The 144,179-nt window shown below is 37.3% G+C and overlaps 8 protein-coding genes and 1 long non-coding RNA gene across 12 annotated transcripts; 4 read left to right on the top strand and 5 right to left on the bottom strand.

Moving 5' to 3' along the window:
• The first annotated feature begins 57,789 nt into the window (after positions 1-57,789).
• slc16a1a (solute carrier family 16 member 1a) lies at positions 57,790-62,876 on the top strand. The gene is made up of 4 exons (XM_040006943.1): positions 57,790-58,037; positions 60,458-60,601; positions 60,722-61,495; positions 62,186-62,876. The coding sequence occupies exons 1-4, from the start codon at positions 57,821-57,823 to the stop codon at positions 62,419-62,421; spliced, it is 1,371 nt and encodes a 456-aa protein (XP_039862877.1). The 5' UTR covers positions 57,790-57,820; the 3' UTR covers positions 62,422-62,876.
• On the bottom strand, positions 57,928-62,330 carry LOC120718416. Its single transcript, XR_005692473.1, has 4 exons — positions 62,227-62,330; positions 61,975-62,041; positions 58,335-58,472; positions 57,928-58,042 (listed from the first exon to the last, which is right to left on the bottom strand). It is a non-coding gene; the product is annotated as an uncharacterized LOC120718416 (long non-coding RNA).
• An 829-nt stretch (positions 62,877-63,705) lies between the features above and the next one.
• Positions 63,706-72,686, top strand: sycp1 (synaptonemal complex protein 1). Of its 2 annotated transcripts, none has more exons than XM_040006918.1 (35): positions 63,706-63,836; positions 64,218-64,347; positions 64,550-64,634; positions 64,736-64,779; positions 64,865-65,029; positions 65,151-65,218; positions 65,326-65,399; positions 65,494-65,552; positions 65,666-65,732; positions 65,886-65,959; positions 66,075-66,183; positions 66,470-66,564; positions 66,658-66,842; positions 66,932-66,999; positions 67,078-67,139; positions 67,245-67,361; positions 67,469-67,573; positions 67,712-67,815; positions 67,915-68,032; positions 68,134-68,204; positions 68,295-68,376; positions 68,475-68,537; positions 68,618-68,680; positions 68,756-68,818; positions 68,931-69,047; positions 69,143-69,253; positions 69,341-69,433; positions 69,525-69,599; positions 69,707-69,793; positions 69,884-70,030; positions 70,941-70,991; positions 71,136-71,207; positions 71,286-71,390; positions 71,561-71,626; positions 71,724-72,686. In XM_040006918.1, exons 2-35 carry the CDS (start codon positions 64,219-64,221, stop codon positions 71,862-71,864), a joined length of 3,135 nt encoding a protein of 1,044 aa, XP_039862852.1. In that variant the 5' UTR covers positions 63,706-63,836; position 64,218; the 3' UTR covers positions 71,865-72,686. The 2 variants fall into 2 exon arrangements, with proteins under 2 accessions (XP_039862852.1, XP_039862844.1); XM_040006910.1 differs by lacking the exon at positions 63,706-63,836 and adding an exon at positions 63,857-63,988.
• Positions 71,066-73,868, bottom strand: si:ch211-105j21.9 (sialomucin core protein 24-like). Its single transcript, XM_040006956.1, has 4 exons — positions 73,629-73,868; positions 72,991-73,464; positions 72,731-72,883; positions 71,066-72,644 (listed from the first exon to the last, which is right to left on the bottom strand). Exons 2-4 carry the CDS (start codon positions 73,445-73,447, stop codon positions 72,517-72,519), a joined length of 738 nt encoding a protein of 245 aa, XP_039862890.1. The 5' UTR covers positions 73,448-73,464; positions 73,629-73,868; the 3' UTR covers positions 71,066-72,516.
• A 174-nt stretch (positions 73,869-74,042) lies between these two features.
• Positions 74,043-81,940, bottom strand: slc5a8l (solute carrier family 5 member 8, like). Its single transcript, XM_040006932.1, has 15 exons — positions 80,402-81,940; positions 80,035-80,100; positions 79,721-79,772; positions 79,395-79,462; positions 78,769-78,923; positions 78,365-78,505; positions 78,147-78,276; positions 77,956-78,044; positions 77,558-77,670; positions 76,544-76,611; positions 76,322-76,408; positions 75,990-76,183; positions 75,079-75,188; positions 74,866-74,951; positions 74,043-74,757 (listed from the first exon to the last, which is right to left on the bottom strand). The coding sequence occupies exons 1-15, from the start codon at positions 80,753-80,755 to the stop codon at positions 74,662-74,664; spliced, it is 1,809 nt and encodes a 602-aa protein (XP_039862866.1). The 5' UTR covers positions 80,756-81,940; the 3' UTR covers positions 74,043-74,661.
• A 3-nt stretch (positions 81,941-81,943) lies between these two features.
• tshba (thyroid stimulating hormone subunit beta a) lies at positions 81,944-84,600 on the top strand. Its single transcript, XM_040006968.1, has 3 exons — positions 81,944-82,823; positions 82,909-83,106; positions 83,692-84,600. Exons 2-3 carry the CDS (start codon positions 82,945-82,947, stop codon positions 83,968-83,970), a joined length of 441 nt encoding a protein of 146 aa, XP_039862902.1. The 5' UTR covers positions 81,944-82,823; positions 82,909-82,944; the 3' UTR covers positions 83,971-84,600.
• Positions 84,601-88,293: 3,693 nt separating this feature from the next.
• slc25a55a (solute carrier family 25 member 55a) lies at positions 88,294-93,630 on the top strand. 2 transcript variants are annotated; one of them, XM_040006863.1, is made up of 10 exons: positions 88,294-88,425; positions 89,107-89,239; positions 89,563-89,688; positions 90,007-90,062; positions 91,293-91,383; positions 91,481-91,599; positions 91,737-91,932; positions 92,039-92,193; positions 92,345-92,420; positions 92,520-93,630. In XM_040006863.1, exons 2-10 carry the CDS (start codon positions 89,220-89,222, stop codon positions 92,677-92,679), a joined length of 999 nt encoding a protein of 332 aa, XP_039862797.1. In that variant the 5' UTR covers positions 88,294-88,425; positions 89,107-89,219; the 3' UTR covers positions 92,680-93,630. The 2 variants fall into 2 exon arrangements, with proteins under 2 accessions (XP_039862797.1, XP_039862805.1); XM_040006871.1 differs by lacking the exons at positions 88,294-88,425; positions 89,107-89,239 and having other exon boundaries at positions 89,629-89,688; positions 90,448-91,383.
• Positions 93,631-94,065: 435 nt separating this feature from the next.
• tspan2a (tetraspanin 2a) lies at positions 94,066-104,136 on the bottom strand. Its single transcript, XM_040006879.1, has 8 exons — positions 103,896-104,136; positions 101,285-101,387; positions 97,316-97,413; positions 96,335-96,409; positions 96,141-96,230; positions 95,968-96,039; positions 95,732-95,815; positions 94,066-95,654 (listed from the first exon to the last, which is right to left on the bottom strand). The coding sequence occupies exons 1-8, from the start codon at positions 103,962-103,964 to the stop codon at positions 95,589-95,591; spliced, it is 657 nt and encodes a 218-aa protein (XP_039862813.1). The 5' UTR covers positions 103,965-104,136; the 3' UTR covers positions 94,066-95,588.
• Positions 104,137-109,300: 5,164 nt separating this feature from the next.
• On the bottom strand, positions 109,301-136,044 carry ngfb (nerve growth factor b (beta polypeptide)). Of its 2 annotated transcripts, XM_040006891.1 has the most exons (4): positions 135,803-136,044; positions 135,412-135,482; positions 116,286-116,422; positions 109,301-112,120 (listed from the first exon to the last, which is right to left on the bottom strand). In XM_040006891.1, the coding sequence occupies exon 4, from the start codon at positions 112,107-112,109 to the stop codon at positions 111,501-111,503; it is 609 nt and encodes a 202-aa protein (XP_039862825.1). In that variant the 5' UTR covers positions 112,110-112,120; positions 116,286-116,422; positions 135,412-135,482; positions 135,803-136,044; the 3' UTR covers positions 109,301-111,500. The 2 variants fall into 2 exon arrangements, with proteins under 2 accessions (XP_039862825.1, XP_039862833.1); XM_040006899.1 differs by lacking the exon at positions 135,412-135,482.
• Positions 136,045-144,179: the final 8,135 nt, after the last annotated feature.

Below are 144,179 nucleotides of genomic sequence, written 5' to 3'. Positions count from 1 at the left end.
GGCACGGAAACTCGAGGGAATTAAATCCTGGCCATAAAGCCTAACCCAAGGAAATAATCCAGTCTATTTCATAAAGGATTAAAACCTTTAAAGAAGATTGATTGCCTCTTTTTTCCTTTTCTACCCGATGTAATCCTAGATTATAGAGACCACTCGGGGTTAGATTTTAAAGAAATTTGCACAGGATTAATGGTGAGGGGGGCATTCATTTTTAAGATTGTCTTGTTGAGTTGTCACAGAAAAAAAGATATTCTTTTAGCTTGGGAATGGAAAAAAAGAAAGAAATGTGTTCTTTTTGAATTTTGCTCTACATTTTTTTCCAATTCCTCTGTGTCCTCACGTTGTGTTTGTGAAGACTCAAGAAAACACAGAGTTCTTTCCTCAAGATTTCCTCAAGATCTATCTCTCAGGAAAGACTATAGAACAAGACACATGCCCACAATCCAACAATCAAATGAATTATAAGTCAGGCAATTGTAGAAGTAACCCGGACATCAGTTTGTAGTTTACGCCACATAAAGGTGTAATATTCTAGACACCAAGAGAGTGCACAAGATTTCATAACTCTTTCCTTGAAACTTTGTGTCTTGCATGTTTTTTTACACCAGCTATCATACGAATGTAAGTCCTGCTCCTGCAATACTGTGTATGAATGATTTCCAGAAATTGTTGCGAGGTGGGCTTGTGGATGAGATACTGGGATATGAGTGTGCCATGTTTGGTGAGCAAGCAAAAGCCCTTTGGCTGCAGTCACATGTTTTGGTCCTCACTGGGGTATTTTTAAACATGGGTTTTTGATACTATTTCAAATGTATAACATGTGGCACAGCTATTGATCCTAATCATCTGACAGCCATATTTGTAATGCTCCCAGAGCTCTTGAGAAATAACCACTAACCAAGCTGCTGCGTTGGCCTTTTCTTTGCACTGATTGCTCAATGAGTGAGTAAGGAGTTGTCAAATGGAAAAAGACTGTGTCTACATGGATGTAGTGGTACACTTAAACTATAACAGTAAACTACACTCAGCTCAACAAAGTTTGATTAAAACTATCAACTTTTGCATTAACATTTGTTTAACTACATATTGAAAATCTATACAAGTACTTATTTTTTGACGAGCGAAATGTTCAACATATTTCTTTTTCAAAATTTATGAAAAAACAAGACTACCATAACCCCAACCTCCAAAAAAACAATTAAAACTATTTAAGGCTTGTAGAAACCTAAAAGAAACCATAAAGCAGGCTGTGGAAGGGCAACAATTAAAAGACTGGTTAGAGGGTAATGAGAAATAGAAGAAGAGCACAGAAAGTTGTAAAGAAATTTGTAAAGAAAATAGATTTGCGGGTTGGTGGGTTGAGCAGCAGCGTCGAGTATCTGGGTTTGCACCCATGAAAAACTTGTCAACTCTTCTCTGCCAATGGCAATTTTTTCATCGTTGTATTTTTTCCCCTTTGAATTGGATTATTGAAGTCTGATAAAAACAAGGCATATTTACAGTTTAACTATTTATTAATTTACCACATATTTCTGTGAAGGTCAGCCATGACAGGTCTCCTGCCAGTCCAATGAGACCAGAGATTAGCTGTGTGCAGTCTTTTCCAGATTGTCTGGGTAGAGAACCGTCGACCACATTGTCCTGCAAATCTGTAAAAGACTGCCCACAGTTCCTATGTGCTGACAGAGTAAAGAAACGGTCTTCCTGTGTTGTCATCTTCTCGGGGCGCCTACTTTGTGGCCTGTCTCTGACATACCTCGTTATATGGAACTTGGCCTCATTTTTGAGAGGGTACTATGGCTCACTTCAAACAATGCTACAGCTTGGTTTCACAGAACACCAGAATGAAACAGCTCCACGGCACAGGTTCTATCCAGATCTGTCAAATGTGGAGAAACTAACTGACCACTGTAGCAGGGTCCATGCTCACAGCAGCTGCTAAGCAGGTGCCAAGCAGGTACCAGAAGCTTAAAACAAGAACTAATAGCAAAATAAGATGTTGGCATTGGCAGACAAGATTTGGCAAGGTTTTCATGAGCGCAGCCTACATACTCAACTCTGCTACTCAACCCACCAAAGCATTTTTTTTTTACACATATGGCACCATTTAACTGGATATAAACTGGCTTTTCAACAATATAAGATTTCTTGCCAAGAAACATTGTTATAACAAAAAAATAGTCAACCAAACACAAATTTCCTTACTCTTTGTGCTAAGTTTATAAATGTTATTTGTAGAGACAAATTTTTAATAAGATTAACATGTGAGTTAGTAATTATCAGTCACACCAGATTATTTCACTGCATGACAATTGTCTTTTTGATACTCAAGATAACAGTGTGGCAACTATCTTGTTCACAGTGGGACAGGAGGAGGACTGTGTCAGACAGACTAGAATATCAGGTGGAAAGAGCCATTAATGATATGTAATTACAGAGTCGGGTTGGCAGCGGCAGCCGAAGCAGAGGAACTTGAGGTGGAGATGGAAATAGAGGTTTCTGGGGTATGTGTGTGCCTGTGTCTGTGAGTGTGTGCATGTTTGTGCTGAGTGGACCTCAAGCGAAATGCTCCACCACCCATGGAACTAATTTAAAGTCCTCGTTTAGAAGCTGTCACACGAAGGGCTCTGATGACCACTGATCTCTGCACATTTAACGGCACAGGCAGCTGTCAGGGGTTTGACAGACAGGCCCCACCACTGACTGATTACATACAGGGCCAGGGTGAACTGTGATCTGGTGAACTTTATTTTCCCTGGCAGGTCCAACGTGTGGTGCATGCCTCAGCTTGGCCATTCGCAAGCCTGCTCTGTCTTGGATAGACTCTCCCATCTACTCCATTAACACCATATATCCATAACCTGAGTTATATTTAGGTTATGATTTATTAAACTGATGATGGAGAATACGCAACACCTTTTAAAATGAAAAAATAAACACTTTGGTACACTTTCAGTGACAGCAGAGGAAGAAGCCTTCCAGGCTGAGTGCCTAGTATGCAGGTATTAGCACTAAGCATCCTCCACATCACTTATCCTAAATGATGCATATTTTATACCTTGGTACAAATGTCTGAGTATTAAATAGGATTCAGTTTTATCAGAAACGTTGTGTCAGGAAATTTCAAATTACAAAGAACGGTGCCAAAGTCTTCACCTGCTTTGGTGCTGCCATTCTGAGTGAGGGAGACTGTAAGATGTAAGGATATTCAGAGATTTATCTGCATCCGACTGAGGATGGAATCATATAAACTAATTTTGAGATTAATCAGTAATTACTTCAAAACTGCATATTTCCCAGTTGAATGCACTTTAGCAGATTCACTAAAGTTGTTGAACTGAATCCAAAGAGGCAACCTTCTGAGCACGACATAAAAACGCTGGATAAAAAATTCAGGAATAAATACAGCAATGTCATTTTAAATGTGTTTTATGTTCATAATTGCTTTTTAGACTTTAGAATATACAGTTATTTTAAAAGTTAAATGCAAAGGTGTTTTGCTTAAAATTCCTGCATATTTCAGGTCTAGTCTGACACTAACATATGTTGCAATGTTTTATCACAGTACAAAACACAGACACACGTCCACCAGCACATTTCATCCCATTGTTGTTTCTTTATTAATCATATTATAGCTCTCTCTTCGTTGAGCTTTTGCAGATTGATTGCAGAGGCTCACTGGCGTGTAGCTTTTTAGTTGCTTTTTTCACTATTAGTTTAATATGAAAAACAGAAAGAAAGAAAATAATTACTGGTGTTCCTCAAACCACTGTTGCTAATAAAGGGGAATAATAGCAAAATCAATTAGAAATAATAACTAAAATTGTTAGGATGCCTGGGTCGTTGACCCAGGGTTTTGAGTTTATTATATTATTTATCATTTCTAGTCTTTGGTTTCTTTGTTAGAGTTCTGTTTTATGGTTTATGTCGCTGTGTAATCCTTAGTTACTGTCTCCCCTGTGCAGTCAGTGTCTGTGTCTGTGTCTGTGTCGGCCCTGGTCCCACGTCTCTGTTTCCTCTGTAGTGTCTGCCTGTGAGTCTGTGTCTGTAAGTTCAGTCTGTGTTATGTTTCCTGTTTTACTTTGAAAGTCCGTGTCTCATGTAAATGCGTCTGGTTTTGCTTCCTTTGTCCACCCTTTACAACAAAACAAGGTGTGATCACATTGATGCCACAATGGACGACTGGTCAATGCTCCACTACCAAAAGGAAGCCAAGCCCTGCCACCCTTTACAACAAAACAACGAGCCACGTGTCAGGTCAAACACAAATGCAAGAGAAATCAGGCCACTTTGCAATGTGTTCACTGCTACAGATATACATGTGGTAAATGCAGACTACAGATATGGCAGTGCCAGGATTGTGAGTGATTGCTGAAAATGTTGAATTGTTTGTACTCACTCACTTTTTATTATTATTTGTAAATATGTGTACAAATGGTTGGTTTTTTGTACTTTTTATCAATAAATCTCAGCAACAAAGGACCTACACCCATGTGTGTTGATTTCTCCCTAAGATGGCAAACGGAAACACTCCAAGTTGGTGACTTTTGGAGATTTATTTCCCTGGATGATTGAGAATGCATCAAGAAGTTCACAGCTTTTAGCAGCTCCCCCACCCCCTCAATCACACACCCCCACTCCCCTCCCTCCAGAATTCCTACTTAACAGCCTAATATACATATGAATGACTAGCCAGTTTAGCTTCCACTTCCACCATTTGACTGTCTCTCTGGGTTTTATAGGTAGAAACGCAAAATAATGTTGCGTGGGGGTTTAGGTAGGTAGGTAGAAGCCTGGGGATGCCAGTAGGCCTGATTTGCCCCAGCTGTGTTTCCCTCCTGTTGCCCATTCCCTGATTGCTCCCTCTATGTTTCAGCCCTGTGTTTCAGTTTGTTGGTGTTGTGATCTACCCTCGTCTTGCTGTGTGTTCTGTCTGCGTAAGCTTATTTTGTATTCCTAGTTTTGTTACCCTTTTGAGTTCAGCATTAAAGCTGTTTTGAATTCACATTTTGTTTCCGTGAGTCTGAATTTTGGGTCCATCATCTCTGCCTGCACACAGCCGTCACATGGCAATAATAACTATATGGAAACACATAATGGGCATAATTCAACCCTAAGAGTGTCAGGTATTGTAATTTTAAGGCCAAGCTGGCCATAATGAGGACTAAACACTCTGGTCCTAATTTAGAGTCGCTGTTTTTGTGATTTTCTAGAGTTTCCCTACTGTGTTCTTTCATCGTCACCGGTTCTGTTTATTTTATATTGTTGTGATTTCAGTGTGCTTGTTCTATTTCAATGTCTATTTTAGTGAGGATTTTAATTTCCTGTCTACATTATCTTTGTTTAGAAAACTGCTTTTATCAGTCAGTGAGAGGGCTTTGTATTTTCTTGGTGCCCTTAAAAGTGTGATAACCGCTGTACTCACCATTATAACTTCCTAACTGTGGTGTGTGAACATTTAAGTGCTGTGTTACTGATGTATGTATTTTTGTGTCTTTAGCCCAGGAAAAAAATGTCTTTTATTGGCTGTCCAAACCTAACCCCAGTCTTGGATGTTTTTTAGATCTTATATTTGGTTATAACCTTTCCATTTCTCTTATTATCACTGTTATTTGAGCCGGGCATTGCTGAAAGCCATGCTTCATGAGTTTAATTTATTAGCAATAGTTGGAGGAGAGGCCTTAATCAGATGGTCAACTGCCTGGTTTGTTCAAGGCCTTGTCCTGTTTTCATTTGTTTTTGCAGGGGCACATCTCCCATAAGTCGTGTTGGGTTTTGTAATTAATAATTTTTAGATTAATAAAAACTCTTTGAAGTGCAGCAACCTTGTGGCATCATATATGCTGGGTTGCTTTCTGCCTCCTGGGATAGACTCATACTGCCATCTCCAGATCCTAATTTAGACTCTGTGGGTTTTTCTTTTTTTTTTTTTTTTTTTTTATCAGTTCATCAGTTTATTTAGTCCTGTACATATTGCTAGTTCACTGAAGTGATACATATCTTTTAATGAAGGAGGATGTACTTATCAATACATTTAGGAAAAAATGATTCTTCCCTGCTGAACAAAAGTATTAGAACATGTTTAAAGACAGCAACAAAAGTCCAAATCGAGAGCATGGAGAGGTGGTGAAGGTGTAATTCAGAGGCTTCTTAATCTTAGTTCACCTTCTTAACTTTCATTGTGATTCAGTTTTTTACCCTTCAGCCGTGAAAGGCTGAAGGGTATTGTTATCACCCTGTTGGGCGGGCAGCCTAGTGGATGACATGGAAATCCAAGTTTGTGAATACAGTCACTTGAGAATGAAGTGACATAAGACTTTCAAATTTATACCACAGGTATATCTACTAAAAAATGTCAGTGACCATGACCTCAAGGTTAGAGTTCAGAGGTCAAGTTTTCTGAAAATCCTGTAAATGCGATAACTTGAGAACAAGCAACAGCTTCAACCACTTTTAAAATCACTTTTTGTTAGGTTCAACTCTGATTCACAGGGTATGCATCTATACATAAAACCCAAGCTCATTGTATTATTCATTCAGTTCATTAACTGACTGATAAAGATTTTTAGCAGCAATTTCGATACAAGCAGATTTAGCTATATTTGACTTTATTAAAACTCCACAGCAGCTCTTTGACATCCTTGAACATATGTCTGATTTATATTTGTGCATTGCAGTACAGATTGCTTTTTCTCACTTCACAAATGAACTAATTTGCAGTTTTAATGATTTGCCAAAACCTTTTTCATATACCTGTGCATAATTTCTACTAACACTTAAGGTCAGAGGAAATACAAAAGCAATGTTCGTTGTCTGTCACTTTGTAAAGCGATGCTACTGACATCTCTCTTTTCTTGGACAAAGAAAGCCGTCAAATAAGAATTCTAGCCTGTCTACCTGCAAATCTCCCTCCATCTGTGGATTAGATATAAGTCCTCCAAAATCTTGGGCTGGTCCTACATCAGAGGATGTGCGGTGCCAGGGAAGTTACGTAACTCATTAAGACCTCACTGCTCTCTCCTGGGTTGGTTTCTTATCCCTCTAAACTTTCAGCCTTTGAGCAAATAAAGCCATATAAGAAGGCTGAACTATAAGACCCCCACAAACTCTGTAAAACTTTCTGATCTAACAGCTTGAATTCAACTTGAGGGCAGCCCATTTGAACTGCGTCATTAAGCATCATTACACTCAATGTTCTGCTTTCTAATCAGCAATGTTATTCTCATCCAAGGTAGTGGGGATCTTTTGTCATAGAGGGAATAGCTGAATAATGGTAATGTTTTGTTTTTAATTGCAGATATCATTATTTGTCATTATCTTATAGACAGACTAACTACAGACTGACACAATTGATTAGCCTTTCTCTATCATTTCTTCTTTTCATTCATTCTAGATCTCCATATATATATATATAGATAAATCTGTAGAGATAGATATAGGTCTATAAAAAGGACAAAGTTATTAACAAAAAAAGGCTGACAGAAGTGGATTGTGATAAAGAAAATATGATACAATGTAAATTATGTTTTATAACTTTTTGTCCTTCAGGAAGATCTTTGTCTCAGGCTTCCATTACCTGTCTTTCATACAGCACATTAGAACAACATTGCTATGATTGGCATTCTGCATTAGCAATCCCCTTCGTAGCCCTTTTCCTATTGTCATTCCACAGCAGCACTGGGATGCAATGTTCTCCCTCACTCTCTCTGAACTGCCATGACAACGTGCTGGAAAAGCCTGACGAAGCCCGAAGGCCTCCTCAGTCAAGAGGGCTCTGCTCGCCTCTGCAGATGACTGCACTGTTTCATTTATTTTCATGAAGGAAAACAAAAGGCAAGATTGAACAGGGGATAAGGCAGCCCAGCTAAACACGCCTCAGAGACTGACCCCACATACTGTTGCTGGCAGCACACAATTTGCCACAAGAATCCTTCCTGTCTGCAGAGACCAAAAATGATAGAAATATTTCAGTGTGGGTTTAATTACAACCTCTGCTTTGGGTACTGGAATGGTGTAGGAGCTTGCAGCTCAGGGTTTATGAAACCTTTTGATGCATATTAAAACTGAATATCTTAAATCTTAAAGCAGCCATTGATATTGTATTGCTTACAAATAATGAAGTACAGTATTTTGCCAAACTCTTGAACCACCCTTCACTTCTTTATATTTTGCTTCCGAGGAGGCAGACTGTTTTGTACATTTTCTTTAAAGTTCTCTTGAGCAATAGCTCTCTGGTTTTTTGGTCTTTGAAAGTTTAAAACTTTGGACATTGGCTGGTTTTTTTTTTTGTTTTGTTTTTTTTTTTTTCACCCATTAGTCCTTCCATTTCAATTTTCAGAGGAATTATTTTTGTTCATCAAACCACCTAACACTGACCTCAATGTTAAAAATAAAAGAGGCACCTAATTAAGGGATAATTAGTGTTCTGTTTTTACTAGCAGCCTTTTGCAAAAACATAAAATTTTTACCTATTTCTGTAGTTTAATCTATTAAAACATGCACATTTTTACAGGCACGAAATAGTATTTTTTGCCTATCTAAAAGGTATATGGGTAAGTAAAAAATACTACCTACAAGGGAGGAAAAAATACTATTTTATGCCTGCAAGATTATTCCTAAATTGCTAATAGACAAAAACTCATATGGCATAAGGCATATGTTTTGCACTGTGTCTTTAAAAGGTGTGAGAAAATGGAACAAATAGAGGACAAATTTGTAGGCCTTCATTTAATTTTATTTAATGTCTACAGCTTCACGCATAAGATTTGAAGGATCACATCTATGTTTTATCATCTGGGAAAGGGTCTCCCTCCCAAACAGCGCAAAAGTACAAAGGAATGAGACAACACGGTCAGCATCTGGAAAAGAACTTTAATCTCTTGAACTGAAATCAGAGCTCTAGCACACAAATATGTGCATAAACATGACTATATATCTGATTAATCTTAATCTACAGACAATTAAAATTATTGTCAATAGATTACAGAGGTGACCTTCCCATCTCTAAACAGCTGACAACATGCCAAACAACAACAACAAGTGGTTATAGGCTAACATAGCACTTACCAACAGGATATCATCATCATCATCTAACCTTAGTATCACTGGACAAAAGTGAGCTTCACTGACTCCATTCACAAAGTTTTACAGCCTCCTACAAAGTAAATAGACATGGACACATACTGGCAGCTGATGTAAACAACAGACTGACAGCGACCACTCACAACAGTTCAACATTTGTGTGTTCCCGGGATCCCAGTGGCTATGTTGTCAGGGAGCTTGGGTTGGGTCTCCTGTGGCAAATTGGTCCTGGTTAAAATGATCAGACAAAGAGCAAACTAGGGAAAAGTCACCCTGCCTTGGATAGGGTTACCCTCCTATAGGTCCACTACCCAGAAGAGGCTCTGTACGGATCGGGTACGTGTGCTGGTGGCTGGCCAATCCCTGGCTACTGACTAGAGTTTGGGACATGGAATGTCAGATCTCCGGTGGGGAAAGAACCTGAGCTAGTGCGTGAGGTTGAGAGGTTCTGGCTAGATATAGTCAGGCTCATCTAAACGCACGGTTTGGGCTAAAAGGAACCAATCTCCTGGAGAGGGGCTGGACTGTGCCTCGGTCTGGAGTTGCCCTTAGTGAGAATTTCTGAGGCTGCTCCACTGAGCAAATAAAATCAAAGACTCAGCGGTCCTGTTGCTCTATTTTCACCTGTATAGCAGGAGTGGGGCAGGCAAAGGTTTGCCCTGGTGCATGTGTGCCCTTTAACACAGATTCTGTTCATTATTTTTATGGACAGAATTAACTAGGCGTAGCCAAGCAGTGGAAGGCTTCCATGGGCTATTTCAGAATCTTGTCTTGACTTTTTTGCAGATGATGTGGTTCTGTTCATCAGACCACCGTCTCCAACTCGCACTGGAGTGGTTCGCAGCTGAGTGTGAGCAGGAATGAGAATGAGGACCTCCTGAGGGCCATGGTCCTCAGCCAAAAAAGGGTGGAGTGACTCTGTGAGGAGTTATTGCCCCAAGTGGAGGAGTTTAGGTATCTAGGGTCTTGTTCAAGAGTGAGGGGAGACGGGAGAAGGAGATCGATAGACGGATCGGTGATGTGGCTGCAGTGATGTGGACGTTGTACCTGACCATCACGAAGAGAGCTGAGCATAAAGGCGAAGCTTTCAATTTCTACATTCCTATATATATATAAAATGTGAAAGTAATATTAATTTTTTCAAAAAAAAAAAAAAAAACCAAAAAAACCAACAGAAATACTGAGAGTTTACTGAGGGTCAAACATTTAATCAAATGTTTAAATTAAAAAAAGAATTGGAAGCTTTCAACAGCCCATGCCCACACATTTCTGCTTTGAAAATGATGCATCTGCCAGACCATCAGAGGAGGCACAGAGGAGGCCTCTCTTTTCTGAGATCCCTTGCTGCTTTGATGCCTCAATAGACCTGCGGCCAATAAGACACAAAGAGAGGTGGAGAGATTACTGATGCAATATATCTGAATTCATAGCTGGATGAGGCACTTCAAGACTGCAGAGATAAGTCAGACATTTGGACTGAGAAGAATTTTTACATATAAATTCAAGTATGTGGATGTATCATATAATTATTCTTCATGTTTGTGGAGGTGGTGAGATTTTGCTTTTCTTTTAATTTGTTTAATTTTATCTCTTCCAAACGGTATTACAAAAACTCTTGGTCATTATGAAGACAAAAAAAGTTTGCATGCATAAAACTGGTTCTGTGATGTCACTGAGAAAATTTCCACACAATTTGGAAGGAATTTGAAATGTGTGAAAATTTGTTAATTCTAATTTGTATTTTTATTTGTCTTGTATGAACAAGGTTATGAAGAGAATTACTGAGATGTATTCATGAAGAGAATTATAAGGTCCGTGCTACACTGTATTGATTGACAATCTATATTCCAATATTAGGCTCAGATATGTCAGGTTTCATTTGCTGAGAATTTATTCTGCTAAGTAACTGTCCATTTTACTTGAATATAAAACCAACCTGAGAATGAGATAAACGAGACGAGTGAAAAAGAGCTGAGAAGTGCAGAGGATGTCTGAGCGTTACTGTAGATAATCTTGGGGATATGACTGTGGCTGCGCTTTTAGCCAATGTACCCTCTGCTTCAACCTTGCCCGAAGCTAGTGTAGAGTTAGGGCAGCATGCCTGAGGCCTGGCCATGTCTGAGTGATTAGATAGAGCAGGAGAGGCCAAGCAGTAGGAGCCTCAGCCAAGCTTATGCTGCACTGACCACTCTGAGACCAACATCACATCGGTGAGCACAGCAGGAGGCTGTCATTGCTTTTATTCATTCACAACACCTCCAAAGAAAGTAAATACCACAAGTAACCACATTGAGTCGTGTAAACATTTTCCCTATCGATTAATTTTCCAAAACATTTATGCCCATTTTGCGGAACATGTCATGTGTCCACCCTGAGCGATGACAGCACAGCTGGCAGGGGGGACACTGTTATATATTTCATGCTGCGTAAATGTGCCTTTTTCTCTATCATGCTTTATGGTAATGAGATTCACTGAAGTGTCAAATGCTGCTCTGGGCATTTTCCATCTCAGAGTTCAGGTTAGAAGGCACCAAGGCTTTGACAGTTGCAGATGTAGCCGTGTCATGTCTGACATGACAGTCAGGTTTGAAAACATTGCAGCAAAACACTTTCTCCACGCAAATAGGATGTCCTTTAAAGACCCCAATGCAACATAAATGAAAACGGTTTCTCATTTTAAATGTGCCCCTGAATCCATTAAATCCATGTTATCTATCCATCCATTAAATCAACCCCTCAGGTGCTGAAATCCATTTGGGGGAAAAAGTGAAAATCTGGGAAACATCAACAGCGATGTGTGTTTTGGTTGCAAGTCCTGTTTACTTTTCGGAAAGCTGACTATCAAGCTGAGAGGAATGTTTTTTAATGGGATTCACACCACACCAAATCAGCAGTCACAAACCTCAGAGTTTGTCCACAGTGGACGCTCAGGGGAGTGATGATAGCAGGAATGAGGCCATACACGCCAGCATTCCCCTCTTCTTGATTTGGTAGTTGCAGTTCCAATCTTTGAAGGTAACCAAATGACAAATTTTGCTGGGTGGATCTAAAGCCACCATGTGCTAATTCAGATGTCTGCAAAGTCTGCATCTCATCTCCTGCACATAAAAATAGACACGATTTACCTTGAAAAAACATACCTCAACATACCTTTGATGTAATAGCATTTTTTTTTTGTCTTTGCATTTTAACTCAGATGATTCATAAATCCAGGTAACCTGCACAGATAGAAACATGTACAGAATCTGCCGTGTACATTACCATGACAATTTTGAAAAATAAATGGTTTTATTCCCTGCAATTTTTAATTGACAAGTTGTAATGACAATGTTTTTTCTTTGAATTCCAGCCAAAGTACCTCCACACTCTGATGCCTGCAGCAAAAGCACCATCTGTACCACATTTCATGTTTTGTCATTTTCATTTTAGAAGAATGCTTTCCTGATGAGCAGGTTTTTATTATCTGCCTTAATGAGTCAAAGGTTTTGTCCCATAGCTTTGTTGACATGTTTCTAACAAGCTGTTCGCTTTGTTTTGTAGTGAAACATAAATTATAATAACTCTGACGCCTTCTGTGAGTCTGATTGATGGCTTTGTGACTGCTTTACGTAGTCTATTTATGAAGTGGTGTTCTTTTCTTATCAGGTAAATTAGCAATATAGCTTCCCAGGCCTCTTCTATCCCAGGTCTTTTATTTTGCAAATGCTTCTTTTCAGATTATGTTTCGCTAAGCTACATTCTTTTTAATCCCCTTGCCCTGCTCCCTGGCAGATGTTTGCTTTGGTTGGCTTGAACAGTAGTAATTTATTTATTGTGGAAGCCATAATAGCACTGAGCTGGTAAACAACAACTGCCTCCTGAAATATAAACAGGGCTTGATATAGGTTCTAAAGGCTGATCAGTTGTCAGGCTCTGGCTGGAATATGCCATATTAACTGTAATGTATGTGTTGCCGTGTATGTTTGTCATTGCATGCGACTGTCCCCTCTCAACCCCCATGGGAACCATAGCATGGACAGTGCTCTTTTTACTTCACAGATGGAGTTTGCAATTGGCTACCTCTGGTGAATAATCTTCTCATTACTTATCATGATGAACCGTGGCATGCAAATATCAATAAGGGACTGGTGGAGCAATCCAATTAAGGCCTAAAACCACGAGTCTCATTAGTGCTGAGTCTCTGATAATGCAAATGACACCCTACAAGTAATCAACCTTGAATATAAATGGCCTTTGCAAATCCACCACTACAGGTGATTCTGCCTACCTGGGGGTGATTAAAGACTCAAACACTGCTCTGTTTGAAATTTTAGAATAGAAATGAGCATTTCACAGCACAGGCCAGAGAATAGTCCCATGTAAGGGAAGATTCCCCTGGTATATGCACATATAGCCTAGTGATATATTATCATTTTGAACCACAGCACAAGAAAACACTACAACTTAATATATGATGCAAAGTTATTATTAAAGTTGTTGTTATTTTAGGATGACTGATGATGTGTTTAATATCACACAGAATGCATGTAAGATATGTTATTATTTATACCAAACCTGGGAAGGTGGCTGGCATTGTTTTCTTGTCTTTCTTTTGGGACATGAATAGATGTTATTAACATGACAGTTAAACAAGATATCTTTGAAAAATTGTATATCAAAATTAAATCAAAATTAAGGCAGAAGAATAAGAAGAAGTAAAAAGATCAGTAAGTCATTGGAGTGGTGACTCATCCAATGATACATTCCTGTCCCGTTTTGTTTTTACTTTTTAAAAATACCATACATTTTTTATGGTATAACTGGAGTACATGGTTTAAATGACTGAGATCACACAACTTGAGGTGAAGCTTAACAAGGATAGGTTTTAAACATCTCTTCAGTCTTTACTGGTTTTAAAATGGTTAATGAAGGTTTTTTTATGGCGAGGTAATTCTATGGAGAGAAGATGGGTCAGCACAAGTAGCCTCTAACCAGAGAAGCATGGAGACATGATGCAACAAAAATGCAACCAGACAGAAAAATCCCTGGGAGATATTAAAGTCTGCCTTGTGCTCCCAATGGCCAATTCACACCAGCTGCGGCAGCCTATTGAGCTTCAGGCACATAGACAGACATGACCATTTGTTTCGGCATTGTTAACAGTTAATTGGTTCATACATTCACAATAAAGTATTGGTTGTAATGAAAAACATTTAAACTTTCTTCCAGTCATGCACTTTTAAAGTACTTGCATTCTGTTTGTTTAATTCACACTTGATTCTGTACACATTATATAGATGTGTTATAAGCTTTTATTTGACTCTTAGTAGATTTTGTTATCTTTTAGTCTAATGGTATCTACTGATGAATATATGAATGGGGATATTTTTCAAAATACTGAAAATGTATGTGCTAATGCCTCTTAGATGAAAATATCTGAATTTATCAAATCACATAACCCACTTCTTTATGGAGAATGTTTTGCACCATTTCCAAGCTCCCCTAGCAGGGAGAGGCTCATTCAGCTCTGCTATGACAAAGAATAGTAAAAGGAATAATCTCTGCCTGCTACAGTTACAGTTATTTTTAGGAGAATATTGCAAGACCTGAGAAACGTAGTGCAAAGTGAGTTTAACAAAGTCAGGCTTTCTTTCCACTAATTTGCTTAATAAAACCTAAAATTCAGGGATAATGACTCTTACAATTCTTGTTTTGAACTTTCTTAATTACCCAGGCTTTATGCTTCCGGGTACGCGTTCAGCACATGTTACCATGAAAATTAATTACTAATCAAGCCAGCAAAACTTCAGCTTTAGTCTCATTATCCCTCCGAAACCCATTTTGCTTTGTAGTTCATTCTTCAAGTCTTCACTCGTGTATTTTATTCAAAAGTTTGTATGTGTTTACCCCTTCTTACTATTAAGGTTCTTTCTGCTTTTTCCCCTCAAGCCAGCCTGACTGACCTTTTAGCATTTACAGACATAAATAACAGCCTGATAGGAGAAGCTAGAGCAAAGGTCCTAGGGTCATCGACACAGGGATGTAATGTGCATGACCTCAAGGAACCTGACCAAATAAGGAGAGGCCGTCTCTAAAAGTAATAGTACTTTGATTTATCATATCATCCTTTTTTTCCAGAATAATTTGTTCATAATCTTACTGATTATCCTATACATTCTGTCAATTATATACACACATTATAGACATTCAGTATGTAGTTATTATTACCATGTATTATAATATTATAATTTCAGAATGTTCACCGGCTTTTAAACAGTTTGAACCTGTGTCATTCTCGACTTTAAAGGAAATAATTAATAACCTGAGAAGCTCAAATTCTTTGCATGACATTATTCCCTCTCGTATCATTAAGGATGCTTTGAATACAATTTGGTCCTGTATCTTACTTTTACTGAACTTTTAATGAAAGTTATCTGGCTGTGTTCCGACTGTCTTGTCTTTAAACATGCAGTCATGCAACCTGTTATTAAGAAAAGCAGCCTTGATCATTCTCGCAAATTACAGGCCAATTTCTAAACTTATATCACTGATAAACGGCATCAGTGATAAATTCCAGTCTGGATTTAAACTCCGTCACAGTACCGAAACTGCCCTACTAAGAGTTTTCAATGACCTCCTTCTAATCGCTGACTCTGTGGTCTTACTTCTATTAGATCTGACTTCAGCCTTTGATACGGTTGACCATGAGTTTTTTCTGGCAATGTTAGAACATGTAGTTGGCCTTAAAGGAAATGTTCTTTCATGGTTTGCATCATATTTTTCGGAGAGGTCGTTCTCTGTCACGATGGGAAAACATTCCTCTTTTTCTGCCCCTTATCGCTGTGGTGTGCCTCAGGGCTCCGTGCTGGGTCCTGTGTTGTTCTCCCTGTACATGTTGCCCTTGGGCTCCATTTCTGAAAAACACGATGTCTCTTTTAATTTTATGCTGATGATATTCAAATCTACCTCCACTTGACTGGGGATGTTACATCTTCTCCACATCCTCTGTTTGATTGTTTGAGGGATGTCAAAGACTGGTTATCATGTAACTCTCTTACTCTAAATGAGAAGAATATGGAAATTATTGTTTTTGATAAAAAATATGCCTCCGGGACAACTAACTGGTATGCCTGGGCCTGTTGCTATTCACCTGATGCTGCTAGGAATTTTGGAGTTTTTATGGATAGTTCCTTCAAACTGGATAAACAGGTTTCTACTGTGGTAAAAACTAGCTTCCATCAACTACGCCAAATTTCTAAGGCTAAACCTTATACCAGATTCTATTCAATCGTTTAAATCAGGTCTAAAAACGTTCTTGTTTAACCTGGCATTCGAGGCTAATTAGTGTGATTTTCATCTGGCTCTGCATTTATACACAGCAAAATCTCCAGTGTTAAATTAACACTAGAGAGTGTCTATATGTGTCCACTCTTTTGAGTGTTAAATACAACACTGTTGAGTGTTAAATGAACACTTTTGACAGTGTTGTATTTTTAAAAGTAACCTAGTCAGTTTTGAAGATTAACAATGGCTAACACTGAGCAGTGCTGATTTTCTAACACTGGAATATTTCTAACATTTTGAGTTATTTTCCAGTGTTAGAAAATCAGCACTGCTCAGTGTTAGTCATTGTTAATCTTCAAAACTGACTAGGTTACTTTTAAAAATACAACACTGTCAAAAGTGTTCATTTAACACTCAACAGTGTTGTATTTAACACTCAAAAGAGTGGACACATATAGACACTCTCTAGTGTTAATTTAACACTGGAGATTTTGCTGTGTATTTATATTACGTAATTATTTTACATCTGTAATTTATATTTTTATTGCGATTTGATCTGTATCATGGTTTTACTGGAAAGCACTTTGGTGTGCTTTTAAATGAATCTTTACAAATAAGTTTGATATGATACGATATGTCACTGTCACTGCACAATGTATGTTGAGCAGATATCATAGTAAAACTATGGTTCTTCCTTTAGTTCATTTACATGTTTATTTTTTATTTGGTATTTTAGGGTATTTTCTTTTTTAGTCACCTAACTTATAACTTAATCTATTGGAGAGTAAACTAAACTGAATATCATGAAAGCTAGAGAAGATGCTGACATCCTCTATATAACTGCAGTTACCAAATTATATGCAGTTGTATCCACTATATTAACCACAGCTGGAAATAAAATACAATATATTGTGTAACTGCATAAATTCAACTGTTTGCTCGAAAATGAAAGTGTTTGTCTAGGAAACCATATAACTGGTGAGTACATGGTTAACCTGTTGTTCAAGAAGTAATTACATTTTTATGCTGTTTTCATGTGTTTTGTTTTATTTTTGACAAACATGGTAACAAGGTATAATGCATCCACAAGTTTGTCACAAAAAAAAGTCTTGAATCACTCTTGTATTTACTATTTTTGGCTGGATTGTCTTAAATGTCTCTTGAAGCACTTGGAATAGAGCCGAACTCCAACTTTTCAAACTATTTCCTCAGGTTTAGTCCTGTAATGCAGGCTTGCAAAAGATTAAGCTTTCCAGGATTTGGCAAGAGTGACATCAGAAATATGTACAGCCAACAACCAAGGGCAGTGCAGCTTTAGTGGGAGGAAAAGACAATGAACCGTAAGAAGTGATTTTTAAACACATTTTTCACTCAGAAATGCAACATCAATATTGATTGCCAAATTCAGCTGCTCCACTCTTAATTCAGAAAGAAAAAAAAAACAAAGTAAAACACAAGTTTACCAGTGGTAAAACTGTAGAAGTTTTATATGTATTTTGGCTGCTATCGCCTAAATTCATGCCTCTGCTGCTCTCCCAGAGCTTGATTTAGGGGCCTAGAGTATAATTGTAATAAAACACAAGTTTGAGAGACCACAACTGTGAGAGAAATAACACTGCTGTAATAGTGCTTCATGTGTTGCACCATTACAGCAATTTTCAAAGCCCTTCAAAATGGCACTACTTCATATTATAGCTACCTTCTTCCATAACTGCCAAGCTGCCATCTGCTTAGACACTGGCAAACATCTAGCAGAGATATGCTGCAGCTTCACACACTAACCTATTACATCAATGAAACCTTAAAAATAAGTAATGAGATTCACTTAAATGTTACATGCTGAGAAATTTCAACATTTAGCAATTAAAATTAAATTAAGCAAAAGCTATTCCATTAATTCCACCCTTATTTTTTGATCCCTTTAATAATCAAATTACACTTGATTTAACTTTACTTTTCACTTTGAAAAGTTACAAAAATAACCCATGTGCTTTATATGACTTCCAGTGCAGTTACACCTTTGTTACAGTAACAAACTCCAGTGCAATTTCTCAAAGTAGATGGTAAATGCTAAATGGACTTGTTCTTATACAACGCTTTTCTACTCTAACTGAGCACTCAGTGTTTTTATACAACTTGCCTCATTGAGGGGCTTTTATCTACCATTCCACAAATTCATACTCCAGTGGATGCAATGGAGGGAAACTTGGGATTGGTATCTTGCCCAACGATATTTGACATGCAGACTGGAGCAGAAAAAGATCAAACTACCAACCTTCTGATTTACTAGATGACCTGCTCTACGTCCTGAGCCACAGCCACAAGATCATTATAATTGGGTTTCAATTCATAAATATTTTACAGCAAACTTTAAAAAATAAAGAAAAAGAAAACTTGCATGGGAAAATGAGGCGCAGTGGTGAGATGTTTACACTGTAAAGGAAGACATTTATTCTAAAGTTAACTTTCTTTTCTGATTGATACATTGTCGTCTTATCTAGCAGCCTGGTTAAAACATCTGCCGGTGTCAGCATCAAGGTTAAAAAAAAATCTTTATAATAAAACTGTATTCTATAAAATCCTCCATCTGTGAACCTTCAACACATTAGAAGTCTGGTAGAGCTTATTAGCAAGCTGTGGTCTGAAGGAGGGATTTGACATGTCAGAAAGCTTTCTATACCATAGGTGTTAACTTCTCAGGGTATTCATGTCTTATATAACCTGCAATGCTCCTCTATCCTATTAAAGCTGTATTATCAGTGTTCTTATTTTTCTTGTAATCCGTTGCAGCTTTCTTAAGCAAATTTTGTTTTGCAAAACCTGTATGAGCACACTACAAAAACCATACACAGTCGATAATTGCCACATTTATAAAGTTTTTCTGTGCCCTGTCCATTAACAGCAGTGTGTTGTTGGTTTCTTGTTGGGGTAGACAAAAGTAAGCTTCACATTTCTATCTGTCTAAAAGGCTGAGCTACTTAATTATTATCCTGGCTTGTTATAAATTAAGAATTTTGTAAAAGCAATTTTGAATAAACTTGATTGCAACATAAATAATTTAATGCTAAAAGATGCAAAGATAGTGCTAGTGAACTTTTGCCAGGGACCGTGTCTCTATCAGAATACCATCCTTGTGAACGATTTTTTACGCATTGCTTTTGTATTATGTTGTGGAGTCTTCATTCTATCATGACCTTGTTTACCACTCTGTTATTTTTAAATAGGACACAACAAGTCTTTAAGGTGTAATCAGCTTTGCAAAGGTAGCACTGTTATGGATAACTTTAGTTGTGACAAATGCCCACACAACCAGTACAATCATGGGCATCCAGAAGGCAAAAAAAGACCACGTCAGCCTAGAAAAAAATGAAACAATGTTATGTAAGGATGCAAATTCAGGAGATGTGAAGCAGCCTTAAATCGTTATTTTCGTTGATATAAAAAACTCAAAACCTTGGGTCTACGCCCGCTGAACCATGGCAGTTCGATTCATTTCTTACCTTTGCTCTTGTGATTTTGATTTTTTAAAATCATACATAAAAGCCGCCCTCCAAAAGCTAAATATATTGCTCTTATGAGTACCGCTCATGCATAATGTGTCAGCATAAGGAGAAGTTCAATACTGCTATTATGTTTTTGATGTTAAAACTCCATCACTGTTAGGTATCTGTCAACTTAGTCTTTTACTGTACTCAAGAATAAGCATAGGTTGTGGGGGAAAATATAGGTTTTTTTTTTTTTATTCCTGCTCCTCCCTTCTTCTTTCTAATCTTTCATACACTACTCAGTGTACATATTGTGAATCCATTTAAATAGCTAAACGTCTTAGGAGGATTTTTTGTGATGGTACAGTCATTGCAGTTGGTTAAAGGTGGGCACCTGTAGCAGAAACAATTTTTCACCTAGCTCACTCGCAAGCTCAGTCAGCTTACAATCATTAATATGGTAGTGGGCTGAGACTCCGAAAATCTTTGAGCAGCCTTGAAGAAAATCCAATTATGATCTTTGATTCCTCTCCAGAAACAGATTACCTATCTCACTAATGACATTTTCCTTCCCATTCATGCCCTCTCTAAATGTGACGATTGAGAGACTGTGTGGGTGTTCCAAATGTGCAGGGATGATGATGATAATCTATTCCTTACAGGTCTATCAGATGGACAGCTCGCATTATGTATAAATGCTTTTCTTGAGATTCCCAGCTGCATGAGATGAACTTTATAAGGATTATTCAGACCTCTCCATAAATTAAGTGAGGGCAAGAGGGAAAGCGGATTTTTTTCTGTCTTTGCATGGAGTTTAATTCAAATGAAATGAGGGCAGACTGACATCCAAGCAGATTTTTATTTAAAACTATTGGGCCTGTCATCGGCTGTAACAGATGGGGCAAAGTCTGCCACTTTCACAGAGGCCTCTGTAGACAGAACTGTTTCCTTCTTTTCTTCTTTTTCATTTTTTTAAAAAAATTAAAACAAACATTATGAATATTATAGAATTTACTTTTATTCATTTTTTAAAATTGTTAATAATATTTACGAGTGCTACCATAACTTTCATATAATGTTAAAAACAAGTTTTTAACATTATTGCTAAAAAAATCACTTTTTAGCAATAAATAAATTCAAAAACCTGAGAGCATCATAATAAAAATTTGAATATTGGAAAGCTGTTTTCACAGAGGTCAGTCTGATGTTTAGGACAGCAGAGATATAACTTATCATTTTCTTGATTAAATACATTAGTCTGACACATTATTTAGTATTTCTTGCTAACCTTGTATTGTAACATATTTCATCAGGGAATAGATCCTATGGTGCTGGAATCATTCCCAGGAGATTCTGATCCGTATTGACAGCGTCGCAAAATTGCTGCTCTCTCATTCTGTTACATCTCAAAGGTGCTCTATTGGATTTGGGATCTGGTGATCAGCATTTTCTCCCACTGGATATTCTCTCCTTTTCAAAATATTTTCTTTACCCTAGAGATGGTTGTGTGGGAAATATTCAGGAAATCCATAGTTTTTAAAATAGTTACACCAGCTTATCAGGAAACACATTCAAAATCAGTAAAATCACCTTTCTTTCCTATTGTTTGAACTTCAGCAGGTCATTGTGACCATGTCTACATGACTACATTGATTGAGTTGCTGCCATGTGATTGGCTGATTAAATAATGAGAAGTTGGACGGGTGTACCTAATGAAGTGTTTCATCTGTACATCTGCTGTGTTCTTAGCTTCAGTATCAATGGCAGGCACACTATGTCCATAGGACTTATACATTAAACATTGAAAAGAAAAACAATTGCTGCAAATATTGAACTTTCGGAATTTTTAATTTCTTCTTGTGGGATTTCATGTCATATGTTGCTGGAGGATAGTATGTCACTCACAGTGTAGTATACCAAAGTGTAAGTACAGCACCTGCACAGATAATCCTGCCAGTGTGCGCCTGATACTACCTCCAAAGCTCTGGCAACATTATGGGCACATTGGCACTCAGGTAGAGTTTTTCCTGCCAACCATTAGAGCTCCACACCTGAGGCTAAGTGAGCAGCAGTCACACAAGCCCCAAAAGAACCAGTTCAGCTTTTCCTTGTGGTGACTTTTTGCTGTTTCTGCATTCAGACCACGTCTAATTAGAGTTTCTTTCTTATTCCCTGCCATTTACTTATGTGTGCCAAAATGTGTTAGTCTTACAGAACAAAAGGCTCAGTATATGTCTTTGGCGATTTCTTACAATAAATGTCAGCAGTGTTCATCTTAAAATTTTCAAAAGATAGCTCTGATTCAGCAGGCTTTCTAAGAATGAACACAAAGCCATGTAAGTTGTAGATTCAAGTGGAGAAGCAGACCAGTGGTCACATGAAAAGATGGACACATCAACGCGCAGAGGGCATGGTTAACTCCTTTTTTCTTGCTTGTCTTGAAGGATCAGGCTCTTCATTGGAATTCGGCAACGTACACGGCCGGGTAGTTAGCGTGTCTCCAAGGTTAACATTTTTAATGCAAGACTGAGGGATTCAGCGAAGTGCTCCTTTGAAGTTTCTTGTTGGAGTCAGAAGGGAGGCTGCGAGGCTGTTGAAGACTGTCTGCGATATTGACATTAAAACTCAACACATAGAATGATGCCAATTGAAATTTCATAGTGTTCCCTTCGGGAAGCTGGGGAGTTGGGCATTCCAGTGTGATATGAATAATGAAACTTCCCTCGCTTTGCTCATTTTTTATTTAATGTGGAACTCTCCTTTGTTGCTCCCTCAAGTTCCACGGGGGCTGGTGTGCGAGAAATACAGGTGTAGAGGAAAAAAAAAGAAAAGAGAATCAAGTTCCTATTTTATATATGCATGAAATTAGGCATGAAGGTTAAATGCTTATGACTAGTCTTTTTTGAGGATTTTTGCATTACTGCTCCTTTTAGTGTAGTTTGTAGTAAAGCAAGTTTTGGAAATAGTTTGGATATTGTTTTCTAAAGGATATACAAATGATACCTCAGGGTATGATTGAGTCATACAGTGGAATACACACAGAAAGAAAATGTAGCGTACACTTTCACAGCATACTTTTGCACATTCAGGCAAACAGGAAAACTTGCTTCCTGTTAACTTGCTGCTGATTTAGCTTACAATTCAGTAAGTGTAGGCACTTGAAGTTACGTGTGTTTAGTTTGTTTGCTGGGTAGAGGTGGGGAGTGATGAAATAAATATACTTTGTACTTTGTACGATTTTGAATTTTCAGATATCTGTTACTTGACCATTTATTTTTCTGACAACTTTTTACTTTTATTCCTTACATTTTCAAAAAAGGCTCATTTAGGTTTAAGACAATTGAGGGAAAGTATTGATTATTTCACATCAATTTACATCTTCACTAAGATCAATCAATCCAAATGGGAACAATAACACATAAAAGAAAATCTTGTTGGTGTAATAACCTCAGTCATAAAAAGGTATGCATTATTTATAGCACTATACTCAGGGGTTAAAACAGGCTGGAACGATCCAGAATGGTGTTTTTGGTGCAGATGTCATTATGTTGTGGTTCCAGTACTTCAACAGTTGTACCACAAAAGAGGAGCAATCATGAAGTTTTGTTTTAAGTAGCAGGTAATTTTAAGTCCAACCTTTCTAACGGCTCAACAAATATCAGCAAACTGTGTAGTTTGTCACACAATGTCTCTGTGAGCTAAAGGTGCATTTGCTGTATTTCCAGAGAGAAAAAAAAGACTGTGAGATAACTCACTCAGATGTAAAAAAAGATGTAAAAAAGACACTTACTTAATTTCCTCCTTCATTATAGAGTTTTTTGAAGAGATACTACAGCCAACAAGATGTGTTATGAAGTTATGTCTTATAAAACAAACTGAAGTATACAAACTTTGTGTTATTCAAATGTTGCATAAAATACTAGGCAGCTTATTGGTTAGTCTGCAGCACTGTGGTGAAGTCTGGCCTGGCAGTCAAGTCGTGGCCTGTGTTACATTACGTGGCAATCAATTTAAGAATTCACACATTTACATTGTTGGTAACAGCAGTAAGATCTCATTCTTTTTAAAAAAAAAAATAATAATACAGATGCGCAGGCTGTTAGCCCATACGGTTTTACCAGAATATTTTTGAAACACAAGTGAAGAATATCTGTTTGCTACCTCTGTTGCTGAGTACTTGTTCAGTCCATGGAAAATTGTTGTTTTGACAGCAAAATCTGGCATTCTTCTCTGCTCAGGGTCAGGCTTTGTTTTGTTGCCAAATGTATCTGAACACATACAAATAAAGGCTTTTAACCCTTTCATGCATGAATTATGAGAACCTCAGTCAAGAGTTTTTTTTTCTGAGTGATTTTATTCCTCTTTAGGCGTAAACAAAAATGCAGTTGAATTTTTTTTTTTGAACCAAAGAAAAGTCTATTTAACAAACCAATTACAGAAAATTCTAAACTGTACTTTGATAAACCTATGAAATAATTTAATGTTGCTAATCTGATGTATTCTCACACTTCAACATATTCCAATACTTTTCAAAATAATGCAAAAATGATGAACCTAACTCTTGACCAATGCACTGCTGACATTTTAGGATATTTTACAAAACAAAACAAAAAAAAACCCAAAGCAGCAACGTTTTTTCAGTATTACAGTCATTTACAATAGTTCCAGGGCACAAACCCAAAATAATATGTTTGCATGTTTTACAGGTGCTATAATGCCTATAAAACTACAGTATGTTGAGCTAAACAAATGAAAATCATCATCATCGTGTCCCTCTCATCTCCACTTCTCATCTATGTTGTATGAGAACTGGCAAAGTTGTTTTTCATGTGCATGTAGCATTGTGGCATCTGTTGGCACTTTTTGTAAGACTATGTGTAGTACCTGTCAATCTAGCTTTTTCAGAATGGGAAAGAAAAATAATTTCAGTGACTTTTAAATTATAGCATGATTGTCGGTTCTGTGCTGATGATGAAGGTCAGAGGACAATGGTTCGACTGATAGGGAGAAAGCACAACTCCAGTAGACCACACTGGGTACCACTCCTGTTAACAAAGAACAGGCAACTGTGGTGTACTGTCCTGTACTTGCATGGAGCCTCCAAAGGTTTCCCCTTACTGTCCAAAGACAAGTTCATTAGGTTTTCTTATAAAATTAAATTGGTGTGAACGACTCAATGGTTTTGCCTCTGTGTTTGAGCCCTACGACAGACATTTCAAGGGAGTACCCCACATCTTGCCTTCTGATGGCTAATGTTAGGTTCCAGTTACAGCACAAGCCCTGTATTTAATAAGTTGGGTGGATTATTATTAGACATGTTTTGATTTTGTTGTATCTGTTGGAGAGCACAGCTTATTATAATGGTATCTTACCCTTGTGAGAGTTGTGTGCCTATCGCAGAGGGATAAGCTGAGATGTAGACTTGGCAAAGGCGAGCTAAACCTCATGGTTAAATCAACAAGCTCTTTGCTGCGTTAGAAATCAGACTGAAACTCAGGTAGAAGAATGATTTCCAGTTGGTGATGTGTAATAATAATATCTATCCAGACAAAATAACACTTTTTTCTTTTTCTCTGTGAACAGTAGTTGTTGGCTTTATTCATTCAGGCAGTGATACTGAGACTTTTGAAACATCTGTTGTTTTCCATTTGTCAGAAACACCTGCCCTACCTGCTCTCCTCTCATCCACTCTTCCTTCTTTTTCTTGTTACATATCCTGTGTTCTCTTTTTCGAGTCATCTGGCAGCGTTGCGGTGCAGCCTCCAGGGACTCCATACCCAGTTTTGAATCATAGCTCACCTCCTGAAAGCCTAATAACCTAATGAAAGTCAAGGGCATCTGTTTGAGACACGCCATGGCTGAGTGCTGGGGAAGAAAAAAAAAAACAGGAGGGAAACTGCCAGGGCATTGTATTGGATTTTGATTTAAGTAAACAGAAGTGCTCACCTATTTCAACCCCCATGTGTAGTGACAGTGAGAGCAGTGGAGCTTTTGGCTTTTGGCTTTTTTATGAGATCACAAGGTCAAGGGGCAAGGCAGTTGTTTGTGTCTCCCATGATATTGTCCATGAAGTATTTGACTGTCATCGAGGTGATGTGTGCTACTACACATTATGAGAAATATGTCTGCAGGCTGTAATTTTGAAAGAAAAATTATTCCGTTAACCTTTTGTGATAAGGATGGATTCTTTGTGTCTGTCTGGTGTAGGAATACTTATAGGTATGCGCACAGTGCTACATCATGAGGTACTTTTCATTTCAGCTCCCAAAAGAGAGGAGGGCTGGCTGCTCACATTTAGGAAAATTTGGTATTAATCTAATGTCTTTGTTCATGAGGTTTCCTCACTTTTAAAACCCTCTGAGACTGAAAATGATCCACCTGCGAGACTGTAAAATCAGTGAGTCATGCTAATTAGCAATTACATCCACAATCACCCATGTTAATTCACTTAGGAGGAGGTCAGTGTAATTCATTCTCATTTTCAGAAACTAGGACCGACATTAAATTAATGCACCCAAAGTAAGTGGCATTTAAGAAGAAGAGAATTCCACGCACACACAGTTACCTCTGTGCCATTTTAGTATTTAATTCAAGAATTACTCACACATTTTTGGACTCTCCCAGGTTCTATTGTTTAAAAAAACTTCTACCTTTAGCTATATTTATATCAGCATGTGAACAGTATAATAAGAAGCACTTACTTGATATACCACTTCTTTCTTTTTCAGCCAATTACAACCTCTTGCATTTATATCAACGGCAATCTTCAATAAGGGGCAAATTAATATTGCGAGTTATCGTAAATAAGATTGCTAACACCTCATCCAAAGTGTTGCCCATATAGGATTAACAATATATGTGTTCTGATTATTAATTGATTTTTCATCAGAAGCAATTTGTTTGTTTTAGAGCAGAGGTGGCCAATTAATTTCCCCCATCTATAACGCTCCTAGTTTCTCATTTGGCCCCTTGGGAAAATTAATTGCCCACCTCTGTTTTAGAGGAATTAGTTATTTAATTACTTATTTGCTTTATTACCAAAAGCTAGATGATAAAATTGGCACCGCCCTCATTCTAAATATGAAGCCACCCTATAGTTAAATACTGCATGCTTGCTACTGTTCACTGAAATATGTGTCAATAGAGCCACCTTATATGGATGGGGGGAGCATGTCTTCCAATGCATGGACGACTTTTGAAGCCGAACAATACGGAATAAAATTAAAAAAACAAAAGTGTTTTTATACTTAAATACTTATTTTATGTCAATAATAACCATCACAGTTCTGCAATATATAATACAAGGCAGCATGGATGTGGTTAGCACTCTTGCCTCACTGCCACATAAACAAGCTTCAGCCTGTCTATGGTAAGTTTACATGCTCTCCCTGTGCCTGCATGGTTTCTATCCGGATGCTTACTCACATCATTTAAACAAGTTGTCTGAGTCCTGTCAAAATCATATTTTATACAATAGTCATGGATGGCTGATAAGTCATTTCTTCTCAGTGTCACCATCTATATCCAGCTTCTAAATTTCCATGCGTCTGTTGCTAAAATCCAAGTACAAAGGTTAACATAATTTAACTTTAAATTGACAACTGGGTCTTACAGTTGACAAATATCATTTACATTTTCCTGATCCTTTGCCAGAATAAAATTTTCTTTATTTATATTAATTATATTTTGTTTGTTAATCACATTTTAATCAACTTAAAATATGGAGTATTAAATGTGACCCATAAAATTAAACACATTTGCTGCAAAGGTAGCTGGGTTGCTTAGTTTTGGCATTTCATTTACAAGAACATCAAAAAGGAGTACAACAGTTTGGCATTTTATGTAAGTGCTGGTCAGATGCAATTGTCAGAGCAGGAGTTCTGCAGAGAAAAATCCAAAAAAAGACCAGATGTGGGATCATGAAGGTGAAGTACTTCATTTGAACATCTGCTACTTGCCTGGTAACTGCAGAATGACAATCAGAGTGTTTATGTGGTTACTAGAATAAAAAAGTCATCATGGTTCATTTGAGATGAATAAAGAGGGGCGCACACTGTCAAGAACTGGAAAACAACCTGAAACCAATCTAAACATTACTATACTATGTATTTTCTGTAGCAATGCCTAATTGAAAGGACCAATTAAGAATAAATTCTGAGAAAATAAAGAAGGCGCACAATCCATCAAACCGTACTATCAAGAGATCGCTTGATAAGTTGCCCTGCCTAATCTAGTCAACATGGTAATTTTTCAGATTTCATCAGTCTTTTCAATGGAGAACCAGCAACAGTGATTGCATTGAAATCCAAATTCTTCCCCTTCTGTGAGTGCCTTCTGTCTGAAAAACAGTTCATTAATAGACTTTCTCTAAAACTATATTTTTCTTACATTTTTTAAAACCAAATATTATGCTTAGTTTTCTTTTCCAATCAGACAGTATAATTATTTAAAGTTTCCATTTGTCATTTACACAGCACACATCCTAAAACATATTTCCATCTGTATTTGTAGATAAACAAAAATCCCATCAGTCTTTGCTTTTTAAGCCCAGAGTTATATTCTAGCTGACAGATTCACGGGAGATTTTCTTTGGAACCTGTGCTTTCACCATCAACCACAGAATGTGAACCAACAACCCTGGACAAGGAGTAAATTGCATCAGATGCTATCATCAATCACTATCTGTTGGCAACATGTCTTATAAACTTACTAGAGCCAAGGAGCTGTAGTTGGCTGGATTGTGTTGTATCTCAGTCACACAGGTCTCCTCAGAAAGTCTTGCCTGACGGGCCATGAAAGCTCTCATTGACAGACCTTCTGTGCTTCTAGGATTCTCAATTTAGAATTCAAAAGCACAACAAAGAAACAACTAAATGCTGTGAAATTGTGATAGTTGTTAGTTAGTTGGGGGGGGGGGGGGGGTCATGGTTTGGTGGGGTGGCACGTTGTATTCATTTTTTATTATACTCATATTTAGGAATTTGTTTCAATAAGTAATAGGCTGACTGTTACTTTTATTTCAGGCATTTTGGAACACAAATTTTGGGGTTGTAGTCAGTCTTTCACACTGGCAGTCTCAGTATTTTTAAACTGCGATGGCATGGGGTGTGCGATAACTGACCATTAGCTCAGAAAACAGTGGGCAGAGTTTTCCAGCACTTGTGCAGCATGGTGTGCCTTAATACAGATAATACTGCATTACATGAAAAGCAGAACGGCACAAGGGTCTAAAATCTGAAAGCGATTCTCCAAAGCCACAGCTTGTTTTATAAGACAATGGTGGGTGTCCGTACATTGGGTTACCTTATAATTTCCTGTTTGTTTTATTTTGGAATTCTTGGCCTGCTTACACTGTTGTCTGTTTTGCTTCCTTCTTGTTAGTTTTTCCTTCGTTATGATTCGATGCCCACCTGTGAGTCACCTGTGTGGTGCTACCTGTGTCCAATTTATCATGTCTTTGTTTTGGTGATGACTTCTTACTGCAGGCAATGCCATCTAAGCCCAACAAACCCAGGATATCCTTCTGCTATCCAACTTCACTTACTCACTACTTTCACTAGCAACATCAGTCAGGCTAAGCGGTCACACAAGCTGCACAAAACTGGTTATCAACTCAATACGTTAACCCAGGGTTCCACAATCTCACATGAAAGGGGTAATGTTGTCTGACCAATCAACAGTGTTGGTCAAGTTACTTGAAAAAAGTAATCAGTAACTAATTACTGATTAGTTCCCCAAAAAAGTAATCCAGTTACTTTACTGATTACTTATTTTCAAAAGTAATTAATTACTTAGTTATTTAGTTACTTTTTAAAAACACGATTTACAACCTGAATAGGTGATAAAGCGATAGATCTTTCAGCCCAATTCTACTTTTTCTGTATAATCCATCATACATAATGTAATCAAATGGAAAAGTCCCTTTTTAAAACTTGTTTTATTAGTTTTAATCTTTTAACTTTATGCATCAAGCAAAAATGTAATTATATGCAACATTCTCTAACTGGAAGAAATTTTCTTAAAATTAAACCTATTTTCTGCACATTCCAGCACATAAAATATTTTTTTTTTGTGTGTGTTTACACTCAGTCTTTCAAATAGATGGAAGTAAAACACAGCAGAAAATAAATAAAGTCAAAGAATAGCGGCCCCTTTTGCTCTATTTTCACCTGTAAAGCAGGAGTGAGGTAGGCGGAGGTTTACCCTGGTGCAGGTGTGCCGCAGCGGTCAGTGGAAGAATCCACGAGTTTCTCTGTGAGTTTCCCATTACGTGGTAGCGCACTCGGTGCTTGCTTGGAAGTTCAGGGGGTTTTTTCGCTGTAAAAAGAAGTTTTCTTCCCACGCACAACGGACACTAATGTTTTTGTCACTTTTTATGGAATCAAACTTAAAGTAAGGTCAGTACTTCCACACTTTAAATGCTGCACGCTCACATTCTCTCCCGCACTCGATATATTGTCCGGCTCTTGGTATTTCTGGACAAAGATCTGAGGAATCTATCTGGATTGATGACATGATCTTCCAACGAGCTGATTGGTCAGTAGGCAGTGATTTCTTATTTCCTGATCGCTTATCATAAACTTAACATAAATAACATAAATGATCATAATGCAATAAATTCCAGTATTCTTGTTATCATTTTCAGTTCACATTCCACTTAATATAGTATTCATTCTTACAGCATTCACCAGACTACCATGCTTTAACAGGCATTAAGTGAGTAGTCATATGGAGACATTGCAATCAATCACTCCTCAAAGAAGTCCATAGAATTCCATAATTTCGAAGATGATGGTTGTTTCCCCCCCAAAAAACAATCAGCAGTCAGATCATGAAATATGTAAACCAGTCGTGTTGTTGCACTGATTCATATGCAAATACATAAATGATAAATTGATGATATGGCATGAATGATAAAGGTCATGATGAACTACGTGGCCGAATCTTCTTGATATAATAGTACAGATGTTGTTAGCTGTACTGTACTGCAGAAATGAGCATGGCTTTTGTTTCAAGTGCTCTGGTTGGATAAGTTAATAATGCTGTTTAACCTGAAGTACTGTCGAAGCATAGATCACAAGCAAAAAGCTTTTCAAACCTTATTCTGGGCAAAAGTCAACAATCCTATTAGTCTTTTTTTATGTGGTGATATCCATTTGAATGTTAGAATATAGATGTCTTATCTCTATTTTTTTGTACTGTCCATCATTTCATTTCACTCAGGCTGACTGCTCCTTACGTTTGTGATAGCTTGGGTTCATAAATATCTTACACTGTTACTTCTTTCTTCCTACACTCATTCATAATAAATTACTTACAGTGCTTGTGAAAAGAAGTATATACTGTATAGGTGTGCATGTTTATTTAGGTTTTGTGGTATTCAACCAAAATATTTGTTATAAGAAATGTGTTTCTTATCATCCGTTCATATGCAGCAGCTATTTCATTCATTCATATCGATCACGTCACATCAACTTTTTACATAATATGTTTATTTCTTCTCTTTTCTCTGATTTATTTCCTATATAATCTAGCTTTTTCATGTCCTTTGTCTCACATTTGTCAAATTTAAATAAAAAAAGAAGTGGTGAATGCCCATTTAAATGTTATAAAAAAACACTGCCAATATACACAAAGCCCTGTCACTTTAATCTTTTGCATTTCTGCAACACATAAAAAGCATTCTGTTAGAGGTTAGGTGATAAGTTTGTATCTAAACATCTTTTTTCTGTCATATGCAAAGAGATGTTATTTTGAATAGCCTGCATTATCATTTAACCTCGTGTCTACGTCATAACAATTCAAATCCTTCATCTTGTATCATCACTTATGGAAAAATACTTTTTTCCATTAAGTTCTCTGCTTTAAAGAATAACAGCAGCATTCCTTTTAATCAATCTGACTTAAAAGCCCTTCACAGCACAAAAACAGCTACCCATAAGCTCACTAATGATCTACTGGCTGCCAGTGTTGAGGATTGTTCTATTTTAATCCCTCTTGATCTTAGCACATCCTTTGATACAGCTGATTGCTCCATTTTGCTTGACAAAAAATGAGCTGACACCATGGGCCCAGCGTTCATACATAAATCACTGAGAGGTCTTTCTTTCTCTGTGGTTTTGGTCAATACATTTTCATTTTTGCTTCTCACAAGTCAGGTGTTCACAAAGGTTTGATTCTAAATTGTTAATAAAATAAATACCTGATATAATGAATTCATCAATCATAGACAAATTTTAATTAAGAGCATTCATCATAATCATGTCATTTGACAAGGAAAAATCCCAACAATTCATTAATTCTAGTTTTTGAGCATTTTGTGTCACTTTTATTTTGGTCTTGAAATAAAAGGCAGTTTTTGTAACTTAACCTTAAGTCATAGGAGGCCGAGCAACAGCCGTGGCTGGAGACACTGCATTTTTTGCTATGTAAAATAATTATTTTAATACCCTCTCATCTCCTCTCAATGGTCAGTTTATATATCCGCAATTCCTCAATTCACGGACTGAAGAATGGACTGAATAGAACTTGATGGTCAAAGGAAAAAAAATCGCAGTTGCCTCAAAAAGTAGGGTTTTTTTATACACTAATTATAGCAATACTTTAAGATTTACTATACACTGTACAATGGATCAGTTTATTTGGAAAACTGCAGTATTATGAGATATAACTTTATAATTACTTTATTTTTTTCATTTACAAAACAGAAACATAAATATGCTTGCACTTGTCATATGGACATTACTTTTCTTAGATTACTAATTTCTCTATGAGTATTTTTCACAGAGTAGTACCTCTTTTTTGACAAACTGCACCTTTGGGTATTTCTGTTCTTTTCAATAGATCATTTAGTATTGATTTTTCAAGTATTAACGTGCAGACTTTCTTTAAGTTTCGCTCAATATGCATCTGTTCAACATCTGCCAGCTTGCTGCAAGTCTGAGCACTCAAACAACTGTGAGAATTTCACCAAGGTTGTCCACACGCTCGCTTTCGGTGAAATGAGGCTCAGTTCAGCAGTTACTACCTGCTCCACATTGTTACCCTGAAAGGATCAATATCCAATTCAGGCTACACTTGCTTTTGCAATAACCACCTTACAGACTGAATCACTTGTCCTAAAAAATCTGTCGCACCTCCACTGGCTTTGTCTGCGTCTGTCTGGCCTAATGAGATGTCTCTATGACAACGCCCACGCGTGCCAACATCGCCACTTTCACCATCCTTTCACCATCGTCACAGTGTCTGCATTAGTCAGATGCAGCAATAATGCTTCATCGTATGCATCCATGATGAAAATTGTGCTTTTCTTTCAAGTATTAATATATAAAACGGTCAGAAATTAGATGTAAACATGCTGTGACTAAGGGCAGGTAAAATATATCTGCATTTGTGTAGCTCATCTTATGATTTTTTTTTTTTTTTTGCTTTAGGCAGGGATGATACAGATGAATTCATAAAGGGAAAACAAACAACTCAGTATTCTGTATATTCATCCATAGGAACTAATTTTGGTCAAAATTAAATGACTTGTCAAACTGTAGCAAATTGCACTGCAGATGAGAGCCAATTTAGGGCTATGATGAAGAATTATTTGAGCACTTTTTAACACAATTTTTAAATTATAGAACAAAGTGAAAATGTCACACTGTATGTGGTTAAATGATAATGGCGCTATGAAATTATGCTAATTGACTATCTGAGCTATAGAAATATAAATGGTAAAAGCTCTATTTTAATGTGAGCGGCTTTGCAGAATGTCTTTAGCATTTACATATTTACACACCAGCTGTCATTTAGGGCACCTGTCTGCCAGGAAGAGCAACTTGATGTTCAGCCCCTTACCCAGTAACATTGAACTGATCAACCTACTAATAAGCTGAGGTAGGTTAATGGTAAGTTAATAATTATTACCTTTGTTATTAGCACTAAACCTCTTGTGTTTTTCTTTTTTTTGCTCACAGCTGCCTGCAAATCGATTACATGCTATATGCAGAAGAAGGGGTGGAATACCTTTGGTATTTTAATGATTGGCACAGGTGATACATAAAATATCAACCAGCTTCCTGTTGTGTAGGTACTTTTATTACAGCTGATTGTTTAGATAGAATTTTTTGGGTTTTTTTTGTAAATCTCAAATGTCAATGTAAATGTAAAATTTAAAGTTGCAATAAGCACCCATAGCTTAAAAGACTTTCTTAAATTACTCAGCAGCTGAGGTGATGTAATACACATCCATCATGTGCCTCAAAAATTACACCAACTTACTTCAGATAAGCACTTGCTCGAACTTTCTACCAATATGAATCTACATATTTGCATATCATGGTTTTTTGATTGGCCATTGGACTCGTTTTGCCTAGCAGCACAGCCTTCCAGCAGCAGCTAGCCAACTACACACAACACAACTTCAACACAGAAGTCAAATTCTCAAGAGCAGAGTTTACAGACGTTAAATTTTAAATGAAATCAGGTGAGATCTGGTTGACATTAACAAGCAAGCCAAGAATGTTTAAATAAGACCACAGAAGAGAGTGCAAGGATAAAACGTTTTCTTTAAAAAAAACTAAAATACTCATCCATCCATTCATTGATTCATTTTCTTAAGCTTATCCAACACTTTGAATGCTGCTTATTACTTTTTTAGTATAAAAGGAGTTCAGTGAGCATAATAACTTCCAGCAACTATTCTTTATTTTGACATCTTGCTGTCTTGCAGGGAGCCAACACTCATAACATGGAGGGTTGTTATGAGCTTGGCTTTCTGCCTGCAGACAATACTAATGTGACAGTGTCTACTTGTATGAGTCAGTTTTTCTTCTAACTGTATTAGTTTTACATGTCATTTAATGTAGTTGGTTCTTGAATGACTGCAGAAAAGGTTTGTTAAAACACCATACTCAAAGGTTAATCTGTTCCTGAGCCCATCGTTTGAAAAATATGAAAAGAAAAGCCAAAGGTCAGCAGCATGGGGATGTAAATATTAGTTTCTTAAGTCAGTTTTCCAGCAACAGACACAGCAATGGGACAGGTGACAAATCCTTGTATGACCAAGTATTTTGACCTGGTGCAATGCAGCACAGAAGAGGCATCAGTGACCACAGGAGGGAGACAGACCGTTACATGTTAGCCGTATACGTACATTCACTTACAGTAAGGAGAAAGTTTTTACTCAGGTTAACATCACAGTTTAACATAGTTGAACAAATATTACTATATACTATAATGATATATTACCACAACTATCCCATCCATTTAATGCTGCAATGTAGTCACAAAGACTGTAACTGTTAATGCTATAAAAAAAATTATTACACATACTGTGCTGCTCGCTCTACACTAAAACACATATTTATGTGTGCTACTGCAGAACATTACCATTATTATGCTCTTTCAGTTATCCTTTAATAAAACCTTAGCTGTTATAAGTCAGAGAAACACTTTCCTTATAGCAATGACAAGGCAAGTAACCACTTGTACTGATGGCACTGGGCTCACTGGAACTGCAATTGCATGACAGAATGCAAGCTTTGCATCAGCACTGACATCTCCACCCAGCAGGGCATGACCTTTTAATTGAAGTGCCTTTGGTGCTAAAACTAAGTCATGGAACAGGAGATTGCTTACATGCAGTTTTTTTTCCTTTGTACTGAGAACAAGTTTCAAGTTGTTAGAAAATGTTTAAATATTCTTCTGTGATTTTCAGTTTCCTCAGATAACAGACAACATATTGGGCAAGGATCTGCAGTCACTGCAGAAACATTTTTCTATAAAACTCCTCTCGATTGCCTAATGGGTTAAGCTAATGGGTTAGACTCGTTTTGACATGTAAGAAAACAGGCCATAACCAAGTCCTTTACTGATTCAAAAGCTTAACAGGGATCCTCTTTGACTGTTTGAATAAGCTGAAATTCTAGATGACCAAAAAAACCAAAAAAATCCCTTCTACTAAATGACTACACCAATGACTAAAGCAAAACTGAACTTGTTTTATTTGCGCCCCTAGCCTCTACAAACATCCTCACTGGGGTACTTCCTTTATTAGGATACTCTCAAACTGCAGTTAAAACTCTTGAGGTCTTTATGTATAATTCCTTATAACCCATTAAAGCCTGAACTGAATGAATGAAATAATTGGCAGAAATATTATTTTTATTATTATTTTTGGTAAATGGAGTTGTTATAGAACCTTTGAACAAAATACATAAATAAATTAGGATTTTATATATGAGTTTTATTTTCTATCATATTTTTCAAAGCCAGCATTTTTTTTGCAAGTTATTGCTTAAAAATGTTTTGTGCAACACACTGACGATAAAAAAAAAAAAAAAAAACCTCACATCAAATATAATACATGAGGCATTAGGGGTTAACTCTTAACAATCAAATCAGGAATGTTGCAAAGCCATTGCTATTAAAGCCAGATTTGTCACTAAAGGATTTAGACGTTATCCATGCTTGTATTACTCCCTTTTCATAGGATGGCCCAGTTCCACTTTCTCAATTGCAGATGACTCAAAATGCAGTTGCTGGACTGGAATTGTTCAAAAAAACAGCACATCACTCCTGTCTTAACTCAGCTGTACTGGCTACTTATGAAGTTTTTAATAGATTTGAAACTTTAATTATTTGTGGGGAGTTTAGCCCTTTGTGGTTTAGCTCTATAGTATTTTACAGATATTTTAACTGTATTTTGCTTTTGAGGTCCTCATTCCAACAATTTCTCTCTGTGCCCCCTTCTCACCTAAAAATGAATGCAACCAGGTTATACAGCTGTTGTCCCTACACTCTAGAATATTCTGCCTTCCTATAGAAGAACCTGTTCAGCAACTGACAATTTTAAATCAGCTCTAAACAACTACTTTTAGTCAATTCTGAGTTTGCTCATGGTTTGGTTAAGCTCTCTGTAACTATTTTCTATTTCTCTTTTAAATGACTGTTTTTACATTGTTAGGACTCAGTTGTGTGTGGGGTTTTTTTTTTTCTTATTTTCTGACTTCTTTTTCAGTCATTATTTTATAATGTCGACTATTTATGGGATTTCCATGTTTTGTAATTGGGATCTTGGAGACCTGGGTAGCAAATCTGGTGTGCCTGGAAAGTACTTTAGGTTACCTGTTGCTTTAAGTGTTACATAAATAAAATTGACTTGACTGGACTATGTTGATTTTTTTAGGCATAGCTGTTCTACCACTCATTAACACAAACACTGTGTATAGTCAGCCAACCACGTGGCAGTGTCTCAGTGCATTTGGACAGGAAGATCTGGTCAAGATGACCTGCTGAAGTACAAATTAGCATCAAAATGTGGAAGAAAGGTGATTGAAAAGACTTTAAAAGTCACATCGGTATTGGTACCAGGTAGGCTGGTCTGAATATTTCAGAAACCAGTGATGTACTGTAATTTTCCCACACATCCATCCCTACAGAGACTAAAGAGAATGGTCCACACCTCAAAACTTCAAAATTCCATTGAGTGGCTGTTCAGAGGTCTTATGAGAGAATGACCAGACTGCTTGAAGCTGGTACACCAACAATAACTCAAAAATTAAGTTTTTACAGCCAGGGTTTTTCAGAAGTGCATCTGGGTTACAGAAGCTGAAGGGGACACCAGTTACCATTGTTGTCAGCTAAAATGGAAACAGGGCTACAGTTTGTGTAGGTTCATTAAAAATAGAAAACAGAAGATGTGAAAAATATTGGCCAGTCTGATAAGTCAGCTGCAACATTTGCATCTGCAAGATCTGCAAGAGGGCCCGACTACTGATGCCCCTTTCCATTATCCAGAGGAGTCCCTTCCCTGAAAATCAAGCTGCCATTAATAAGTATTTGTCTTCAGTCCATATTTTTTTACGGGGTTTAAACATTTCAAATTTATAGCTGCAAATATTAAGGAGTATTTAGCTTTCCTGTCTCAAATCATTTTCAAAGACAGAATAAATATACACCCAAACCTGTATTTCTGGAGTTGAATAAACAGCTGCAATCAGCAGCTGTTTTTTGTCAGTCTCCATACAATTTACAGGCTAATGTTTAATGGACATATCTTACATACTGTATAGCTCATTTTAGTTTTAAAAGCCTAGTCAGGCTCTTGGAAGAGGAGAAATTTGTTTTTTAGCAGTTAGTGGGTTTTTTTTCTTAGATTCTCTATTTCAGCAGCTCACAGGCAGTGGCACTGGTAATACTTGGTTGTTTCAGAGATAATGTTTTTCCCAGGTGTTTTTCTGCATTTGAGAATCTTTTTTAGTGATTTTTACTCATCATAAATAGATTTCCTCTGTAGCACTAACACATCTAACACCAGCCTTCAGAAACCTCTGTGCTAAATTATTGGGCTAACAAAGCTTTTTTAGGGCTGACTAAATCTAAATGGTTCATTATAAATTAAGGTGAAGTTTTGACTTTAAGAAAATTGATGAGATTGAGTGAGATTCATCTTATTGTTTGATGGCATCAGATATGTAATGAATTTAAAGTTACTGTATAATTGTTATCACTGTAAAGAAACAATCCTTGACAGGGGCTATGTTACACAGGGGGGAAAAAATCCTTATTATAACAAATATGTAGCATCGTTTTTTTCTATTTTTTACAGTGACCTTTTCAGTCAAATCCAATTCTCAGGTCCACCTCATCCCCCTGATCTCAGCAAGCTGAGGAAAGCTGGAGTCATCATCTAACACCTGCACCAGAAAGCCAGATCCTGACATTTAAATAAAAGATGGTGCTTCTCAAAAGAAATGCTGGACTTCATAGAAAATCTGATAACACCGAATGGCTTTTTCCTCGATTTCATAACGAGATTCTCACTTGAAGGAAGCATTATTTTTATCTCCTGTGCTACATTGCCAGAAAATTAAATATTTATGGGCTTCTTTCCCCATATTTACATACAATGTGTTTTATCTCTGTAGGTTACTCTTTTTCAGGGGCAGTTTTTTTTTTTTTTTGTTTTTTTGTTATCATGCCAAATCACTAACCTCTAAATTTAAATGTGCTGTTGAATTTCAAGTATCTACTTGGCACTTCAGCGCTGAATGAAACAAGCACAAATTATGTAAGGTAAGTTCCCTTTCGGATTTGTGCACCTTAGACATTTGAAAGTGAGTCCATTGTCATGTAATGTCATTGTCAAAAGACAGCATCTGATGAATATTTCATCCCTCCTGCCTACAAAACCTTTTCTGCATGCATACAGATGTTCACTGCATTAAAACACTGTCGTGGCCCGCAGTGTTTCTGGTATAGAGGGTTTGGTATGTTCATGTGTGCAAGTCAGTGATAAAGCCACAGTTGGCTGCACAAAGTAAAATCTTATTTTCAAGTTACTGAACAAACTGAGAGACCAGCCTTTGATTTGATCAAAGCAGCTGAATCTGGAAAAGCTTTTTTTTCCTTTTACAATATATGATCAAATGTATTAATCACTCAAACTTTAGTTCTGTGAAATATTTTATGAGCCAGATAATCGCACATTACCATAGCGATTTTTGACCTAATCACTATGGTCAAAAATTTGACCATAGTGATTAGGTCAAATTTTTTCGACCTAATCACTATGTTTTCGCTATGTTTTCGAAAACATAGCTCATAAAAAGGTGACGCATATAAGTCTCAACCCAAAATGATTCTTTGCTTGTCTACTCCTTGCTATTAGTACCAGCAATCTATTTCTGAATGTGTAAAAATGCCCTGTCCTTCTTGGCTCATAAGGAACTACAGATACATATGAGCATGGTGTCCGTTCACTGGTTTCCTCCTCTGCACCACCAGTCAGCTGCCTCATTCCCTGGAGGCCACCTTGGCATTATGAGGTATGAGAACAGCTCTTCTGGAGCCATTTGGCCTCTTGCAGAAAGGTTGCCACAAATCCGCCATGCACAGGCTGGAGAAGCTGTGAAGCAAGCCAGGATTTTACAAGAGATTTGTTGATGTCATTGTTGTTTTTTCCAAATAAATCCTCAGGCTATGAGCTGTTGTCTCATGCCTTTTTTCGCTGATGAATATTTCATGAATTCTAACTTCACTGGCCAGCGAGCACCAGGCCTTAATAAAATAACTGTGAAATGGTGAGGTAAATTACACCCTAAGTGCAGGGGCACCAATTAATTATTTATTAGGAGGGGTTTTTTTCAGACTGTCCAGCTTCATACCATTACTGACAAAGCTTTTGACGGTAAGGTAGAATTAGCATTCAGAGGAAGTTCTCAGAGGCAAAAATAAAAGATTGTATGTACCTGTCATGGAAACAGATGTATGAAATGCAAATGGAATTGCATTACAGGGTTCTTCAGTTCCTCAAAACGTTGTTTACTTCGTGTTTGGCTTCAAATTAACATTTTTATTTTCTGAAAAATGTGAAATTATTATAATGGATGTAGCTGTGTTGCACGCTACCACTTTTAATGTAAAAAGGACAAGCACATACACATTTCACACAAAACTGGTACATATTTATGTGCAGTGATGCATTCAGGATTTTAATTTAATAACTATGCTGATGCTACAGTATAGAGTGGGCTGTTGAAATAAAATGCAATGTAGAAATCTGTTTATAAATCTGCATCAAGCTTTAATTAACTACAAAAACATGTTGAAGAAACGTTTCCATGGTAACACTTCTGGCATATAAAGCGTTTTTTATTTTCGTTCTAAACTACATTCTACTTTTGCTACACTCTTCAGAATATTAATGAGAGCTTAGATGTTGATGTTATTTTTATTTTCAGCATGGACACTTGAGGTCCATTGTGGGAAGGCAGATGTACCTGTGCCACACTCTAATGCCCTGTATCTAACCATGTGAGTGAAAAGTGCAGCTACTTTGCATGGAGCAATTCTAAGTCAATTTTCCCAACTTCCTCAAGCGGAAAATGAGCCGAGAACAGATAAGATGCAAAAATGCATTTCCAACTGTGTAGTATATCTGCTTTATGATGGCACACAGTGAAAATCCTGTAGGCTATGAGCGGGGGACTCACTGTAGTGTGAGTCACGTCGCATAATTATTCTTCCATGATGTCCTTGGCAATGTACCTGGTTCATCAGACCATTTCTGGTTTTGATTCAGTTTTGTTGTCCTTTCATTGGCTATTACCCCACTATGCATAGCCCTCATTGAGCTACAATGTTAGACATTGATGGACAAATGGATTTAGTAAAGCCAGGATAAATTCTTGTGATGCTGTCATAGCATTGTAAAGAGAGTCTTGAGTGCATTGAATACCAGCAGATGACTAAAATAAATTGGTCTTTAACCCAATTAGTCAAACAATGATGACGTTTGAATTATAATGAGATGGGAAAGGTTTGAACTTGACAACACCTGGATTGCTGCCAGGACCAGTAATTTAAAAAATTTATAAAAAAAATTTATATTCTCTGATTTTAACACTTGAACCACCAGGGGTCACTGTATACCTAAAACTACCATTGTGTGAAAACAACCCAGTATTACAATGCATTGATTTTCAAGGCCGGACTTCATTAGTCATTATGAAACACAGAAAGTAAGAAATAAAAGTTGTTGTCATTTGAGCTATTCAGAAATTGCCAATATACAAAACTGTACTTTTCTTAAAGAGTTTACAAACTGTATGGGTTTGGGTTGGGCTTTTCGCTCCTTCATGTGTGAGTGGGTGGTATTGTGTTTGAAATACTGATTCAAACACATCACAGAGGTTCACAGAAATTAACAAGGAAAAACCCATATGTTATATCTCGGTAATTCCAAGCCATAATGTAAGGTCACAGGTGGTTAGAAAAACATAAACAGGAAAGTTTACATTCTGTAAATGCTTTAAGCTAGAGGATTCATCTTCAAGCAGATAATGAAGATGGATCCTCTGTGCGAAAAAACAATAATAATAATAACTTTTCTGGGGATATGGACAGCCAGCAAAACCCCTCTGCTATTAGGCTTTTCTTTTTCTGCTAATACACACTGAAGGTTAAACTGCCACCGATACGGGCTGAAGAAGGGTAGTTGGATTGTAACAAAGAGAGGGATGGTAGTCAGAACAAAGGGACTGCATTACCATAAGGCAATGCTGGACAGTTAAAATTACCTTGGAATCCCACAGGCAAATGGGAATCATGAAGAGGTCAAAGGAAAACTGGAGCACTGGGCCAGTGACCCCCAAACTGGGCAAGTGGCTCCAGCAGATCCCAGGAAAGACATCAGAGATCTCTCTTAAGAAGAGCACATTCCTAGGAACAGTGAAGATACTGGGCAGGACGCGCAAGCTAACAGGCCTATGGTACGGGACACAAGCTTGAAGGATAAAGACCATCCACAGGGCATGTGGGGAATTTATAGATTCAAATTAAAACTAAACAGAGATAAGAAAAACAACAATTTTAAAAAAAGGTAATTACACAAAATAAAAACAACTCTTAAGCACAGACCTTGTATAAAATCATGTATTTTCATCAATATTTTTAAGACTTGATTCAAGACCAAATACCTCCAGGATCAACCTCAGTTTTATTTAGTGGAATGCATTTAACTAAGTTGGTGAACATGGTTATCACCCAGAGATCAGCATGTGAGTACTGTCATTGTGAGCATTTTAGCATTTAGCTCAGAGCTTTGCTGGGCCTAATTATAGCCTAACAGGGATTTATTGCTGTAGCTTGGAAGTCTTTTTTTGTGCGTTATACAACAAAGTGGGTCAGAGGAATACCTCCTTTTTGTCTGCTACAGTAGAGATTACACCAATTAATCCATCTAATACATAATCATTTCCACTGTTAACGCTGTTGCGTAAAAATTTGTGTAATTGATTTCAAGAAAGGTGAACTACAGCACAACTAAACAAATAACGGAAGTAATGATGTCAAACAGATTTGTATTAAAGCTGAGGTGGAAAACATGGTTCTTTGTTTCCTTTTGTTTACATTTTTTTGTTTGTGTTTTTTCTTTTCTAGAATAACTCTAGAAAAATAACTGGAGTTTGAAATTTAGTTAATCTAGAGAGACACAAACCCCTGATGGTTTCTAGTTCCAGGAGGAAAATTATGAAAACGTTTGTATAGAATGTTTAATGGTGCAATGCATAAAGTTGTATGCCCCTGCTGAGGCATGGTTTGAATACCCTGTGAAGCTAAATGCTAGCATATACATATTATTAGCCTGCTTGTCCAGTAGGACAAGGTTCAAGATGCCTCTCTTAAAATAGAGATGGGATAACTCAAACTAGGCTATAGTACTTTTCCAAGAAAATTTAAGTAACAGTAACCGACAATATAACTGCTTTATACCTAAAGTACAGTTATATAACTAAAGCAAGTTAACCTTGTAACTCTTTATGAGCCCTCATAATAGTGTATACGTGGCTATATCATTAATATTATGACAAGACACCTTCATATTATGTTAAAATGAATAATTGTATCATCACAAACATTATAATATTTATATAATACTGTATCGATACTATTGCCCAATGACAGTAGCTCCTTGGAAAAGAAAAAAACACAAACAAAAGTTGACTTTCATTTTGTTTGCACTGTTAAATAAAATCATGACCATGTGTTTAGTATTTTTTTCTATCACCTTAAATATTAGGTTATTTGTTAGGCAAGTAACACACTGAATTCACATTTTATATCCCAAAATGTTAGACAGCAGCACATCTCTGAGAAGTCAGAAATGAATCAAGCTTAACCCCTAAAACAAATGTTCCAATTCAGAAAAGCAAATACCTGTAATTTAGCATCTTAATTAAAAAAAATAATTGTCATTTGGCTCATTTGTGCCAGTGCAGTGCCTGTTTAGATGTTTCATGATGATTTTGCTTTATTTAATGTTTAGACTTATTTCATGTATTATTCCTAGAACCTCTTTTTTTTTATCTTTCATAGGTTGAATTTGGTATTTGCATTTTTTTAATTATTCTTATTTTTAGTTCTTAGTCTCTTGTCTTAGTTAGGTCCCTCTTGTGTTCTGTTCATCTTGGTCTTGTCTCTGTGTCCTTCGTGTCCCCTGTATGTAATCAGTTCTGTCTCTGTCAACCTTTTTGTCTGTGTCTAGTGACTGTGTTCTGTACTCCATGTCTTAGGTTGCCAGTCCCCCATTTTGTGTGCCTCGTGGTCAGTTAAGTTCTGTCAGTCTCGTGCCCACACCCATCCTCCTGTGTCAACTCCTTTATATTTGGTCTATTTGTGTGTATATTATCCTTCAATTTAGGCATTTTCCTTCCTGTTTCCTCTGTATCTTCCCTGTCTGTCATCCTGTTGTGTCTCCTCCATCAAGTTTGTATGTTTTCATCTTGGTCTTTGTCTTCTGCTGCTTCCTGTTTTATTTTGGTGAGCTCTTGTCCCTTGTGTGTTTGAGTTTTGCTCCCTTGTCTCATTAGTTGTTGTTCAGTTCACCTGTGTTCCCATGTGTTTCCACTTCCCTTAATCACTTGCCGTTGTATTTATTGTCAGTTTTTATCAGTTTCCCTTAGTCCTTTGTCAGAAACCTCGTGGTTTCTAGCTCCTGTGTTCCCGCTACCTAGTGTTTACCTCCAGTTTAGGTTTCCATAGCAGGCCTAATTAAACAGCTTTTTTTGTATTTAACTCCGCCTACCTTTGCGTTTGGGTGATCACTCACCCCTTCATCACATAACAATAATTATGTGCTTTAGGGGAGACCGGGGATAGTTGTAACATTTTTGACATTTCTATCTCTAAATTGGAGCTCTTTTAAGGTAGTGGATTCAAAATGTAATGCAAAGTATTTACATGTCTCGGCTATTAAATAGTGCAGCTATTTTCTCTGCAGCACAATTACCCATTGCATGGTGTGGCCTCAAATACAAAGAGTGAAATGTTACAATTAACCCCATAGTCTGGGTTAGTTGTAACATATCCTGGGGTGAAATGTAACACAATGAAATAAGGGTACTAACAAAACATTAACATGTAATCTTTGTTTATTCAACACATGAATGCACTTAGAGCCATTTATGTAGCTGTGTGTGTGTGTGTGTGTGTGTGTGTGTGTGTGTGTGTGTGTGTGTGTGTGTGTGTGTGTGTGTGACAGAATGCAGAAATCTAGCTTTTGAACATATTCCAACCCCCCAAAAAAGACAAGTTATGGAAATTTCTGCAACTGAATATTTCATTAATTTTGGTTGGTCTTCCTTGAGTTTGGTCCCATTGGCTCAGTGGGCATTATAACCTACAACTCTTGCACCAATTTTGAACATAACAATGAAGCTGAAAAAATGTAGTTGTTCACCAGCATCGCAATTCCATTACTTTTTATCCTGGCTTACCTTGGTGAGGTTTGCAAAGTGCTTCAGAAAGATGAGGAAATCTGTTTCTTGCACCCATCCTGATTTATTTCCACTACCAGTACTTCCTACTGGTCCATCTCTGACACAGTGGTCTGCATAATGTATGTGTGGGAACACAAACAGTGGAGGAATTGTGTTGCCAATGGCATTAACCGCATATACAAAGGTGACCAGTGAACCTCTCTCTGCTGATGTTGTTGCCCCAACTTGTTTAATATAAGTTAAAGTAATAGTGTGGTAAGTTGTAACATCTGCATTATTGTTACAACTAACCCAGACTGTTGCTGTTACAACTGACCCAGACTCCTATAGCCATGAACTAGCTAACATTACAGCCAACGGCTAAAACATTAGCACTAAAGACCTACACAGAATATATCCCCATAGACATACAAATAACACAATTTAAGTTTGATGAGTTTAACTGCAAAGCAGATAATGCTATTATAAATTGAAATAAAGTAGAAATACTTACTTTTTGGCATACAAATTACTTTTTTTCATGTTAAATTGTCTGTGTTTGACAAAATGTGCTGATTTTTTACATGTGATAGCAGAACTGAATTGGGCATGCACAGGATGAATCACATCATTTGAAACTTAGCCCTGACTGGAGAAATTGGAAGTGTTACAACTGACCCACGTTACAACTATCCCCGGTCTCCCCTACAGTTTTTTCAGCTTTTTTTGTAAACTGGTGCATTTGAAAATTCAGAGATAACAGCAATTATTCTATTTTAGCATTAAAATGATCACTTTGGTCAAAGAGCTTGCTCATAATAGTGGATCAACCATTACAGAAACCTAAAAGATTTCACTAATTACCAGTACTGTTAATTTAGGAGGGCTGTGGTATAATTACATTGGGTGGTGGTCTAATAAATCTTGCAAGCACTGTATATCCCATCACAAAATTAGCCCTGCATATTGAAAAAACAATATTTATCCAGAGGTTTTAAATTTGGTGTGTCGTCAGACTCTTTACATTCCTCCACATGTGATGAGTTTCTAATGACAGAGCCGTTTATTACCATAAACCCATCATATCACAGTACTGATTCCAAAGGACAACCTGCACTATCTGTGAGATACGAATAGTTTTAACAAAACAGCAGCATTTGATGTTCTGGAAATAGATGGTTTACCTGTCTTGGTAATAGTCAAGTAAATGGAAAAAAAAATAATTATTGGAATATCTCGATCCCTAAACAACAGTTGAAACAGTTTGTGGGTGGACATGGATATAACTCACAATCTCCATTGTACTGACTTGCCGCTCTGTGAAAACAGCAGAACATCTGAACTAGGCTCAGTCTACAGACCGCGCAGGAGGTGAAAATAATGAAGGGAATTCAAATGTTCTGCTGGAGCTATGCGCTTTTTCCAGCCTCCATTGAAGCTGGGGCCTGAGCCAAAGTGTCTCATAGTGTAATGGTGCTCTTGTCTCTCAAATTTTAGCGCTCAGTAGACCTGCCATCTGTCCAGTCTCAGAGGTTCAGAGAGACAGTGATCCAAAATAGAAGCAGTATTAGAAAAGGTCAGATGCTGAGTAAAGGCATCTGTAAAATTACTCTTGGCATTGTTCCGTTTCACAATGACAGATTTAGTACAGGTCTTTAATGTCTTTTCTATACTGGAGGAATATGCTCAGTCACAAATGAGGGTATTTTCTTTTTACTGTTAGTAATAATAATAACATTAATGCATGTTGCCCCTACATAATCACATGTTCTATGCCCTTGATGCGTAAAATAATTGAAGGGAGCATTGAGAAAATGGCTCTTAAAAAAGATTTGATTTGGACTAGAGCCAGAGCAAGACTGCAAATAGCAGGAGATAAATCTGCTGATGCACATTTTTCTGCATCTCTTGTATGTTTTGTGCGAAAGATTTGCCGGGGCTTGATCAGCAGCTCAGTCATTCAAAAATGAATCTATCCTAACCCCATCCACACGAAGGCACGCTCAGGCCTGAAAACTCTGATCTATGGTGCTGCAGCAGGAATTGACCCTCATCGGATAAACTGCTCCAAATTGCTTCCCTGATATATTGCTAGCCCTTGTTACCGCTCTCCCCCCTGTCAATTTCCCCCATTCCCCTCAAGGTCAGCTCTGCATGATGTTGGACAAAGTAGGAGAACAGCGCTCCTGTTACTGCTCGCCTGCTTCACATCCAGCTCCCCAGATCTCCATCCTCCACCCCTCTGCCCCTGTGCTCCAATCACATTTCAGATACACTAATGACTACAACCACCTTACTGCAGCACCACAGGGGTTAGAGGGGAAAGAACATGTTGACAACATAAAATGGCACCAAATCAAGGAAATACAAGGTTTAGAAATACTATTAAACCCTAAAGACATTCAAGTGAAATGAATTTGAAAGTTGCTGACTGACACTTTGTCCTTTCATCCATTCACAATAGTTTACACTTTTGAAACAACGAGCTGTTTGACTGCTGTCTTTTTACAAGGACAAAAGTGTCATCTTGCACCATGAAAAAAATTCAGGTAGCATTTCAAATGGTGGACATAAGACTGACGTGACACCAGCATGAGAAATCCCTCGTGAATGTTTTCGTTCCTGTCATGAAGTGTCATTCCTTTGGTTATGTCATTTTGAGGGCAGAGTTGACACTGAGATGTTTTTGTTATAACAATTAGAGGTTTCTCTGTCATTTTCTTCCTTTGAACTATTCTCCTGCAAACCTTGAAAACCATCAAAGAAAATGTATCAGTAAATTTATACCAAACCCAGCCTTATAGAGACTTCTGTCCTGATCTAAAGATCAAAGAGTCAACGATGACGAAAGAAACATGAGAAAATTTTTTTTTTTTTTTAAAGTGACAAGACTACAAACAAAGAAGTAAATATTAACAGTACTGGTGACATCTGTGTGCTTATGTAACCAAGTATTATGCCCTGCTTGAGGATAATTGGCAGAAACTCACTGCGTATAACTACAAAAATAAAATATAAGACTGTTTAAAATAGCAAACTGCTGTTAAGTGATATAAAAATGTTCCCTTATGATAGCCACTACTGTAAAAATGTGTTCTTTTGGAGAAGGAGGCTCTTTATTTTTTGGCAATAACCATCGAATAGCAATTCTAAAGCTCGGATATTTAACAAGTTAGAACGTATCTTTGTAGCATAGTATATCGATTTTTGTTCATTATTCACCTTTTGACCTTTTATTTGACGTAGAGCACTTCGATGTAGAGTGAAAGTATGGAGCCACCTTGTATTTCTGCTTCCAAGAAATCAGATCTTCTTGAAAAAATGTTTTGACGTAGTCTTGAGCAATTCTTTAGCCCTCCTGAAGATCTTTTAAAGTTTTTACTTTGGGCACTGGCTGATTTTTGTTTTTTTGGTAACATGTGAAATGTAACACAAGCAAAGAACTGATTTTAAATTTTATCCTTAGCTACTTTGGCAGTAGCAGCCTGTAACAAAAAACATCATTCCCCTCCTTTTCTTGTTTGAATGTACAAAAAACACTAAATATAACACGTTTGACGATCATAAAAAAGTATTTTGCGCAAACAAGGTGATTCGTGAAGCTGAAAGCTTGACATTTCTTGGCATGGTGTCCTTAAAAAATTGGGGAAAACTGGACAATTGGAGAACAAAAGAAGAATTGGCAGACCTAAAACGTAACCGCTGGTGAACTTTATCTGACAGTTATGTCTTTTAAAAAAATAGGAAACAAAAGAAATTGTCTCAGAACCCATTTTAAGGAAAAGGGGGAGAAAAGTTTGAGGTATATAAAATTACACAAGAACTGTACTGAAAATCAGCAGCAACAGGGTTTATGGGGTGATGATGGAGTGACAATGATTTCTGTTCAAATCATGTAGCAGCAGTCCATTTTCCAATCAAAAGTAGTGCGGAGTTGTTTTGTTTTTTGTTTTTAATATTCTACAGACATAATAGTGATATCATTTTAAAGCTTCAGTTGTGCATGGTCCATTATAAGTGTTTGCGAGAGAAGCAGTGTTTTTCTCAGAAAATATCTAATGTAGCATTTGTTCATACATTAAAGCAAAAATGATGTATCATGCTATTCTGCGACCATAAGTGACAGTTAGAACATAATGATAAATCTGTCAATTCAAATGCAACAAAGGAACGTTTACTTCTCAGCACAGCTTGTTGCTTGTAAAAGGGAAACATGGCTTTTTTTTCTCAAGTTTTTCCTTTAAATTGATATACGAAGACAGACCTAGGACATGTTATTGTTCAAAGACAAATCCCAATAATTTAGCTGTAAGCAAAACAAGCACCAGGAAACAAGAATCAAAAGGGACTTTGTTGCTGTCCCTCCTTGTCTATCCCAGGGGTTCTCACATCACTTCCTAAAGTACTGCTTCATCAAACAATGGGACCCCTGCAATGAAGGAACATGCCACACCATAGGTACTTTATCTGTTTACACAGAAACCTACAGTGCTGAATGTTTGATCTGTGTGAAATCACCACCATAAGAAGAAAGACATTCCAAAGAAACCTGATATAACTCATAGAAACTTGTTTTTTTTTTTTCTCTTTGTGCTCTAATAAACCATTTTTCCCACAAGAAAATTAGGTTATTATGGCTGAAGGAAATCAGTTATCGATCAAAAACATTAGAGAAAGTATAAGAGGAAACTTTAAGATAAAACAGTGATATGGAGCAACCATTTTTAATAACTCTAGTAGGATTTAGATTAGAAATACACATTTTTAGTCTTTAATGTATTTGATCTTTCTTGTTTATTTGCATAACTATCTGTGCACTCTATCAAGCCAAGAAGACATTCACCCACATGTCTACTAGGCTGTGATTTCTTTGGGAATACATTTTGTATATACATACACACCAAATGCACATAGCTGTATGGATGTGTTCTCACGTTATCCTAAACTGTATCAAACACTCTTATTATTCATTGATCATTATCAATCTCAATGCAAACAATACACCATATAAATCACATCAGACTTTTGCATATACAGGTGAAAATATGGAGTCAATTTTTTATATACATATGATCAATAGACTGAGACTATACTCTGAAGCTCACAAAAAACTTCTAATAGCACTATAGAGAAATGTTTACATAACTGGGTTTTTCTTCAAATTGGCCTGTATTTGTATAGCACTTTTCTAGTCCCTAAGGACCCCAAAGCGCTTTACACAACCTGTCATCCACCCATCCACACACACACACACATATTCACACACTGGTGATGGCAAGCTACATTGTAGCCACAGCCACCCTGGGGCGCACTGACAGAGGCAAGGCTGCCGGACACTGGCGCCACCGGGCCCTCTGACCACCACCAGTAGACAACGGGTGAAGTGTCTTGCCCAAGGACACAGCGACCGAGACTGTCAGAGCCAGGGGCTCGAACCGGCAACCTTCCGATTACAAGGCGAACTCCCAACTCTTGAGCAGATCGTGGCTCAAGAGTTGGGAGTATATGGGACTGCACATTTTTACATATGATTTCACAGTATTTCACTGATTAACAGCTGTTGTCAGTGATATTTTAAAAAGCTTGTCAAAAGCATGATAGTGAACAAGCAAGTGTGGGTGTGATCAATGGGCTTTTTAAATTATTTTAATTACAGAGGGAGAAAATCCAGGTAACACAACTGATAGACCTCGACATATAGCACTTTGTCCCAAAGGAATACTTTAATTTGAAGTGAAATGTGTATCTAGAGTATGGAAAAAAAGTGCTTGTCAGATCTTAATTTAAAATGAAAGTGAGAATGTAGCTAGCAGACATGTACACGCCACATGTACAGAATGGTCCAAAGTCTTAATCTCAGGAAGTATTGTATAGCCGGATATATGTGTCCACAAAGGAGTACTTGAAGTACGCCATAGGAGACAATATACTGTATGAGTGTGAGTGTGTGCAGGTGTTTGTGTTTGATGAGAGGAAAGGAATCTTGTAAACCAACCAAGATCAAAACAAAGTTCATGTGACTTTTTGTTTTTCTAGTTTATCAGAATCTACTTCAGACTTGTAGCTTCTAATCATTTTACCAGTCTTTGGTGTGTTTTGCTACACTGTGCATCTCAGAAGTGTGTAACAAAGTATTCAAATACAAACCAAAGACCTTTTTTGTAATTTAATATAATATCTGCAGGATGCAGGAGCTCTGGCACAGACATGGTTATTGGTCTATTTGTTCACATTAGGATGCACAGTCAGGCTTGAGCTTAGCCGCACAATTTAGTACAAATGAGAAAGATTAAATAATGTTATGACATTAATGCAGTCAGGTGTATCTAGAAACAACTGCGTGTGACTGCGAGTGTGGTAGCTATTGTAATCATTATCCAGGATATGAGCCAAGAAATGCACTGTAGACATACAAAATGTAGTTGACTAGTGAAGCTTTTTAATTTTTGTCTTTAAACTTTGAAAAGAAGTATATACAAATTAAGAGAAAATTTCATAATATTGTTGCAAGTACAAGCAGTTATTTTTCCATCCTAGTTATGTAGCTGTTGTGGGCCATGGTAACATTCCACTATATACTGGTCTGAGCAGTACAAGCCAGTATACTGAATCAGAAATGGAGCACACTAATATTTGTAGCAGAAACTGATGGAGACAAATCAATAAAAAAGTTTGTTTTACCTACAGATCTTTTGTATCTTTTATATTTTTTTTCCCCAAAATAACCAACTGTATAGTACAAGTGGTTCTTTTATTATGTAGAAAAAGATTTATTTTTTTTTACCATTTGAGTTACATGTTACACTTCTTAAGGTAAGGGTTACAGAAAACACTGTAGACCAGGCAGTGTCTTGGGAATCAGTCACAGCAATGAACAAAGCACAATGCCAGTGTATGTTGTCTGAGAGTGCCCTTGTTCAAATGAGAACATATAGTGCTCTTACTACAGCTTATAAAAACTCTATATAGGCTGTGTCTCACATAGCTGAGCTAATCAATTCTAATCCCTTTGACAATGAATAAGGTATTTTACTGTAGTGCTCTCTAAACCCAAGAGTGGCCTCAGACATTTTTTTCTGCTAAACAGTGTGGAAGAATTATGACTTACAACAAAACAGCTCATAAAAGAATTATACATTATACAAGGTTTATATATTATTATTTTTTTAAATCTATCAATCATTCCGTTAACACAAAGTAAATAATTTTTTTAACTCAGGGGATCATGCTTCACTTCATGCGTCAGTTACTCAAGCATGTGAAAAAAAAATTATATAAATTAAGCAGAGTTTAAATTCATTGTTGACCACACTCAACAATATCAGCATGCTAGTCAGTTTTACTGTATGTGGCTGATAGCAGAAATTGCTATTATTATTACCTAAGAGTGCAAACACACTGTACTTTACTGTTGAAACTGAAATGTTGTTTGTTTTACACGACTGCGCTTTCCATTCTGTATAACCTGCAGCCAGCTTAGTAAACATAAACCCCTCGTCATGCTCAGAAGCCTCTCTGCTTCTGCCTGTTTATACAATAGGATTAGAACAATTAACTCCCAAGGCAACGTCAGGTCTGACACGTAGACACAGATAACCAGATATTCTAGGATGAAATAGAAGACAGTGTGACGTCATTGTTCCAGAGACTTTGAGTTGAGAGTTGGCTCTCTGAGTGTGATTATGCTGATAAAGGCGGCAGGTTCTGTACTTGACAGAGAATCCTATTATTTCTTTGGAGGGACTCCATAAGGAGACATAGAGATTGTACAGGCTATTGCGGGTCACATAAAAGATACAGTCAAATCAACAAGAGAAGAGCATGTTGTGGTTTAATCTGACAGAATCACTTGAGTCCTTTTTGGACTGAAGGCAGAAAAAGCAAGTAAAATAGGCATGCTAACACCCCTGAGGGGGCTAATTCAAGTCATATATGGTGATTTTCAACATTTTCTCCTTTATCCTACTATGCGGTGCTAAATGACATTGTTCAAAAGGAACAATTAAAGCTGGAAATGTCATGAGTGTTGTAGAGATGTGGTCATAACACATTTTGAATTGATGCCAGTGTTATTCAGTCCTTATTATTTAATTCCATGATGACCATGAAAGTATAACAAAATCATTCATCATTTATTAAGAAGCTGTTGAGGTATATTTTTTTAAGGCAAGAAAAAACAATATATCAGTCTTGTAGAGAAACTAAACGTTTGTTTGATTTTTTATTTTTATTTCTCATATGATGGCAATGATGATATGCTATGTGCCAGTTTATTGTAAGATGTTTCTCTGAAAAAGTAAAAACTCCTCTATTAAACTTCATGTGGGAACAAAAACTTAATTGTACATTGTTCAAGTAATGCCATGTGCATGGCTCAAAGTGAAGGGATGCACTTAAATGTTAAAGAAAAAGTTCCTCTGTTAAGAACTGTGTATTCAGCCTTTGAAGGAAACTAGCAGATACAAATTTGAATGCCTTTGTCCCCAAATCCATTTCTATTCCTCACACTCTGCTCCTGTGAATAAATACCAGCCCAGGAGAAAACACTGAATTGTAGGTGTTGCTCTATTGCATCCTCTGTTTGAAAAGCAATAAAAAGCATTGGAGGATGAAAAATGAGGTGAACTACACAAAACAAGTTAACAATAAGAAATAATGTTTCAAGGGTGTCAAGAATTTGAAGGCACTTTGGAAGCACATGCTGTTTCGGTAACCCAGTGTACTCAGGCCTTTCCTGTCCCAAGCCCTGATACAGACTTATAAATAGTTCCTCAGGGAATCTGGGAGAAAGGCTCAACAAGGAATGACACAAAAGTCTTTCTTTCAGGTGGCTGAATAAACAATGTCCGTCATATTTGTAAAATTGATTTCCTATAAAATTCAAGTGAATGGCACTGATAACAGCATCTAATCTTCTGGAGTGCAGACATTATTATATCCTCTTGGACCACATACAGTCATGGATACTATAGAGTTGTGCAGTATGCAGGGCCTTAGTCTGACCTTGTGTGTCAGCTCAGCACATGACAGAGGGGTGGAGAAAGCACCGTAGGGGCATGGCTCTACGTGTTGCATAGCCAATAAGATCTTGACTGGCCTCACCATTTAGCACCGTTGTGTCCAGATTGTCCAGCTGTTTGATCTGGGCACTGAATGAACTCTACTTTATTCAGAGGAAACAGTGACACTGTTGAAACTTGTAGCCTGGCACCGACCCACTGATTTTTTGTGGACAGTCTGTGAAACAAATGTAGTGTTTCTTTTTTGTATTTTTTTAAATATATATCCAAAGCCACTCAGTCCGATTCTGTGATGTCTGCACTGTGTTAACGTCCCTCAGAGACTTTATCTGCAGAGCTCATCTGTCCCTGTTCAAGAGCTCCTGCTAAGGTAAGATCCTTGATATACATATAATATTTGCCAGACATCATTTTAAAAATAATTACTTCAAGAACTAGTCTGTTTCCAGTTGGATATTCATAAAAAATGGATTGCTTTGTTAGTGTTATAACAATACTTATTATGTGAGAATGCAATTTCCCTGAGCAAATATTTAACACATTATTCTCATCTATAATTAAACAGACAAATTCATTTCTGTCTAAAATTGGTACTAGAAAGCTGGGGTCAGAAAAGGCCTGAAGCGGGCAGAATGAATGAAAAGTCTTCCGCAAAAGAGCCCAATTTGGCACAAATTTAAAATTGCGTGGTTTCTCAACCATATTAAAGGTCATTTCTTTTTTATTTTCATTATTCTTAGTTTGACAATTTAATTCAGGCAACATATGGGTACACAGAGTTGAGACTAAAATTAATTACTAAGAAAAGGAGATACATTTACCAAACTTAATCTTATGAATTCAAATTAAATCAGTTGAGCCTCACATCTTTAAGCACAGGCACCAAATCCTTTTGTATATCTGCTGATGTCCTCTGCTGAGCCCACCCTGCTTTGTGCTGGTATGTGTGTTGTCAAGTGGCACTTTCAGGCCGCCCACTTTGGCTACTTTATTTAGACCTTTGCAGCGTGAGGGGAGTTTGTTTTTATACCTCTGCATGTTTGTCTACTCCTTCCTGGCTTGAATGAATTGACTCTCAGCAGTTTTTACTGAGTTATTTGATATTTTGCTCTTTATTTTAGAGACAGGCAGTCAATCCTTAGTGAGAACTTATCTGTTTTATTCATTATTTCTGCAGATTTACTATTCTACCCGGGGGTCCTGTCTGTCTTAACTTGTTCCTCCATTTATCATTTAATGTCAACTGCTGAATTTTTATTCTTTAAAAGTACAAATAGCCCTGTTTCTGTTGTAACAACATTTCCCGGCATATTATCCTGTTGAAGAGTCTAGACTTCATTCAATCTTTTCATTCCCTTTTCTCGTAATTTCATAGTTTCCAAAAGGAGAAGGCTCCTTGATCGATTAAAGGTTAAAACCTTTTTTAAAAAACTTTTACACTTAACCTAAACTAACTCAAATTTTATTGTTACCTACAGTGTGTTGAACAACATTGATTTTTAAAGTAGCATTTATTAAGAAAGGCCAATAAAAAACGTGGTGCAAACTTAGACATTTAGGCTTTGTAAAATAATATTGCTGTATTGTGGTCACTTCATGGAAACATCTTTGGGCTGTCACGATGTTATTGGTAAAACATGATTAACTTTGATATGAAGCTAACCAATGGACAGGTAACATCAAGCAACACTGAACTTTCTATGGATATGAAAACACAAGATTAAACTGGAAGCAACACATTAAAAAAGAAAAGAAACTATGACAAAATATATATCTATTTTGAGTAGAAAACTAAAAGAGTTACGTTTTCTAATGCTGGTTGCAGAGAACATCATCAGAGTACAGAGCTGCAGTTAGGACACCTTTTTGTTTCCATGTTTGTGTCAGTTTGTGTATGTATTTGTCAGTGCAGAGTCTATTGATAAGCTTTTCAGCACAAAAGTTTTTCCATGCAGCCCTCCCAAAATCCCAATTGCATGTTTCTAAACATAAATGAATGCTCACTGGTTGACAAGTCGGCCAGAACATTGAAGTATGAAAAGTACAGACACAGTGCAGTTGGTTGATGGACCAATTTAATGTTCCTCAAAAACAACAGTCATTTAGCATTTTTACTTGCATAAAAAACAAATACTCATTGTTAGTGATAACCAATAATGTCACACACACAACTTATTTCTTTGATATGCAAAACTGATTTGATTTAGTGGCAGTGTAAGTTCTTATTTCTCTCAGTGTATTGCTGCTGCAGGATAAAGAAGGAGGCACATTTACAGCTGCACAGCAGATGCTAAAATCCCAGCTCAATAACAAAAGTTCTTTAAAACATTAAATATTCACTACGTGCTGCACACAACTGGTTTATCCAATAAGTTTTCAGAGTCCTAACCCAATTCATCAACCAAATCAAGTCCTCCTTGGCTGAAAAACGCTACATCATCAGCCATTCCAGAGCGTAGCCCTGAGCTATTGAGCAGTGTGAATTCAACCTGTTTTCGTGGTCTGATCGATGTTCTCTCTGGATAGTCTCCCCTGTGTAAACAATACAGTAAGTTGTTTGACTCTGCAGATGGACTCGTATTCATCATTTCTAAAGTGAAACTGTGTGAGATCAGCGGGTGGGAGTTTAGTAAATGCATGCAGAGATCAATTCAAAGCAAAGCAAGGCCAGAAATGCCATGTTTAATCTTGAACATAGATATTAAAGTTGGGGAAATGCTTTTGCAACATAATGAATCTTTTCATACACACATGTGGTATCGTCAAAGCAGGGTTACTCAGAAGTTATAGGTCGGTATAGAAGGTTCGTACTGTATAATGCATGACAAAGCTATATGGTGAAGTGGCCAAAAGGGCTGAAATGGCCAAAAGGGCTTCCAAAGAATAGAAAAGCCTAGTTAGCGCTGAGACCAAGGAGCATGAAATGCATGAAAACATTTTGGAAAAAGGAAAATCAAATCAAGACTGTGAGACAGTACCTGATGTGTATTTTTTCTAGTTTTCTAAAAACTAAAAAAAAAGTAACATCAACTTACTGAAGGTTAAAAAAATAAAAGCAAATGTTCATTTGATAAACACAGTGTGAAAATGTGAAAATTACGCCTCTGGTAGAAAATTTGTTAGTTTGATTTTCCTTCTTCAAAAACTGCCATGATAGGCAATGCCAAAGTAAAATGTACTAACAATATTACTAAACAAGAGAGGTGAGCCGGAAACAAAACCACTGCTGGTGTTTGGAAATACTGAAAACATCAAATCTGAGTTCTGTTTGCAAGGTCATACTGGTTAAGATCAACTTGAATACAAAGTTGATCTATTGCTGACGCTTTCTAGTCACCAAACTGATATAAGAATGTTTTATTGATGTCAAATGTTTCAAAGCTGAGGACAAAATATCAAGTTCAAGTAAAAGAGGACAATAAATTGAACAAAGTATCACAAATGACTGTGCAGCTGTATGAAACGGAAAAATGTTTTGTAATTTTCTATGTTTATTGATGGGTTGAATATTTATTAAGCACTTAACGAAATAAAGTTTTTTCAGCTTGTTTGCCAAAGGTCTTCTGTATTCTAATTCATAAACACAAATATAATTTTGTTAAACTGTTTTAAGAATTACAAGCAACTAATCAAAGGACTTTCTCTGTCACTTTGTTCTCTCCTAAACAGTCATTGTATCTGTAAAACTTCTTGAGTTTTAAGAGGAGATTTGCGAAGAACAATGCCACCAGCCGTCGGTGGTCCTCAAGGCTACACACCACCTGAGGGTGGCTGGGGATGGATGGTGGTGATTGGAGCCTTCATCTCTATTGGCTTCTCCTATGCATTTCCCAAGTCCATCACTGTCTTCTTCAAAGAGATTGAGGTGATCTTCAATGTGACAAGTAGCCAGGTGTCCTGGATCTCCTCCATCATGTTAGCCGTCACGTACGGGGGAGGTGAGCTACAGTACCATCCAAGACAAGCAGCTGAAATCAATACCCAGCTCTTAGCATGAACATACTACATTTATTCCTTTAGTGTTCTGTTCCAAATTTAAAAAAAAAACATTTATTTTTGATGAAATACAGGCTTACTGTGTAGCTTTTCAGTCACAGAGAGATCACACATAATCATAATTACTGTGCTGAAAAAATTAAACTGGCAAAACAAAAGTTCAAGTGTTCCATTGAAATGCTGTTGCAACATTATCTGTCTCTGGAGCATATGAATGAGTTTAAGCCTTGCACACCTACCCATTCTTTTCTCTTGTGCTTTGAGACTGGAAGACCACCAGGGGTTTTGTTTGTGTTCTTGCACTGATGAGATGAATGAGACACTTCATGATGTCACTCTGGGCTGGTCAATCAGATGACGATAAAGCCCTTTTCAAGCTCACGATAAATAAACAGAGAGAGATCAGAGTTCAAAGAAGTCCTTCTTGTCCCAAAAGGCCATCTCCTCTGAAATCAAAACACTGCTGTTCTCTTTGCTCTAGTGTGTGATGAACTGGAAAAATGATGACTTAGGCATCTAGTCTCAAGGAAGCTTCGGGAAAGCTGCTTTAGTGTTCCAAACTAATGTGTGAAGTGGGAAGTGTAGCTCCATATAAAATACACTGTCAGTCAAATTTTATACATGGGGCTATGTGTAAAATTGTTTGTAAGATTTGCTAGCAGTAAAATAAAATTGGAAATATGGCCTCACTCAGCTAGCATTACACTGTGTGCATAATGGTGAACATATTGCATCAAAACATCCCAGATGAAAACATCCCAAGAAACCAAGGTGCCACATGTCTGTTATTTACTCTGAGTATTAAGTTCCTAAGGCGAACAAAAACTTCACGTTCAAGTTAAGTCCTCATTACTGTACAACAGAAGTATCGTGTTCCCCATGGAAGAAATCAATGCTGCTTATTGTTCAGCAACACTTAACAAGCAGCTGCTTCTGGAGAGTGACATTCAGGCATGCAGGAACAATGGTTTAAGGTTATTGAGTTACACTGTAACAGTAACTGATTGTTCTCAACTTGCCTATCTTTACCATGGTGTTGCTTTTTATTTGTAACACATAATGGACCAAAGTGGATGTTTGTTAATCACTTCTTTTTGTTTCACTTGGCTCTTAGAGCCTCACATGCCCCAACAAGTTATGAGCTGCAGTGTCTTAGTATACGTGGATATGTGTAACTCCCTCAATTAATGCAAATGTTTGATGTAAATATACACAGATGAAGGCAAGCTACGCATAGTAATTGAGAACAGAGAATAAGCAAGGCAATGTTTGTCAGCGCCGTGAGCAGATGACAGCTGAGCCTCTTGCCATCTCTATGTTAAACATTCAGAACACATCAGCAGGAGAAGTTCATTAACAGCCCACTGTTGCGTACCTCTGTACTCCTTCAATTTTTGATTCATTATATTCATAATATTCTACATTGGTTTGTCTCCAACCTTTTTATCATAAGCAACCCACCCTGCAACGCAGAAGGAAAGAACTCATTGTTTGTGAGGAGACTGCCTGCATTACAATTTAAAAACCCTTTGTCTTGCACCGTGCTGGCAAATGAGTCTGGACAACCTCTAAACAAAAACTGTCAGTTTCCATTTGGGTTCATTGGCTAGTGCAGAGATTTGGCAGGAAGGCAGAAGTGTCTTCCATGTGGATCCTCATACTCATTTAGGCTGGTTGTTACATGTCTTAGATGGAGATGGTGTTTTGCGACCCGAGCCCTCAGTGCATTTTAGTCATTTGTCTACTAGTCATAGCAATTTTCCTGAGCTGATTTTGAATCCAGTATGCATGAATCTTAATAAGCTGGTTACTGTTTGCACAGTCAGTCTTTCTTTCTCTATGGCCAGTATTAAAATCTAATATTTATATATGTTATATATATATATATTTATATATATAACAGAAGATTCAGTGTTATTTTAACCCCAATGTACACACCAGTGAGAAAATCACCCCAGTACACTCACACAAATACCCCCACCCGCTTGTCTGAGCTGAGATATTTCTAATGATCATTTCAATTGTGTTTGGAGTACATTAAAAAGAGCTCCAAAACAAATTATTCTTCTGTCAATTTTTATGAATATCTGGATCAAATAAATGATTATTTCATTGCAGCTTTTGTGGTTTTTCTGACAGATCGCATTATTAATGGCTTGGGAGCACATCTACTGCAGTGCAGCACTGACAAAACTGATTGCTGAAGTTGTTTGAATTTGCTGAGACACAGCTGTGGCACTAGAGCCCTCTGGTGGTTAAAATTAGAATTGTGCCTTTGAATAGATGAAAAACATGTAGCGACATGATATATATGCTATATTTATATATTTACTATATTTGTTCTTTGTTTCTTTTGATTCAGGTCCAATCAGCAGCATCCTGGTTAACAAATATGGGAGTCGTCCCGTTATGATGGCTGGAGGATGTCTGTCAGGATTGGGTCTCATTGCTGCTTCTTTCTGTGAATCTGTTCAAGCACTGTACTTTTGCATAGGTGTTCTTGGAGGTACCTAGTTTTTAATATTTTCAAGTTTGTTTGTTACTATCTTATTTTTTTCATGCACTGTTGTTTTTTCAAACACTGTTTCATGCTCATTTTTATACATATTTTTACTGAATCTTTCAGGTCTGGGATTGTCCTTCAACCTTAACCCTGCTCTCACAATGATTGGAAAGTACTTCTACAACAAGCGACCTATTGCTAATGGGCTTGCCATGGCTGGAAGTCCTGTCTTTCTTTCTACCCTAGCTCCTATTAATACTTGGCTCTTTGATCAGTTTGGCTGGAGAGGAAGTTTTCTGATCCTGGGTGGCCTGCTTTTCAACTGCTGTGTTGCAGGTTCCCTCATGCGACCTATAGGACCAAAACCCAAGCCTGCAGAGAAGACCACAGAGAGGAAGACTGTGTTGCAGACCATTAACAGCTTTATCGACCTCACTTTGTTCAAGCACCGTGGCTTTTTGCTCTACATAGTGGGAAATATTGTCATGTTTTTTGGCCTCTTTGCACCGCTGGTGTTCCTCTCTAATTATGCCAAGAGTAAACACATTGCCAAAGAGAAGGCAGCTTTTTTACTGTCTATCCTCGCTTTTGTTGACATGTTTGCCCGACCCTCAATGGGCATGGTGGCCAATACCAAGTGGGTCCGTTCCAGGATACAGTACTTCTTTGCTGCTTCAGTACTGTACAACGGCGTGTGTCATGTCCTAGCTCCAATATCAGAAGATTATACAGGCTTTACCATTTATGCCATCTTCTTTGGGTTTGCTTTTGGCTGGCTGAGTGCAGTGCTGTTCGAGACGTTAATGGACCTAGTCGGAGCGCAGCGTTTCTCCAGTGCTGTTGGGCTTGTCACTATTGTTGAGTGCGGTCCTGTATTATTAGGTCCGCCGTTACTTGGTGAGTACCCCACTAATGATAATAACTACTTACTATATACTTATATACTTACTATAACTACTTACTATACTAATACACTTGTATATATAAGTTATACAGTGGATTGTTAAGCCACTACATAAGTGCTTAATTTTATTTTTTAACTGGCTAGCAGAGGGCACTCCTTGAGTCTCAATAAGAAGTGCAACTGTATAAGAAAATGGCCTTGTTGGTCACTCAATCTTTTACTTCAGTAAAGACTTCGCTTATAGGTTTATGGTCTCAATCTCTAGTTTCAGCTGTTACACAACACAATATTGTCTTCATTTTGTAATTTTGATTTAGACTGCTAGATTATCCATCCATCCATTCCAGCTGTCACTGGGCGTGAGGTGTGGTCTCCCCAGACAGGTTACAAGCCCATCACAGGGGCAACACATAGACCCTTACACTGTTCCACTAGAATAGACTATCGCACATTATGTCATTGAGTGTAGTACCTTGTAAGTGAAAAGCCATGAGCATGTAAGGTCTGTAGTTTTTCAGTCCGTACCAGCCCTTGCGCTACTATCAAAACACACAAAGGGTAACAGCTAAAATATCCATCTGAACAATTCTGAATGTGAGTGCACAAACCAAGACTTACATATTTTATATACAGTTTATGCACAGAAACAAATGATCCTGTATGATGTCGTTTTGTCTTCACAGGGAAGTTCAAAGATGTCTACCATGATTACAAGTACACCTACCAGGGCTGTGGTATCATCCTCATAGTTGCTAGTGTCTTCCTGTTTGCAGGAATGGGGCTGAACTATCGGCTGCTGGACAAAGAGAAAAAAAAGGAGGAGAGGAGAGGAGTGGTGGGAGTTGGAGAACAAAAGTCCAACAGGGACAATGCTGCCAAAGAGGTGGCAGAAGCTAGGAATACAGAGGACACTGTATAAAGTCCTGCATCAAGTCAATTTACAACATGGGTCAATTTATTGTCCTTAGTGAGGTAATTTTTCATCAAAAGAAACATGCTTTTTCAACAGGCAACAATAGCATTAATTCCTCATCAGTTTGATTATGCATTGTTTTTGAAGCCCACCATAGAACTCATAGCCACAATTATAAAAGTCCTTTAAACACAAATACACAATCCTCATTAAATATATACCTCTTATATTTATACTTAAACCTCATAAATATATTAAATAAGCAATTTAAATTACTTCTGTCTTATTGGTAATATCATTATAACATTTTTTATAACTTTATTTCCTTTAGCATGTTAACCTTCTGAAATGTACAATCACATAATGAAAGTGTTTTGCTCTCGTTTGTTTGCTGTTACCAGTAGAAAGCTTTATTTTTAAGAGACACTTTCTCTTTTCTCACTTCTCTCTCACGACATTTATAAAGACAGCATGAGCTTTCCAAGCACATCACAGCAAAGTGCAATTTTTTTTTAACTTTTAGAAGTATCACCCATGCCACTTTGTTTATTCCATAAGCACATTCATTCTCATTCTAAATTCTTTTAAATGTTATTTTTTTCTGGTTCATTGTTGATAATGCATTGTGCCAATTATAAAATAATTCTGATGTTTAGCGGTTTGCCTTATGATGGAAAACATGCCACTGACTGCAAAAAAAGGAATTTTGTGGAAAAAGTCAAATAAAAGGCTGTTTAACAAGGATGTAATACTCCACTGTGTCTTGTGTCTTGTTTTTTCTTGAATCTAAGATAGAAATATGGTATGATATTTTTGTTATGTGCTGACATAATTTATTTAAAAATTAAATCTTAACGTCAGCTATAGTCTTCAGGAAAAAAAGAATAATTCTACATTATTATTTTGTTTGTAATATTTTTTGCATATCAGTTTTGATACAAGAGTTCAGAGAATAATTGATATTCTCCACTATGTACCAAACTGATTGATGGTTTCAAAGATACAAAGTGCTGTTCTTATATGACATATATCACCTCCAACTGCATATCTGTGCTAAATTAGACCTTTGACTATAACGTATTACCTTCATTTTTCATTTTATAATATAAAATTTTTCTTTATTTTGCCAATTTTACACATTAAATATTAATTAAAGGGACACAGCATCCGCCCACCAAAAAACAACTTAATTTTTTGTATATACCACTGCTACCACAAACATTATTCTTATATTATTATTATTATTATTATTATTATTATTATCAAGAAGAAGAAGAAAAATAAGATAATAAAAAAAATAAAGTATGATATTTAAATAAACCTGAAGACACAAGAATAGTCTTCACTTAAACAGTTGGGCAAGAGTCCTTCCTCGCCTCGTGCAGGGTGGTCGCGTTATAACCGTTAACCAAGTTTAACAGGTAACGTTTAAAAAAAATGTCATAGTTTACACGTAGTACCTAGTAAATTACCACATTGATGTGTATTAAGTAACATTCTAAACTACTGACTATTATTATTGTTTTTTTATCTTGTATTTTGTGGGAATTAACGCTGCTCTAATGTACCGGAGGTAACTGTTAGCTGTTGTCTGGGAGCCTAGTTGACTCACAAATAAAAAGCTAATTACTGTTAGCTAACTAGCTAATGTTTAGGGTTATTTGACTTGTGAATATTAGGTAAAAAGGGAAGATAATAGTTATTTGTAGTCTTCTGGCATTTCTGTGGTGTTTATTAAAGATGTCTTGGTTTAAAACACCGCATTATTAAATAACTAGGTTATTGCTGTATGGCTATTCCAGAATGGAGAGAGATCAACGTTTTAGCTTCAAGCTGTTGGTGCCTCCCAGGGTGAATAACGGACCAATATCTGCGGTTCAACCTCAAGAAATAGTTGAAGACAGAGGCAATTTCATGAAAGCATTGCAACCTGTAAGTCAATAAATAGTTAGTTATAATTAGTTAATAATTAGAAGCTAAACAATGATGAAAAAACTCAAAGCACCACTATGCTAGCTCAGCAGTAACTATTTAACCTTAGCAATGACCATTGTATGTGTGTTGTCAGCAGCATTCTATGAGGCAGTAATTATTAACACACATGACATTAAATATTACTGCTCTTTTCCACCAGAGTTACAGTGAATGCTTTGACAAAGAGAAAAACATCCTGTTCCCCAATACAAACGTGGTTGCACCAACTAAACCGCCCAAACAAGGTATTTGTGTGTCTTTGTGTTATTTAACAACACCAGCTCTATCACTTCCAACAGAAGAACTGCACTATAAATATTAACCTAATTATTGTTTCCCACTAAAGACTTTCTGAATATGAAATTCATGCAACCAATGGAGAAAGACGGGGTAAATATTTCTATTGCACAGAAATGTGCAGCATGAATATGTCTTTGTGTGTCATTTTACTTCCTAAACTGTGGATGTTTTCCAGAATAATTGCAATCCTGGTCAGCTTTATTCAAAGCTGTTTGATGAAGTTGAGAAAATTAAGTGTTGGAAGGTTAAAGTTTATTCTGACACTGTGGAAAAGGAAAGAAGGCTCCAAGATAACAAAAGAACAATTGAAACACAGCGCAAGGCAATTCAGGAGTTGCAGGTGTGTACTCCACAGACTGATGTTATTTGATCTTATGCTTATCTCTGTCTATCTACTTATGTACAACATTTACAACAGGAAGAGATAACTTTGAATTCTTTAATGTATTTTCTGTCTGCAGTTTGGAAATGAAAGTCTCAGCATAAAGCTGGAGGAGCAGATTAGTGAAAATGAAGAACTGAGAAACAAGTATGTGTGATTTGTGAAACTAAGATAAATATGATGATCTGATTACATTTAGCTTTGTTTTGTTCCTTTAATTGTGAAATGCTAAAAACTCAATTTTTAAAATGCAGAAACAATTCAACATGGAACTTGTGCAATATACTCAAGGAAACCTTTGACTCGTCAGTTGAGAAAATACAGTTATGTAAGTAAAAATTCTGGTGATCTGGAGAATACTTTTCTTTATCAGCTTTAGTAAGTGCAGAAATAAATGGTACATTGCTGTGAATGTTTTACAGTTGAAGCTGAAAGAGAGGAAACCCACCACCTCCTTACTGAAAACAACGAAAGCGTTAAGGTAAAACACCGCAAAATGTTTGCCAGTAGTAGCTTTTAATTTATTATATTTTGTTGACCAAAACATTGTAAAATGATGAGGTTTGATTGCCAGTTTATTACTTTTTCATTTAGAAAATGATTGCCGCATTTGAAAGCCTACGTGTCCGAGTAGAAACTGATCAGCAAGAGATGCAGAAAGGTATATATATATACATTTCTTCTTGCCGCTATTACGCCAAAATGTTATGTCTTTTACTCAATAAAATGCCTTAAATGTATTTAGGCTCTAAATGGAACTAGATGAATTAGTGACACTTTGACCATCAACACAGCATGTTTTATTGTTTTTCAGTCAAGGAAGACTTACTGCAATTTGACCATCTACAAAAGAAATATCAGCAGGAATTTAAGATAAAACAGGAAGAGGTTGGTGGGGGCAAAAAGCCCTTCCATCAGTTTATTTGAGAAACTTTTGGCATGAAATATATTTCCACAAATTGTACAAATTTTGACACGTTAATGACTGACATGTTCTTTACAGATAACCATGCTTCAATTAAAACTTAAGGATAAGGAAACCCAACTACAGAAACTCCTGCTGGACCTCGATGAAACTCAGAAGCACTGCAATGAACTTCAACAGTCAACAAGTAACATCATAATTAGATCTGAAGATAAGCTGTGAATGTTGATTTTATAAACTTTGCTACACTGGTAATAAAAACAGTGTGTTCATAACGAGACATTTTTTAAATATTACTCAGTATTAAATATGCAGAAGTATTAGAGTCATGACAGTATATTTGGATAGATGCTCATTAACATGAGAAAAGGTGCTTAGTTTAAGGTGAAAATGTTTTATTTCTTTTCCAGACTTCAGGTCAGGTTAGTACACTTTGTTTTGGGGATATTAATATTATATATGTGCTTTTATAGATCATCAATTTGAAGTTCTCAAAAGTGCAAAAGCTGAACAGGAATCTCTTCTTCAACAACTGGATATTGCTGAGCAGCGCTGCAGAGAGACTGAGGTGAGTATCTTGAGATTCTTTTCTTTGTACTGAAATTGGGCTCTTGTGTTGCATGCAGTATGCTTTAACTCAAATCTTAATAACCCAACAAAGAAAAATCAGGAAACTACTGCTGCAGCCTTGGAACAAAGTAAAAAAGAGTATGCTGAGGTCATTCAAAGCAAAGATCTCAGTTTACAGGAGCTCAACAGAGTCAAAAACCAGCAAGCAGAGGAGCTAGAGTGCATTCAATCAACCATTCAAGAGCTAAAGACTTCACTAGCACTAGAGAAAGAGAGGTATATTAAACTCCTTCATTCACAGTGTTTTCTAGATAAAGTACAGTGTTTCCTCATGTCATTATATTCTTATTTTTACTTTTCTGAAGGGCCAAAGAGCTTGAGGATAAACTTATAGAAAACAACACTGAACTTGAAAGGAGAAACACAGTTTTAGGTAAGTCCCACCGGATAACATGTGTTGATATTTTTAGGTGATGTGGTTTCAAGTCGAAAGAAATATTTTACTCAACAGGGGAAACCTTCGACCAAGCTACAAAGAAAGATGGCCTAATCCAAATTCTCAAAGATGAACTGGTACGGTTTATTTGAAGGGAAAGTGTACGATTTCTCTCTAAAACCAGTCCTTGCATGCCCAAGTCTGTTACATACCTTCAAAACAATATGTGTTCTTGTTATTAGGACACAAAATCTAAATCCATTGAGTCAGTGAAGGCTAAAATTCAGTTCACTCAAGCTAAAATGGAGGAACTCATGGCTGAGCTTTCAAAGAAAACTGAAGAAATCCACTTGGTTAAGGTGATATAAGTAGATAAATAGATACATAATACAAAAAGAAAAGACGATCTGTATCAGATAGCCTAATAAAGATACTTAAAATTGTTTGTCCTTTTTCCCTGATACAGAAAGAAGCAGAGAATGCTTTTGCTGAAAATGATTCACTGAAAAAGGCTTGTGAAGCTGCTGAAAAGGAAAAAGAACATTTACAGGAGAAGTCCACTTTGACTCAGGTATTTACATGTTTTTAATTTTGTTTCTCATCCCCTCACCTCTTATCCACTAGAGAAAGCTGTTTATGTGTTTGGTAGTAAAATATATTCATTGGGTTGAAATATACAATGCATTGCTTCTCTGCAATATACCTGCAGATCAAAGTGCAGGTGCTGGAGGAACAGCTGTGTACTGAAATGAAGAAAAATAAGGAATGCAACGTTCAGATGGAGCAGCTGAGGAAAGACATTTTGCAAAATGAGTGAGTTGTTAATAGACAGCCATTTTATCATATTAGCATATATAATATTTTATTACGCTGTTGTAATATGTTTCATTTTTTATTTATGTCATTTTTAAGAGTAAAGTATGAAGAGTTATTATCAAACTTTAATGAGCTGCAGTCTGAGAAGACAGCCATTCAAGAGCAGTTTGAAAATGGATTATCTAACGTGCAAGCTATTGAGGCAAACATGAAGGTCTGAATTTTATTGTATTATTGTCATTTTTATTATTATTTGTATTATTATTAATTCATTTATTATATGAATCACAAATTCTGAAAACTGTTTTGACTCAGGTGAGTGAGGAGAAGGCATTAAAACTCGATGGAGAAATTCAAACGCTGGTGGAAGAAAACAAGACTTTACGGTGAATATGCACTTCAGAGGCTTAAAGATACTTTTTCCTGATTGGAATGCACAGTTTTTGAGGTTGAAATATTCATTTTCCATGCAATAGAGATGAGTTAACTGCAGTCAAAACCAAAATCCTGGGGAAATGTGTACAAACAGAAACTCTGCAGAAGCAAATTGAAGAAAAGGTAAGCATCTTAACTAAATTATTAGTAGAAACAGGGCTTTATAAAGATGCTTATTCTAAACATGTTCATTATGGCTTCTTTATGCTCTGTGTGAACAGTATGAGCAACTTCAGGTGAAAATCACAGAAAAAGAAAAACAGATCAAAGCTGTGGAAACAAAGGTGAGTGAAAAATGTGAAATTGCAAATACTGTTGTTATTGATCATTTTCTGGAACTAAACAAAAAATCTTTGCTTTTTAGCTGTGCAAACTCAGAAAACAATATGAAATTAAATTTAAAGCCCAGGAGGAATACAAGAAAGAGGTTTGTAATGACCATGAAACTCTAGCTATAAAAGGAGTGGAATGGTATTTATTGTCCTCACTTGTATATTTTCAGAATAAAATGCTTAAGAAACAAATGGCACAGGAGATTGCAAAATCCAGTGACCTTGAAACAACGGTATGGGGATGGTTTGCTTTGTGTTTTTATTTTCCAGTTGTTAATACGTATGTGAACTATTTAAGCTAATCAGTATTAGACTGGAAAATTAAGATGCTGCTTTAATCTTTAGATCAACAGCCTTCAAAATGAGTCCCAGAACCTTAAACAACTCAAAGGAGAAGAACATGAGAAACTGCTCAAGGCTCTTGAGTCAAAATCGACTTTTGCAGCAGAACTTGAGAAGGAGGTTACTTTTTTACTTTTCAATTTGTAATTTCAATTTAATTAACATTTACCTCCTTCAAATTGAATTTACAATAATAGAACCAATTTGTGTTGTAGGTCCAGAAACTTAGAATTACAGCAGCAGAAGCCATTAAGAACAAGGAGGCCACAGAACTTAAATGCCAGCATAAGATTGGAGATATGGTCACTCTGATGGAAAAACATAAGGTAAAGTTATTATAATGGCCTTTTTGCTGTCTGATAAATATGTCTCATGTATATTGTGTTGGAATGAACCCAACTTGTCACTACCAGAGCCAGTATGACAGGATGGTCCAAGAAAAGGACGCAGAACTTGAAGAGAAGAAGAAGAATGAGATGGAGGCGACTGCTCGTGAAAAATCACTGGTACCAAGAAACATGCTAAGTAGCACTAATAATGATTGACCAGAAAATATGTCATATCCTAACAGTTGCATCACAAATTTCTCTAAATCAGGAATTGGACCTCTCAAAGCATAAGTCTGAAAATGAGAGGCTGAAGAAAGAGCTGAAGGCAGAAACAAGAGAGAAGGTATATCCTACTTTAAATCAGTTTTTGTTGGATTTATGAATACAGCTGTTTGTTTGTCATACTTCTGAGAGAGACAGCTCACAATGTAACAAACACTTTGAATTTAGAAAAACCTCAGAAACAAAACAAGTGATCTGAAGCAGGAAATGTCTGTTGTGAAAAGCACTCTGCTGTCACAAGGGAGCGACAAACAGGTACAGTGCATGCAGCTCATAGGCTGCCACTAGATGGCATTCTTTGTCATTACTTTTAGTTGACCCAAAATTGTATGTGTACTACTACAGGTAGCTGCCTCAAACTATAAACAAGGGAAAAGTTCAGAGGTTCCAAAAGAGAACTCTTCAAAGAGTCACACATTTGACTTCTTCAAGGCCAAGAAAACTTCCTCCTACAGCAAAGATGGTCAGAGTTTGGCCACTCGTACAACATATGTGAGTTTTATCGACCAAAATGTTTTCAACAGATTAAGCACGTTTTGTTTCAGACATTTTTGTTTAAGGTAAGCTTAGAAAATCAGATGATTAAGGTTTTTATAACTACAGATTTCTCAAAATAGCCTTTTCTACTTCAGATATAGTACATCCTTGGTTTTGGGTATTATGAAAAATAAATACAACCCCAATTGAATTTGCTGAACTGGTATTTATTAGAAAAATAATCCATGGTACCAGGTTATAGGTAAAGACAAAAACAGAACAACATCCAGCTGAGTCAGGATCAGCCGATATTTGGTCTAAGTGATTGGTGGATCAAAACGGACAAATAGATTCATTTATTATTTTTCCATAATATTTGCGAAGATTTTAATTGCCATTTTTCGGTTTGTTTTTTTTGGTGGACATGGTGTTTTAGCCTTTCAATTTATAGCCCTATAGCTATTCATAATGTTTATTATTCACCTGGATTTTATTTAGAGAAAGAAAGGGGATTTTAAATGTATTTGTTGTGTATGAATAAAAAAAAGGTATATATTCATATGTTTGAATGAGAGTCTCAAATGTGCCATGGGAACTAAAAATGCACCAGAGTTGACAGATTTATTTAGAAACCATTAATTAACAAGAATAGCAGTGTGAATATGAGCATGGGTGTTACGCATTGGAGAAAACATTTAAATTCATGAAGAGCATCTCTCAGAGATTAGTAAGCTAGCAGCTTTTATAGGGCCTGAGAATACTGGCGCCAGATACTCTTAGTCAGTTCACATGGAAGACTCTGCTAATAATTGCCTATAGCTGTAGGAAACGACTGCAAAACTTTGTGTGTGAGTGTAAAGCAGTACAATGTAACCTTATTACCACAGCCTTTTTCTAAAGCAACTTTGTTTGAATTGTTGTTAAGGAATCTGCTACTGAATTTATCAGAGCATCATGTGGAACACCAAAATCCAAGGTAGACTGCAATTTAACCTATTCATAAAGTAGATATATAAAATGGCTATAGTGACAGAATAAATTATAACATAATTCATGTATCGATATGCTTTTATTTACTTTAAGTTTTATGATAAATGATTGCACTGACTTTGAATTGTAGTGCATCAACAGTGAAGACATGAAAACCCCAAGAAGTCTTACAAACCATACTGCCGGAACAACAAAGATCAAAGTAATATAGTATTACATTCTGACATTTTCCAAAATTGAAAAAATATGAATATATTCACTGACATTTACTCCCCTATAGTCCTACAGAATAAGGACTCCCCCTTCTGAACCGTCAGCACAGTGGGGAAAGAGCGCCATTGAACTTGACCCCAAGTCTGACAGCTCAGATCAAAATGATCTCTTGGTAAGCAATGTTTTTTTGTTTTGTTTTTTAAGGTTGGGGGGTGGGGGCTTGTTAATATTTAAAAAAAAATAATGGCATAAACCTTGCAGGTTATGTGAATGTGATTTTACCATTTCTGCAAATTCGCTAGGACAGATTAATGTGTATTCCTCTGTTTCTTGTCTTGATAGACCTTTACAAATACACCTGCACATAAAAGTTCAGATTCACAATGTAAACTCCACATTCTCAAAAAGGTAATGTGCCTTTATGATCCAACAAAGTGGCATATAATATACTTACTTTGATTTTTAAAAATCCCTATGTGTGTGTATGTGTGTGTTATTTTTACAGAATCAGAGCCCACTCATTCATAAATCACCAGGAAACTCCTTAAAGCTGGCCGCAATGAAAAGAATGAGAGATGCTGGTTGGACAGCTGTTACTGGCTGTGACAAAAAAAAGAAGAAGACCAATGAGAAGATTTTTGCCTAAGTATGGCTGTTAGGTCAGATTAGCAGTAATAACAATATTGGTAGAGGTGGGTGACTTGAAATACAGTTCTATTGAGAATGAATAAATAATACACGATTGACTGAATAACAAATAGACTAAAAATAACACAAAAACATGAATGGAATATGTTTCTATGGTTCAACTAAAACATAGTGTCAATGAGAAGAAGGTTTTGGTGTTAAGATGCCAGCTTTTAGTAAGTTTATTTATGGGTGTTTAGGATTAAATTTCTACCTACTACAGAGTCAATGTCTTTACTTATTTATTACTTTGCTGTTGTGCTAATGTTTGGAATAACTCATCTTTAATGTTAACGTGAAATCTAATATGTTCTATTGCAAGGTTATGTTGCTGATCTTTGACAATTTCTAGTTGTTACAAGTTACTCTGCTAATATATTTATGTATTCTGGTGTTGTAAAAGTAAAAGCAATGTTCTCAAAAATCAGTTTTGTACTTGTTTGCATGTCCTACCTATTCTCATTTTCCTTTTCTAAGGACCACTTTTCTCTTATAAAGACCATCATAGGAGTTGTATTTCAGTCTTGAAAGTATATTGGTTACATTAGTTTAGTACATTGGTTTTATCCACTCCTAAACTGTAGATTTCAGACTATAGAAACTCTGTGTCTTTAATGGAGAAACTCAAGGTGGAATTGAGACTGGTCTGCAGGAGCTGTTGGTACGTTGTCGTAGATTGGATGGCCATCATAAAGTCCTCCAGAAATAACGAGTGTGTCATCATCTGCCACAAATGTATCTGTTTAAAATTAGATTAGTATTTTTAATTGCCAATAGTAAATAAAAGAGTTTGAACTAATTGTTTGATGAAGGAGAGTCCCTTACCTGTGTATTGAGCATTATTGAGAGGTTGGTGCAAGTACTGTATTTTCTGTTTGCATTTGTGAAACATAAGAAAAACCAACAACACAGCAAATGCTCCAAGTACAGTGCTGAAGACAATAGTCATATTCCTTTCAGAGACATTGAGGCCCACATCTAGCAACAAAGTAAAACAGCAAGAATTACCATAATCAGCAAATTATATTAAAAAAAATGAATAGTTGTTGATAAAACTGCAGATAAGAATGGAGCCTTATGCTTACCTTGTCTGGTTCTGTTCATGGTAGTATGAGTTGCATTTTCAGTTGTAATTACTGGAGTACTTGGTGTACTTGAGTTATCTACTGTGGTCTGGATTGCTGCCGTTGTTTGTGCAGTAAATGTTGACATTTGAGTGCTAGAGCTTGTAGTCCTCAGAGTTGTACTGTTTGTTAGAGGAGTCAAGGTGGTTGCTGACTGAGAAGTCTGGTAGTGACTTGTCCTCTCGGTTGTTGCCGCAGTGGTGCTAACGACAGTTTTGTTATCCAACTGTGTGCTGGTATATAGTGTTGTCTCCTCAGTCAAATTTGAGATTGGTGAAGTAGAGTCAGACTGAGTTAGTGTCGTAAGGGTCGTTAAGCTAAAGGTTGGTTGAGGAGTGCTAGTCCCATTTTCTGTTTGGGCCACACTGAACAAAAGGGCCAGATGGCAGTAAGCCAGGGCAGTAAACTTTACATCCATGGCCTTTTAATCTGGAACTAGAAAGTAAAAACATTAGCTGAAATCAAGACTGAACAAGACTAGATGTGGTCTTTTTAGTTAAATTACACAAACATGTAAATCCCTCTTGTGAAATTTTAAGTAAATTCAAACCGTTTAAAAAACTAATTCTAGAAAAAAAAAGAAAGAAAAACCAGCTCACCTTGTTTAGTTAATAAGAGTGAAAACAGCAGCCTAGTTTAGTTTAATTCTCTGGTTGAAAGTGTGCCTCCATGTCTCAACTGACTGTTCACTTCCTGGATTGAAAGTGGCTGATACTATGGCAGGTGAATGTGGGCAGGGCAGTTTTACCCTTAAACTTCCTCTACTGTTTGTTACTAAGGAGACAAAGGCATTGTTGTAAGTCGGTCCAGAGATCAGCGTCTGTTTCTTTATGGCAAACATATTTTACAAGCCTTAAAGAGACAGTTACCAAAGTGACAATACAAAAGACAATACATTTATATATATAGAGAGAGAGAGAAAAAGGGGTGTGTGTACAGTTCATGCACTAAAGTTTTTAGAGTTTTTTGTGTATGTGTGATTTAAGGTTTTTTTTTTACTGAGTACACTTTTTTACAAAATATTTTATTGACAAATTTGTTACCAGCTTGTACAGGCAGCTCATAAAGAGTGCAATAGTTTCCATATAAAAGCAACTCTGTAATAAACAAACAGCCATGTTTCAAAACACTTCCTTCAAAACAGTAATCACACTGTACAGTAAAAGTGAACAATACTCCAATATGTATCTCTGTGTCGGCATAAAATTAAGTGCAATGTTCAGATAGATCATGAAACTGTAATCTGGTATCAGCAATTATAAAGGGCGATAAATGGAATAACAAGGTTGTCTAAGTGAACATGAAACGGGAACATCTCAGCCCATGGGGAGCAGAAGTTGTGGGCATCTGACTTGAATAAACAAAGATTTCTTTTTTCACCATATTATTAAATACACTGTTTCTGTCTTGTTGAAATATGTCAGTAACATAAATACAATGATTTCTTGAGTGATTCAATTTTAGATTTTCGACACATGATTAGTATCAATATAAATACCATTATCATCAGATGCTAATAAAGGGGTTTTGCTTGTGCTTTATGTGTGTGAGTATATTTTCTTAAATTTAATTAAAATGACCCCAAGACAGAATATGTCATTGATAGACTAATATTATAGTCTTGTGTTTTTTTCAAGCATCTTTGCTCATCACGTCGTCTTCTTTGAATGCTGGGTTGTCAGCTCCCATGCAAATGTTTGCTGAAGGCTTCTCTGTGATGTCTGATTCCTGTATTGGGTTAAAAACATATTATATTTATAACACCAAATTTTTGTTTATTTTGGAGAGGGTTGCTGATATGTTCTTCCTTTGTTTGTTAGGGGGTAAGCATCATACCTTTGACTTATTGCACCAGCTGAAGCAGATTAAGTCATTCTTCCTCACAAACAGCTCTGAGTTCATCTTGTCTTGCTTACATCCACCTGTATATGTATAAAAAAATACATACTCCCTCGATTTTATCCTTGTTTTGATATAATTGAAATACCATAATATTATGGACTAGATTTCTGCAGTGCTTAAAGTAAAGACTAAGAAGTAATATCTCACCTGTGATCACGCTCACAAGCAGGCCAGACACAATTGTGGCCAGAACGCCCAACAGAGAAAAGTAGACGTAAGACAGAGAGTACCAGGTGTCTGCTAAAGGAGGCCTATAACTGAAATGAACAAAAAGCACTCATTTTAATATACTTAGACTATATATAAAAATTTATGTTATGTTTAAAGCAGACAACTGTTTTCAACTGTTGACAACTGTGTTATGATGATCTAATGTTGGCAGTGTTTGTTTTATGTGTGACTCCTCCCACCAGAGGATGGCTGTGGGTTTTTTCCTCTCTCTCTTAGGAGGTGGACACCTGGGCGTGCCTGCTGAGTAGTTGGGTGGAGTCTCTTCCTGTCCTTGGATTAGATAATTGGCTAATCACCTCCCGTACTTAACTACCGGATGACAGCCACCTGGCCCCCTCCTCTCTCTCCTAACCTCCACCATCCAACAAAGAACCTGTGTTTTGATTCGTTGCTGTGTAGAGTTTCTTTGACAAAGTGATTTGCAAGTATAACCTCGTGTGTGTGTCTGGCGTTAGTACCTCAATTTTGTAAATAGCTGTAAATAGGTTTGTCAAGTAGCAATCGTGTATTTTGTTCACCTTGTATATATCCTTCACTGCAGCAGCCTAGTAGGCGTGAGAAGCCATTTTTGTTGATTACGTTTTCTCCTGTTTTTCATTTACGTTTTAATTTTTCATTTACTTCACTTTTTTGTACAAAAAGTACAAACTTTCAGAGAAGTTTGTACTTTTTGTAGTTGATTCGTGAGGTTTAATTATGCCTTTTTAGACAGCTATTAAACAGCTGTTGTTGTTTTTTTTGTTAAATAAAAGTTTACTGTGATTTTTACTGTGTTGCTGAGTAGCAAAAGAAGGTTTTGCATCAGTCTTTTATGTAAAATGACTCACTCAGGCTCTGGGGTCAGAGTCACTGGACTGGTCCAGGGAGTTATTGTTGTATAGTTTTGGCCTATTGTGTTGTTGCAGCCTGCAGTGGTGAGTGGAAGAGGATTTGTCTTTTCAGCTGTTGCTGGGTAAATCTGGCCTCCGATCCCCACCCACAGAGTCAACACTAGACCAATGATCATTCCCACAAGTCCTCCCTGAAAAGTAAATATGAACACAGTGAACTACTTTCTCTAGGACGTCACATTTTTATTACTTTGGCAATATTTTTTTTTTATGTGTTATCAGGTTGTGCAGTTGTGCTAGTAGAAGTCTGAGTGCAAGGAAATACTCACTATTGAGTTTGATGTGCGAAAAAACATGCCTAATAGATAGAGACCAAGGAGCGGTCCGCTTATCATGCCAAATATAGAAAGAGCGGCCTGAAAAGAAAAGGGGAAAAAAAGACAAGAAAAGAAAAAAGTAGTTTACCCTGTAGTTTGCAACTTTCACCTCATGGTGAAGCTGAAGAGCAATAAATGACTGCAGTAGTTTGTGTTCATGGTGATTCAGATTACCTGCAGGACGCTTCCCATCAGGGAAGCTACTCCAGCCATTCCAATACACACTCCTCCAAAGAAAACACCTGCGAGTAGAAAAATATAAAAGATCCAGATTACAACGTTCGCAGTGCAAATTCAGTTGTTCAGATAGGCAACATGTTTTACACAGTTTTCTAGAACAAATGTTATTATGGTTATGCACACTTAACTCTGTTTAAAAGCAAATGTTTATTTGGGGTTTTTTTTTCTTCATATAATTCAATTTATCATCATAACTTATGGAAAACGTATGGAAAAATAAGTCCACAAAGGTGATGTGAGGCCAGTAGAAATCATGTTTTTTTTCCTACCATAAATGATTTAGCACTTTAAAATGGACTTCAAGGAACAAGATCATTGTGACCTTGTGCAAAAACAGCATATTAAAAAGCATAACAGCATACTAAAAACTGTCTGTATGACATAAAGAGGAAAAAGATAAGCTATGTGCTGCAAACATATTTTCATAAATGAACGACCTACACCATAATTACACCTTCTGAAAATAACAGTAACAGTACCGACTGTTCTGTTAGGTCTGTTAATTTAAATTATTAACAATTGTTTTTTACGACTTCATGACTTGTCTGTTTGCTGAATTGACAAGACTTCCTTCGTTCAGAGGTATTACGCAGGCTCAAATGATTATCTATGATATATTTCTAATCATTTCATAAGTTATATGGAGGAAATGCTTTGAATCCTTTGCTTAAAATAGCAAGACAAGATGGTTATCTCGATGTCACTTGCTCTCTTGCAATCTCAAAGGGTCTCTGATAATAGGAGTCTGAACAGTTGTTGGTGACTACTTATAAACAAAGAGCTGTAAAGTCTTATTATTAAGCTGCGTTATTACAGACACGATGAAGCTTTTATTTGGGGTTTTCAATTCAATTCACTTTAATTAATATATATAGCGCCAAATTGCAGCAACAGTTGCTTCAAGGCTTTTTTGGACTATTTTGGAAGTTTTTTGTTTCTGCAACTTACTCAGGCCCATGTTCATCCAGCTCACTTGCTTCTGTGTGAGGTCTTTGTACACTGGTAGAATAAAGTCTTCTACCGTGACAGCAACTAGGGCATTAATGCTGGAAGACACTGTGCTGAAAAATATACAAAGGTAAGCTTTTAGACTTGGAACACAACAGTCAGGCTGATGCATTTAAAATGATAATTACACACAGAGAAGCTTTTCAGGCAACAGATGGTACTTTATGGCATTATCTATGTCTAGTAATGCAAATGCAAAAATATTATCCTGTTCTCTACTTAGTGACTTTTTCTCAGGCAGCAACAAAGGCAGTTCTTTTCTAAGAATGTTAATTTATCAGGTCTTGATCCCTGCACAGCTCTAAAATAACATGTTTTTGCATGTCTAAGGCTCTCACCTCAGGGTACCACTATATGCTGCAGCCACAAACAGGCCTGGAATTCCAGGGAAGTCTGCCAGAATATCCATCACAAGGTATGGGAACAGCTGGTTGATAAATATAACCCATATTTTGTTACACATAATGCTTTGTTGCACAATAAAAGGAAAGGTGGTGAGGACTAAAGAGAAAACTGCAGGTTTACTTACTTGGTCAGGGGTGGCAACATCACCGTTTGATAGTGGATCACAATTCTTGTAAATGGAGTACATGGTGAGACCAGAAAACACAGCCAGAGTCACAGTTATCCACAAACCAACCATATTCACATACAGAGACCTGAAAGATGAAAAAAGACATGTCAGCACATAAAATTTTGCTCAGACTCAGCAATGTACTGTTTGTATTGAATTACAGGAACGCTCACATTTTGGCATGTCCCAGGGTTTTGCAGGAGATATAACGCTGCACCTGGGACTGGTTGATTGCGTAGATTGCCGCCCACATTATGCTACCGCCAACTACTATGCTCCAGAAAGTATGTCGTTTCAGGGGATCTGGATCAAAACTGTGATAGAAATGTCAATAATATGAAAATATATTGAAGGTTAACTTTGAGGACTTCAGCAACACAAACCTCTAACGTGGAATGGCATATAGAAGCCAATTAGCAGGCTTCCCATCCATGATATTTATTTTTGGATGCAAAATGTTTTTAGTAAATTTCCTTGGAATTAGTAATCACAGTTTATGTGATTCAAAAACCCTGCCCGTTTTTTATTGTAAAATAAACTCACTCACTATTGGACATAAGTCTGCTTGTGTACTTACTCAAAAGCTTGTAGTCGGCCTCCTTCACCAGCATCTTCCCAAATCTTTGTCAGGCCTCCCTGCAGTACAGCTCCTCTAGCTATAACAGCCACAAAACCTGCCAGCATGACCACCATCTGAAGCACATCTGTCCAGATTACTGCTTTCAGACCACCCTGAAGTAAACATTGATGTTAGAGTAAGCGTCACATTGTAAAGGTTTTTTGCAGAATCTGTCGAGCTGATTCCTTAGTAAGAGTCACAATAATGTTTGGATGTGTACAATTATTAATAATCAAGGAGCTAATAACTTTAATTTCATTCATATGTAAGTGAAAAACTGCTTATTAAAACCTCAATGAACCAAAACGTTTATCATTAGAAATACCATACCATACCACCTTTATTTATAAAGCACTTTAACATAAAACCAGAGTTCACAAAGTGCTATACATGCTAATAGCATAAGTAAAGAAAATTAAACACAACAGAGGAAGAGCCAGACGGCGAGCCACACACACTGGCGCCATCTTGAAACTTAAAGCCAGCTGAAAGCATCCTCTGGCGTAACAACGTTTTCAGTTCATGCTTCTCTAAAACAACTAGTTAAATAAATATAATACTTTTTTACATTAGATGGTACCAACCAAAGTGCAGTAGATGATGCACACCACTCCTGTAGCCACCAACACTCCCCACAGATCCAGTCCAGTGACTGAGTAATAAGAAATAAGCTTCATTATGGTTCTGTCTGCATCCTTTTTTTTTTTTTTTTTCAGTTTTTGGGTTTTGGTTGTTTTTCTAAATAAACCTTTATATAGGATAAACATGAAAGAATCATTAGTATATTAACTCAGGACTAATATTCCACTAAGAAGAAGTAGAAGTTTTATGAGCAGGTGACAGTTTAGTGAGGCTTAAAGCTAAAAGTCCTTCAATTATCAAGATGTGTTTTATGAGGTTTTTGGCTTACTTTGATTTAGAGCAAGAGCTGGAGCATAGATAACCAAACCGGTGTACAGTGCCTGAGGAGAAATGTCACCATTAGCTGATTACATGGAAAAACAACAAGCATATATTTTATATTAATGCTTTCTTGGAAGTGGAAGAAACAGTTTTACATAAAGTCAAAAAGAAAAAAACAGCAGGTGCTGTTTTCATTTTACCTTTAACATTTTAATCATTGGTGTTTCCTCAACGTTTCATTCCTAAATAATTTCAGTTTTAATAGTCAAAATACATAAAGTAATTGATCGTATATTTAATCATTTAAAACTCTTTGCTTACCGTCTGGACGATGTACATTGATGTCCCAATTATCCGAATGGGGCGACTGAATCGCAACTCCAGGTACTAGAAATGAAAACGAACCCTGGATATCAATAGAAGGATCTTTTGGTCCACAAATTTGCTAGATTGCTGTACTGTGTACTGTATTTTTTAAAAATAAAACTTCCAAAAAAATACTTTAGATATTTCTTTGCATACTATGTTGGAATCACTTTTAACAAGTAATGAGTAACCTGTAATGAGTAACCTTCATTAACCAGCACCAAGCTGTGTACATTATTTTTTTTGTTTGCTTTATTGATCTTTGGCATTTTAAGTTATTTCCTGATTCATATGTTCACCAGTGTTTCTACCATATCCCTACCTCATAGGCACTGGTGACCCCCAGTCGGTAGAAAAGAGGAACAAAGAGCTCAGCACTGATTGCAGACATGATAGCATAGGCGAAGCCAAAAATCCAGAAAGCAGATCCAAACCGGTAGGACTCAGCAGGTGTACCAATGACTGTGATGCCAGACATAAAGCTGGCAGTGAGCGACATGGCAACTGGCACAGCTGTCATTTGCCGTCCACCCAGTAAGAACTCCTCGCTGCTAGCCTCCTTGCGACCTCGGAAAGCCTGGAATAGGCCAACGCCAGCTGCCGCCAGAATTATTCCAGCAAACACCACATAATCCCACACAGAGAAAGTTGCCACTGGACCTCCTGTACCCACCATGGTTGATTCAGTAGGAGAAGCAAAGGGTCTTCCTTTGACACACAATATTGAGCTTCTGTCAGAATTCAATAACTTTCAATCTTGCAAATATAGTCCTTCCCCTTTAAATTATCCTGAAATTGCCCTTCAATCCAGTTGACATGCAGTGCATTTCAGAATCAATTGTCAGAAATTTAAATCCGCTGCGTAGTGGAAAAGTTATAGCTTGACCTCCTCAGATTTTACAAGAGTTTTCTTGGTTTTAGTCTTCAATTATTTGCAGCTTAGCCACTTTAACTGTAAGAAAAGTTTATTCGACGGATGAGAACATTGAGGTAGTTCAACTGTCTCCCTTGCTGTTGACAGAAATCTGGTCCATTCTGGTGGTTTCTAGTGACTATAAAGATTAGTTCACTTTAGTTAATAATCTATCAAGGCCACTACACTAAGTAGTAAAGCCTTCTGTATCTTTCCTAATTGTAAAAACTGATGAGCCTCTAGTGTGTCTTCTTTTATGACACGTTATCACGTGGTGTATTCTTTTCGGACAGAAAATAATGTTATTATGGTGTCACTTCTTATTAAAAAGAAATGACATGTTGACACACCTATGAGGAGTCTGTGTGCAACTCATGGTTTACCAGTATTTATTGGTCATGTTAAGAATTTCAGGAGGAGGAATGTGGGTTAAATATTTTGGGTTTTCTGACATTGTGTTTTATTTGCCATACATGTCATATGTGATTGCTAATGCCTTACTTAGCATTTCAGTATTTGATTATCTCTCCAGTAATGCATAGAAAGGCACAAAAGTCACACATCTAGTGTCAGTGAAAAGCATAGCTACAGCAAAAAAAACTGCACACTAGAGAGAAAAAGTAAGTGTAATCATTTGCACTTGCTAGTTCATTAAATATTAGCGGTTTCATGGATGGTTTCATTCAAGACGTCTTTTATGAGAGAATCAGTTACTCTAAATTCTTAAAAAGTTAATGTAAAATTCACTGTTTATGTATGTGCATTTGAACAATAGCTGGGGAGAAAGAATGATCAGTTTAAGGTGGAAGCTAACATTGTATTTTACTGTTCAAATGTTCAATGTATCGTAATCATTTTGTGAGTAATATTCCTGGTCACTGATAAACTAAATGATGACAGCAGGTTAACCATGTACATATACTTTAATGGTAACTGTAATTAGAGCAAAAACTTTTACTCTAAAAAAAGAAATCAGTATATCCAGCTCCTGCTCTGTACTTCTTTGTTGTCTAATATTTTTATATTTGCATTGATCTTAGTGGGCTACAGATACACAGAAACACAACAATGGCATTCAAAACAGTTGCAAAATCACTTAACGTGTCCGAGACTTTGACTATGTTCGACAATCATTAAACTAAATTACAGATAAGGAGACACAAAGTGAAGGTGAGAATTGCACTCTTCCTTTGTTTTTTTTAAAGATGTTATCAACAGGAATTCATTCTCTCTATCTTTACAGAAACTTTTGCTTTAGTAATACAAAATCGGGTTGTATAACCCTTTTTGATTGTGTTGTACCAGCGTCATCTCTGGACTATGACTGTTGAGTGTTTTGAGCGACTCACATTGTTGCATGTTCTTTGGTGTCACTTTAACACTGCCGGTGTGCAACTCTGCATTATAAGAAGTTTTCAAGTTAATTTTTACATAAATGAGTAACAGATTGGCTTGTTTGGTAAAGAAAACATCTCGGGTTAAAATTTGAATGGCCCTCTAATAAAAAAAAATGCGTTCTTTAAAGCAGAAAATAAGCTTTTTGTGTGTTTTGTGACATCTAGTGTACAGTAGCTTAGACTACTTTGCACAGAGCCACATGGCTAATGCACGAACTTTGTTTACCAAGGAAATCACTATTCATGTAATCCACATAATGGACTGAAAATTCAACAGATCGTTTTTTGTCACAGATAGATAACATGCAGTTTATGTAAAGATAGATTAAGATATGTTTGTATAAATACTGCTTAGCAGAGATGTTTGGACTCAGAGCATCATTAGGCCTGAAAGTGCCCACATCTATCAAGCAGGTGACTCATGCATACAGAGGGTAAGAAAATAATATTCAAGAAACCAAACCTCTGATCTCTCTTGTATGCTGTTGACTGGTCTCTTTACCTTTTCTTCCCAAACAGGACCAAAATAGACTAAGATTGACTGAGACACATAACATGGAGGTTACAGTGTTCAACTGCTGGCTCTTTTTTCTGATGTTTAGTCCTGCTGTTCCCATGTGTTTGCCCACTGATTTCACCCTGTATGTGGAAAAGCCAGAATGTGAGTTCTGTGTTGCAATAAACACAACCATCTGCATGGGATTTTGCTACTCAAGGGTATGTATGTCTAATGTTAAAAAAAAATGAAAAAGAAAAAAAGTCTACATGTTGTTTTTGTTTATTGAAAACTGGAAGTGCTTAGTAAATAATCGTTTTTCCATATCAAAAATTATATGACATGAAATATGAAACAAAATATTAGAAAGAGATATCTAAAAGGTAGTAAGAATATGTGATTTTTGGCATATTTTTACATAGTTTTATTTAGTTTTATTTTAGCATTTTTTTTACATAGTTTTATAAATGCTTTGGAGACTTTATTTAGATGTTGGATGGGCTTTACACTGAAATGAAAGCTTACAATTTCCTTTGCGGTTTTAATGTTGTAAATTACTAAGAAAATTTTACAAAAGCTGGCAAAAAAAATCAAAAAAAGGCACTTCATAATTTGTCTATTGCAAATATTCGACATAAATAAATAAATACATATCAAGACAGACTTCTTATTAGCCAATGTTATCAGACTTTAAGCTAGATAGTCACATAAAAAAATATTTCCAGCACTTTTCCCCCAATGTTATCTAGATTCTATGTAATCGTCATTCGTTTAGTTTGATCTCTGTGCTTATATGTGATAACCAGGACAGCAACATGAGGGATATTCTTGGCCCACGTTTCCTTGTCCAGAGGGGCTGCACCTATGATAAGGTTGAATACCACACTGCTATTCTGCCTGGCTGTCCCATTGAAGCCAACCCTGTCTTCACCTACCCTGTGGCTCTCAGCTGCCACTGCAGTGCATGCAGGACTGACACTGATGAGTGCGCACACAGAGCCAGCATGGATGGAACAAAGTGTACCAAGCCTGTTAGGCGTATCTACCCATATCCTGGCCACAGCAACTATGTTATCCCTTTTTGACTCACATGTTCTTGTTCCCATAACAAGAACACTGTTTTAGTTGTGGAAGTACATGACATCCATATTCTGAGAAAAGACAAGCGTCATCATATACTGTCAGATCTGTACCGTCTGTACCTTTCCCAATTGTACCAGCTTTTTAAATTCTGCCTTTGTTAGCCAATATGTCTGTGCCGCAGGCTTGCTTTTAACTTTACAATGAGGGTTGATCCTAGTGCATTTTTCCTATTTTCAGCATCATTATATATCCATTTGTACTCTCTTGTGAGCGTGACTCTCAGACTTATTGTGCTCGGAAAAGGGCAGTCTGATTACAACTGAATTAAAGTCTCTAAATAGCTCTCTGACTAAGCAGTACTTGACTTAATCACATCCTGTGTAAGACTTTAGCTTTCTGTTTACTACACAAGGCCATGACACTCACAACATCACTGACTATATTTACCTTGATAGTCATTCTGGAAAACCACGAATTGTTGACACAACTAAAGCTGTTTCCAAAAAAAGTTATGACATTGTGTAAAATGTCAATGCGATAATTTACAAATCATTTAAAGCCCATATTTAACTGAAAACATTCAAAAGAAAGCATAAATGGTAAATGGCCTGCATTTGTGTAGCGCTTTACTTAGTCCCTATGGATCCCAAAGCACTTTACACTACATTCAGTCATCCACCCATTCACACACTGGTGATGGCAGCTATATTGTAGCCACAGCTGCCCTGGGGCGCAATGACAGAGGCGAGGCTGCCAGACACTAGCGTCACCGGGCCCTCTGACTACCACCAGTAGGCAACGGATGAAGTGTCTTGCCCAAGGACACAACGACCGAGATTGTTGGAGCCGGGGCTCGAACTGATTACAAGACGAACTGCCAACTCTTGAGCCACGATCACCCGAGCATAAGGAATAAGGAAGCTGATGGTGAACACTTTAGGAAACTTCTACTAACTGTTGAGGTTAATTTGTGACACAATTGGGCATGAAAAATGCATCCCAGAGTATTCTAGAAGTAAAAGTGGTGATGGGTTCTTACACTGTGAGTCATCAGTATATCGTTCTTTTTCTTAATTGCTTATCCAGTTCAGGCACCATTAATACTCAACGCCCATACAGGTCTTGCAACACCGTCCTAACATGAAGTCTTTTTCGGGGTAAGCCAAAACAAAACAAAAAAGCTAAACCAGAGTCTACATATGTTCCAAAAGAACGCCTTAATGAAAGAAGTGACTGGGAGCTAATGTGGTAAGCCTGCAGTCCGGACCATTGACCCACTAAAACCATTTTAATTATTAAACAAAAATATTGTCACCTTTAAAAGATTTACAAACTTTTGCATTTGGTTTTTATTGACATTTTATAGAGACAAGGGTTAAATGTCTTGTCCTTGAGGTTGTTAAAATACGTTACTAGATTTTTTGGAAACAATATAACTAGAAGACTCAACAAAACCAAATTTAATGTGTGACTTTGTCCACTGTAACTATCAGTTTGATTCAGTGTTTATATGTGTATTTTCCAGTGCACAGTGGGAATTTTGGGGGACAGCTGCAGCTTATTTATAGCTCAGCAATTCAGAGTGTGAGAATGCATGATAAGTCTTTCATGTGGAGCTCTTTGACATTTCTCTTTCATGATCTTATATTCAGTCTTTACATATATAACAGGCTTTCTCTTTTTTCTGATAGCTTCTGTTTAAAATGTCTTTGCACTGATGGAAGTTTTTTTATTGGCTCTGCAGCCCTCACTGATTTTAACACTTTACAACATTTTAAAGAGAAGTGAGTATAACATGAACTACAAAAGAAGTCCTGTGACCTAAAAGCCAACAAAACATCTGATTTAAAGACCTTTAAAGGCTGTTTCTCACTTTTATTCATCAACATAACCCCTTATAAGAAGTTTAACTACACTAATGGTTGACATGATTATGGTGTTTCAAACCTTGAAGTAACCTTGGAGCATTTTGAATTTTGGGGTAAGAACAGGATATGACGCTCTTATCTCTATGAAGGGAAAACAAGGAAGTGGGACACATTTACACAACAATGACACAGGTGTTCTGAGCCACTAGTCGGCTTTGAGCTTGTACAGCTTCCCACAACCTGATACTCTGTTTAACCTTGCAAAAAGTCAGCTGACAAAATGGCGCAGTGTTATCCATTTGGGGATGAGGCATTTCAGTGTCCTGACTTTGTCACTAAATATGAAATATTGCGCTACATATGCTCCCACCCCCACCCCTCCTAATTTTGATGTGTTGAGAAGGTAAAATGTTTTTATCACATAGAGTTATCTTTGTTAGTATTAAAATTTGACCAGACATGACTCCAGAATAATCAGTCTGGTATGGCACAATGGTCTGATGTGCTTGGCTGAAAATTTGTAGTGGTGTAGTTTTGAAAACCTGAATACCCTAACGGATAAAAGCATGGAATTTGCCTCTGTCAGCATTCCAAAGCAACCAGCTATGTTGTGCACATACCGATTACGCGTTCATTCAGACAAACCATAAAGTTTTGCTTGTGTTGTGTTTATTCAGCTAGATAAAATGTGAGAACTTTTTGTAGCAATGGAATCACCAGTGGGTCCAGGAATAGTCATTGGTGGTTGGTCTGCTTGGCAAACACTTCAGTTTAGTATAAAATTAGATTGCAAAGGTTGTAGAATCAGTCACTCTGTTCAGACCAATTCTTAAAACACATTTGTACAGAAATAGGTTTATGTGATGTTGTCTTTTTTTCGTCTTTTTATCTTCATTCAACTGTTTTGAGCATGATGAAAGAAAGTATTATGATTTATCCTAGTGACCTTTTCCACTGACTTGCTCCTCTATTCTAAATTTACTTTTCGTTCCAAAATGACTTTGTACTTATTCTGTGAAATATCTTTATTCGTGCTATAGATATTACATATCCCCCTGACTTTGGTGATTCCCTAAGCTTTTCTTTTCTTCTTATAATATAGTTTCACATCACGTTGCCTGTATAAAAGACTGTGGATTTTCTATATTACAGGTTCTCAGAAAAACTATTTTTTATTTGTTTCAATAACGCTAATATGTCTGATTGAACTTCACATTTTTAACAACACTGAGTGACCAGATGATCATCACTAGGGCATGTTGTTACAAGTTATTACAGTGAACAGTGAGCAGAGAAGAAATGACTATATAGTGGTTACGAAAGAGACAATCGCTTGCCAAAATTGACATGACATGCAAGGTATATGCACCTCCCACTATTATTTTTTTGGCTGTAGGTGTTAGAGGTAAACGACTTCCTGGTTTGGGGATATGTCCACATCTTTAAAGCCTCTAGATCTTTCACTCCGGAATTTTCCAAATTATGTGGTTAAAAAATACATTGTAAAAACCTGAAGCCTTGTCTGTAGAATGCACTGCTCTGACTAAAACCGGGAAACATTCCTTTCAGTAATTTGATATGCTGTCTTGTGTCTCTCATTTAAACTTTAAGGCCACGTTTATTTTACCATAAAGAAAAACTTTTATGACTATAATATGGGTTTATTGATGAAGATACCTTTTCTTCGTCAACAAATTATGACTCTGTATCTGATTCATCCAGCTGGACACAGTCAGACCTGCCCATCACAGCATGTTCAACCTATTCTACGACTGATAAGAGAAAGGGTTCCCACCCACAGCTATCTTGCTGAAGGGAAGTAAAGAGAAATTCCTGACCGGGAGTGGCAATATTAGAAAATAGAAAGCAGAATTTATTAATATTTCAGTGCATGAGCTTTTATAAACAATTCATTATAATTTTTTTTTAACTAATGATGCGTTTTGTATTCAACATCTTGATCTGCTCAGCAGAAAACAGTGGTTAATTGTGATTAAATAAAAGCAAGTTCAGTCATTTAAAGAAGCACCGTAGTTGCCCCTGGGTGCTAGAATAGAGTAGAATCGAATCGAATCGAATCAAATAACACCATTAGCAGTCGGACAGCACATTTCACAAATCTCAAAGCCATGGCGACTTTAATAGGATTAATCCACTTTTAACTTGAGATTATTCTGAGACATGGGGAAGGACTTCTTTACTAAGAATGGGGTAATCTCTCCCAACAAAGACCAGTTTTAAATAATCTAACAGTGAGGTTTTGTTTCTGAAAAACTGAATGTTTAAACTTAACAAAGAAAATAGCTTCTTTCTTTTTGGGCATAAGCAGTGTAAAGCTGTAATTGGTGAATCAGCTAATGATTGATGTATCTACCTTCCAATCAAAATAAAGTAACAATATAGAAACTTGTGATTGGCTTTAAGTCAAGCGGCAGTCAGATAAGCCCCAGCCCCTTAAAAAAAGCCAGTGGAAAATTCCAGCTACTCTGACCCTCAGCTATATTAGCGCTTCAACTAGCGGAAGAGACAGAAGTACTGACTATTCGCTCGAAACAATCAAACAAGAACTACTGCGAGATCATTTATTTGGTAAGTTGAGCCGTAATAATCTATATTCAATTAGTTTAGAAATGGGTTTTAAATTCACTGCTTGACTCTTTGTCTCCAGTTTATTCGTTTTTTCTCATAATGTTGACGAATGAATGGGCGTCTCAATGACAGTAGCCTTCAAAAGCCACTTTCTTTATGTGGAACTGAAAACAATGCGGTAGTCAATATCTTTTTTTACCCAAAGCGTGTATTATAAATAGTATAAACTCCGTTGGCCAGTGCACTTTTTTTTTTTTTTTTTAAATTATATTTTTTAATGCAATTAAAATGCTCGGTAGAGGGATATATTTGCATGGAAACGCCATCTCGTATATTTGCATCGATATTATCCCTCGTAACTCACATTAATACAAAGTATCTATATTTTATGCCTCGGCCTTCAGAAAGAGTTTCTTAGAAATTCAGCAGTAGCCGCCAGATTTGAATCTTAACTTTACGAAAGACGGTTACGCCCATATATGGAGTGCGGTATGTGAGCTTAAACACGCCCACGGGTTGCACTACTCATAGCGCAAGTATAGCACATCCGCTGCATCATGGTCTTGTGACTGTGCGGCACATAGATAACCTAAAGTCCCTCGTGGGTGGAATAAGCTTCTCTGTAAGGTCTGTGACTACTTGGAAACCTACTTAGTAACTCCCTTTGCTTTCTCTATCTAGGACTCTGCTCATTCACCTCACTGAAGAACACCTGAACCTACATCACCTGATTTTTGCTTTTACTTTTTCATACATCTTCCTTTGTCACTCTTTCAAAGCTTTATCACTTTGTCATGTCTCAGCAGCAGATCAGGTAAGCTTCATGCATTATTTTATTCAGTGTATGTGTGGTCTAGTGGTACAAATGGTTTTTATTATTATTATTATTATTATTATTATTATTATTATTATTATTTCATAATGATTAGACAATCTTGGTGACTTATATTAGCATGATTTTCTGCTTTTGTGTTTCATGTAATTGTAAACTGATTATCTTTGGAGTATAGCTTTTAGCCTTCTAAACAGTTTATAATCATAGTCTGTCTTCCAAAATTATAAGAATAAACACAGCATCATTAAAGTTGTGACATTATTTATTTACTTATTTATTTTTATTTTGCTGTCTCTCTTTAGCCTCCCAGCCAAACTCATTAATGGCGGCATTGCTGGCATTGTTGGGGTTACTTGTGTCTTCCCCATTGACTTGGCAAAGACCAGGTTGCAGAATCAGAGACGAGGTCAGCAGGTCTACAAAAGCATGTGAGTATTTCTGCTTAATGTTGACTTAAGCAACACACAGCCCCCAGGTATTATACCTACCACGCCCTGGTGTAAGTCAGTGCTATTCATACTGATCTCACAATGACAGCTGTGCATTGAATTGTAATGACTATGTAGGTTTTAAGAAATTCCTCTCTAGTGAGGTCATTTTACTCACTTTGCACTGCTTTATAGAGTGGAAATTTATTGAACTGCGTTCTCTTGTAACACTTAAATTTCCTTAGTCCACCCCCTGTTGCCTCAATGAACTGGCGTGTTTTGTCACACCGGTAATATTTACCTTGCTTTCTTCTGTAGGATGGACTGCCTTGTCAAGACAGTTCGATCAGAGGGATACTTTGGAATGTACAGAGGTAAGGCTTGTACATATTTAAATATTAAGAAGCAGTAGGATAGCAGAGGTAGAAGTTCTGCAAGAGGATTAAATATAGGAGAGGGTAAGCTCTCTGTTGTGAGGTTAACATTGATACGGTTACCACTGGCCACACTTGTTGTTTTAACAAGTACTGAGAGACTGCATTTTAGCTGTGTTTGGATGCTTTATATATATATATATATATATATATATATATATATATCTCTTAGTCCAGTTGTAAAGGAGAAGTTGTCAAATGGTCTCATGCAAAGTATTACATTCACTGTAGTATAGTATGTCTGCAAAGAAATTGGAGACCTCTTAGTTTGGGTCTCTGTCTGTGTGAGGAATGTTTGTTTGCATCTGTGTTTTTCATATTACAGACTTGGGTCCCCCTGGGATATTGAAGGCTAGCCGATAAGGCGCAGCCACGCTGGAGGCAAATCATTAAATGGTTCTTACAATATTGCTCTATTTAAAACTCTAGGCTCAAGTTCTTGTTTTGCCATCTATTTGTTCTGTAATTTGACTTGTCAGTAACTACTTTGCTGTCTTCTTGCTGTCCTGTCAACTTTTGGATTATTGTTGTTTTCCAGACTGTGAATTGTGTCTTTGCAGACTTTGGTTGAGCTTGCAAACAAATCTGTGGTGAACTAAAAATTAATTATTTTTTCATCTTCAGTCCCACAGAACATTTAAGTTTGCTCAAAGTCTTCACACGCATAGTCAAGGACTCAGGCTGTCCTTTAATGTTTTTTTTTTTTAATTTTATTTTATCTGTCATCACTAACCTACTCACTGACATGCATCCTGTCACTAAGATCTATTTCCTTTCTTGAAGTCTTCTCTACACAGTGTTGCTTGTTGTCACACCCTGATTCTGTTTATTTCATAGATTTCGTGTTTGCATCTTCCTCTGGATCTTCATTGCCCTATTGTTCCTTATGTTGTGTTGTTATGCTTGTTTCTCATTTTCCTCCTGATATTTTGTTTACTACTTTTTTTTCTTTTTTTTTTTAATTGACATAATCCCCCTTCACAATTATTACTTAAGCTCAATTAAGCTGAATATATGTCTTGTCTGTGTGTAAATTAACTGTACAGTTAACTCTTTACATTCTGATGTTGTAATGGTAGTGGCGGGGTATGTTTTTGTACATGTGCTGAATGGAAAACTGGATTCTGTCTTCAGTGCTAACTATTATTCTTATTTTTTTTTCCCCCTCAGGTGCTGCTGTAAATCTGACCTTGGTTACCCCTGAGAAGGCAATCAAGCTGGCTGCCAATGACTTCTTCCGGCACCACCTTGCCAAAGACGGGTAAGCATACTCTGTGAGAGGATCTTCTTGGAAATGGGCAATATGTATTTATTATTTTTAAAGGTGGTTTATTTAAAACATGTCTCACTCTTAACAGAAAGGGGCTGACAGTGTTCAAAGAGATGCTGGCAGGCTGTGGTGCAGGCATGTGCCAGGTCATTGTTACTACCCCCATGGAAATGCTCAAGATACAACTACAGGATGCAGGCAGACTTGGTAAGAAGCATGCAAAGCCCTTTTTAAATGCATCAGTGTCAGTAATTTACATTTATAGCTGTGTTCCTCATTTATAATTATATATATCTTATGTGTGTGGTTTTTGGGTTTGGTTTTTTTTTTTTATATTTGTACAGCGGTCCAACAACAGAAACCAGTCATGATGACTCCCACAAAGCTTGTGGCCACTAATGCAGTGCTCAGTCGCTCTTACAATTCTGGCATGGTCATTTCTGCACCAAGAGCTGTGTCGGCTACACAGATTGCAAAAGAACTCCTCCAGACGCAGGGCATCCAGGGGCTCTACAAAGGTCTGGGGGCCACACTGATGAGGTAAATCACTTCTACCGCCACGATGAGAAGCTGTGTGTGAACCTGACAGGGCAGTTGAACTTCGCCAGGATTTTAGTCTGAAAATATTTTGTTTACTTTCTTCCAGAGATGTCCCCTTTTCTATTGTTTACTTCCCATTGTTTGCTAATCTGAATCGCCTGGGCAAACCAAGTCCTGAGGCGTCGTCACCCTTCTATTGGGCCTTCCTCTCAGGCTGTGCTGCAGGATCCACTGCTGCGGTGGCGGTTAACCCCTGTGATGGTGAGCTTTTTTTGCTTTTCTTTTTTTTTTCTTTTTTCTTTTTTTTTTTTTTCCCCCACCCTCAGCTGGATCACCCAGTGGTCTCCTGTTGAATATTCTTAGCAACACTGGAATTTTAACAATTCCCCCCCCATGCTCTCTCTCCTTCTAGTGGTGAAGACCAGACTGCAGTCATTGAACAAGGGGGCTAGTGAGGAGACTTACAGTGGAGTGGTGGATTGTGTAAGGTATGACAGTGAATCATTTTTACAGTTGCGTAAATTGCACGTCCTTCTCCTTTTCCTACCTTTGTGTGTATGAATAAACTCGTTCCTCTGTTTTGACAGTAAAATAATGCAGAAGGAGGGGCCTTCAGCATTCCTGAAAGGTGCCAGCTGCCGGGCTCTGGTCATCGCACCTCTGTTTGGCATTGCACAGGTTATGTACTTTGTTGGTGTTGGTGAATACATCCTTGACAACTCACCCCTGCGCCTCTTAGGACCATGAGACCATATCATCTTGCTGACTAGCTATGCATGGGACCTGGTAGAAGACCTAGCTGCTACATGTATTCAGTTTACAGCAAGAAAAACAAGTAGACAGAAAGACCTATGATTTCACTATCTTTACGGTCAAAACGTGGTGTTGCACTTAAACCCTTTTGTTACTTGTTCAGTAGGCTGAAGCCAGTGTTTGCGCTTGAAGCTGTTAGCTTTACTGCATTGGGGCCTCTCTTGGCCCTAAACAGTTGTTTTGTTTCCCTCTGTGAGGGAAGGGAGCTTGCTTTCTTGATCATGACTTTTCTATTCCCCTTTCTTTTTTTTTTTTTTTTTTTTTTTTCTTTTTTAAACTTGTTTTTGACGTTATTTAAAGTAGTTTGTTATGAGAGTTTGTAGTACTTTATTTATGTTTTTTTTTGTTTTTTTTTTCCTTCTTTGCTGTCTCATGTTGCTGAGCCTTAATCTAGAAACAAAAGTCTGAAAGTTCACAGGGCCCAGTTTACACAACTTGCTGGAAAGGCTTTTTTTTTTTTGTGAACTGCTTTGTGTACATGTTTACTTTAACTAATCATGAACCTTCCTAATGAAATTGGGACCATATGGCTTACCAAACCATAAGCTGTGTCCTACACTTGACATTAGTGCAGTAGTTGGTTAGTGCTATGTGAACTGTCATAAACTTGAGATGCAATATCATGCACATTTTATGTTTGTCTACGTACACACACACACTTGTTATATTTCATCTGAAATGTTATCCAGAAGGTCCTTTGTGAGTCATGCCTTAACAAAGCAGTTTGAAATGTAGTTTTGATTCTGCAAGGCAAAATTGACTGAATATGAGCATTATTACAGTTACTGTGAGCTTATTTTTAAAAGGAAAAAAAAGACTTTTACATACCAATGATTGTAATGGCTTTTTGTACTTGTGTATATTAATAAAAAAACTTGAAGTACCCAGTCTGTACTGTTTGACTAAATACTGAGGGCTATGAAGGTATTCTGAATAACTGCGGTAGTTCAGAACTATTGCTTTATGACATATTCATTAATGTAAACATACTACATTCGATTTTTCTAAATGTTCCTTTACGAAGAGTTTGTTCGACTCTGGCCTCCTGCTGACATCAGTGATTTCCTTGGTAAGGCTCTCATGCACACACCCCATCGGAAGAAAGTTGACTTGTTTCAGAGTGAATGAACTGAGGGGGTGTACCAAGGCTCACCATAAACGTTGTATTATACAAATCAAATATCTGGAATCCCAGATGCTGAAAATGAGAAGAACTAGTCCCTTGTTTTTAGTCAAATGACAGCCAGATATTGCAGCACACAGCGCTATTTTTCTTCTCTGCACATTTGTACATTCATGCAATGCAGCTGCAGTTATTTCTGTTAAAAAGGCTGACTGAATCTGATCCACACATTCAGGAAGCTTTACTACCAGGAGGGCATCAAATCACGGTTGAGCAAGTTCACATGCTGAGGTGAATGATTTAGTCCACACTAACTAACGGCAGATCTTGCAAAAGACAGTTTCAGTTGGCGAAGTTGAAGTCAGTGTAATATTTCACTTTATCGGTTCATTATTGTCTTTGAAAATTGTAAAACATACCTTGGTGTGGTGGAATTCCCCACTCCTCTGTATGAGCAAGTACTAAGCAGGCCTTGTGTAGAGACATTTTGTCCAAATCCCATGACACTTGATATTTTCTATAAACTTGATTTATAGAATATACTACCATCACTAGTATTTTCAGTAAATAGTATTATTAGTCAATATCCTTTAACTCTTGCCTTGTATGTGACTGAAATTTGTCATCCGTGGACCTAAGCAGAACATTGCTGACATGTTCAGGAACTTCACTAACCACAAATTACAATGAAGTCCTGCTCAGCTTGTTCCACTTTACAAGAAGCGCACATGTGATTCATCTCCGAGGACAGAAGCTGAAAACATCTAAATAAAAGCACCCAATGTTTTTATTACGGTTAACAGTATGACAAACTATATTATTCTATAATTCACATCTTATTGGCACACCAACAAAATTTACATCCACAATAATTCACACAAAATGCAAACTAGCTCACTGTTACATCCCAAACATGCTCCAGAAGAGGTCAGCACAAAGCATTATTTAGCTGTCAGATGAATTTGGAGATTTACAACGCCGCAGTTTATCATGAGACCATCCTAACCCTTTGGCTTCAAATCATGTCTACACTTCAGCTATTGTGCTTTACGGTAGAAATACTTGAAAGTGGTGACAGGAAGCAAGCACTGGTGCAGTGTACATATTCAAATCAAAAGATATAGGCAAACAGTCCAGTAGTAGGAGGCTTGATCGTAACTAAATAAATAGGCACATGACGGAATTTTACTCTGCAAATTTACTCTGCAAAGGTAGGCTAGTCCTCAAAACGCTAAAGCACACAAAGTGAAAATAAGGATCCATATTTACAGCAATACTCCCCAGTCACAACATTCCTGTGTCAAAGAAGGCTTTGTGTGCTGTGTTGAATCTACAACGGCAGCACTTTGGCCTTTGCGGAGCACCGGCAGTCTAACAAAGACATGTTAAAAGTGAGGAATGTCACAGAGTCGAGCTAAAAGCAAAGCATGTGTTATGGAAAAGAAGAGGGAAGTGAATTTCAGTGCTGGTGGACTCAAGAAGGTGTGACGTTAACGATCCAGCGTATCGTGTTGCATGTGGTCCGTGGATAAGTGGGAGCATTGAGATTTGTTGTTCTCTCTTTGTGATACTCGGAGGCCCTCCCCCACCGCACTTGTTTGGACTAAGAGAAGTGACTGAAATGTAACTTTGGTGTTTCCCTTCTCATGCAGACAAGTTGATTATGAAGGGCTGTGTAACCATATGATCAGGTGACGGTTGGGGGGGGTCAGCTCACCAATTATATAACCTCCCTGCTGTTTCTGATGGCACAACACAGGACCATACTGAAGATCATTCCTATAATCTGAAATCACAGACACATATTGTGGTTACCTGAGGAATATCGGTCACAATTAATTAAAAAACTCAAACTTTTCTCACCATGACTCCTGCAATGCCAATCCCTATGTATCCAATGATATACAGCTTTTCATCGAAGAAGTCTGTTATTGCAGTCAGGCAGTCCTAATATCAAGCAAAAATAGCAAGAAACATTCATATTGATCATTCTGCACACAGCAAAGTAGGTTCATCACAGCAAATAGTGCTTCATTTTAAAATGGTGTTTTACTGCCCTCATGTGACTATGAAGTGTCCCTGCAGGCAGAGGGGTTTACCTTGACGTCTTCTGGGAAGTCTGCACACACCTCACTGTTTGGCTCCAATGTGGAAACTCCGCAACAGTTCAGCTGCAAATATAAAAAGAAGTAAAAAAAAAAAACAAAAAACCACAACATGATTTTAATGGTATTGATTGCAACCCTGAACATGACGGCGAAGTTTTACTCACAGCTTTATAATAAGTCGTTACTATTGCAGTTCCATTTGGACTAGAGTCGAGGGTGGAGCTACTGTAAAACTTTTGAACTTCTTCAGAAATCTGTTATTAAAAGAAGAAAAAAAAGGTTGTTAGTTATGGGATTTTAAAAAAAAAAACGGAGAATATTTTTTGTTATTTTGTATTTAATCATCAAATAACTCCACCTGTTCCTTGTTTAGGAATCCAAACACACCAGCAGTGACTTCTGCTCCAAAGATTATCACAAGGCAAGCAAAGAACTGCAGAACAGAAACAAAGGACTATTATCGCCCTCCTGACCCAGTATGAACCTTCCAGATCCCTCAGGTCATCTGGATCCGGTCTTTTATCAGTTCCCAGAGTCAGAACCAGACACGGAGAAGCTGCATTCAGCTTTTATGCTCCTTATATCTGGAACAAACTCCCAGAAAGCCTCAGATCAGCTGAAACACTCAGTTTATTTAAATCCAGGTTGAAGACTCACCTATTCTCAGCTGCATTTGAATAAAGCACCAAATCCGCACTTAAGCTTAAATTTCAAAACTTACATTTTAACTACTGATTTTATCTGTTTTGATTTTATATACTGTTTTGTTTGTTTGTTTGTTAACTAGTTAGTTAGTTTGTTTGTTTGCTTGTTTTAATCAATTTTAAATCATGCTTTTTATTTGTTTTTGTTTCTAATGTCTCTGTAAAGCACTTTGAATCACCTTGTTGTTGAATTGCGCTATACAAATAAACTTGCCTTGCCTTGCCTTGCCTCTAGTGGGAGTCATCCACACACGCAACACAAAAACGAATCAGTGATTGATTCATTTATTGGGGAACAACAGTTAGCCAAACAATTTTGTGGGCTGTTCCTGGTGATTTCTTCTGAAATCCCTTAGAAAGAAATGTATAATTCTGCCCTTTTATACAAATGGAGAAAACAAGGGCCTTGTTGTTAAAAAAAAAAAAGATTACACTAAACTAAAGTTAATATTTGTCTATTATTCATTTGTTATTAGACAGCCTAATTCTATACATCTTCGCGATCACTCATCAGAAGCATACACATCAAGTTATTTCAGTGTTAGTACCAATTTAACGGTACTATCAATTTAAGCCTCATGGAAACAAATATAAAAATAATACAAATGCAATGAGAGGTGACGCTTTGAACCCACCAATGCAAGAAGACACTGAGACTCACGAATGGCCCCAAAACAACCTAAGAACCCCACGACCATCATCAACGCACCGGCACCAAGAAGGATGTACACGGCTGAGGAGAGAGACCAGACGATAGATCAGTGCATTTAAAATGAAAAAAAAATGGAAAATTAATGTTTTGTGTTTTATAAACAAGAAGATTGTGAAAGACATATGAGAAGCATCTGATCGTGGTGTTCTCAGTATCACATGGCTGCAGTTTATAGTTTCCACTGAGGGTGTCAGCGTGATGCAATGGTTGCCTTTGCTGGAGCAGAATTTATAAAAGGATTGTTTGTGTTGTGTTTGTAGGTGGAAGCATCTTCGGTAGCAGAACATCTCTGAATAGACTCACACAATTCAGTCTATTTATTAGGCTACTTTAAACAATGAATTTGAAGTTTTTCATGATCTGAAACATAGAATCTCTGGCACAAATGAATTATGTTCTTAACATTACATTATAGCATCTCTGATCACTTGAAAAAAGGTGAGTTGAACAAAACACAGTTCTGGACTCTTTCCTGCTCTGGGCAGCTACAGAAATAGCTTGAAGTCCTGTCCGTATATAGAGTAGCTGTCTAAGGCATAGGCAGAGTCTGTTCAAAATCATAATCAAATTTGAAAGAAAACTAATAGGCCTAGAGAGCCCACTGAGAAACAATGCTTCTAATTGACTCTTTTGATGCATTAGTAGGGTTTCCAGTTACTTAGACTTTGTCCATTCATGCTCCTGCAGGGTGAAGAAGCACACAGATGCCATCTGTCCTCCAAAATCTAATTTTCAGAGGGCTTGATTGCTGCAGATTTCAACTGCGTCTGCCACCATCTATGCTCTCCTCAAGCCTGAGTGACGTCACCCTCTCGGTCTACTCCCCTGCTTCTAGTCCTTGCAACTGAGCCCCCTCACACTGTAACTATACACCAAGCAGGTCCCTTAGGTCCATGCTAAGGGCCTAATCGGTGACACAGGCAGCAACCACTGCAGCAATTTAATTAATCCACATGGGGCAAATGCAAGCTGTTGTTTTCTTGCTGTGCGACAAAAGGGAAGGTAAAGACGAGGCGAATACACTGCTGAGCTGAAGGGATCTAGAGGGATACAGAGCTTCAAAGAAAGTTGTCTGGGTAAGCAATGGAAAATATAATGGACCATGAAAGCTTTCAATTTATATACAATTGTCTACACAGAAGTGATCTCAGCTGCTCATTTTTTCCCCAACACTTATACACTGACTTTAATATCTGCTCTTTGCTCTTCACTCATTAAATCCAGAGGTATCTACCATCTACCAGACACCTGCCAAGTGCACTTCCTGCTTCACGTATCTTTTAGAAATACAAATTATTGAGTATAAACATCTGTAACATCTCTCAGTTTAGCTCCATCTCTATCTTATATACACATGTAATGGCTGTTTACACACTAGAGAGTAACAAAGGTGATAGAATGGAAAATGAAACCCTCAGAGAGAATGCTGCCACTTTGCCTTATTATGGTATCACTCTGTTTAGTCTCATTGCTAGAAGTGGGAGCAACAGTCAGTTGTTTTGCCCAGGAAGCTTATAACGTTTGGCTGCAAAGGCACAAAGTGATCCTCTGCAGAACCCAAGTTTTTCCAGTTAAATGCCAGATTTATGGGCTTGTGTTGTCCATTTGCAGAAAGAGCAATTGTGGGAATTCAGCCCATGCAGAGGCTATGGAGGTGCACTTGCATGTATTTCTCCGAAAGACAACAGTTAGTTTGATGACACTGAAGGAAACTGTGGAATTCACCACAAATAAGAAAACACACCAAAAAAAAAAAAAAATACCCCCAAAACCCACACACAAGTAATTCAGACAGTGGCTTGGTCAGCTTTCTGCTTGACTTCACTACAAAGAAATTCCTTGTATGCTATAACCTCAGTTTTTTCTAGAACAGAGACTAAGTTTAAGGGAAAACACTACAGAGTGCAGCCCGCATTGCTGGTTTATGTGGACTACCAACAAACTATCTTGGCGCCATCTTAACACAGCCACAAACATCTGCATTAGAAGGCAGGAGAAGTAGAAGATTTATATGATGGAGACATGAGTTTTGGGTTTGTGAGCCCACTAGTATTAGAGAATCCCTACTGATGGTACAGTAACAACTGATATCAGGCATACAATTGGCTCATAACTGGCTGACAACTAGACCTGCCATCAGCATACTCCTCTACCCAGTTTGTGAAGCATGTTTGTCTCGTACAGTAGCCAGAAAAACAAGATTTCCAGATCACACCCACCCTCTGAGATTTTTTTCCACACAGTTACAAATTAGTCATAGTCACAGCATCTCGTTTTAGAGGTGGCAATAACAAACTCTCTGTCTAGCTCTCTCCTTCCCTTCTGAAGCCTTCCAGGGTTTCTGCAAGTTTTTTAATCAGCTGTTTTACCTCCAAAATATTGATCAGACCAACATATGCTCCGGTTTTAACTGCACTCCAAATGTTCTTTAATCAAGAAAATCTAATTCACATTACATTTGATTTGCTAAACCTAAAGTGAGAAATATAATCACTGCAAATGGGAAAGTGAGGAGGGGACGGTAAAGAACAGTGGGACAGAGAATTTGATTAAAATGACTCATAAAGATGTAACACAGTAACAGAGAAATTCCAGGATATTTGCATATCAAATAAAACCAAGCTGGAGAAAAGTTACCTCATCTGGAGTACACTGCATCAACAGATGACTTAAGTAACATGGTACTTTTTATTTTCTACTGTATCTTGAAATGTTTTAGGTTGTAATCTTGGCAATATGATCATAATTTATAATCGAAAACACTGCCTTTGGTTGCCCTGTGCTGCTTCCCCCTCCCCTCTTCTTTGCTCTATTTTCATTTTTTACTAGGTTTGCAAGCAGGATATAGTCTTCTGTCACTGGCCCCACCCAACCTGCTACTCATGTCCTGAGAGAGGCAGCCAGTTCCACGAAGGCAGAGCAGAGAGCTGATGAAGTGAAGTCACCATTTTAGGTCATGGCTTAAACGGGAGTAACAAGAATAGGCTTCATTCTAATCATCGGCTCCCACACACTGTCAGAGAGAAGGCCTATTGTATGGAGTGCTGAACACTAGCTGTTTGTCTTGTCTACTGTATGTTTTAATAATCTACTGTGTGAGCTTTGCAAAGACACTCTTATATGATATTTCAGCAAACAGACAGAGCTGTTCATTAATCAGCTAAAGGCTCTCGTGCATCGTTTGTACAGTTTTCTGACTGGTCGTTTTTATGTTATTTCAGTCGAATCAAAACCAAATAAGCATTTATGTCAAGATTTGAATTTCTTCGTATCCCACGAACAGGAGAATTGCCACTAATGGAAAGTTTCGATCAGTTTATCACATTTCACTTCCTCTGTGCGCATACTTTAGCCACTTTCAAAGTGAAAGTGAGGAATTGAGGGCTTCAAATGACAAATTCCTTTAAACAGGCCTAGTAACTGTGGACATGTTTTAACTAACATGTTTTATTAAACAACTTTCCTTGTGGCTTGTGCAAAGAAGTAAAACATCTCGATGCGCTGAAGATAAAATGTGGCTGTTAAATGTCAAGCAGTACTTGAAGGGTTCTTCATACTTGTAAGGGATAACAGTACCAGACATTCGGTCTCATCCGCATGTGTACACGTGTATTTACTTCTCCGTATGTGTGATTTTTTAGGGCACCTTTAAAATGTTACACATTGAACATTTATTTAATGTAGATAAACATGTAGGGATGTTTCATCTCATTTTCAAGGGGGTCCATGTAATCAAGATGGTGTAATCAAGATCCATCAAGATGGTGAACTGCTGAGAAGAAATTGGATCCATTTTGGATTTTAGTTTTTTTTTATCCACATCCACATATATGTTTTATTCAGCAGAGGATGAGAAAGGCATATGTATGAGGCTATAGAATCTCTGACATACCTATGAAGAAGGTGTAGGGGGCGCCATCGCCTGTCAGGAGGTCCACTGTGTTTGGGTCAAACCTAAGCCACAGTCCCACCGCCAGCACCAACAATCCAGACACCTGGGGATTGATAAATTATAAAATCAAAATTATTTGTGACTTTATAGTTCTGCTGAATTCGATGACTGGTAAGTGGCAGTTCTTCTGTTTGTGCAGAAATAATTTCACAGTTAAACAGTGAGCACTTTCATGTTTTCTTTTAGTCTTTATTTATCATGAGGTAGTTACGATTCTGCAGGTGATGCTAAAGTGGCTAATGATACTCACAGGCTTTTTCCCCTCCTTCTATTTAACAACTTTCAGAATGTTGATGCTTTACCTCTCAAGAGACTGAGGACTTTTCAAAGAAAACCAACTGGGGGGACGGGACAAAAAAAAGTATCTATGCTGAGTAGCATCTTTCCTCTCCAGGAGAGCTTGACTTACCATAACACATTTGATTGAAACCAGGTTTTACTCTGAGAAAATGAATCATTTTGACCTCCTACATAACATTATTTAATTTAAACATCCAAAAATAAAGCCAAAAAGAATAAAAGGACAAATGTGGATTAAGGGTAAAAGATATTGTCTGTGTCATAGTTATATATTAATCCTAACCATGTTCCTTATATGTTCTTTCAGGACAAGTGTCACATGTAATATGCAGATGAAAAAAAATTCAGCTTCAAAATTTTGTAAAAGCATGGAATCCCACAGTTCTATGAACAAGCAGCACATCTTCAGTAACACTCTCAGATCCTTTTCCTGACTTGCTCTTCAGATTCACCCAAACTAAAGAGTGGAAGTGTCTTCTGTTAGTTCAATTCAATTCAATTCAATTCAATTCAATTTTATTTATATAGCGCCAAATCACAACAAAAAGTCGCCTCAAGGCGAAGGAACAAAACTCAAGCTGCAGCTCCAACCCTCACTGCAGGAAACTCAGTCCGGACTGGGCCACTTTTTTTTTTTTTTTTTTTTAGGAAGGTGTAGTGAGGTACTCTGACAATAAAATGATTGAAAATAAGGCCATGCTGTAACAACAGCCCATGCATCCTCATGGCCCATCAAAGTACCAGATTTGAACACAAGAATTAGCATCAGAATCAGCAGTCCATCTCCCATGGTGCATTTCAGCCACAGGCTGTGCCAGCCTCACAGTGCCTGGGTGATGTAACTCACACTGGCATTGGCTGCTTGTTGGCTCTGCACCCCAAAATGACAGCGTACTGTACGCCCCTTTTGGCTACAACCACAACAGCTCTGCTTTCAGTCCCAAAACTGCCGAACAAAGAGGCTGCTGTCACTTTGGATGACACAAGTGATCGTCTTACAGAGCACAAATGAGTCAATGCAGCCAGTTAAACTCACACTGTATCATTTAGCAGTAAAAGATTGAGTATCTTTTGCAAGAGACAATAATGAAAACCAAACAAGAGTAAACCCAAACAGGCTCTTTGTTAATGACCTAATAAATGTATCTATTTATCTAAACACATCACTGATTGAAAATGATAATAGTTAAACAAGGGGGGGTTTCTTGCAGCCTCAAGTAGGGGCAGGAGTTTTCCTTGATGTTCCCAAACTCAGGGTTGATAAGTTTATGAGATACATTTTAGGGGTGAACAGAACAGAAAACAAAAAAGGCAAACCTAAAACCTTATTGGAATACTTATATTCTTTGATTCACACAGAATAATTAAAAGAAAAGAATACAAAAAGAATGAATCTTGATCCAATGTTTCAGGTTGCATACTACAGTCTACATGCAAACTGACAAAATATTAGAAGCTTAAAAGTACTTCTCTGACACATTTAGCCTTCTAAACACCAAGAAAAAAAACTTATGTCATATGAGAAGTCACTGGCATATAATCGAAAGTGGATTTGAGTCACGGGGAATCTTATCTGAGCAGCACTGCAGACCAAAACAAAAACCTTTCATGATGTTCCCCAAATAGATTAACCCTGCATGTAAAAAAAAAAAAAAAAAAAAAGCACCCTTCACACGCCTGCAGCAGGAAAGTCACACCTCAACGTCAAATCATGAACTGGGATCTGTGTTGGAAAAGTAGCTCTGATGTATTTGTTGCAGCATGTACTTGGTGCAACAATAAATCATGACCAACTCTAAAGCAGCAGCCACTAATGAACGCAGATGAAAAGAAGACTCTGGGTTATATAACTGAGGTTTGGTTTGAGAATTTTGGGAAACAGTGTGGAGTCAGAGGGAGACGGTGTGAACAGAGCAGGTGCATTGAGGCGGTCTGCCAGACAACATTAACTCCAAACTCTGTACGGAATAACAAAGGCTGCTGTATTTAAAAGCCATACCAAATAATATCAATAGACGGACTTTCAGCCTTCAGTACATTGAACGTGTAAACAAGGCTAGGAACAAACAGGTTTTTCACAAGGCAACGAAACTCCACAGTCGCTTAAAAATAAACCGAATCAATTTCACTTCCTAAAGAGAAAACAACAAAACAAATAAATAACGATAAAAAAACAACAAAAACGGTGATCCGGCTTTTTCAGAGAGAAACAACGTTAATTCTTGGCAAACCGCTGCCGAAGCGGACTTACCCAGAAGATGATGTTGAAAGCGAAAAGCAGATATTTCACACATTTCATCCCACCCTGCACTTTGCTCATGATGCCACCTGATTTGTCGGAGTCTCCGATCTATTGCGCGATTCCTTCTTATTTTGCAGCGTCTTTCAGCTGGACATCAACCCATGCAATGAAGACCTGCGCCGTTACACCATCCAGACATGAAACATGCGCACAAGTGCTGCTGCACGCCATCTGCACACGCCCATAAGCGTTCGCGAGTGCTGAGGTACCCAAGGTGGGGTTCAGGGACGATCTGGGATCCCTGAGAGAGACACCAAGAGGTCTGCCAGCGAGAGCAGAGAGAGGGGTTCATTTGTGTGTTCGGCACCAATGATTTGGGCTTAAAATAAATAAATGAGGGGAAAGCCGGTGGTATGGGTAAGCCAGCATTGTTATGAAGATAATATTTCTTACAACATGGTTGATCATATGTTTTGCAAGTAAAAATAATTTTGTAATCATAACTGAATACCGAATTACACAACAATACATGTACAACTGGTGAACCAAAAACATCTGTTTGCAGTATTTATTTTAAGTTCTACTTTGAAGTGAATATGGTAGATTTGAACTTCAGGTTAGTAAAGTCTTGAGGAGCTACTGTACATCTTGGCATAGTCTTGCATTACATGAAAATTATATCAGTGTGACAGTATGACACTTTGGATTCCACTACTTATGTGTGTGACCTTTACATTAGACGTTGGGCAAGAATTTATCATGGAGACACTTTTAACATTGTCCTCTGCCAGTCACTGATATCCCTGTTTGTGTGAAAATAGCTTCTTGTGTGCACCTACAACACAGTGACCTGATAGTTAAAATAAGATCAGCAGAGACATAGCCAGGATTTTGGAGATGTTATTATCTGATCTCTTATGTAGACCTGTTGTTCTTGCTAGGACGGCATATTACAAAAAGTTTGGCGGTAAAACAAAGAATAAGGAATGTTTGAAAATGGACAATCGTTTCGACTTTAAATTAGATACAAATGTAGCAGGTGCACAGTCTATAAATAGAAAGATTAAGCTTTGTAATTTTAAAAGCTATGTCCAGTATGTAATCTTTCCCCACATGACTAGTTAGGTGTAAGACTAAGTAGTAGACAGTTCTCGAGAATACATTTGAAAATATGGAACGCTCTTAACAACACGTTTAATTTTGAGTGTGCCATTCATGATTCCTCTTTAGACTTGCATACCCAAATACTACCACTGATAATGTTAAAAAGAAGATAATCATTATGCATCTCAGTAAATGGACGTTTGTGCCCTGAGTAGTATTCAGTTTTATTACAGAAAAAGAACCTATAGTATAAGATGGAACAACCATTAGGTGAAGGTGGGAAGGAGAAACTCCATTTTAACAGGAAGGAGCCTCTAGCAGATGGCTCGGGCAGACGCTGTCATCTGCTGTGACTGGTTGTGAGTGAGGAGAAAGAGGAGAGAAAATGGAGAATGGAGGAAGACAAGAAAAAACACAAACTATGAGGCAAGTCTGGACTTTATTTACTGTAAACCTACTAATGCTTTCACTTTGTGCGTATCACCCATCCCGGTCCTACATTCAACCATTCATTTGCTTTTCTCGTAATAACCAATATTTTTGTATGTGATCTTTTTAAGCTTTTTTCTTTTCTTACTTACTTTCTTTGTTAAATTCAAATATTTGAATATATTCTTTTTAATTTTGCAGTGCTTTTAAATAATAATACATTTTTAATCTTTGCTTATGTGTCTAAGTGTTTTTTTTTTTTTGTGTTAATTTACAACAACATACCAATAACCAAAATGATCAGCAGCAGCAGCATTGACATGTTTTTATTGTACTTTGGCTAAACACATGCAAAAGTAATGACATTCAGCCTCATGTTAAACTAACATAATAAACATCAAATGTGTTATATAGTTTGTACATGATCTCAGAATTAGTGTGACAAAAGACAAATTTCTTTTGGCCTGAGATAAAGTTAATGTACTAAAATACAGATGGGTTAAAATGCTTGACCCCTACAGAGGATGTAGTTATGCTGTCGGGATCATTATGTGAGACTTTAGGACTGCTCTCTTGGCCTGGACCAGTGATTGAAAACCTTCAGCTTTGGAGTGACATACATATCTTTTACTAATCTCCAGTGGCTCCCTGTGGCTTTGACAAAACAAAGCAACAAAAAAAACACAATTAAACTTTTTTTTTAAGTTCTGCATCATTGTTATATGTGTATTATAGACAGAATTTTAAGAAAGAAAATAGTTTTAATATTTTATCAGCTAAAATGTAAAATCTTAGTCCCTGTCTTCAATCTTAGACTCTTAATTTTGTTTATTCTTAGTAAAGGTGCATATGGATGTACATCCTATACAAATATCTACTCCCATGTCCCCCTATAATTTAACCACAGGCTGTAACTTTATTTAAAAGGCTATGTTACATTTACTATAAGTAAAAGTTGAATTGTTGCTGTTGTTGTTGTTGTTGTTGTTGTTGTTAAAAGCAGAGATTTTGTAGCAGCACACTGGACAGAGTTTTCCACTAACATCTTCAACACACCTAAAATGAAGGAATATAATTTGGAATAATCCAGCCAGATGTGGGGCTTAGAGAATCAACACCAAAGCACAATGAAGCTCTTCTTATGACACATACTAGGACACCTTAGTTGATGCTGTCTCATTCACCCTTAAATAGAATGAGTCTAAATGAACATTGCCTAAAAACAAAGTCAGAGTGAACATCTTTCATAGGTCAGTGCTTAAAACATGAAGACTTTATTAATATAATATAATATATCATATTAATAATAATGCAAGCTGATTCCTGTGAATGAAGAGTGTGTATGGAGATTTGCCAGTGCTCTTCTGTGTCTTCTTTGCAGGACGGAGGGAGGTCATCTCGGGGTCACACGCTTTGTGACATGCAAGCTTCTCTTGTTTGTAGTGCCTTTGTTTGCTGCAGTGATGTGGGAGGGAAACAGCGACCCTCCCTGTATGTCTGCCAGAGTATCAGTGAGAATCAGCATGGGTGGATCATGAGACACATCACATCACTGCCTACCACCTCTATTTTCTTTCTCTCTCTCTCAAAAAAAAAAAAGAAATCAAACAGGACTCAACAAACACAAGGAAAAAAGTATGACAATGACAGCAGTTCTCCTTTTTTTTTTATAGAGATAAACAGATGGCATTGTACACACTTGAATTACAAATGATTAATAGTTTCCATGTGACCCAGAATAAGATCATTGCACTGGATGGGTGTTAACCCGATATCAGTTCGGTTACCCAATCCTGTCATGAATTCAGGACTGTAATTATCACTGCGGAAGTGCATCCAAACTGAAACGATATCCTCAGGGTATAATGGAGCCATAATCCCATTATCCCTCCACCGACACACTGTCCTTACCTCCTCACCCTCTTCTACTGTGCTTGATATGTAAATGAGGTGCAAAAATGTAACCTGATCTCCATACGGTGCAAGTATGAGTCATCCTATGAGCCAAGAGACACCAGAGGTGAAGTGCAGTCAAACCTCACTTTATATTTTTTCTTTGAACAGGCCGTGCTAAACCTCTAATTAGAAAAATGGCCAGTTACTGAAAGTTTCAAAAGACAACTTTAGTTAGAACAAATAACTGACGAAAATAGCAAAATACAGTTATCTTTAGTTCCTTTGCAATGTCACCCAAAATAGTTAAAAGTACATTTCCATACCCCTAATGTGCACCACTAGAGTAAAAGAAAACATACACCCGTACGCAACAGAAAAACGTCTATGCGTTTCATTGTCTCCATCCAGTGGACAGAGCTCGAAATATCAAGTCTCTCAGCTGTGGTTTGCAGACACTACTTATGAAAGAGGCCACTTTGTTTCGGTCTTTATGCAGTTATCTTTATCCTTGCCACAATGCTCACTTTGAATGGATCTTAAATTATAAATCTATTAGTTGATATGAACAATTTATGCATTTTAAATTTTATTCAGCCTTTACTTTTACTGGAACTTTCAAACAAATTTCAGTATCTTAGCGAAGGTAGGATTACTGCGTCATACTACAGAATTATATCTATGAAATTATGTAAGCTCAGGTACCTTGTTAGTTAGTACATTCATAACTTAATCCATCCTAAAAACGATATCCGGAAATAACCAATAACAAAAATAAAAGGCTCAATAATAACAACAACATTATTTTCTTGTGTTCAGGACTAATTTTAAGACAAAAAAACGTTATGAATGTATTAAGTAACAGTAGGTCAAACCATCTAATTAAATTACACCTTCTGGAAGAAGTGGGTGTCATTTTTTACTGAATGTTTTTTTTTTTATTTCATACATTTTAGTTACACATACACAGTATTTTTCCATTTCATATCAGCCATATTGACTCTTCTCCACTTGCCACAGGACAGCAGCTTGGGGACTCCCGTCAATATCGCGTTGCTCAATAAAATGAAGTAAACATGTTCAACACAAAGAAGCGCTACTTTTTCCGAGGGTTTCGCATGGGCCCTGAACTAAACACGAGGCATGCGCATGGACATGCACACTGACGTCTGGCATGTGGTAACGTAAGGCTTTTTATAACGCGATTATAAAAACAACAAAAAAACCCTATTTTCTTAGAAACCATGGAAAAACGATCTATAACAAAATCAAATTAATATTTGTCCTATTTTGTTCATTTAAGTGAGCATCAGTGCTGCTTTTAGTTTGTGGAGGTAGTGTATGAAACGTGGGGAACTAGCTACAATTTATTGCCTGAGCGGAGTCTAATATCTGTCAAATCCAACATGTTAGGAGTCACGTTTTTAAAAACGTTTGTGAAAGTATTATTTTTAGGAAAAATTTCATGTTTCCGTCTTGACCTCTAGGGGGAAGTGTTGCATTATTTTTAGCAGCTGAGCCCTGTTGCTTTATCTTAAAACTCAAGGTTTCCAGGAATACAACCTCATCTGATTTTTGTTTGCATTTCTACATTAGTTCCATGTTCGCTCAATCATATCAGACACCTCAAATACCCGATGGGACACAAAATTAGGCTGCAAGCCTACAAAAATCCCAATCGATACTGCCTGGAGAATAATTTTGTGTTCGCTGAGAACACTGAAATATCACTGGAAAGGTATTGTATTATCAATCATTTTTGCCCTGTGTTTGTCTTTTCAGTTTTGTTTCATATGCACTGTAGAATGATAGCAAGAGAAAAACACAAAGCAAAGCCAAAAAAAAAAAAAAAAAAAAAAAAAAAAAAAAAAAGAATGGCGGTAAAACGAAGCCATATGGGAGTTCTCTTTTTTTCACTTCTGTCAGGGCTTTCCTTTTTGCTGAAGGAAGCAGCAAGCTTCCCAGAACACTACAAAAAGCACACAGTGCATGTTTGTAAATGTTTAATAAATAACAATATCAACAACAACATTTATTAAAAAAACACTTTTGGTTTTATCAGGCCTGGGTCAAATTGTATTTGCAAAGTTGTGGATTGATTTAGTCTTTTTCAGTAAATGGGCTGCATGACAGTATAATGACTGGCAGAAAAGAAGCTTGACTGTGTTGTTGTGCCAAAAGTCCTAGAGGCTGCTACTCTGTCATAAGCTGAGCTGCAGTTTAAGGTTAAGGCAGGTTTAAGCCTGTGCTTTCTGGAACCAAATCACATGGTCTTTTAAACCCAAGGTCTGTGTCTGTAAAAGCTGCAGCTTTAAAATGTTCCTGTGATTTAGTCTAAACCCAGCAGGCATTAACTAAACAGCAGTGAATGAAACCTTCTGCAATTACAGAATAGCTGTCCAACATAATAAAAAATCAACGTATAAGTAAAGGACATATTTCTGCTTTTAATATCTTCAAGTGTCAAACTAATATCATAGCGCAGTTACATTAGAGGAGTTTGGGTTGGGAGATCTGTTCATAACAGCTATATATAAACTACTGCAGCAACACAAGTTCAGTTCAGGCCTTAAGCACTAAGATAGCAATTTCATCTGCATCAAAATAAAAGAGAATTATATGAGCAATATTTGTATTTATCAAAAGCGATACTAGACTACAAATGATCAGACACACACAGCATATTGTTTCAGAGGTATTTCTAAATTCTTTGTTGAGCAGTTAGTAATCAAGGAAAGTCAGACAGCTGAAACCAGTTTCCTTAATTACCATTTTCAGAGTCTGAATGACATATGGATGTTTGGAGCAGATCTTATAATCATCATTCATCATGTAAAGGTGCCATTTAGCTGTGGTTCTGCTGCATTTTGGGTCTGTATTTGTAGATGTGGTATAAGTGATAATTTGAAAGTAAAGTATAAAAGCAAAAGATCATCCGCTTGTACCTGTATGCTCTGCCTTAACGCAATGAACCAGAATTAATCTTTCATGCTTTTTTATACACTATAATGTTCTCCATTTGAATTGCACTGCATCAGCAAATTTACCTCCCGTCTGCAGTTTGGTTTGGTCTTTGTTTCCATTTCCTGTCATTATGGCATCCTGGCATTTGATTGTTGCTCCTGGATGATAAATATTTATTACGCCTCCTATTTACCTTTGTAAATGTATGGAGCTAAAAAGTTTCCATAGAGCAAGAGGGGGGAAATGCTATTGAGGCCATGTTTTATTACACTAAGCTACTACTTTTTCCTAATGTTTTAATTAGTTTGTTTCCATGTTTAGTTTATTTTTGTGGACTATTTAGGTGTATGGTCAGGTAGTATGCACATCAGACCTCCCTTCTCGCTGTTTTCTCCTTTGGAAAATTTATGCGCTTATGAGATGACTTTTTCGGGACTATGCAACGCTTGGAAAATGATGCTACAAAAATTCAATAAATTCACTCATTTGGAGCATGGCGTTGCCACTTTTACATTACTGGTTGGATACACCAAACACAAGAAGTGTATAATAGAATATAATTTTATAATTTGGAGAATTTTTACACCAACAAATTAATTCCAAGCCTTTGGCATTTAAAAGATGCACATGTTTGTGCTTGAAACATCAGATACAGCAATGCTGAAAACAGAGAGGAAATGGTTGGAATGAGCCACAGAGGAAACAGTTGTGCACTTAGTATAGCAAACATGACCCATGAATGTATGCAATATGTGTATATGTATATAAAAATATTTCCTGTCTGTATTTTAGAACATTTTTCAGTGTAATGCTTAAACGTTATGATAAATCCAGAGCACGCACACTTGTCAAACTGAGCACGTAGCTGCGTATTGAATTTCCGTAAGCTGAGTCTGATATAAACCACAGCTAAAATAGATACCGGCACAGCTACACCCACTGTAGCGTGGTACTTCAAACAGTTGAAAAAAAAAAAAAAAACCCAAAGCAAACAACCAAAAAACAAAACACAAAACCAGCTGCAGATACTCTTTGACCCAGGTCTGGTGTGTATACATGCAGTCTTGATACTTTGACATATACTAATAATTTACTTTGTGCAGAGGTTGAGAAGTTTTTGGTGATAAATTACGTGAAAAAAGTCACTTCTGCCTGCCTGTTAGCTTGTCTGTGTATGTACTGCGCATTTGGGTTTGTGAATCTGTGTGCGCGTGTCATAAGTCTTCATTGCCGCCAGGACTTGCGGCTGAGCACGCACACACAGGCCACGTTAATGCGTATGTGCCTCCACGCCACCAGGTTCTGGAATGAAGTCAGCGCTCGCACAAAAGTGTGTGAATTAGTACAGTAGGAGTTCCAGTGTCTCGCATCAATTCCTAAACAGCCTGAGCTGCCTGATCGAGGGCTATGACATGTCGTCTCGAAGAAGTACTGCTTCATGTTGACATTGTTGATTTTCACGTCTGGGAGGACTGTCACCTCTCTGCCTAAGGTGTCCGTGGCTTTGGTCTTGTTGACCACCCAGACACTAATACTCTCACATACTGAGTACATCCCGCGGTGTTGAGGCTGCCCCGCTTGCCTTCGGGTCCTTCTGCCAGCACCCTGTGACCCCGATGGCTCTGCATCAGGGGGCTGAGAGCTAAAAAGCACTCTGGGTGAGAGGTAGTGGCGCTTGGTGAAGAGTTTGGGATCGACAACCGGGATAGAGTCTGGGTTGTCACTTGGAGTGTTTTCCCGTGCCGCTGTGGTGGTGGTGTACAAGTCCCCTCTGGTTGCGGCCACAGCCTGGGCACTTAAGAAGAGGAACAGGACCAGCATGGACGACCTCATGGGCACACGACCTGAGGGTGTCAATAAGAACGGAAAACACATACATGTTACAGCGGATATGAAACATTACATATGAAACATAGAGCTTCTTCAGCAGACATGAAGTAACATCAACATTAATATGTATAGGATGTTTCCAAGTGATGTTCCCTTTCTTTTGTTTTCTTTTTGGTATCCAGTAACTCCTGAGGGAAATAAGTGGTTCTTTAGCAGTTAACGCGTTATTGTTGTGATCACCATACGTATTATATCACTGCTTATAGGCTTCCTGAAGCCGTGACAGGTGGAGGTTTGAAAACGAAAACAATGAAAAATGCTATAATGTTCTTTAGAGTTGTGAGGAGGTGTAGAATGTAATTGATCACCAATTATTTTGTATTGTATGCAATTAACATGTATAATTTTGCAGTTTTAAAATTATGTGAATGTTCTTTTGCTTACCTAGATAATAATAGTGAATTTAAATTTTTTTTTTTTTTTTTTACAATGCAGTATTAATCTCCACATGCACTTATTCAACCCTCAACATGTTGAACTGTGAGATTCCCTTTATGTACGTGCATGCTGGAGCTCTTGTTTAAAGCAGAAGAAACCCCAAACATCTTTCCTGACATTAAGTTTGATGACTTACCGTTAACAGTTTTTACATGCACTATTTATTAAAAGTCTGTGTTTGGCATTGCTAAGGGTGGAGTCTGCAAATCCTGATTAGGCAGCTGCTGCCGAGGCTGCAGAGTCCCTGAGCTGATTTATACATGCAAACAGAAAGCAGTACAATGTTTCATATCTAATTTAGCAATAATATAAAAAAAAATTACTAACTCAATTACATCCACAAGATGACAGTGAACTCTCTTAACAATCTGTGGCTGCCTGAAGACATTCTCTGGAGTTACTTCATGTGTACACCATTTATTGTCCCAGTGATCACTGCAGCAGGCTATGGCTATGAGTCACGCACACTGTTGTATTCCCTCTCTTTTATTTCACACAGGATGTGAATAGATTTTTTAAATTGATAACATGTGAATTGTGGATATTAAGCAATGGTGAGTAAGGATAGCCCAGGAATTTCCTAGTAAGTATCCATGAAGGTCTTAGAGGTTTTTATTCTTAATTCTAAGCTATTTAAGACCACTACAACACTCGTATTTTCTTGTATTTTTCCTAGTGATAGCAGTGCACTTTAGTGGCTGCAGCAGTTATGAAGTGAGAAAGTCAGATGATGTGGTGCACAGAGCTGAATGAATGACAGTTAAGGTTGAGTTGCAGGAATGGGTGAATGGGTCAATAAAATGCCAGACTTTAATATAGAAGACTGTTGTTTGTTTACTGCAGTTCATTTCCTTGGTCAAACCCTCATTCAGTGTCTCCTAAAAGCAGTGTTTTCCAACCATTCTTATGGCACATAGGTGTGCCGTGAGAAATGATCAGGTGTGCTGTGGAAGATTATTTGGTTTCACCTGACTGGTACACCAAGCGACCGGTGTGAGTAACGGGAAGAACAATTATATTCTCTTCCACCAGAGGACAGTACAACTTCTTGCTCCAATTTAATGGGTTACCAACTGCCTTTATAACCGAAGAAGACGAATAAAAAATTACTTAGTCATGTTGCAAGTGAGATAACTCAGCATGGAGTTGCAAAAGGTAAATATTTGAAAAGAAAAAGTAGTCAGTCTGACCTGGGTCCTGGAGAAAATTCCAACCCAGATGAAGGTGCTAGTGTGAGTAGTGGTCAGAATAAAGCAAAAAAGGTATACTGGGAGGAGACTCAAATCCAGCCTCTGGGAGTCACAAGCTACCAGGTCCAGTGATCAGTGAGGAAAGAGGAAACCTTTATGGATACTTGTGATTAAGACTAAGAAAATAAGAGGAAATTCCTGCACCATCCTTACTAAATTATCGTTTTTGTTTGCTGATGTGCCGTGTGATTTTTCTAATGTGAAATATGTGTGTGGGAAACACTGTTCTAGAGTATGACCACTCAACAACCTGGTTTTATTTTTGTAAACCTGATACTCTTCTTTCAAGGTTTGTGAGCTGAAATGAAACTTAACTGACGTGGAAAAATACTTGCTTTATTTGCCCCTTTCAGTAAGACTAATCCGTGGATACGGGTTATTTGACTTGGGTTGAAGGACTAGTTGGAGAGATTATAAGTCCCATATTTTGTACTGTCTGCTTCTTTAATTCCCAAGAGATCACCACAGTGGATAGATACACATGTTTATTTGTGACAGACTTTGTGCCGGATGCTCTTCCTGACATTTCTATTTGTGTGGACTTGGGACTAGCATTAGCTTGTGACTCCCAGAGGCTGGATTTGTGTCTCCTCCTGCAGGTTTTACATATCACCCTGGGACATATTTAAAACCTGCAGGACACCGGCCCTCGAGGCCTGGAATTGCCCACCCCTGATCTAAATTGTCCAAAAAATGTACACAGTACTGTTTATTAAAAAAAAAGGAAAACTAGCCACAAACAGAGCTGAATTAAATGGTGGAAAATTAAAGAATAACATACCCAAAAAAACAAAATTACCTATCAGAGTAGGCGTGACATTACGTAGGGAAATATATAATTGACATTACTGTGACGTGTTTGATATCATTTTCTTTTCATCGTGTCATGACTCACCACAAAACACAGAACAGAACATCTGTGCTTAATGGCTTTTTTAAGTTGACAGGCTGTGTCCTTCATTTAATACAACAGGAATCACAGGCATGTCAACACCTGTGATAGCGACAATAGCAGGCTCTGTTGGGCAGGCTTATTATATGCTGTGTTTGCCTCAGGTAGCAGGGTGAGCACTTGTGGATTAAAATTGTTGGCAAAACAAATCAAAAGAAAAACCATAGCCTGTGCAACAATACATAATGTGAGCTAGAACTAAAATATTCTAGGTTTTTAAGGTCTGTCTAGTTCAAGTTATTGATACATGGTGCAACATTTTGACATGACAAAATCATTACTGCATCATTGTTGGAAATAAACAGACAAAGGCAGTGAAGAGATGCCACACCTCTTTTTTTTTTTTTTTTTCTGCCTTTAAGTGCCAATTTAGATTACTTTAGGGGACAGAGGAAGATCACTTTATAGCATAGCATAGCAAACATCACACAGATTATATTAACAAGGAAAAAACTTAAGATGAGAACAATATCTTCCCAGGAGCAGCATTGATTTTAGTAAAAAGAAAAGTGAAAGACCAGCAACAATGCGGTGTCTATGTTCTCTTTTAAATTCAAAATTATACAGACATGTCAGGGCTAATTTGACATTCGTCAACACATTAATGGCTCAAATGTACCCAATGTGTGACATGGCTTATTGGCACATTGAAATTGAGCAGAGTCAATTTTTTGTAATGTTTCAGATTTTTGGAAGTGGGGGAATAACACAGGAAAATAAGTGCTGATAAGCTTAAAAAAGAAATTTCAGAGCTGAGTGAAACAAACAAAGAAACCGCCACTGGTGCACCAATACTGTAAAATGCCTAATCTAATACCTCCAGATGATTTTGTATTTAACCCCATTCATATCTTCTATTTATGCTTTTCTATTTTTTATACTTTGGTTATTGTCTAATATTAAAACGTGTTTAATATTATAATATGTACCTGTGGCACATATGCACACAAAAAAAGAAATAAAAAAAAAACAGAAATGGGACAAAAACTTTTGACAGCACTATAAACCTACAGGTCTAGAAGTAGCAGCTGTTGCTACCACACAAACCATAATTAAAATAATCTAAAAACCATAATCTCTCTTTGACATCTGGTTACATATTTTCCAGCTTTTTCTGCACATCAACGTTTAAATGAAAATGTAAACACTGGCTTTACTGGTCTCCATATTTACTTCTGTGCAAGAGCAAATGTGAGTGACGCCTTTTGTTGTTTTTCGGCACATGCAGGTCAGTTCAGGACAGTGACCAGTTTACACTGGAATCTGATATTAGCAGCACTGAATGGATAATGTGAAAAAAACAAAAAACAAACAAACACTGAGGACTGCAGTGTGAACACAGCCATGCTGAATAAGCACAGTGTTGCTAGCTTTACATATGTATTATCTACAACAGACATCTACAACAAAACAAGACAAACACATGAAAAAAAACTGACCTGTTTCAAGACTTGTTTGCATTTACATATATATATATACCTTTTCAGTGTATCCACGTGAACTGTACCACCTCTGTGGCTCCTAGAGGATGTGATTAGAGTTCTGTGTGTTATGGGCACCTCCTGCCATGAGGCCTGGCTGTGGCTGCCATCCAGCACACCTCTGCCTCTTCAATCCTGTTGACAGACAAGTGGAGAAATTGTCTTAGCCAGCTCGTAAACCCACTGTAAACACATTCTTTACAAGACAAATAAGGGAAGAGAACATTAATGTGTTTTTCCCCTCTCACCACATCGTTACATACTGAAACATATTGAAATCAAGAAGCAGACCTTCATCATGTACATTATTCTAGGGGGTGGAAATGGCGTTTTAGTTTAACGTTAACACAATAACATTTGTCTGAATTCTTGGACACATGAGCTTTGACAGATTTTCTAGACTTAAACAGTCTTGTACCTTCAGACAGATAGCCTCAAACATTTAAACTTGAATGAATATTTACGAGTAAGTCAGAACCAGATCACTATGGAATTTGGTATTTTGTACAGTATATGAGTGCATAACAGAATATTTAGACACTCTAAGCCATTGTGATAAATCAAAACATCAGTTTTACTGTCTCGTCTCGCTCTATTTTATCACTGCATTTTATTATTGATTTGATTTGGTACAGACAGCCGCAATTCATTTTTGTGCAGTGATGAAAGGCATTTGAGCTTGATCATCCATCACACTAACCAGACGCAGAACATTTGTTCCTGTTGCCATATTACTGTACTCGTGGGTTCTAATATTAAACCTGCCAAGGAGAAAATATTTAAGAGCTCATTCCAGAAAACACTGTGTCCCGAAACTTAATTGTAAACGTGTTTTCATTTTAAGCTATGCCTTTAAATCATGGTTGAGCAAGTTAAAAACAGTAAGATATGGCACGTGTGCAAAATGACAGAAATGTAAGCAGCTTATATAAACAGAAGTAAATGGGCTGTTAATCAAAATTACTGTGGCGTGCTCCTGTGCAGAATCTGCAGCAGCACAGGAACTGTTCAGCATCTCAAAAGAGCTTTTCTCCACCTGTCAATTCAACTTGTGACCCTGTAACAGCAGCATGAGCTCTTTTAGAAACAGGAAGCCTGCTTTTGTGATTTTTGTGTTAAGGTCTCAAATGCTGCTACATGCACTCTGCAGACTACATTGAAGACTACAGTGCCACGCACCAGGTGCCAGTACTGGAAGAAAGCTGAGGAGAAAAAAGCTGGGCTCACTAAAACTAGACAATAAAGTTATAAAATTATGTTTTGGTAATGTCAGAATTTGACATAAACAACATGAAAACATAAATACCCTCCCAATGAAGACAACATTGACTTCATTGTCATACCAACAATAGATAACAGTAAATAACATTTCTATTCATGGAAATTAACTTTTGATATATGAAATCTCCTGCAGTTTGAGGTTTTCTCCTTCAGAAAAGAACTTTTAAAAACAGCAAATTAAGTTAGCTAAAATTAGGTTTTGAACAATCTAACAAAAATCCAGATAGAAGCAAAAGGTCTGTTTAATTCACAATTTTTCTTCTATTGTCAGTAATTCCCTGAAAACATAATTTTGGACTTTGGCTTCCAAAAGATACATTGGTCAGTTTCTAAAAGGTCTATATGTGCAGTAGACTGCTGCTATGAATTTTAATAATAGTACCTACTCTTGTGTTGAATTGGATAAACTTTTCAAAGTTTCAAGCTACTTAACAATACTATATAATATAAGAGTAGTGTATATAAATGTATATCCATGTAAAAGTGAAAACTATAAATCAACCAGTCCTTTGTTCAAGTAGGGCTGGGCCATATCATGCCGTTCATGGTAATGCCGGTATAATGTTAGGTAATGATAAGAAAATGAAATATCGCGATAGAATATGGGTAAAATGCACTTGCGCAGTGCCTTTGTTTTCATACACACATGGCAGAAAAAGCATGGAGGTGACGGAGAATGAGAAGGGCGAAAGCGGATTGTTGAATGAAACAGACGAATCAGAATTGGTTTGTAAAAATGTGCAACTTCAGTGGTGTGGAACTGGTTTGGCTTTCATCTGTCAGATATACACCAAAGCACAATTTTTGGTAGAGCACGCAAGCGGGCCTTGGTTATTAGTGTGTTTTTCGGAAAATAAGTCGCTCTTAAAATCATTTGATTTTCTGAAAAATTGACAGTGCCCCTTATAATCCGGTGCTCCTTATGTATGAATTCTGGTTGTGCTTACTGACCTCGAACCAATTTTATGTCGTACACGGCGCTCAAAAATCTGTCAAAAAATGTTTTAGTACGACTTTGTTAAGCTACAAACCCGCACCGCTTGATGGATTGTTGGAGCATTACGGCTATTGTAGTCAGGAGCCTTGCGGAGTGATACGTACTGTGCTTCAACATAATATTACCGTATTGTGTGTGTATAACCTCTTTTTAAGTTTTGTGGATATTATACATGGTTATGCTCAGGATATGTTGGCCAATTTCCACTGGAAATGCCTTTTGGTTAAACTGTCAGCAAGGAATTTGCATAAAAAAACAGCTGCTTGTTTAAGTGAAAATACATTGAGGGATTTATTTATTTTGTCTCGCGTCAGTTATATCGTCAGTTATATCCTTATCGCAAATTTTCAAATAGATATTGCGATGAATATTTTTGGCCATATTGCCCTGCCCTATGTCCAAGTGCAAACAGGGTTGAGAAGTTTGGTTAGTTTTACTTAAAGCTGGGCTTGACAGCAATGGACATTTAATGTGATAGGTGTCAAATTACTCTGAGCTCTAAATGTGCCTAGGGGATTTTGAGGTGAATGGTACACTGAGCATATACAACATCATGCCATGACTTAGAGTTGGATGTCTCAAGACCGGTCTCGAGACCACTTTTACGTGGTCTTGGTCTTGTCTTGGTCTCAGATCGCTCAGTCTTGTCTTGGTCTCGCTCTCTCTGTCTTGCTGTCTCAGATCGACATAGTGGTTGGGAGATTTGGAGTCAACAGTATCCATGACACACAACGTAACATTCGATAATGTGTCATGCGCAAAAGCATCAGCTCTAAGAGCCGTGCTTAGAGAGTGCTTTGTAGTGAATCAGAAGAGCCGACTCCCATTGAGCGAGAGCCGGCTCCTCACTTAATTTCCTTTCGCTGCTCAGCTCTCACACAGTGGCTCAGCTATGCTCCAATCCCTCCAGATTGTAGCCAATCACATGCGAGGATATAGGATAGGATTTTTTCTTGTACCTACACAGTAAAGGGAAAAGACACAAACAGGCAGATTTGAACCCACTGCCTTTTAGCTGTGAAGCATCGGTGCTAATGAGTTGCTGCTATGCTATGGAGAAAACACCTTTTATTCTGAAAGGGGAAAACTAACTTGCCTAATAAGTCTCATGGACCCTTTAGTCATTTATCAGGGAAAATTAATGTGTCAGACAAAGTGAAAATAATTGGGATGCTTGAGATATTTGCTTAATATGCAGATTAAAATACATGGTTATTGAAATGCTGTCTGTGATTGAATTTTAATTTTAATGTGGTGTGACAATGTTAAGGCACTTTTGAATTCAAGTTGCAAGATAATTGCAAGATAATTAAATTATTATAATATATATTATTATATTATATTATATTCTTTTATGGCTCAATGTCTTTTTTTATATGATGTTTAAAATATTATTCTAGAAATATTCTTATTTTTAAATATTTTCTTTTTTTAAATTACATTCCACAACTGCCGATGCATATTACATGCAAATGCTTTGGTTATTAAAAAATAATACAGTAATTATTAACTGATAATGAATTAATGAATTAAAAATTATAATTTATGTATTAAAATACATAAATGATTGGCTTATGCTGCGTTTAATGAGTGAATAAAGGTCGTTGTTTCAGCAGATTTTTGTGAAAATGGAAAAATGTAATTGTGCTTAACAATAATGGATTCGTGTTAATGTCAATTCTGTTTAACAGTGTAGTTGAGCATATCCAAAAAGATTGTGATCATTTTAACAGAAAACAAATGTGAATTATTTTGATGATCTGAATTTGGGTCAGTGACACACAAATTTACAGCTACTGACCTGTTAAAAAATAACATGCAGCCAGATGTGAAAAGTGAACCTGACATCCGTTCAAGTTACTAGGTGGGCTATAAATATGCATCTGACACAACTGTACACATTAGTGTGCGCTGGGGCATTGCACATCGCTCTACTTATTGAGACTTGAAGCAGATGGGTAACAGCGGCACATGGCTATACGGGAAAGATGTGGATTTGTGTTGACTCATCACTGCCTGATGACTGAGTGGAATAAAATTGCCCCGTCTGTTTGATGTTAACACAGTGAAGAAAATGGTATTTCTTGGCACACTTTACTGTTGAATAAACTAGACGCTTTCAATTGGATAATGTGCTCTGTTACATTGGCTTTAATTTGACTGGAGCCTCCTGGAAAAGCCTGAATACTTCCCAGACCATATCTGATGAAATACCACAGGAATGATCAGGATGTTTGTATCATCAGTAAAACACTCACTGAGTCTGCATGAGCATGATCCCAAAATGGTATGGCCTTTCTCATTTCTCATCGTCTCCTCTTCACTCTGTCCTATGACGGTGAAGCAGAAATTGATCTCGGCTGAAGGATATTTTAATTCCTGAAATGCATCAGGAGGAGCTATGAGTAAAGTTAAACAGGTGTGTCCTTATTTTGGAAGTTTTACCATCCGTACCATATAAAAGAGAAATAGCTGAAACATATAAATCATGATGGGAGGATAACTCGACTTTTATGTTTGTGCTTCTTTCATTTTCACAACTTTTTGATGTTATTAAAGATGATGATTTTTGCCTCTCTAGTCTTCTTTGTTTTATTGTATAACATTTTATGACTTTATAACTGAAAAAGTTCTAAATAAATCTTACTTACACTCCATATTTTAAGTAGCAGGGACTAAGTGAGTGAAAGAGCCACAGAACGAATTCATGATATAAAAACTGAGAAAACAAATGAGCAAAAGTATCTGTCCTTTCCAATTTTGTTTAGGGCAAAATTGAAGGAAATGGCAATCAAAAAACATATAAATTGTAATGATTTCTTTTTCCAGATTTTGGGAGAATAAGTAAATTTAGTCATTAAAATTTAAACTTAATCTAAGTTTAAATTTGGGACGATAGTAGAAAAAGTTTAAAATTTAAACTTAATCTAAGTTTAAATTTTAAATGCATTGAAAATTTTTCTTGGCTGTTTGTGGAGGTAAAATACGTCCGCACATGACTCTGTTTATGCTCGGCCATTGTTGTGATGCGCGCGCCAAGGGGCTGCGACTCATTTATACAGACGTATTTCGCATATGACTATGAAAGGTGGAAGAAGAAGTAGTTCCTTCCAGTTTGGACGATCAGAATGATATAGTTTCTTTCCACTGTGTTCCTGGTAATGATAAACTACAAATTTACCCCAAATTACTAAAATATCAATATTTTAATGTGAGAATCGATTCTAGAACATAAATGACTGGTATCGGAGGAATCGATATTTCAGTTTCAATCCGCACACCACTAGTGTTCATATGTATTACCCTATCTGGTCTCATATGTATTTTTGCTGCTCTAACAGTTAATAAGGTTGGGATCAATAAAAGTTCATTGATTGTACTATAACTTTTATAGGACTATAAATTATGCCTAAGCAATTAAGATAAAATGGATGAGTTATTGATGGTCTCGTGGACCATCGAAAACCTTCATAGTGATTCATGCTCCCTGCTTCAATAAAACCATATTACAGTTCAGTAATCCAACATCTCCCAATTTTTATATTTAAGTTATCAAATTAAACTTTAAAATCAGAATTTTACTCTCTTCAATGACCAGTATAATAATGACCATGCGCTATTGATATTCAGACTTGCATTTTTTGTTGTTGTTTTTTTTCAGTTATTAAAACCACCGCTGTACTGAGCATTATTTATGTAACATACATTATTTTATTAGGTACATCTGTTCAACTGCTCTTACCGCAACATCTAATGAGCCAATCAAACTGAGCATCAAAATGGGGAAGAAAGATGGTTTAAGTGACTTTAAACATAGCATGGTTGCTGGTGCCAGACAGGCTGGTCTGAGTTTCTCAGAAACTGCTGATCTGCTGAAATTTTTCCACATAACCATCTCTAGGGTTTACAGAGACTGGTCCTAAAAAGAGAAAGTATCCAGTGTGTGGCTGTTCTCTGGCAGAAAATGCCTTGTTGATGTCAGATGTCAAAGGAGCATGGCCAGACTGTTTCAAGCTGATATGAACAGAGCAGTATCTCAAATAACCAGTCGTTACAACTGAGGTATTCAGAGGAACATCTCTTGCACCAATGAACCTTGAAACAGATGGGCTACACTACCAGAGGACCACACTGGGTGTAACTCCCAGCAGCTGAGAGCAGGAAACTGAGTCCTGATTTCTACTGCTTTTAAAGCTAGGGTTAAATTAGGCATAAACAACATGAAAGCATGGATCCATCCTGCATTTTATCAGCAGTTCATGGTGTCGGTTGTGATTCACTGCATACTTCTACCCCACTACTACCCTTTGTGACCACAGTGTACCACTGTATCTTGTGATGGTTGCTTCTAACAGTATAACATGTCATGTCACAAAGCTGATTTCTTTACTATGACAGAGTTTACTGACTGAGTTCACAAATGGCTTCCACAGTCAGATTTTAATCAGATGGAATACAGTTGTGATGTGGTGGCACAAAGATTTGCATCATGGATCTGCAGCAAATGCTGTCTGTTTCCAGCACCTTCTTCAACCTGTGCCACTAAGAAACAAGGCAGCTCTGAAGGAGATCTTACCAGGTACCAACAAGATGAACATAAAAAAGTGGTTGCAAGGTGTAAGCTAGTTCTACCATCTGTCATGTCTCTTTAATGGATGCCTGTTTCAGCCACTGACCTTAAAAAGGATGTGGAGTTAGAAAATATTTTTAAGACCCAAAGCTGGCCACTTACTAAAGTTTCATCAGCTTTCCAATGCTGTGATTCACTCAACTTGAACAAGCTAAGTGTGCCCATTTGCTTAGATCTGCTGACAGCTTATGAGCTGTTAATGTTTGGGGTATTTTGCTCATAGACTACATGTATGAGTATTTAGAAGAGTTTATTTCTTTGTGTGGCTGAGCTTAGATATTTTTTTCTTTGGTTGTTTTTGGTATTTCCATGTTTATATTTACAGCTATTGTTAAGAGAGAGTTTTGAGTAGGCTAATTTTTGAACTTTTGCTAAGACTTTTGACACTTGGAAGGATAATTTATTGGCACGTTAAAAATTATACAACATTGGAAAAATCTTCTAATTTGAAAAAAAAATACAAGCTTTCCCATATGGAAAAGAAATAGAAAAAAACTTATAAAAGACTTGCATCAGATGTGGCCTACTTCATATAGTGAATCATATAAGGCTTATATGGTTTACTCATGAAAGTGGCCACTTTCATATATTGTTTTAGTAAGTATCCAAAACATACAAGTTTCATTTATATAATTTTTCTAGGGATCTTGTATCTGTTTTCACTCTTGTATACTTTTCATACAAGTTTCTCACAAGACAGCTACAAACTTTATAAGATTTATATATATCTTTTCCATATGGGTTAAGCCAATCAACTTTGGTCTCATCTACCGTACACACTGTTGTTCAAACAAAAAGCTCAATTTTATTGTTTCACATTCAAATTGGACTTTACTGTGATATGATTATGACTAAAATACACCACTGGCCCAGCTTGTGTAATATTCAGAGCTCGGTAGCTGCAAAATTGCCTCAGTTTACTGGTACTGTATTCCCTCAGAATAGCTGGATGCGATTTGTGGTTTGGCCCTGCAGTTGCTGCTACCATACCTTCACACCCCATTCGTTTTTCCATATTCTTATTTCCCGATTGTAGACTTTCATAATAGCTGCTTTGTGCTTATTTATCTAATGAGGTTTTGGAGCTGGTTAGCCACTGCTGACTCTCTACTATACTGAGCTTTGTGTATGCTGGTTGGGGTTACACAGGGATTCGGGAAGAGCTCTAGTCTTTATCAGAATATACTGTGGGATATCCAAGCTTCATTCAAGCATGTACACCATCATTTCTGAAATGCCACTTGTTGCTGTTCATTTTTCATGTTCTATAATGTTAAAATTTACAGCAATGACTAAAAGCAGCATGTGCAAAGTAATACACAGACATGTACAAAATTTGCTGATAAGTCATTTTGTCAGTCAATGTCATGAACTAATATAAAACTCACCTTTGTATTTTTTCTCCATTAATTTATTCCAATTATTTATGAAAAACAACATTTTTGTGGTTAGGTTTACCAAGCTATTGGCCTTACTTGCAAGAAGTTTCAATCCTGGTGATGGTTTCAAGATGGTACAGTGGAATTTGCTGCCTACATCTCTGAGATGAATATAGTGCTCTTGGCACTAATCTGGGACACAGGTAATGTGCTACTTCACATAAACTATATAAAATACTCATTCAGAAAATTCAAATGATTTCCTCCTTGTCCTTTTTATTGTTTGTGTTTAAGGACAATTACTTTAACAAAACAGGCAGAAAAAAAAAAAAAACCTCTAAACAATTAACTGGGATTAACATCTCAAATTAATTTATAATAAAAGTTAATGATGCTTGCAGCCCTACCTTACCTATAATGATGTGCAGAGGTAATGAGCACTCTGCTTCCTCTTTTACTTGATGGCACACTGTGCAAGCTCTGCTGCAACACTGGCAACATTTCTTCCTCTTGGTAGTGTGAATTAATGAAATCAGCAAGCCTGCCATTTATATGGTTTGTTACTCATGAATGGAGAGGCCACCCATAGCCACTGACCTACAACTCATTAGCTCTAATGGAGTCAGTTTAATGGACCCTTTCTGGGTTGACTGACAAGCAGCCTGTGGTGGCACACAACCCAGGCTGCAGACCAGGGACAATCTACCTCTTGCTTCATTCATATGGTAAAAGTCACACAGTCTCTCTAGTAACCTGATCCTCTTAGGCGCTCATTCAAAGAGGAAAGGAGGTGCAGGCGACTTTATCTGAAAGCCACCAATGGGCTTTGAATGACATGCTGCTGATTATGTTGCTGTGGTCATTCATGCAAAACTGCTCACCAGTTGAAGCTGCCTTTGTGCAGACTTTTAACCCTCAGACTCAAAATTCACTAAAATTGCAGTCATGGTAAAATTTTGAGCTTTAAGTGCATTAATAATTTAATTACCAGGATTTTACAATCGTTTTGTTTTATGTGTTAAGTTTCCTTTCCTCGACCACAGTGTGGCTGTAAAAAAGCTTAATAGGTAGTGGTACTGTGGACAACATTTAAAATCAAACTAAACTAACTCATAAAGGAAAACAGTAATTTCCCAATACTTTATTGCCAAAGGAATATAGATTGTGGTGGTCACCGTTAGTAATTTATTCTTTCATTTAAGGGATTTGTCCAGCATACTCAAATGTCTTGCTCTAAAATATTCTTCATACAGAAATTATGTCATCAGTGTCTCACAGATCCTAGCTAACTAGCTAATCTGCTAAATGTGGGGCAAAAGCTGACTATGTAACTTAAAAATAAAAAATACTATAAATTGTGAATTAGAGATGGACCGATCTGATATTACGTATTGGTCTGATACTGACGTAAATTACTGGATCGGATAGATAGAGAGAAATAAAAAATGTAATCCGATCCATTAAATATCAAAAAAGCACCTCACAAAACTTGCAATGTGGCCTCGCTACCAATCCGGCATTTCATCTCCGAGGAAGTGATCCCAGAGAGAAGTAAAGCAAATGTGTAAGTTCATCTCTGAATGTTAGTAAATCATTCCCACATTAAGCTTAACAACCGATATACGGAGCGACTGCCTCTCTCTCTCCCTCCCTCTCCTGCTGCTACTTCAATCATGAAACTGATCAATGATCAGCTGATCGGCTTTTCTGTCTCTCTTGTTTGTTCATTGCCCACTTTGAGCCAGAAAGAGGAAACCAGCGGCTGAACAACAGCAGCACGTTTAGGCTTGATAAGCTGTTGTTAGAATTTATTTAATATTACTTTCTAGACCAGGATCCTTTTCTATGTAGCTGACAGCTGGTAACTGTGCAGGGGCGGATCTAGCAAAGTTTGGCCAGGGGGGCCAATAGGGCATGAACAGGGAAAAGGGGGCACAAAGACATTTCTTACTTATTCTCATTTAAAATGTCTAGCTTTTAATAAATAATTATCCGAATCTTACACCCAAAGTTTTAATCTGATGTAAAATGTATAGAAGTCCATTACTGAATATAGTAACTATTAAGTCTAATATACCCTAGTAAGCTATAGTACTTTTTCTTTTGGGAAGGTATGATCTGTGCAGTCTGCAATTCTGTTGAAGAAAGATGTTGAATCTATTTAATTGTTCTTGAAAAATAATTGATTTCTGTGCATTTTTTCCCCACACTGCATCAAATTAAAGTTGATTACGTCAATTAAGCATCATGAGGTGGAGGGTGGGGGGTGGTTCCCTATTTTTTTTTTTTTTTTTTTTTGCTGGGAGTTGGCAACCCTATTAGTTAGGTTGCTTAGTCTTTAAAATACCAGAATAGGGAGGATGGAGTAGGTTTAAGTTTATTAGATTGATCAGTATTGCTGAACTATGAAATGTTTTGGGTGCAGTGTATTTTTTGCATACAGGTATAACAGAATAGCTTTAGTGTTTTTTTTTTTGTTTTTTTTTAACTTGAGTATGAACTTATACAAAAAGCAGCACGATATTAAAAAACAGTTTTATTGATTAAAAAACACACTATTTCAGATTCATATCGGTATCGGCAGATATCCAAATTTATGATATCGGTATCAGACATAAAGTGGTATCGTGCCATCTCTATTGTTAATATTACCAGATTATTATATTTCCAACTTTCCTGCTAAGCAAAACAGATAAAAAGAAGTCAGTTTTAGTTTGGATTTAATCCATAAATAGATGTAGCTTTAATCATGAGTTTTGACATCTCAGTATATAAAGATTTAGTTTCATGACCATTACAATATGTTCCAGGTTTTTCTATGGCTAGCAAGCTTTATAGATCACCCTCACTAACTGATGCTCATTTTGTTCTGGAAGCAGGCCTAAAATAAGATGGAAATTTCTACGTTCCAAAAAGAGAAACAAGAGCTAACCCTAGTAGCTGTCCACTATAGGGAAGGAGTTAAACTCTGAACCTCCATTTTATGCACCTGTCAGTGCAACAACATGATTAGATTGTATAATTTCCAGTTCGGCTGTTGATTGGAAGCACGGACAGGACAACAGCCATCCAGTTTCCATGTAGATGTCTGCTAATTTTTGGAGTATCATCCCCTATAGTGTCAATGGAAGCACCCATTAAATTTTTAGCCCTGGTGGAGGACTGTACTCTTCTAGTTTTCACATTGTCAGATTTTATTTTCTCTTTGAACAGTTCTGATTAAAACTTTACAGCTTTGTACATGGATTTTTGTGCTATCAAAGGTCCGACTGGACTGTGGAAGCAAAAAGCAAGTATTTATGAATAAATTCTAAAACCTTTAAGATATTTTTGCTCAGTTGTCACCATGCCAATATATGGCGCAACATTAGATTTTTGTAGCTGACAAAACATTTAATTCCCTGTATTACCCGTTTCTTTTTTTTCTGAGTCACTCATACTTAATTGATGGATACGAATCCCTTCATTAACCACATATGTTGCTCTGCTGTGGTGTTTTCATGGATACGCTAGGAGAGGCAGGAAGATGCAGCAATGACCATGTCTAAACATCTCTTAACTTGTGCAGTGCTTTCACTCAGGGGTAAATGGGGCATATTTTGTTTCTATGGTTACTGTATAGTATTTTCCTTCCTACGGCTATTTTGTACGATTCACAGCATGTAGGTACACTTGAAGAAGTTACATTAAAGGCCAAAAAGGCACAGGATCTTCTCTGCTGTTACAAAGTTATACTTTTATTTTACTTTTTATGGCAAAGTTTTGATGTAGCTATATTCTCACTAACTATACAATAAAGAAGGGCTAAAAACACACGTTCAGATTTGATGAGAATAAAAATATCCTATGACTGTGTTCCTGCAGTGTAAATATGAATGATAGTTCAGTTCTTGGATTCTCATTGATACTCCCTTTGGAGAAATGGTTGTTCACTATGAATACAGATCTTGCATCAGGCCACCTGCTGTGTATTTAAATTGGAGTCTTTTTGTCAACGAAGCAGCACACCCACACAGGAGCAACAGCTGCAGATGATAATTGGGAATATAGATAGTAAAAGTAGCTGCTGAAAGAATGATATTAGTGAGTGAAAGATTTTCGGCAGACTGCAGCTTTGGTTGGGTAACATCAAGAAATCTCAGCTGAGATCTGTTTTGGAAATCTGGAGTAAACAAAATTTCCGCCCTTGAAATTATGAAGAAATATCTCCTTTACACCAGAGCTTCAAACTAACTTTGCATTAGCATAGAATGAGTTTGGATACTTTCCATTGTTTATTTTCCTCAATCAAAATGAGTAAAGAGTGGGGGTGTAAACAGTAACATTTCAAATGTTGACTTTTAAGACTACCAGCAGTATAATTAAAAAGCAGTGTAATGTACAGTACACATCTATCTATCTATCTATCTATCTATCTATCTATCTAGCATTTACCATTGATTATGCAAAGGTTCTGGCCACATGCACACATTTGATTATTGCAATATTCAAATATACACGTGATGACAATATTCAAAAGGATGTTGTCAATGAATGGTTTTTCCATTAGTGCAAACCTGTCTCAGCTTGTGCACAAGTGAAACGTCTTAATTTTTTTTTTTTTTTTTGGCAACTGCTCAAAGGAATCATGTTAAGAAAGATAATGGCATGCAATTGAAGGCTTTGATTTCCACGTTCTCTTGACTGCTGTCCTGTTGCATCTAGTTGAGGCGATTTTCTGTTTTACTGTTATCAGGCAACTATGTGCGAAACCATTTCAAATGCAGCATGACCTTTGTTTTGAGAAACGGGGCTTGCAGTCGGCTGTGATTTAAGGCAGATGTGTGGAAGTCTCCTTGGCGCTGGAACTCAAAAGACCACATCAGGTCCAAACTGAGACTGAAACGTGTCGTGCCAAAGAGCAGATCAGAGAGGGTCGGTCTATCAGCAAAAGTTAAAGAGTGGATTCAGTCTCTTGCTCCAAAACTTTTAGTGATGGAACGGACTGAAACTTTAGAGTTATCGCTGAGAATACACACACTGCAACATCTGGATGACTATAGCAGCCTATTGTTTATGTTCGTGTGATAAGATACACAATCTGCTCAAATTATAATGCAGCTTTGTGATTTAGTATTTACAAGCTAAGCAGTTAGCAAAAGAGGTCTTGACTTGGACCATACTTCCTTTTTGACCTCTCAGATTAAACAGCAGACCTAACATCTACACACAGACACACAACATAATCTGTTGAAGTTCGTGACATCAAAGATAAGTGAAAACAGCTACAGAAAGAATGCATCATAAAGTCGTACTGCATCTTTCTTTATATTTCCCAAACCCAAGACATGAAATATAATCAGGGACTACAACAGAAACAACCACATGAGAGTGGTAAATGGTGGATTTAACAAGGACAGTTTCATTACTCACTGATGGTTGTGTTTGGTCTCAGTGCACTGAGGAAACACAGCTGACCCCAGTCTCTATACACAGTGTAACTAAACACAAGAGACTGAAGGAAGGCACAGGCTCTGCTCAAGTACTCCAAAAAACTTAGCAAGATATACACTTACAACAGTGACTGCTGGGAGGTGGGAGGTGTCAGCATCATCACGTTCAACAATGTGGTGGAAGTTTAGCTTGTGCTTAAATTATGGCAGACCTTGTTGGCCTGAGATGAACTGTATATCACTATCAAGTTTACTTGTGATTTAACTTCAGTCCATTTAAGATTAGCCTCAGTGCACCAGAGCTGTTTCCATCTCTTTGGCTGATAATGTTTGTTTATTGTTTTTATGTTAAAGATTGCAGCCAGTGCAATTACTGCAGAACATTAAAACATCAATTGCCAGATCAGATAAGCCTTCTACGCCGGGACTGAATAGCTGCTTTCATTTCTCTGTTCATTTACAGACTCTTGCTGCGACCAGCGTTGAATCTGTCCCTGTCATAATAAATATTATGCAGATCTTTTAGAGTGGCAGGAAGATTATTGTTTCACATTTTGAGATTTTATTTATTTATTTATTTATTTATGTGACTGAAAAAACATTTACTCCACAAATAAGAGGCCCTCTTGAGCCTTTGCTGTTTGTGTCTGTCAGCACAATTACCAAAAAGGGCCAATTCGAGCATCGGATTTCATTTTTAATGTTTAGCAGTCGTGTTTCTCTAAAAAAGTTACCCACAATATGTTTTTGGTCTTAAAAGAATCCAGCCATCACTTATATTTGGTCCATAGTGTTCCAGTGACTCGATGTCTGTGTCTTTTGAAGTTATGCATTTGCAGAGTACAGTATTTTAAGCATCGTGTGTAACAAATATCAGGAGGTTCTGAACTATCGCTGTTGCTTTGTCACCTTGTGGAAAAAGCGACTGGATTTCCTTTTCTGGCTTTTGTTTCCATTTTGCGGCAAGCTCTTACCAAAGTGACTGTTTAAAGTTTTGGTTCAGTGAGCGTGTGATATAGCTGCACCTTTATGGCCAATCAACTGCTTCTTGCATACACTCTTACACCTTTGTGGCCCTTTTTTACTGTAGCCACTGATTTCGTCACAGCAATTTTCTGAATCCCTATATTATGGTTGCAGCTTTTCCAAATAAATTCTCCTCTGCTTTTATGCAGAGTAAATAACGTAACATCAAAAAAGCTGCAGTGTATATGTAAAAATGCGCGCATGTTGCTGTATTTAACGGTTTATTTTTCAAGCAAATTTGACTGTTTGTATGTGGTCTCTTTTAGTGGTCTTCTGGGCTTTTGCTTTGTGTGTTTTTACTGGCTCGAATCAAAAGGAATTTTCCTTCACACAATTAGTCCATACCTGATGACTCAGGCAAAATACAAGCATGGAAAAGCAGCGGTTCCAGTCAGTGAATACACACGGGACAAGCTTATTTATCTGTGTTAGTAGTTTGGCACTTTGGCGGATAGTGGAAAATGGTAATCATCAGCATCAATTTTGATTTGAAAGATCTTTTAAATAAATAACTAAATATTCTGAAAACATGCTGAAGTAATTGACACTGAAAGACAAAAGAGCATTATTTCTCTTTTGCTGTCAATTTAGAGTAGGCTCTAAATGAAAGAGCTGATGTTACCGATGGGTTATGGAGTTGACTTGTAGTTGCTGTGCTGGATAAGGAGAATGAATCACAGTTCACACACTGTGTGTGTGTGTGGCCTTATTGAAACTTGTGCTCTCAGATGATGAGGCACTCCTGCTTGCAAGGGCACTTCACTGGAGAGAGGCAATACAGCTTAATCACAGGCACAGGCCTGTTTTAGCTGCTGCTCAAATCCACACATATATAGTTTTACTTTGTTAACACCCAGTGTGTGACTGGCTTGGTTTATGTGTTTTCCATTTGCTGTTTGATAGTAGGTTCACGCGGAAGTTATGTAAGGATTTCCATAAAAACATGAATAGAGGTGGGGCTTTGCCCAACTTGGAAGTTCTGAACTTTTAGGAAATTTAACTTTTAGGAATATTTTGGAGAAGCTATTTACAATTGCAAGAGAGAACACAACTGGACAAATTTGCATCTTTACGAATCCGAAACAAAAAACATTGCACACCTAATGGATATCCAGTTATCCTTCTGGATCCAGTTAGTCAATTCATTCATATTGGAATTTTTCAAACTTGGCAAAGACATACAGTCCCAGACAGCTCTTGTTTTTATGTGCCATGTTAATGCACTTCCTCTAACTATAGTGAACTTCATGTTCTCAATGTGATATCAAACTGAGGAGCTCCTGCTGAGTAATTAAGAGAAATAATTGTCTGCAGTTGTACAGCAGAAGGTTTTAACGGTACCCCATGTTTTTCTGTGCTTTGTAAGTGGTACCGCGCTCCTTGAACAGTGCCCGAGGCTATAAAAGATGATGAGACATGTCTGCATAGAAGGATGGATGCTGATGCAATTATATATGAAAGGTTGCCAATCAGGTTGATGCCAGTGAGGGGCGGAGTAATGGAAGCTTCCGTTGCTGTAGACAATTACTGTCATGCTCTTTTTGAGGATAGAAGAAGAGGAGGATTCTGGAAATATGTGTTTTGTGTATTTTAACAAGGTCATATACAATGTTAATGAACAAGGGTGAAAATAGTATAAAGGTAGCATCACTACTTATATTCTAAAAAACTGCTCAGTATAAAACTGTCAGTAAAGTTTACTTGCATTCCACTATAATTAAAGTCAAAGTTGACAAAGCTGTAGCCATATACATGTAACTGCACATCATCCAGAGACAAGCTTTACTGATTTGAGCCCTCTGCTTTATAAAGCCTGCTTCAGTTGCTGAGTGTGTCACGAACAAAGTAAAGAATTCCAAAAGGATTATATGCTAAAATATAAAGTATGAAGTATTACTAAAGAAGATAGCAACAATGCCCAAAAGTACTGAGAGTTTCCAAAGTAAACTGAAATGTGAACTTTGAATTGAGCTTGGCACCAAATTGGTTATTGTTCAGAGTCAATGTTAAACTTGGTATTGATAGAATAGAAGCTGTTTTTATATATCTTGTGCTTTTGGACTTGTGTGTGTTATTTATTTTTGCATGGCAGCAAAATATCAAAGGATATTACCATTGCAACTGTGTACATTCAGATGTAGTGCACAGCTTCCCAGGGAGCTGCTTTGTAGCAACATCTGTTGTACACCATGCTTCCAATTATTTGGCACAAACTACTCATGCTTGTGTATTTGATATGAAACTGGTGTTTCAGACATACATGCAAGTTCCAGGAATTCTTTTTTGTCATCAACAAGCTAGGACTGGACTTCATTTAATTGGCAACCATACAGAGAGCTGAGAAGAACCAGACAAGTACCTGTCAATCTAAAGAAAAGCTGAATCATAACAAAATTCAAGATGACAATAATCCAGAATGCAGCTGTATGTTTTCACCACCACGTCTCTACTGTACACGCCATTTGTTTCACTTTCTGTTCTTCTAGATTAAGGTATAAGTAGGTGGTCTTGGCAGAGATTTTTATTTATTTTCTGGGTTTTTTTTTGTTTTTTTTGTTTTTTCAAAAATGAATAGAAACCTTCACACACTGGTTCTACTCCAATGGGCCATAAAGCATCTGTAACCTGTCTGAAGAATTTAAATCTGGACTGCCAGATTCTGCCATCCACCTGTGGAACAGATTGCTCAGCAATGTGGATATACAGCTGCTGTGCTTCAATGATGAACACTTTTGCGTTGCATACCACTAAATAGAAAAAAAAAGGAGATACTTAACATCATCCACCACAATGGGTGAGAAATGTCTGTCATGCAGACTTTCCACTGGGTATTTTCTTTTGTTGCTTTAAAAAAAATCAAAAATCATTTTGGCCTCATATAAAAGACTACGCTCAGATGTAAATAATTTGCTTGTTTAGATCACGTTATATAAAGAATGATAAGGATGTACTATTTAGCAAAGATCTTAACTGTTTAGTTCCCCTTTTAAAAGCAAATATTCTTCATCGTCAGCAGCAACAAAATTACGTTATTAATTATCCGTGGGTTTTGAACTGTTGGTTAGATAAAAAGCAGTTCACAGATGTCACATTCCGTCTTGCAGCCTGTGATGGACATGTTTTCCATTTTATCACACAAACAACTGATCGACTGATGGGGGAAAAAAAAAATTCAACTGATGATTCAGAGATGAAAGTATTCATTACGTGCAGACTAAATCTGGAAGCGTTACGAAAACATCTAGAGAGTCTGTGCAACCTTCTTTTCTGGGAAAGTACCTTATCAGGTCCTGTCACCTTGATTAGCACATTAGGTTAAAAGTTCAGACACAATAGTAAATAAATTAAAGATGTGATGAAATATATTCCTTCCATCCATCCAATTTTTATGAATTAAAAAAAGCACATAATTGGCATACTTAACAATATGCTGTTCCTTAGCATGAGTGAAGTTCAAGAAAGCTTGGACTTTTTATTTTTACTTGCTTTAAAAGTAGAAAAACTCAGTCAAAGAGCTGCATGGTAATTTTATTTTATTTTTGGTATAGTCAGTGCTATTTTAACCACAAGCACACTTGTGGTCATTGCTCATACGTCAGAAAACACAGCAACAAGTTCTCTTTAAAAGCCTTATTGACTCAACTACACTATTTAAATCAACTCCTGCTGCTTCTCCAAAGACACTCCAAAAGACTAGAAGATTACATCTGCTCCAGATGATGGAGTGTAAAATTGAAAATGATCTTCCAGTGATAGAAAATGAGCATTTGGCAGTGCAGCGAGAGCTTGAGAAAAATTCATCTGTTTTTATTTGCTGACCTTTTCACATCAAATGCAAATCAGTTAATCAGTGAGACCAAACTCCTCTTAAGAAAACAGCCTCTAATTTCATAGCTGCTTACCCATGTAAACTCCCTACTGCTCCCACTGTTTGAGTGAAAAGACGTCTTTTTGTATGCATTTTGGTTTTCATGTCAGCTGATAACAGTAGACCAACTGCTCTGTTCCTCTATGTATTATTTAGCTCATTTAGTTCTGTTAGGAAACTCACTATACTTGGAAGATGTTCAACACTCCACCAAAGTCTGAGTGAATTTCTCAGGAATGGGTTCAATAGAGGAAGGGAAATGAGTTCTTTAATAGGTCCAAAATGAATCATATGTTAGTTTTGGTTAGATTTCTAAAAGCAAATTTTATCTAAAAAGCATAGCGAGTTGTCTCCAGTTTAATCACCTGCTATTATGCCAAGAATGCAATAATTTGTCTTAACTCTGTGGTATACATAATTTGAGAAAACTACCCTGCAGCTAGCTTCTTGTTTCCAGTCCAACATACCATGCAAATACACAAAGTCTGCAGGAATGCTTTGAGAACATTACCTAGCCCAAGGAGACGAGTGCAGGTCTGACCGCTGCTGTTGTAACCTGATGAGGCTAAGCCTCAACAGTATCTGAGGAGATGAAGCAGATGATCAGCTCCCTGTTAAACTTCAACACTAAACCCCTTTTCTAGGAATCTTCAGCAGGCATTTACAGTAAAATAGAGAAACAGGAAATATTAAAATCGTCTTGGGCTGCATGTAAAAGTTTATCTTGTGCAATACCTGTTCTCCACACTAACAAGAACGATCTTCACAATTCTACAAAATTCCTTTGTTTGTAAATTGATTAGAAATTATACATTACACACTAGACTACTTGTATGTATGTGATCTACCTTGAGGCTATAGTAGTTCCATGCAGTGTAGATGATGATAAAGTAGTTCTCTACCTGAAAAAAGCTCTAGTTTCTCTCACTGACGTACGACTCCCCACGCTTACTGAAATATATTCCAGTTTGTGTCCAACTTCAGAGAAAGCCAAGAGCGCAAAGAGCAAATTCTTCTGTGAATTATCCCACACAGTCTTTTCCGAGTCTTGCACTTGTTTGAAAATTGTTCTGAAAGTAAGTGAGAAGCTCTCAGAGGCTGCAAGCTCTGTGTGACTCGCCAGTGCTTCAGGTCCTAGTGCCTGCTCATCTCATCCTCTAATTACGGTGGCCCCTAGAGACAAAGCACGTACAAACTCCAAAACACTTGCAAACTCCAAAACACATGCAAATTCCAAAACACATGCAAATTCCAAAACACGTACAAACTCCAAAACACTTGCAAAATCCAAAAACACTTGCAAACTAAAGAACACATGCAAACTCCAAAACACGTACAAACTCCAAAACACTTGCAAACTAAAAAACACATGCAAATTCCAAAACACGTACAAATTCCAAAACACTTGCAAAATCCAAAACACTTGCAAGCTAAAAAACACATGCAAATTCCAAAACACGTACAAATTCCAAAACACGTACAAATTCCAAAACACTTGCAAAATCCAAAACACTTGCAAACTAAAAAACACATGCAAATTCCAAAACACGTACAAATTCCAAAACACTTGCAAAATCCAAAACACGTACAAATTCCAAAACACTTGCAAATTCCAAAACACAACGGAAGTGCTCCAGGACGCTAGGGGCAGTGTTGAGCTCGATTTGCAAAATAAACGGCAAGTTTGTCTGTATGGGACAGTCTAGTCTCCGTCGCGCTTCCCAGGTTGCCTAGCAACCATGATACTAACCGCTGGAAACGTGTCATGCAACTTTGTTTGACAGAAATGAGGGAGAACATATTTTGTTCATTTGTTTGTTTGTTTCTACAAGAGCTTTGTGTGATTTGATAAGTATCTGAGGCTGAGACCACAGGACAGTAAAACATGATTTTTGGGCTTCATTTCTGTACTGAACAGTTATTTCAAGATTAATTAGTAAATAAGAATTAGCTGATGTTGTTCATGAGACTAAAGTCATATCACTTTGGTAATGTAAATATAATATGGCCAATATTATAGTTATTATATTAATCATTATTAGCTATTACAGCAGTGAACATGAACTCTGTGTCAAATACTGAGCTTCAGTACAGATTCAAGTTGCAGTTATTTATATGTCTTATCACCTTAAATCTTCACTCAAAGACAAGTATCTTTGACAGTGCATATATAGGTGTATTATATATAAGAGACAAATGTTGTTCCTTCAGTATGTTAGCATTACTAAATTTGGCTCATTGCTTACATATATTTATAAAAAGAAAATGTACAAGCTGTGATAACTGTTTCTGATAAAATGAAGAGTAGACTGATATATTGAATATTCCTTTATTGGGTGAGAAAATCAGACCATGTCATAACTGCTTTAAGTCATACAGAATAGATATCAGAGCCTTAAACAGGCTGGCTTCTGCTAAATGGGTCAAACTGGGCAGAAAGTCTACAAACACATAACATCCTTATAGAATATGATGTAACACTATAGATCAACTTACCTCAGAATATATAAAGCATATAAACAATTACAGCAATATGATGCAACAAACACAGCAGTGCTACTGATCCAAAATACTCAAAGCTTCATAGAACTGGAACAAACATTTATTTTTAGGTCCATTCTGCTGCTGATACATACTTTAGGTTTCTGAATATTAAACTTGTTGCTGCCTTTCATAGTGTGTAACTTGAAGGCCCTGAGTACTTTCTCCCACACTGAAAGCACTGGAATGATAGCATTATTTGAACATTACCTAATGAGACTGATTCAGGACAGACAATTAGTGATTCTAAACTTTTCTAGCAGTCCTTCACAAACAGGGAACAGTCGGTCTATTCTCTCCATCTGTCAGCTGCTGCTGGCTCTTCCTCCTCCTCTTCCTCACACACTGCTGAGTTTGTCCTGGTGGATCATCAGGGGTGCAAAGCCTCACAGATGATGTGCAGCAGTGTGTCCCTCAGTCTGTCCTCACTCTGGACACTTGCAGTTGTCACACATGGAAATCAAATGTGTGATAAGCTGCAGGATTCAAACACAAGTGTGACTTATAAACACATGTTCATACTTTTATTACACAATCAGAGAGAAAGAAAAAGAGAGAGAGTGCAGGACAGACAGGTGACAGTCTCAGGTGTATACACTGCTACAAAACAGCACAAAAGAAGGAGGATTTAGTGTTTGTGTTATTACGAAACAAGAGGAATTCCCAGATGGTACAGTGGACACATGTGTGACTGCTGTGATTAAAGCATCTTTCTTTCATCTTAACGAGTGAACCGTCAGCTCGTTCAAACACACGTTAAAGTCCGTTTGGCTCGACACCACCGAACAGAGGCAGCAATATAACATAGCTAACATTAACAGTGCAGTGGATCCTGCTTGTGCTGTGATATTCAGGACTGCAAACCGAGCAGCATCACTGACTTTCAGCTTGTTGTGTTTGTGGATATATGACTGACTTTAATTATCCACAAAATCATCACAATCTCTGTAAGATTAAGGTCGACTATATATATATATTTTTTAAAGTAAAGGCTTTAAAACCAAGTTAATTCTGAAAGTACAGACATGACTAATGTCACATAACTTTCCCGACATGTGGCCAACAATAATGGTTTAATGTTCTTCATTAAAAAAATATTTGCGCATAAATAAGTGACATAATATTCAGTACTTACTTCTGAAAGTTTACTCTTCCTCCGCTCTGCTTTCACCGTTTTTTTTCGGCAAAATTATCCACACCACCACCGCACTATGAAGTCTGGGATATGTTGGGCCATGAAGGCTACACCGACCCATCCTTAAAATTCAGGGAAATTATGGACGCATTTGAGGGCCGCATGTAGAGCAGCCTTTGAATTGGGAAAGCCTTCTCTTGTCGCTGTGACGTAATCGGCCTTAAAATGCGGCCTTTAAGGCTGCAAACCCCAAATCCGGTCATTGGTACTTCCTGGTTTGTGTAGTTACTAGGTAACAAAAGCTCAACACTGCCCCTAGCGTCCTGGAGCACTTCCGTTGTGTTTTGGAATTTGCATGTGTTTTGAGTTTGCAAGTGTTTTGGATTTTGCAAGTGTTTTGGAATTTGTACGTGTTTTGGAATTTGTACGTGTTTTGGAATTTGCATGTGTTTTTTAGTTTGCAAGTGTTTTGGAATTTGTACGTGTTTTGGAATTTGCATGTGTTTTTTAGTTTGCAAGTGTTTTGGGTTTTGCAAGTGTTTTGGAGTTTGTACGTGTTTTGGAATTTGCAAGTGTTTTTTAGTTTGCAAGTGTTTTTTAGTTTGCAAGTGTTTTGGATTTTGCAAGTGTTTTGGAGTTTGTACGTGTTTTGGAGTTTGCATGTGTTCTTTAGTTTGCAAGTGTTTTTGGAGTTTGCATGTGTTTTGGAATTTGCATGTGTTTTGGAGTTTGCAAGTGTTTTGGAGTTTGTACGTGCTTTGTCTCTAGGGGCCACCGTATCTAATGGTTCATAATTCTCTGTATTGTGTGTTTAAGTATAATAGCTCACATTCAGTTGTCAGTGTGTCAGTTACTTACGGAGCCCCCCAGGGGACATGGGAGAAAAAAAAATTAGGGAGGAAAAAAAAAAATTAGGGAGGAAAAAAAAAAATTAGGGAGAAAAAAAAAATTAAGACGGACTTTTGCGAGATCTCGCAAAAGTATTGCGAGCGCTCGCAAAAGTATTGCGAGATCTCGCAATAAGTATTGCGAGCGCTCGCAAAAGTATTGCGAGATCTCGCAAAACTCCAACAATGGCGGCAGCTACTTAGTTGTAATATTACTCTTTCTGGGTCACAAAATACACTTTTAAGATATTTTGAGGCGTGAATGTAGTTGTGTAAACGTCAGATACCTGCTCGGTTTACAAGACATCACATATTTGCAAAAGTGCTCCGACGTTTTTGGAGATCTGACACCCACTAGCTCGAAGCTAACGGGAGGTCGAGACCTACTACAGCCGGGAGGAACACCGCTTTCCCGGCACATCGTGCCTCGACCTCCCGGTCGGCTTCGAGCTGGCGGCCTCCGAAGAATGCGGCTAAAACTTTTGAGAGATCTCGCAATACTTTTGCGAGCGCTCACAATACTTATTGCGAGATCTCGCAATACTTTTGCGAGCGCTCACAATACTTATTGCGAGATCTCGCAATACTTTTGCGAGCGCTCGCAATACTTATTGCGAGATCTCGCAATACTTTTGCGAGATCTCGCAATACTTTTGCGAGATCTCGCAAAAGTCCGTCTTAATTTTTTTTTTCTCCCTAATTTTTTTTTTTTTCCTTCCTAATTTTTTTTTTTCCTCCGTAATTTTTTTTTCTCCCATGTCCCCTGGGGGGCTCCGTAGTTACTAGTCCAGTACAGATTGAAATATGTCTACAACCATAACTAAGGGTATCCAAATTACTGTTTTATTTCTTGAACTTGATGATCCCTTAAGACTATTGCATTTGACAATTTGCATACTATTGATCATAAAACTGATTTCACCAATAAGAGATTTTAGCCAGCGGTGCCAGTTTCAGTAATTATGCAAATGTATTGTTTATAAGTTTGGGCAAACTTGAAGAAGTCACTTGGGTGGGTGATGAAACTTCTCTTCCACTGAAAACACAATGTCCAGATGAACAGAATCCGCTTTCTAGGATTTCTTTGGCTGGAAGATTGAGCATCAAGACGTGTCTATAGTAACTACTGCCTTTGTGGCAGGGTCAAAATAAAAGGACCAACCATAAACATGGTTAACACATGTCCCATGTGTTTGATGGGGTTTTTCAAAGCTTCTGTAGCAACTAATGTACAATGCTGTGACTGAAACAAGCCAATTCAGTTGTCCTCCAGCCATGACCCTCTTAAGGCATAAATCCACTGCAGGTGACCAGGGAAAAGCAAGATAAATGCATCTGATTTAGGAGGTGAAATAAGCAAGAGTTTGTTGATCCTTCCACCCCAACTGTAATATCACCAATATTCAACTTGAATCTCACTCTCTCTCTTTTCTAGGTTTGCAATTATTAAATAAAATGGGCTAAACATCAGCATTTTAGAATTGTTATTGTGAGCATGTTGCCACTAGTATTTTTCCATATTTTGCCTAACTGTTTTCCATTTGCTAATTTGTTACAACAAACCGCCATTTACAAGTCTCTTTTGGCAGCTACAGTAGCTCACTTCTGTTTTTCTATCCAAGCTGAAATTGTTTTAGAACCAAATTAAGAAGAATTAAACATCCTGCTCTGGAAGCTTCACAGTTGGTCTGTATCTCATTATGTAGCTGCAGAGGAGTCATCCTCTGATTATGATCTAGTATAAAAAATAAAATCTGTCTTCTCAAAATTTCCCACAAGTATCGTCTCAGCCAGTTTAGTTTTGTAATGTTCTTCTTATTTTAAAGTGAGATAGCAGATGTTACTTAGAGACAGATGTTATCATTTTCTTTGTAATTAATAGTTTTCCATTGCAGATGTGTTAATTTGGCTAAGATTGCTCTCTGTTTTACTGAACTTTTGAACTCTAATGCTGGAATAGATAATTATTTTGTCTTACAAAATAGATGCAAAACACTTTGATTATATTTAGTATGTTAATTTAGTCTATTACATTTCTTCATCAAGTCACTGCCAGTGCTTATTTTCTCCCAGAAGCTAAATTTGTTCAAATTTTCTTCTTTAAGCTGATGTAATTGTTAACAGCAGCCCTTATATTGAAATGATATAAAGTTACAGAATGTTTCAAACACCGAGAGAGTGTGAGCAAATAGTGCTAATGTTTCAAGAAGAAATTTGTGCTTAAAGGTGAGATAGTGTAAACTAATCCAGGTGTGGAAAAAGTACAGATGTGGCAGTGAGTGTTTGGATCTGTGTGACCTTTCTTTCCCATCTGACCCCAACAAATTCGACAAAAAGTCACAGGATAGTCTACGCTTTATTTTTTTTCTTTTAAGTTAGATAATTATCCTTTTTTTCATTTAAATAAGCACTTCACTGTGTACCTATTTATGTTACTACCACTCTTACACATCTGGATCCAATAAGAACATATGGAAGCAAAATCTGCTCACCATATTACATTAGGATTACACTCTGGCTTTGATTATTGGTCTAAACTTTTCATGGCATCACTGGTATTTTTAGGAGCGGCCATGGCAGTGATCTGAAAAGCAACCTTCTGGTTCTCTTATGTTTGCACAGGAGCCTCCTTGTAGCTTTTCTGTCCTACATAATGACTTGGGCCCGATTTGCCGTCCATCGACGATACAATTCGTCTTCACTTTAGGGTATATGCATGACCAGACACCCCCGAGAGACCTATTAGATGAGTGGCTTCTTCCTGCTTTGGAGCTATTGGGCCTTGGGGATATGGGACCTGGCCTGCCACTGACATCCTGTGAAACTCATTTACATAAACCTATTTAGTCACTCATGCCAAACCAGGCTCTTCTGCTGTTCATCATGGTTTTTGGACACCTTCAGACATGGCTGGGAATTCGTGTAAAAGACTGGAATAAACGTAACCGAAACGTAACTGTTTTATTAGGCAGCTCAATTTTTCCAGTGGTTAGACATGACCTTGCAGTTTGGACACATTTTTGTGTGCTGTACTTACCAGACAGGTTGTGGGAGTGAAAGAAAAAAGCATTTTAAATGACATTTATTGTTACATATTGTAACATCTCATTGTGTTAGTATTTTAAATTGGCACTAACGCATGGCCAGTCCCTGATATCCAGATGTGGGATCGGTTTGCATTTTATTAAGGGTAAAGAGTCTTTCTTCCAGTAACTGTGGTCTTTTCTGAAGGTCAGGATGGGATATACTGTACATATACTGTACATTTATTGCGTTACCTTTGATCAACGTGATTTGAGAATCCAGATCTGTTCTTATATAAGTGGATGCAGGCTAGTCATGGAACGATTTGCTGTGTTATTAGAGATAAGCTATTCAGTGTGTGCATGGGACATGAAAGTACAAGTATTATAGCTCATGTTTACAGTAGCTCCAATGGGAATGTGAAGGGGTTGTGTGGTTTAAAAAAACCACACTTATTTCAACATCCGTTCTGATAACAAAAAAATGAATCAATTATAAAATACATGGAGTGTTGAAAACAAAAGAGTAATAACTTGGGCCCCACTTTATCCCCTTTTCTGGTATAAACTTGGATGTATCCTTGTGACCTTACAATAATCCTCCAGGATAGACAGGTTCTTGGTAAAGAAATTAAACCCAGGAATGGAAAAAAGTATTGATACACATGCGGCATTAAAATAGTGGATCGCTTCCAAACCTAAATTAGTTTTGGCTAACACTGTGTGAACTACCAGTAACCAGAGTGGTATTTGATGGTGGACCACAGTCCGTCAGTCTGTTGGTTTGTTAAGAATCACAGTAACTCCCAATTTCTTCAAAGAAAGAAAGTGTGCGCGCTTAGGCAATCCACATCTGGCCTTCATCAGCGACATCAGCTCAGGCCCGGCATTTCAACAGACAGCTGACTTTGTCGAGCTGAGCAGGAAGTGAGGGCTTAATCTTCATTCTATGAAACATTCAGATTTGATTACCACAAAGACAAAGCAGAGTCAGATGAGGAGCAGGTCATCTTTCTCAGCCAGAATTAGCCTTCTCCGCCAACAGTGTACTTGCACTCGTTTAAGCCAGCAGCAGCATCATGTTCAATCTTCATCTGGGTGTGTGAAGAAAATGAGGGCCAGTCAGTTTACAATTGGCAGCTCATACACTCTGTTCCAAAACTTAAAATATATTGTTAATGTAGCCGCAGTTAATTTAAGGATAGGCTACATCACAGCCCACAGTAGCCTACTTAATCTGAAACACACATGCTAAAAATAAGAATCTTTTAAAATGTACCTAAGTGCTTTTCACAGATTATCTCAAGCAAATTGAGCCACCTGACCTAAGTAGTGATCTGAAGGATCTGTGCTCAGACCACCAGCCAAAACCAGGCTAAGCATGTGCCCTGTGACCTCCACTCAGCCCAGCTCAGATTAGCCTGGGGCCACCAGGCAGACAGTCTTTCAGGAAAGGCTCTCTAACCTCAGAGGACAATGGCTGTGTTGTCTATGACAGAAAGAACCATTCCTGCATTGGATTAAATTTCTCTGAGAGTAGAAGAATTCAAAAAATGTATCCTCTGTTCTATGTAATTTCACGTCAAGCTTTTGGAGCCTTTACTGTCTTGGCTACTCGATAGTTCTTAAATCCATGATTCCAGCTGTCAAAACATCTGGAATTTAAAGTCTCTCCGCAATTTCCCTTCATTTA

The sequence above is a fragment of the Simochromis diagramma genome, unplaced genomic scaffold (assembly GCF_900408965.1).
Source record: "Simochromis diagramma unplaced genomic scaffold, fSimDia1.1 OVJJ01000320.1, whole genome shotgun sequence".
In the NCBI taxonomy this organism is placed as follows: domain Eukaryota; kingdom Metazoa; phylum Chordata; class Actinopteri; order Cichliformes; family Cichlidae; genus Simochromis; species Simochromis diagramma.
This window is presented reverse-complemented; position numbering and strand designations above follow the sequence as displayed.

Bases quoted from the DNA above. Each gene is read 5' to 3' on its own strand.
- si:ch211-105j21.9 (XM_040006956.1), bottom strand. From the start codon at position 73,447: ATGGATGTAAAGTTTACTGCCCTGGCTTACTGCCATCTGGCCCTTTTG. The intron at 72,884-72,990 runs GTAAGCATAAGG...CTTTGTTGCTAG, and splicing joins CATGAACAGAACCAGACAAG to ATGTGGGCCTCAATGTCTCT. The intron at 72,645-72,730 runs GTAAGGGACTCT...AATTTTAAACAG, and splicing joins CAATAATGCTCAATACACAG to ATACATTTGTGGCAGATGAT.
- slc5a8l (XM_040006932.1), bottom strand. From the start codon at position 80,755: ATGGTGGGTACAGGAGGTCCAGTGGCAACTTTCTCTGTGTGGGATTAT. The intron at 79,773-80,034 runs GTAAGCAAAGAG...ATTTCTCCTCAG, and splicing joins CAATGTACATCGTCCAGACG to GCACTGTACACCGGTTTGGT. The intron at 76,184-76,321 runs GTGAGTATTTCC...TTTACTTTTCAG, and splicing joins TTCGCACATCAAACTCAATA to GGAGGACTTGTGGGAATGAT.
- ngfb (XM_040006891.1), bottom strand. From the start codon at position 112,109: ATGAGGTCGTCCATGCTGGTCCTGTTCCTCTTCTTAAGTGCCCAGGCT.
- tspan2a (XM_040006879.1), bottom strand. From the start codon at position 103,964: ATGAGCAAAGTGCAGGGTGGGATGAAATGTGTGAAATATCTGCTTTTC. The intron at 96,231-96,334 runs GTGGAGTTATTT...TTTTAATAACAG, and splicing joins GATTCCTAAACAAGGAACAG to ATTTCTGAAGAAGTTCAAAA. The intron at 95,816-95,967 runs GTAAACCCCTCT...GCTTGATATTAG, and splicing joins ACTTCCCAGAAGACGTCAAG to GACTGCCTGACTGCAATAAC.
- slc16a1a (XM_040006943.1), top strand. From the start codon at position 57,821: ATGCCACCAGCCGTCGGTGGTCCTCAAGGCTACACACCACCTGAGGGT. The intron at 58,038-60,457 runs GTGAGCTACAGT...CTTTTGATTCAG, and splicing joins AGCCGTCACGTACGGGGGAG to GTCCAATCAGCAGCATCCTG. The intron at 60,602-60,721 runs GTACCTAGTTTT...TGAATCTTTCAG, and splicing joins TTGCATAGGTGTTCTTGGAG to GTCTGGGATTGTCCTTCAAC.
- sycp1 (XM_040006910.1), top strand. The intron at 67,574-67,711 runs GTATTTACATGT...ATATACCTGCAG, and splicing joins AGAAGTCCACTTTGACTCAG to ATCAAAGTGCAGGTGCTGGA. The intron at 68,681-68,755 runs GTTTGTAATGAC...GTATATTTTCAG, and splicing joins AGGAGGAATACAAGAAAGAG to AATAAAATGCTTAAGAAACA.
- tshba (XM_040006968.1), top strand. From the start codon at position 82,945: ATGGAGGTTACAGTGTTCAACTGCTGGCTCTTTTTTCTGATGTTTAGT. The intron at 83,107-83,691 runs GTATGTATGTCT...TGTGATAACCAG, and splicing joins TGGGATTTTGCTACTCAAGG to GACAGCAACATGAGGGATAT.
- slc25a55a (XM_040006863.1), top strand. From the start codon at position 89,220: ATGTCTCAGCAGCAGATCAG. The intron at 89,689-90,006 runs GTGAGTATTTCT...TTTCTTCTGTAG, and splicing joins CAGCAGGTCTACAAAAGCAT to GATGGACTGCCTTGTCAAGA. The intron at 91,933-92,038 runs GTAAATCACTTC...ACTTTCTTCCAG, and splicing joins CTGGGGGCCACACTGATGAG to AGATGTCCCCTTTTCTATTG.